The 144,179-nt window shown below is 37.5% G+C and overlaps 2 protein-coding genes and 1 long non-coding RNA gene across 3 annotated transcripts; 1 reads left to right on the top strand and 2 right to left on the bottom strand.

Moving 5' to 3' along the window:
• Positions 1 to 10,432: 10,432 nt before the first annotated feature.
• On the bottom strand, positions 10,433 to 47,579 carry LOC139721906 (multivesicular body subunit 12B-like). Its single transcript, XM_071633231.1, has 8 exons — positions 47,476 to 47,579; positions 44,736 to 44,837; positions 42,302 to 42,398; positions 41,274 to 41,406; positions 35,942 to 36,085; positions 12,103 to 12,221; positions 11,599 to 11,660; positions 10,433 to 10,794 (listed from the first exon to the last, which is right to left on the bottom strand). Exons 1-8 carry the CDS (start codon positions 47,545 to 47,547, stop codon positions 10,681 to 10,683), a joined length of 843 nt encoding a protein of 280 aa, XP_071489332.1. The 5' UTR covers positions 47,548 to 47,579; the 3' UTR covers positions 10,433 to 10,680.
• LOC139721907 (uncharacterized) lies at positions 20,239 to 34,223 on the bottom strand. Its single transcript, XR_011710251.1, has 3 exons — positions 31,311 to 34,223; positions 23,899 to 24,001; positions 20,239 to 22,819 (listed from the first exon to the last, which is right to left on the bottom strand). It is a non-coding gene; the product is annotated as an uncharacterized lncRNA (long non-coding RNA).
• A 15,633-nt stretch (positions 47,580 to 63,212) lies between the features above and the next one.
• On the top strand, positions 63,213 to 121,183 carry LOC139721905 (complement factor B-like). The gene is made up of 17 exons (XM_071633230.1): positions 63,213 to 63,365; positions 69,024 to 69,116; positions 70,747 to 70,944; positions 71,777 to 71,959; positions 72,280 to 72,492; positions 73,159 to 73,241; positions 74,967 to 75,087; positions 77,441 to 77,632; positions 78,527 to 78,748; positions 82,482 to 82,732; positions 84,465 to 84,618; positions 86,806 to 86,922; positions 92,641 to 92,853; positions 99,069 to 99,187; positions 104,579 to 104,678; positions 105,924 to 106,115; positions 120,755 to 121,183. The coding sequence occupies exons 2-17, from the start codon at positions 69,056 to 69,058 to the stop codon at positions 121,126 to 121,128; spliced, it is 2,793 nt and encodes a 930-aa protein (XP_071489331.1). The 5' UTR covers positions 63,213 to 63,365; positions 69,024 to 69,055; the 3' UTR covers positions 121,129 to 121,183.
• The last annotated feature ends 22,996 nt before the right edge of the window (positions 121,184 to 144,179 follow it).

Genomic DNA, 144,179 nt, shown 5'->3' with positions numbered 1-144,179 from the left:
TTTGCCGCAATGTGATAGACTTGAACTTTCACTTTTTGTTTCGATGATAATCCTATCGGGTTTATCATAACTATTATCACATTATTCATACAGTGTATTTTTAAAAGATACACGTGTATATTTATGGTATGTTCATCCAATTTATTTATTTACCTATTTGGTCCACTGATTGCAATAATGGTAACCTAATATATAAAGGAAGCTCATGCTTAACATCAACCGAGCGGCCGTCTCCTTAGTTGAACTATAGGGTACATAATTGAAGCTTGCTAACATCATTGAATTATGAAAAGCCTTATGTATAAAACAAGTTATTCTTTGCCTAAATTTTAACATATGAGTGACAATACTGTAACCATACATCGTGACATATTTATAATTAAACAATAAACATAATACACACCTGACAAGGCAAATATGCTTTTATATACTTCTATAATTAACAGTTCCGGGAACCTTATCTCTTCTAGAATATTGTTTAAGTTTTAGGGTTTTTAAGCCAAACTAAAAAAGTTGAATACTTACATTGCATTTAGTCATCTACAGCTTGCAAACTTTTAATGCTGTTACACGGTTTCGTCACGTAATATGCTCGGGGCTCTGATATATCCAAATGTCGATATTTGTTCTTTTCCAGGAGTTATAAGTCCAAACGAGTGGAAATGCCCTCCGGCAACGTTTGAGTATTTGCCGTAGGGTTTAACAGGGGTGTATTTACGTTCCCAAGATCAGTCCATGTAATGCTCTTTCCAAAGCTTAGCATTCTTCTGATCTTGATCTCTGCCGGCTTGTAAAATCTGATGACAAAGACTTGACAATCTAACACTTCTCACTTGCAATGAACCAAGCATTGAAGTGTTACACACTGACTACCCTGCTAATGAGCGCACATTCATGAAAACTTGTGTTTCCCTCACTTACCATTTGGGGGTAATCTCCGAGCTGGAACACCTCATAGGGGAGTAGCTACATGATGGACCGCCACCGGTCTAGCCCAGCGTAGAGACACTGTCATTTCACGGAAAGGTGATCGCAATGAATCGAACGAAGCTTGCATGGGGCTGGGGGAGTGCGCCACTGCAGAGGAACACGAACAATAGAGCGACATTAACGAGTCACTACTGTCAACCAGTCATGATAATTCCCTGGCAACGGGTTGCCTTCGAGTCGCTTCGCTGCTCTACCGCCACCCCAAGGACCATGCTTTGACGAAGTTTGCACAACACGGAACTTCATCAAATTCTTCGACTCTGCCGGGGTTTTACCTTTATATACTGCGTTTTATCTACACAAGAACATCAATAAAATACGTCATTCTTGAAGTGACTATACGTAGAAAACACACGGATGCAATTGTCGATAATGCATCTAGCTCAATAGCAGTAAAATGAACTAAATGCAAAACTCTGGATTTGATCCGGGTCAACATCCCATAGCTGTCTTGATACTGCATACATGATCTCTCTATGGTTGCTTAACGTCCGCGAAATGGTCACCAAATGTCTTTAGCTACCGCTGACATACTCCTTTACTACAAAAAAAAAATGATAAAGTAGTCATTTTTACGACTACGCAAAATTACAACCAATAAAGTCATAGAGTTTATTTCAACACAATGCTGAGCCATGAACTGTAACATGTCTCCATTATTCTTGTATCGTCATCATCCTTTCATTTTTAAGTTTTTTTTTTCCTTCTTCTCCTCCTCATTCTTCTGCTACATGTTAGGGCCAACTATCACTGAAATAACTTGTACATCTCCTTGATATTGTATATGGATGGAAGTGCCTTGGGTCTTACCTGGGGACAAATTACCTGCTAAAGAGCAAACTTTACCCCCTAGATTTGTATCATTAGCTGTGGTAAGTATCAACCAGAATTGCAAGCGTCAATACAGGCTTTACTTCCTCCGTATACTATCATAAAGATGAAACAATTAAGTGCCCATAATTTGCCTGCATTTGGCAGCAGTATGCAAACATGACCCATGGTGGATACGCCTACAGAATATCGCAATGACGAAGTTTAACCAATAGGCCAGTCAAAGTCTGTTCATAATTCAGGATTGTATCCTCGGCTGCTCTTGATCCTGCCGATAGTCTGGGCTAATCTCATTCAAAAAAGTGTGATTGCCCACTGCATTAATTGAAATGATGCCAATAAAGTAATACACTGTAGTGTCCATTTACTGCCAACAAGTACGATACCTCAAGCTGACCTCGCACTAAATGAAGTAACGCTAATGAGCTGCTTATACTTCTCTATACTTTTTTTTTTAATTCGTCGTCGTCATTTTTCTTCACAGAACATGTTCCGTGTCCCCACACGGTGTAAAGCACCAGATTCACAAGACACCGACTGGTTGATAACTTCATCGAAATATCACGCATTATATATCAATGACAAAGGTTACCATTGGCAACCAGAAAGATATCCAAGGTCTGATGGACATAATAGTAACAACTAATGCAGCCAACTTGTTTCTAAGTGTAGAAAGTGAATCGAATAGTGTACAATTATAAAGGACATTACATTTTGGTGGTATGAGGAGAAATCCATAATATTGAAAATTATGAATAGCACATCGGTCTACTGCTTGCATCAGAGAGGGAAGTTCAAGTAAACAACGCATTTATTTTAGGCCATTATTGCTTGTTTGAAGAGGAGGGTAATGACTTCTACACTTCTGGGATAGACTCCTCACACGCCACTGAGCCCATTGTTCATCTGCATGCCTTTCTTAAGCTTGCGTAAAGGCAGAGTAAAGGCGGGACAAAATAAGAGGGATTTAAAGAGTCAATTATATTGAAGAGTTATCTATCGCTCCAGAGTATACCGGTACGCTGGCGCGGAGGGATAAAGAACTTTAGCTTTCTAAATACTCTCTCGAATATAGTATGGATTCTTCGCGCTGGCCTTTGGCGTAACAATGCCTCCTGCAAAATCACCGAGACTTGTGCAGGTATATATGCTTACCAAGTCATTCCCCTCCATCTACGCGCAGCCAGTGGAAATAAGACTGAGTTCAACCGGCGTACCCACACTGCCGGCGCCACGTTTTCAAAAGTATGGGGGGGCACTTCCGGGTTTCATGAGCTAACAAGCAAAAGAGGTTTCTTAGTTCTTTCTAGTGCAACTTCCGCACTTCAATAAAAAAAAAAGGTTTAAAAAGTGGAGGGGGGGGGGAACCGAAAGTGGTGACACCTTGTGTATTCCTTTGTACTATGGTGCAAAAGAGTGGGGGAGTCCCCCCCCCCCCCCCCCCCCCTTCCACCCCCACCCGGTTCCGCCGGCCATACCAATACCGGTACTGTAGTCCGAATTTACGCGCACAGCGGACTCCTGTTATAACGAAGTCCGCGGGACCGGCAATTTTCTTCCGTTATTTCGAGATTTCGTTACAACTGAGTAAATAAACAAGAAAAACCAAAAACATAGAGAGGATAATGTTGCGGTCTGAATGTTTATTTCGCTGTAACCGAAATGTCGTTATGACAGTATTCGTTATAACGGGAGTGCACTGTATTGGTATAGGACATAATAGTTCTTGCAAACTAGTACGCCTGCCCGAGGGTTGCCAAACATAGCACCACCTAACGTGTGGACCTTCAAACTGACGGAAAATAATAGTAAATGCCATCGTAGTAGAGGCAGCTATTACGGGCATACTTCTAGTATTCTGATGTTATTGTCACACTATCGAGTCCGCAGGAAAATGTAACCAGAAAATTTAATGAGAATATAATCTGTCAAGCTTTTTTCTTCGTAATTTAAAAGAGATGTTTGTAGTACTGTCGGTGGAACACACACATAGGATTTCCAGTACTAACTCTGGACAATGTAAACAAAGTATTTTTCATGTCTTCGGATCTGCCGAGATGAAGAAACACCAGAATGAAGCATGTCAAAAAATGATAACGCCCTCAACGGGATATAGGGTTCATCTCCAGGGAGTCGTACAGCCCAAACTTTTTAACACTACAAGTAATTGCAGGATGCGGTATAGTTTTGGTTTAGATGGGGGATTCAAAATTTGACTTTTTGCGAGATAATAAGAAAGCATTTATGAAATATTACAGAGCATACAAAGTGGAATTCAAAGTGCATTTGATGAAAATGTTGGATAATGGGCAGCGAAATCGGCAAGTGGTCTAAGGTGAATGCAACATTCGATATCGATGCAAAGCTAGGACTGGGGATTAAAAAAAAAAAGAATACCGCAAAAATATTGGGCACTCCAGACAGTTTGCTTGAATAACTAAATAAATAAATAAAGCAATAAAAATTGTACCATTTTCGATAGTGAAGTTTGAATGAATTCAAGTACATTCAGTGTCGTGCAATTAGAAAGAATATCTCAATGAATTACAGACCTTTACCTTACCACAGGGCGGGAAAATTGTGCAGTTAAAAAAAAAATACTCGTTTTGTACTGACGTCACAAACACCATTTCACTGTTCGATGATGGTATAGCCAAGTATTCACCATTGCATCTGAGAAGGGCATTAAAAAAAGGAAAAACTACTTATCACACCCGTTGTAATGATGTCACACATATCATTTGACGGTGCAACACTGGCCATTACATCGATATTCTATGGGACATTGAAAAAACTATAGTTATCAACCAACACCCCTTTAATTTCACCGCATTTACATTCATGCATTACTGTTATTTCATTATCTATTGTGGCCCATTGTGAGCTGCAATGCCGCACATAAAGTCACAGATTTTTGCCATGACTAAATCTAACTGCAAGGATATGAACTGGCTACAGATAAAATTTCTCACTTCCTCAGTCACCAGCAGACACACGAACACACGACTCTTTGTCGAATACATGTACAGCTGTATATTGCAAAGATAACTTTATTACAATAGTGGTATTCTCTATACCGTTCATTTGGCATCTAGGAGCGATTTACAGATTCATGCCGATACTAATCTAAAAATAATCATCCCATATTGCTTTATTGCAACACTTACAGAGTACAAGATTAAAGATAAACATTACTGTATAAACCATTCCATCTTTGTTTCTATTTCCTGATAAGTTGCTTCGTGCACTTGGGTAAGATCCTCTTACTGCGTAAATGTACATTTCATTTTAGTCACAATGCCCCGCCCTGGCTCATGCATTCTCGCAAAGATACATATATGTACATGCAGACAGGGGTGGAACCCGGAATTCCATAAATGGGTGGCATAAACAGGGGCGGACCCAGAAATTTTGTAAAGGGGAGGCACTTCTTTCAAAATTAAAGGGGGAGGGGACACATGCTCCCCAATTGTTTACTTTTTAATTCTATTCTTTCAACGAAACATAGAGGGGGCGAGCGCCCAGTGCACCCCCCTCTGGATCCACCACTGGATTATTCATTAAGTCAACCAACAACCTGGATATGAATATACAATTGTTCGGTAAATGATTATTCATTCCTTTCATTTTTAAAAAAAGGATAAGAATTGTTTGGAATGATCCCCTGTAATAACTGCAGAAACACTGTTATTAGCACTACCATGTGCGAAAATACAAACATGCAGGGCCAGCGCAGTCGTGGGGGCCGTGGGAGCTCGGGCCCCCACACTTTTGTGCACCATACAAAGGAATACACAAGGTGTCATCACTTTGGGCCCCCACACTTTTTTCAACCCGGAAGTACGTAAGTGGCACTAAGATAGAAATAGATGGAGATCTTGAAGTATGGCGGCGGTAAGGTTATGTGTTTTCTCTGAAGACCTTTTGTTTATAAAAATGTGAGGGGAGAGAATGAGCTGAGGACCGGTTTTTTTTTTTTTTTTTTTTTTTGCTTGTCAGCTGAAGAAACCCGGAAGTGGACGTGGACGGGGAGAGATGAGCTGAGGACCTCTTTTTTTTTTCTTCTTCTTCTTTTTTTTTTTGTTTTTTGCTTGTTACCTCATGAAACCCGGAAGTGGGCCCCACACTTTTGAAAACACTGCGCCTGCCTTGCATGCACAAGCAAAGCATCTAATCTGTTGAAAGAAGAAAAAACAAGTTGCAAGGAAGATTGTGTAATATTCCCCCCCCCCCACCCATCCCCACAACTCATCAAGTTTTGAAAAACACTTCTCAGTAGTATGATGCTGCCTTTGTCTTCCTCACTTAACTGAAGACAAATTAAACATTTCTTTTGTTTTCTTTGCTGTTGTTTTTTTTTTTTTTACGACAAAAATCATATGAGGACTTGATAGGTTGAGTAGGGTAAAAGGTAAAAACTTTTAACCCTCCAATGTTCACGTTGTCTCCTCTTGTGAACCCTACACAGTTTAAAGAATGCTGGGCAGGATCTGCTTCCAAAATACATGAAAGGCTGATTAACGTATTTGTCCAGTTATGTGTGAACTAAGGCAATATAGACATGCTTCCGCCAATCAATCTGTGGCAATGAAACTCAAGATCTTTTAACACACACAGAAATGCAAGGAAAATATAAAAGAAAGTTGTTGTTTTTTTCCAATCAATTATCTTTGAGAGTCTAACATCATTGCATGCATTCCTAAGATATCAGGACATAATGGAGACTGAAGACAGAATTACTTCGATCAATCTGTGATAATCAAAACAGCGATCACAAAAGAAGCAAAGCTTTTACTCCGTTCATTTTATGAAATTACTCTGCTACTGTACGGGTAATGATTTGAGGCAAGAAAATGTACTAATCCCAACTTACTTTTAGCATGTGCAGAGACTCATATCTGTGCAAATCCAATGGATTTTAAACAGGATAAAGATACTATATCTGCAGAAACCAGGTTGATAAAAAGGGGAAAACAAAATGTCCAGAATAGATTTAGGAGAAATTATAGATGGCTGAATATCTTCATATTACTCTTCACTTCTTGTCAGAATAGGCCCCACATATTCTATTTGTGAAATTAAACAAACAAAAACAAATGTACAAGATGGATATAAATACATGCACATACATGAAATTCCTATACAATCTTGGTAACAATATTCCAGAAACGTGCTCGATTCCCATCTGACAGTTGATACTCATACCCACATTCCTAATTACGCTCACAGGTAAATTCAACAGACATGAATGATATTGTTCAGATAGTTGATTTCCGTACTCATATTCCTGAATAAATGAACAGGCATACATGCATAAACACGGATACATGTGCACTTGTGCCTAAGTGCATGCATACTGTACGCTACTTTCCTTTAGATACTGCTGATTGTAATTTGACTGCAAAATTAACTTGCCCTAGAGCAGTTGTTTTCTACTCTATTGCTTCCACAACAGTCACATACAAGGCACTCCCGTAATAACAAAATGGTTACATGTACAAGTGTATAATGAAATTCTCTATACACTGTAAGTGAAGTAAAATTCCAGTCCCATAATTATAATCTTATTATATCTCTAGAGTGCTTAACTGTTCAGCTGTAACAAAATTTTGATGTAACGAAAGAAAACTGCAGGTCCCTAGGACTTCGTTATAACGAGAGTGCACTACATGATTTTTTTTTTTCTCTGTCATTGTCATAAAGAAAAAGCATACCCATCACCCATCACCATGAATATCTAATCATTTCGCCACATACTACATTCTGTGATAGAGGAATTTTAGAGTTATCCTGATCGATGATATATTACTAGACTCACTTGATTTTCAGTAACATATCACATAAACGGGAAGAATGCAGGCCACCACATAAAAAATGCTGAGCAAATCATCTTCCAAGTTTCAGAGCAGGTTAGATATCAAAACTTGCGGGTAGATTTAGGAACCAATACCTTCATGCCAAGTTAGTCTTAGTCAAATGCTTGACATGTCTGAATTAATCACTGCAATTTTGAGCAAAATCGGGCAAGGAGTAAGGAAATCCAAGCTTTGAAAACATCAACAATCAGGAGAGGGCAGCAGACAGCTTCTAACGTAATTTTGGACCTGTCTCTAAGGTCTAATTCAAAATTTTCAAAATTTTCGACTTTTTCTCAACAATGTGCATAACTCCTTCTCTGTAAACCAGATATGACACAAAGGGATGTATTTTTCAAGCAAAGAGTTTGAAGTTTAAATATGCATATAACACTGAAATTTGTGCAGAAAATAATGGACAAGTGTCCACAAGGTCCACCCCAATTTAATTTGTCGCCCTCTATGGTTCACTTATTCAGAAAGATGTAGCTTGATCACTCCTTCTCCGATTTAGCTCAAATTTGCAATGATTAAATCAAATATGTCAAGCACTGAATAAAAGAAACTTCATCTGAAAGTACTAGTTTCTTACACACTGCAAAGACTAACTGTTTACAATTTCAAAACATCCTGTGCCTTCCATAGTCAAACAGGAAAAGCTGTGATATCAAAATTTTCATCTTTCAACAATATACATTTTTTTTTTTTTTTTTTTGAGTATTAAACCCAAAGCACCTTACTCTGCAGTTTTCTAAACTTCAACGTTTGGGACTTTATCAGGGTATCATGGTGGTAGTTTATCAATGCAGATTATGTTCCATACTTTTTTTTTAAAGAATAAAAAGTTATCAGACTCTATGAATACATTCAATAACCTCATAATTTCAAAACTATATTTATGGATTCATACTAGCATGTGTTTACTTCACAGAATATATACTGAAAGGAGCCACAAACACTGACACTGCTACTTTAAGTAGGAAAAGCACAAAACCAACATTCAACATGCAATCCCACTATTCCACAATAACCAATCTACAGTCTGGTTAATATGCTCAAAAGTGGAATGTGCTACAATGTGTATTTTCTTTCTTCTACATTTAAAGGGAAATTCCATCCTGATGGTGTGTTGCTTTTAATGATAGAAGAAAATTAGCGTATTAAGTGAGTTAAATTTTTTGGGGAAAAATGATGCACATATAAAAATGTACAAAATGTACAACTTTGACAGTAAGGCAAATATAATTGGCAACTCCATGATCTAAATGTTGAGCAGCTACACCTTGTACTTGTTTTGTACACAAAGTTCACCAATTTTAATTTTTCTTGAAATATTTTGGCACATACAGATTTTAATCCTCTGACTTTCAGGAGGACATGCAAATATATGTTAATCTTATTAAGTGCATACTACGTACAGGTTTGGAAAAAAAAAAAATCTGTATACAAAAATGATGCTTGTCTAATTCTTTTGCACAAACCAAATAGAAAGATGCTCAGTACCTAAATCACAAATACAAAATGCATTTGTGTATGTGTGCATGAGTATGATTTTGTCCTACATTTCTGTGATATACTTATGATCTTTCTGTTTTCATACAAAGCAATACATCAGGAAGGACTTTCCCTGTAAACCCACGGCCAACAGCACTTAGTGGGTGTTGTACAGGGTCCATGGGAATCCAGAAGATTGGAAGGAAACAGTTACACGTGTCCTCTATCACTCTAAACCCTTTGACTAAACAGAATATGGCAAGGAGTGGTAAACGTTGCCTGGGATGTAGCGTGACACCGATGAGTGAGCAAGACTCAAATATGAAGCTATTGGAGAAATGGCAACCATTTTATAGTCCTACAAAATGCTACTACCCACCACGTCATTCAGTGAGACAATATTTCTCCTGCATTACACATGCACAATCAATACCATTCATTTACTAGCAACTGAAATAATTCTTTGCAAAATCAAATTTGCTACTTGCGTAAACCTTGCTTACCTACACTGCATCCACCTTTTATATAGCTAGCTATTTCAGCATCTTGTTTTACAACAGTTACAAACAAAACATAGCAAGAAAAAAAAAATCAAGACTTATGTGGGTGAGACTAAATAACCATGTCTGCACATACACATTTCTGTAATGTTGTCACATGACATCATTCCCACAAGGTCACTACAGACCTAAAAGTTGAAAAACTAACTGCAACTTTTCTCTCAGCCAATCAGGATCCAGCAGACCAAGACCTACATTTAAGTTTGCAGTTGCAACTACACTCCCTCTTTTTGAACCCTCAGTGTGCTTTGGATGCTGATTGGCACCCCATAGTTTTGGACATACTGTTCAAAGTCCCTGGCACAGAAAGGGTTAAAAGGAATTTAGGATGGTACAGTATTGGTTCGGGTGAGAATTCAGCTTTTAACTTTTTGCAAGATACACTGAGAAACCACTTTATGAAATGTAAAAAGCAAAAAATGCAATTCCAAAGAAATTCATTCAAGGTTTATTTACTGAAAACTGGTTTTGATGTGGCTGAGATATCAAAAAAACAAAGTAAAGCAAAGAGATCCTAATAATGTTAGGTGAGAATGATAAGGGCATTAAGGTGCCTCTAAAACTATGTCTTACGGAACAACATAACAACCTTATCATTATTACACATTGATAAAAGGTGGGTCCCGCTTTTATTAGGATTACTTTGATTTGGATATCTCAGTCATTTAAAACCCGATTTTCATCAAACTTTGAATTCATCTTAAAATAGAATTATCTGCTCTTTCACACTTCATAAGATGCTTTGCATTATCTCAAGAAATCATTATCAAAAAACATTGGAAACCTGAAGCCCCATCTCAACTGAAACTGTACCATCCCTTTAAAAATTGTGCTACTGGTGATTACAGCATCAACTTGTCCTGACGGGAGAGAGTCTCCTAGTGACATGGTAGGACCCATTCTGCTGCTTGTGCGAGATACGTGTTTCCGTCAATTCGCAAAGTTTATCATCACGAGTCACACATCGTTAATCGCTGCTTCGTCTGCACCTCAAAGTTGAAGTCATAGCTGAACTGGGAGTTGATGTCAATGGCTGACTTGTAGGTAATTGGCGGTACGTCAAACTGAAAACATTTTTTCAAAAACAGTAGAAGAAGAAAGAATCACATTACAAATCTGTCATATCAACTTTGAAAATCTACCACTTTCAGTCAGCTTGGATATGACTTCACAATGAAAGGGTCTTTATCACTATCTTGTGGTAATGGCTCATTTCCACTGTCATGTGATTAACTATGCATACCATAATTGGGCCATTAAATTGTAGATGATCATGGAATTTTCATTTATGTCTATCACAATCTGCACCACTGTTGAAAGCATTGTCCGAATCATGGAGTAAGCATGGTGATCACCTCAAATCTAATCAGATCTTAAGGTCAGTCATGGCAATTAAGTTGATCACAGGCAATTTTTGAAAAGTCCAAAACTTTTTGTAAGGTCAATTTGAACATAGAGTAAAACTGCCCTTGAACTCATCCAAATGCTGCCCTGTGTATGTTTAGAATTACACCTGCAGGTTCTGCTGGTGGAATTGGGGGGGGGGGGGGAGGAGAAATGAAACATTATCAACCTATCCCGTTCTGTTTGTTTTTAATACAGAGTATATATATATATATATATTTTTTTTTTTTTAGACAGAGAGCAACAAAGGGAATATTTTATATAAAGAGTATATTTTTTAACTACAGTTGTATTTCAAATATCAATGATTTAAATCCCCTTTGTTATTTTGTACATTTTATTCATTATACCAACAGCACCAAAGGGATATATTTTTCTCATGTGTTTGAGTCTGAATGTTGCTAGTGAGGTCCACATCGTAAGTTATAAAGATTATCAACGTTTAAGATTTTTGTTTTACTCACATTTGACATGTTCGTCATGGACTGCAACACTGAGCTGATTCGGAATGGAACTCCTTCGATGGCTGCCAAGAAAAAAAAGGTATAAAAATAGCAAATCTAATAAGCATCAACACAAAAGTTTCAACCTGTGGATCCAAGCATTGGTCACTTAATTATGGGAGTTATCTCAGCACCACAGGGAAGTAGCATTAACTTTACCTTTGACCTTTGACCTTGTATTGACTTTTTTTTTTGGGGGGGGGGGGGCACTGTATGCAAACACTTTTCAGAAGGTACTTAATGAGAGTATGAGAATGCCGCAACTATTTTTGCCCCTCATTACCAAACCCGGGGTTGCTCAGTCTAAAACTTTGGCCCATGTTGTTCGGACACCATGTGCCGCATGAAAGTGAAAACTTCATATAACTTGCAGTAGAGTTGCAAAGAGGGGCAATACTGAGAACAGAGACTGGTTATTTCATGGAATATTCTGAAACAGTTTTATTAACAGCAACATAGTCTTGCCTGAGAGAACATCGTGCTCCGAGCTGAGGCTATGTGACGTCCGAAGAGTAGACTGTCGTCTCGTCCTGGCATTGTCCCACGAGTAAGGCAGCTGTGATGTCGACGACTGCTGCGGCAGACTAGATAATCCGCATACACATCAGAAAAAGACAAAAACCAGATCTAGTGATGCTAATTAGCATGAAAAAGAGGGCCTGATATACATTAGATGAAGCTACTTTGCACATGAAAGGACTCAAACTTTGATACTGCCATGGCTTAAATTCAGGCTTCAGCCTGAAAAATGGCACCCCTTCAGCTCTGAACAATCTTAACTTTGGTGTTCATTTTACCATTTAATTCTCCCATAATTGTTCATAAGTTATCAAGCCCAGGTACAGTATGCACTTCACTGAAAGATTTCTACCTGTTGGGAACATACAAAAGGAATCCATATATATATACAAGATATACTAGCTATTAAAAGTAGTGGATTGACTGATGCTTCAAAAGGCACTTTGGACTTTGGTAACGATGAATGTACACATGTATGAGGTTGACTGTACAGTTCACTTTTCTTAATGATGAGAAGAATTCAGATTAATGAGGATAAGTATAATTTTGATTTAAAAGAGACTCGCTCTTAAGGTACGGAAGGCTAAAATCGTGAGCCTAATTGTACACATAGAAGTTTTCATCAATTAGTTGTCAGCAAATCATCACACACTTTGTCACCAATATCCCTAGATACAGTAATTGTACATCTTGTTGGTCTCATAATTGCATGCCTCCAGGGTGTAGATTTCCTTAATCTGCGATGTCTATACAAAGAGACCATTCTTGATTGGTACATTATCTATATAAAAAGTGGCAGACCTCTTTTGTTTCATAGCATGCACAAGATATTGTCTTTCACTCCAGTAGAGTAACGTTATATAAACATGATTCTCTCACTACTATCTTCTGTTAGTCCCCTTCCCATCCCCCATTCCCCCCCCCAAAAAAAAGAGGGGTCATCCCATTAGACCAACACCCACTAGTCACACAGCCCACGAGTTCGACATTGAAAACAGGTCCATGAGTCATGGACTCATACACCTCACGAGTCATACAGCCCATGAGTTCGACACTACAGGTAAAAACAGCCCACGAGTTCGACAGATACAACAAGGGGCTTAATGTGTCGGTCTCGTGGGCCTTGTTAGCTTAGTGTCGAACTATTGGGCTGTATGACGCGTGAGCTGTGTAACCAGGGAGGTGAGACACCTCCCTGGTGTAACTCATGGGATGTATGACTTGTGAGGCAGAACTGTATGACTCGTTGGTGTTGGTCTCCTGACGTGCACCCAAAAAAGATACATGTACATTGTAGGGAACAGCCTAATAAAAAAACAACAAAACATCCATACTTGGTGGTAAAAACAATACCCTATGTAACAATATGCAACTTTGGCTTTACATGCAATAAATCATTGATTTTTGTACACCTGTTTGTTCAGTTTCAAGAAAGGTGACTACTGGTATGACTATGTAACAAGGGGAGGGGGTGGGGAATGCCCCTGCAAATTATGTAAGCTGGGTGCAGAAAAACACCACTGCCTGGTCCTTTGTACATTTTACTTCATGCCTACAGTACATTATGCACAGTACATGCACACCTTTTGGTTCACCGACAAGTCACATTTCACAAGGGAGAAAACGAAACCAAGCCGAACACACAAACTATCAAAATAACTAGCTCTGTCCTGCACGTGCATGGAGCTAAGCTTCCAAAAGTACCGGAAGTTATCTATAGCTCAAATACTGTTTTTCATCTGTTCATTTTCATAGATTCTGGGAATATTTCAGGGTGCAGTATCAGTTGAATCCTGTTTGGCAAAAATGAAAGGAAGTACAAAATGTTTGAGTTCCTGAAAAGGGTTGATTTCAATCCTGTTGACCTGTTACCCCCATATGTTGAGGAGGAACTAAAAGTGGGAATAAACAAGGGATCAAAGTGATATTACTCTCCCTGTTATTAAGCCCTTTTTCACCAATCGTCTTCTCTCACAGAATGACCTGTGATCACCTCTACCCAAGGGCCCTGTTTCATGAAGAGTTAAAATTGAGGGTATCGCCAATACGTAGGTGCCGTGTGCAGAGCAGCGTTTTAGATGCATTATGGGATAGCTCATGTGGCAAACTAACAAAGGTTTTGGCTGCACATGCACTTACAACACACTCTGTCTTTATAAAGAGGTATTTTTTAATGAAGATTTCTTCGCTTTCCATCATGTGACCAGCACATTGAAGCCTTACAGTAGTGAACCATGACTCGAGTGACCGCAAATCAGTAAAGCTTAGACATTTTCAACTCTTTTTAAGCTGAATTATGGCCAAGAAAAAAAGGGCTAACAACGGAAAAGCAGACAAAGAACTCCATTGAATCGTATGGGAACTGCGACTTGCGTTAGACAACAGGAAGCGAACAATGGACCGAGGAATCCCACAGTGCACCTGTGACAGAGTTTTTTACGTTATTGGCGATAGCGAGAATTGATTTTAACTAAATTAATGTTATGGTACAATTGTACCTGGTACCTTCTCATGCCCCTAAATTTTAGCCTGCTCCTTACGGGAACCTGGGCCCTGTTTTATGAAGAGTTAAAATTGATTATATAGTTGATTTCATGACTTTACCTTTTGATAAAACGGGGCCCTGATATAACAGGTTCCCAAAATGTAGACAGGAGTGTCTGCATTCATAGTCTAAATTCAATTTTATATGTGTTTTATATGCTTTCTTCTATCAATACCTGTTCTTTTTCTGTATCAAAATTGTGTGTGTTTTTAATCTACCTTTTAACTGTTCAATGGCAAATGCAGTTGACCGTGAAAAGGGGATACATATTCTGCTTTACCGCTTTTCACACAGGTGGATTACCAAGCTGTCCATTCTTTGTTGACGGGGGAAAAAAAACCTTATTTGATAGCACTGAAGGTTCTCAGAGAATTGTACAAGGAACAGGTTAAAGTGCCAGTTTTCCTTTGGTTCAGTACAAGTTTTCCTTTTGTATCAGGTTCCAAAGTGTGAGTTAAGGATTAAAATCACCACTGTGAAAATCTTAATCAGTATGAGTAATGTTAAGTAATTTAAAATACGTAAAATGTAGGCATACTATTTACTGAATTCAGGAGTTTTCTAACGGTCAATCCACAAATTTTGAAGCTTATTGAAGAGCGCCACCGTAGGGGTGATCACTTACAGCGGAGCTCCACTCGCTATCCATCCGTACTATCCGCCGTGGAAGTACGTAACCCAACGCCGTGGTATACGATGCTTTCCATAGAAGCTACTGTGTTGCATTGATACACGCATAGCAAACAGGTACCGTACCCGCGCTGTGTGTTATGCGCTGCAAGCTTGTTGCATGCTGCAGTTGGCATTTCGACTTTCGTCCATCCAGTCTGACGAGCTGTTCGCGTTTGGTGCGCTGCACAGTCGTATGCTGGTTCATGTACGCCTACATGTACTGTGTGCGTGTGTGTTCTCTGAGTATGTTTCAGCATGTTTCGGCAACGAACAATGTTGATATGCTCTACATATCATTCTATTTTGGAGGGCAAAAACTAACCCGACTTTTATAGAAATTATCGGTTTGTTACTGCAGCGCCGTAGTCCCGTGCGTGCAATTTAGCGTATGTATCAACGCAAGTCCGATACGATGCCGATGGGATCTTGGGATCCGACTATAAACGAGAACCGTTGTGTTTAGGGCTTCGCAAATTGTCCCCAAAAAATTATAAAAAGGGGGAGGCATTTTGTCGATACTTGATGAACGCAGCTGACTGCGAAGGCACTACTAGTTTTAGTTTACAATATTGTACTCAGTGTACTTGATACACTACTGTACTAGCTAGGAGGTATACCTCCTTGGACCTTGGTACCAGAAAGAGATACTACGTACAGCATAGTACAGTACAATAACTAGGTATCCACAATTGGTGCAATACAGGAATGTTGTATTATTCATGTCTTTTTATGCACATCTACAGCCCGTACTGTACAAATTACAGTGTATTACAACTGCTTTGGAGCTTTCGCTTTCTCACTGTAGCCCAATGACTGGGTATAGAGAGTGAAATCATGTAAAATTGTTTTGCTTCCAATCCATACAACCCATCGGTCCTTTTGAGGACCAACATATCAATTCACATGTTTCTTTCAGGTTTATATTTCTCTTGCCTTCTCCCCTCAAGACTACACTTGTAGGCCTATTTATTCTTTCCCTTTCCCTCCTACAGGAACCTCTTCAGGATTTCACTGCCATGAATTATCCTCTCCACAATTTTCTCTCTGAAGCATTTATTTCTAGGATCTACTCAAGTTTCCTCCCCTTTACGCTTCATGTTCTCAACTTTTATTCTTCTTTTTCGTCTTCTTGATCCTCTTAGTTTTCTCCCCCCCCCCCCTCAACTATAGTCTCATCTCTCCTCGACTTACCTTTCCTTCACGGATGTATTCATCTTTTCTCCGTTTGATTCCACATTCCACATTGTTCGCCGACTTCATTTTTCTCTTTGGTTCGATGAATCTTCACCTCTTTCCCCTATTTCCATGATTTTCCAAAGTTATTTAAATCCTCCCTCTTCCCTGCTATTTCATCTTCCTCTCCCAACGATGTCCAAACATCTTTACTCGATTATTGATCCTCACTCTATTCTTCCTCACAACGTTGAACCCTTTCTTACCGTCTCCACCAGTGCAACTACAACTTCTAGCCCATCATTGCTGTCCCCAACTCTTCACTTTTTGCCCTCCTTATAACCCCACTCCTCTTTCTGGGCTATTCTGCCATGCAAAGATCCGGAAAAGGACTACACTCATGGTGTCACCGCAAATTACCTCTCTCCCTCATGTACTGCACCATGCAATCCTTCAAGCAACACATTTATCTTTCTTATACATACAATTATGCATAATTAGACCCTATACATTATTGTATAGATTCTATGTATATGTATTTAGAGATAACACACACACACACACACACACACATATGTATATATATATATATATATATATATATATATTAGAATTATAGAATTATATAGAATTTAAATAAAGGAAAGATTCCTTGTTTATGTGAATCAAGACCACAGTTTTCAGCGGTTGCTAGAGAAAACCTAATTTTATGAAATATAGCCTATAACAATATCCAAATCCCTCTCCCTACTCTCTAGCAACTCTGTCTCGATCTTCTCTCTTTATTCATCATTGCACTGACTTAGAAGCAAAAGTTTGAAACAAATGTGAGATTCATAATTATGATACAACAGAAGTGTATGAATCGGTACACAAGCAGTGTGTTCTGGTACAACAGCTGTACTTCTTGCTGATATGCTGATGTATACATGTAGTTGTACTATAGTTTGTACTCCAGACGAGCGAATGACCTTCACCGCCTGGTTCTCTCATACCTCCTTGGCCGGTTATCGCACACACGTGCCTGCGCCTTGGTATTCGGCCAAAGGAGACGGCGGTGACAACACACACACACACACACACACACACACACACACACACGTACGTTACGACTTTATTACGAAGATTTACAGACAGCCGCCCAACCCGCCTACTAATCCTCACCAGGTTTCTGCCTCCAGTTTCATCTTGCTTATAATCATCCATTGGGGTAACACGCACAAACGGGCACACACACACACACACACACACACAAGCCCCACACACGAGCACATTGTGTCTGTGCCTCATCGCTAAGACCAGAAGTTCATTGACCTGTCAAGTTCCGACGGCACAATGTAGTAGACTGTACATTGTACACCCTGCTATTCTGCACTGACTGCTGCACATGTACAATACATGTACAAGCTTCGAGAATCGTCATTCGCAGAGACTCCAACCCCAAGCACCTTCTGATCTGGAGATTCTCCCGCCCGGAACCCCTAGCAAACGGGAGACTCTAACTTGATGTGCTCGAAGCGCGAAGTTCCTTGTGGCCGGGGTCCACCTCTAGGGTTCTAGATGTTATCTCTTGCTATCTAGGGCTTATTTTTCGATGACACTAAGTAAGAAATCATTTCAAGCGGGAGAACGGAGATTTTGCAAAAATGGGCTTTCGGCGGGAGATCTCCCATCGAAAGCGGGAAAGTTGGAGTCTCTGCTTGATTCGTGGTGTCAGGGAGGAAAGCTATAGTTTCCAATTAGGCACATGAATTCCAGTTTCACAAACCATAAAAATAAAGAATATTTCTAATTACCCGTACTTTATTTCCACCGACGCTCAGACAAGGTCGACCGTTTTAGGCCTATGCATACATGCAACATGATTACACGTGCATAAATCAGTTTACAAATTGCACCAGGTTTTGTGCATTCCATGTTGTGAGGGTCCAAGAGGCTAAATAAATCGAACCTTACTGAATGAAAGCCCAAAATGGGGGAGGGAGAAAAAGGGCATGGAGATGTGATTCAGAGTAGTCAATGAGTGGAGAGGGCCTACATTGAAAATGATATTGGTATGTTGTACAATTTGTAAAGCCAATAAGTCATTCGCCTTTCTTCTTTTATTCCCCCGTGGGGTAATTGCATGTATAGGATTCCCTATAAAACACATTCAAAATACAATTGTACTATATGGTATCTTTGGTTCCATCCAATGACATAGACTTTCATTCGTCTACAGAAGTAATAACTGCATTAATTTGGTTGTAAATTGTACAGTGTATACTATTTTCGTTGCCAAATACCATCAGAGCTGCCTCCAATGTGCAAATATGATCAAACATAGGGTCTACACACACGTGCGTGCTGCATGGTCCAAATCATATACTGTTTTCGTGTGTTTACATATGCGTGTGTGTGTGTGTGCGTGTGTACGCGCGTACATGTATGTCTGTTTCAGCACATACCATTTTGCGTACTACTGTACATGCATAGAGCATTTCACCACTGCAGTGAAATTTCCTCAAAAAATCCATCTCCACCCCCAATAAAAATAAATACAATTTAAAAAAATAATGACTTGAATTTACTATTGATTGACAAAGATCATGTTTTTTGATAGCAAGTCATACCATGTTGTTTGTTCATACCAAGACATTAGTCACTTCTGTACCACTTACTCTTCCTCAAACCCCATTCCGATGTGGCTTGCCCTGGCCTCCGACCCACAGCCCAGTTTTCACACACAAACTTAGTGGTCACCTCAGAATTGAAAGATTCTTCGCGTGAACTTTCCCGTTTCATTCTTGTGACCTATATACACGTGTATTACAATGTGGACTTACCCTTTAGGGCAATGACACAACATATAATATATCGCAAAAGATATTTCTAACAATTTCTGAGAACGTTCATTTATTCGAAAACATTTTCAGGATGTACACCTTACTCAAGTTTTTTGCGATGATGAAAAAAAAAATCATCGTGGGCAACAATAAGATTTCACAAATATCAAGATGAAAATGAAAACACAAAAGGGATGAGCATAGAATACAATGAAAAGGAGCATCGGAAAAATACATGTTGATGAATCAACATTCATATAACTACATTATTAGAATATAAATGTAGGCACTATGACTAATTTGATCTCTATGTATCTTTACATGCATATCAATGCGTGACATTGACCTTCGAGCAACATCATGAAAGTCATTGCGCTTTGATTTAATCCACAACGAAACATCGGATTAGGAGCGCATCATCAAAAAACAATAGGGTCTACTTCTGTAAACCGCTATCCAGGCCGTGGGTGGGAAAGCAAAGATTCGTTGCACACCAACAGCTAAGTATTCTTGGAGACCATAATTATTTCCTACTGACGAAGATTATTGAAGGACGGAAAGCTTGAAGTCCTTATAAAGTGCTCCATTTTCTACATTTTCCCAATACATGTAATATTGGATAAGGTTATTCGCATTTTTGTTTGTTTTTTGGCTACAAACTGTAGTAGTGTATCATCACATACATTCACGTACTGTACTAGTACAGTGTATTTGTTTGAACACCCTTCGCAGGGGCGGATCCAGGAATTCTGTAAAGGGGCGCAACTATAATTTCTGGTGCCACTTCCGGGTTTCATTTCTTTTTTTTTTTTCAATTTCTTTTGTTTGTAAGGAAAAATAAAGGGGGGGGGGGGGGGAGGCGTGCGCCGGTTGCGCCTCCCTCTGGATCCGCCACTGCTTCATTATGGAAAGCTCTAGTGACGACCAGATACCCGAGCTGCCGTTTTACATTCGTGATGAGGGAGATGGACATCAGTCCGTAGCGTAGGTCACAATCCGCCTTGTACATGTAATGTTTTATAGGATTACTAACCACACCCAACAGCATAACTAGTACTGTGCGTGCAATGTAATAAATTCACACAATTATGGCTGAACAACATCTGAAAAATACTTGACGGTGGGCAACATAGAAAACTAGAAATGTCGCTATGGCGACTGATGCCTCCGCCATAATGCATGATTCTCCCAATAGGTGTATAGTACAATGTCTTCACAATGTGTGATGACAGTTTCACATAACTGGCAAAATATCGAATTAACAGGTTTGTCAGAAATATCTTGAATGATCACTTTCCACGAACTGGGTTTGCTATAATTGTCTATTAAAGAGTGCAGGTACACATATTTGGGGAATTGAAAATTTTTACTGGACTTCTGACCGACCTTATTATAAGTTTATGCATTGAGTATAATCTTTAAGGTATGAAGAAAGAGTGTAATTACAGTACAAAATATATATTTTTTTTCATTTAAACCTGACCTTTGACCCTTAACCTTTGACCTTTGACCTTCTGGCTGGAAATTTCCAAGAGAATCTCCATAAAGTAATACATGTACATATATTAAATCTTAAAACTAATGATGCAATCATTGCATATACTAGTATATGAGGGAAATAGTAACATTTTGAGGAGTTGACCTTGACCTTTGACCCCCTGACTATTGACCCATGACCCCTAAATTCCCTAGATAATCCCTGCCAGTCAGTACATGCATATGTACCAAGTTCCATGAAGATACATTGAACCATTTGCGAAAAAAGTGATATTGCAATATTTTCACCTAACCTTTGACCTTTTGACCTTTGACCTTATGACATGAATCTCTCTGGAGAATCTTTATGCAGTAGTACATGTCTACACTAAGTTTCAAGAAAATAACTGCGGGCATTGCATAGATATGGGGGAAATAGCAACATTTTTAGCATTTGACCTTGACCTTTGACCTCTTGTCAATGTCACTAAAATCTACTCAACTAATTGTCCCATCATACATCATCCTTGGACCAAGTTTGGTGAAAGCTGCTTCATCCAGTTTTGAGTTATCACGTAAACAGATAAATTTTAGGATTTGACCTTGATCTTTGACCTTTGACCTCTGTCCGATTCCACTGAAAAACTAATCAAGTAATTGTCCCATCGTACATCATCCTCCAACAAAGTTTGGTGAAATTTGCTCCATCCAGTCTTGAGTTATCGCGTAAACGGATACAATTTCATGATTTGACCTTGACCTTTGACCTTTAGCCGATTTCACCCAAAATCTAATCAAATCATTGCCCCATCATACTTCATACTTGGCCAAGTTTGGGAAAATTCCAGTAAATATTACTCAAGTTATCGCGTAAACGAAAGCGGACGGACGTACGTACGGACGGACGGACGGACAACCCGAAAACATAATGCCTCCGGCACCACTTCGTGGCGGAGGCATAAAAAAAAAAAAAAAAACACACACACACACACACACACATAAACGCCAAGCTGGAAGTCAGGCTCGAAGCGAGGCTCGAAGTGAGGCTCGAAGTGAGCAGCAACCGAGGAAGCTGGAGGCGGTCCATGGAAGAGGACGCGACCAACTGCCCTGGAGGAAGGCATCTTAGGGCGGCAACTGCAAACGTACGTCGCGGAACGCCGCGAAGAGCATCTGGAGGAGCTTCGGGCGAGAGTGCTATACACACTATTTCTCGGAGTTTGCAATCTGGATTTATTCCTAGACGGTGCTAACATATATATTGATTTGGAGCAAGCTTACAATTACATCACAATTTTTTTTTTCTTGATCTCAAATATGTTTTAATTTTTTTCTATTTATGCATGAAATATCTCTATGTAAAATACAGCTGTATGTGTAATGAGCACATGAACAGAAGTCAAATAATTCTGTCTTCATTCTTTGTACTATATATCAATATTTCTAGATAGGAAATATACTCTATAGCATCAAGCTGCGAAATTCTATTGCTCATTTTCATGTACATACTTTTATGCATCTATTCTTACCTCCTCACATCCATCAAATACTTGTTTTACAGTCTACACGTTATAAGCAATTTTGCAAAAGTGTTTAGGGGAAATAATTACACGATTGAATTATTTATCATCTTGTCTTGTAAGAAGCACGATAGAAGTAAAAAAAAAAACAAAACATATATACTTATGCAGCCTTCCTCACAAAAAAAAAGAAGAAATTCAATATTTGTGCTCGCTTTGCTCCATCTGCAACTGCCAGCTCCTTGATGATAGTGTCCAAACACTAAATAAAGCCAACACCGCTGGGCATCTTTTCGTGAAGGCACGAACGTGTTGCTTCAGCTTTTTCGCCTTTCCCCTCGTCTTCTTCTGCTTCACCTTCTTTATCTGCTTCACTTTCTTCATCTTTATCACCATCATCTCCAAACACTTCTTCTACGATGTCAATGCACTCCGTTGATTGGGTGTGTGCTCTAATAGAATGATGTGAAAGACAAATACACTGTATGCTAATTCTCATTAGTAAATAACATAAATTCCTTGAAAGTGAGTATTCTGCAATCTCCATTTATGAAGATAGGACACTTTAATACATACTGGATGCTGTTGATTATGACGTTTTGTGAAATTTGAATTGTACAGTGCATTCCCGTTATAACAAAATGCTCGGGACCGGCAGTTTTCTTTCGTTATAACGAAACTTCGTTATAACAGAACAAATACATAATAATTATAACGAAAAAAAAAAGAAGAAACCGCGTATATTCTATTTGTTGAATACTGATCATACACTGGAAAGCTATGTGGAATGGGGTGGTACCTTTTTAATTTCGTTCAAGTATTAAAAAGAGAGGATAAAATTGTGTGTTTTGTAATAAAGAACCTTCGAAACAATAAAACGCAACTCTTTGATTTTAGATTATTGTGCATGTATTATAATCACGCAAGTTCCCATTGGAATCTATGCGTGACACACGGAGCGAACTTACAGTGATTGAAGCGTTCGCCCATTCAGAGACGCTATAAAAATGTCTGTTCCGCTCGATCCGCATTTCGTTATAACACAGCATATTTCTTTTTTTTTTCTTTGTCATTGGTGCTCGGAAAATACTTCGTTAAAACGAAAATTTCGCTATAACCGTGTTCGTTATAAGCGAATTTTGTACCATAGACTTTAACGGCAATAATTCTGGGACAAGTTTTGCTTCATTAAATTACGAAATTTCGTTATAACCGTGTTCGTTGTAACGGGAGTGCACTGTATTTCGAAGACATTGTCTGGCTTTGATTATGAAAAAGCAACCTTGCATCATGGCTTCTCAGCTGAACAGCCACTTGCAGAATATTATCCACTGTTAACTTTGCCTACAGATAATTTGGGCATTTACACCTGGAGTGACGTGTACCTGAAGTAAGGATTTTACAATGGTTAACAACATCTTGAGTGTTTGCACAGACCGACAGCAGTCGGAACACCGGCTGATGAACACACAACTCCTACAAAAAAAGAAAAGACTGTCAGCTATTACAGAAGTAATTAAATTTGATTTACCTGTCATGACAGTCTGTTAGATGCCACGAGTCTGTATACTATCCCGGTCAGAAATATTCTCTTGAGGATGGAGTCTCTAATTTCTACGGCCTGCAAGCTTATGCTATATACCGATAGAAAAATAAGAGAAAGAAATAATGGATTCCTGCATTTAGTATGGCAAATGTCAAATCAGTTCGAACAGTTTTAGTCAACTTTCAGAACCGTTAGCAATATCGATTTGACTCTCTTTCACAAACACCTCAAAAACTTTTTATGTATCAGTACCCATTCATTAGATAACGCCAGGGCTTGCCTCCCCCCTCCCCCCCCCCCCCCCCCGGTTTTTTTTTTTGTGTGTGTGTGTGTGTGTTCTTGTTTTCTTTTTTTTTTTCAAGTGGCCTGCTGGGACATCTGAGAAAGAATTTCAGGTGGCCAAATGGATTTTGAAGAGGCGAGGAATGAGACTGAATAATACTGTAAAATTAGAAAACTGATGTAGATTACTATATGAGCACAATATAATAGTCTTCATTGTCAGATTCTTATTTCATTTTGTTAAACTTTCAGTATGCTTTTCCTCTGTAATATTTCCGCTTCTCATCACACAAAAAATATTAATAATTCTAAGGTTAGACTTTAATTCCCCTTTAACAATATACTTAGTACACTGTACTCTATTTACATAGTGTATTCTTATCATTTCTTGTTCATCGATAAAATCACATTTAAGTCAATCAAGATCTGCCGTTTAGCTCCTATAAACATGGTCTACTATGACTTGGAATTCATACCAGTGAGTGCAAGTTCATTCGCGCCGCTAATCATAAATCGCACCTATCAAGCAAAAACAAACAAACAAAAAAAAACAACAAAAGAAAAAGATGATAGTAAATAATAATTATGATAGTAATGTATAGTATAATAACAATAAATAAATAAATGAATATAAGTATAAGAGAACTACAACAAGCAAACAAACACAGAAATTAACAAAAACAAAAAATCTAGCACCTGCACGAGACAGCTACCTACAACTATAGAATTCCCGTCGTCCATCCAACTGAGGGGGAAAATCGTATAAGCGTCATAATTGTGAAATACACCACGCATGTCACAAGTGTTAACGAACAATAATAACTTGAAATAGCAATGCATTACGGTTCGAAAATATACCTGTATGCCTAATCGAACTGCAAAAACAAAACTTGGAACTAAATGACCGAGGTAAGTGTGCTACCCCGTATATTTAATAGCATTCTGTATGTACAATACTCCATACTGTTATAGTACTGTATTGATTTGAGTTTTTCGCAAACCAGGACTTCGCTACAATTTCACGATCAAGAAGTATCGTAAGCAACGGGGCAATAAAAAAAACTTACTTTTTCCCCCTCATAACTTCAAGAACAAGTTATGTCTATACCTGAGCAAAAATATTCCATGAAAATCAGCAATCCTTTCATATAGCCTACACGTGCCTGCCTGTTTTCTGGGAAGATTATGTTTCCGTCTTCGTAAAGTCTCTTGCTTATAGGGTGTGATTTCACGGAGCACGCGAACGATTTGCGAAGGACGCGAATGGAAAAATCTAATATTCGGAAAAGTTTTTTTCCGAATGTGTTCCGACAATGAAACTAAAAACCATTCTTGCGCAATTTGTGCGAAGTTCTCACGACGTATGTGCGAATGTCGTGTGTATCATTGCTAAAGTACAATATGTGAACATAATGTAGACGAAGAACGGTTACAGCTCGTTATTCCGACGGTTCGTTATTCAGAAGGTTCTTTAGTCCGAAGGTTCGTTATTCCCAAGGATCGTTATTCCGACGGTTCGTTAATCCGAAAATGTAATGAGGTTTGCTATTCCGAAGGTTCATTAATCCGAAAATGAAATAAGGTTCGTTATTCCGAAGGTGCGTTAATCCGAAAATGAAACAAAGCTCGTTGTTCCGAAGGTTCGTTACGGACCATATCACTTCGGATTAACGAACCTTCGGAATAACGAACATTATTTCATTTTCAGATTAACGATCCTTCGGAATAGCGAACCCTATTTCATTTTCGGATTAACGAACCCTCGGAATAACGCCATAAATGTTCGGATTAACGAACCTCTAGGCATATAAGGAATTTGTGTGTTTCGGATTAACCAACCTTCGGAATAACGAACCTTCGGAATAACGAACAGCACCCATGAAGAACACGTGACGGAAATGCGAACAACGCAATTTTTTTAACAATCATGGGAGAAAATGTACCCAAGGAGAGGTCTCAGCTGTCTTGATTTGAAGTTGTTTTTTTTTCTTTCCTGTATTCATCCTTTCTTTTTTTTTTAATCATTTCCCTCTTGTGTGCGTGCCTAGAGTATTTTCTTAGGACCTATCTCCACTGTAAACCATTTGATTTTTTTTTTTTTTTTTTTTGCAGTTCCTCCAACACATAATCTCGAGTTTCAAATGTATTTATGACATACTTAAGATTCATTTTAAGTGTATTCTGGGATTTTTTGTACATCAAACATATCTTTCTCTTTGCTAGTCTTTAATTTCTTTTTTTTTTTTACTATAAAGTTGTTAATAAATGTTTCACGTTTAGATGTATGCTGCCATTTTGATTTGTAGAAAACGTAGGTCATACATCCCCCAAACATGCGCTAAACGTTTGTGAGAATGTGAGTTGTTTGTGAGTTTGCGGTTACGTCGTGAAGTGACCGGAAAAACGGAAATGAAAGAAAAAAAAAGTGATTACATTTTCACAAAATTGGCAAAATATTAAAATGACATGTTTGTCACAAATGTATTGAATGTTTACCTTCCTTGACCTATGTTTAATTCCGTGGATGAATAGCAGAGCATGTATTTGGGGATTTAAGAACTTTAACTTGACTTTGACCATTTCATAAGTTTATGCACTAAGTAATTCTCAAGGTATGGAGAAAAAGCGCAATTTCTGTATTGAACAGTAAATTGTTATCATTTTCATCTGGCCTTTGATTTATAAGAGAATCACTGTCAGGCAGAACATACATAAATTCAGCATGTACTAAATTTCAAGATAACTTGAGCCACTTCCGAGATATGGAGAAAGAATTAAGTTCAGCACTTTCACTTGATCTTTGACCTTTTGACCTTTGACCTTCTTGGCAAAAAAAAAAAATCCCAGAGAATCTCTATTGGGTTATACATGCATACATCAAGTTTTTAAAAAAAAAAGTCCTGCTGGCATTGCATAAATATAAGGAAAATAGTAAAATTTTGAAGTATTGCCCTTGACCTTTGACCCCTGACCTTTGACCCCATGAACTCTAAATTCCCTAGATAACCACTGCCAGTCAGTAGATGCATATATATACTATGTTCCATGAAGATACCTTGAACAATTTCCAAGATACACAGAAAAAAGTGAAATGTTAACATTTTACTTGACCTTTTGACCTTTGACCATTTGACCTCATGACCCCAAACTTTCACCAGAGAATCTTAATTGGGTAGTACATGTATACACTCAGTTTCAGGAAAATATCTTCAGGCATTGCATAGATATGGGGGAAATAGTAAAATTTCAAGCATTTGACCTTGACCTTTTGACCTTTGACCTTGAGCATGTGCACCCAAAAGTTGACAGGCATAACTTCACCCCCTAATACACATACATGCCAAGTTTCATTAGGATACCTCAAAAGGTTTTGGTAGTTACCCTGTCCACAAAATTCATTACGGACGGACGGAAGGACGGACGGAACAGATCTGGCGAAACATACGCAAGACATTCTCCAAGGTTTCGGGGTATGTTTGGGGTTTCACGAACATATTGCGAACATCGCGCGTGTCTTGCGAATGTCTTGCGCATATGACAAGGCTCTAAAGACACTTTCGAGAACAAATCACGAGCAAATTACGACCAAGTTTGCGGAAAAGTTTCGCAAAAAAAAAAAAAATCCGATTTTTTTTTTGTTGAAATTCTCGCCGAAGTAAAAGCGACATTCGCGAACAATTGACAATGCTTCCGAACACTCGCGTTCGTTTGGCGATCTTTGGCAGACTAAAATACGAATGCTGGATTTTGCAATTCTCGTCCTTCGCAAATCGTTGTTCGCATGCTCCGTGAAATCACACCTTTCGCAGATGTGATTAAGTGACAATTCAAACTATGATAATCTACAGTTATATTGAGTTTAGCGCTTTGATATTTTTTACGCATTTCTATATCCTATATTCGTAAACATTCCTATAAACTTTCCCAATAATTATAAAACAATACAGCCATAAAATAATCTGACACAACGGTAACCACATGCCACACGAAGAACGATCGCAATCGCTTACTTGTGCCTTCGGCTCAGGTGAGCTAAAATAAATAAATGAATGAATGAATGAATGAATGAATGAATAAATAAATAAATAAATAAGTAAATAAGTAAATACAAAATTTAAAAAAAATCACCATGTGCCATTTAAATGTCAGCTTTATTTTCACAAATATATTCTACATAGGGCGTGTTCAAACATACAAGCCCCATGAAACATGCACACATTACCCAATGTATAGCCAATAGACCCCTATAAAATTCGACATTATGCCTTTTTTTTTACGTTGTATATTGCAAGGGATGTGAAAAAAAAATGCTCAAGCACGGCTTTTAGAAGGTCCCACATGACAAGCAAAAATCGAATAACCTCTTAGTGCAAAATGCACATGAGCTTGTAGTACAAAATGTTTTAAATATTCATAATAAAGATAAAATCCCCTGTCCGGTTGGCCCCTACTAAGAGGTGTTGAACAGTACACTACAAGAAGAAAAAAAAAAAAGAAAAAAAGCTCCTTCGAGTAAAGTGCAGGAGCACGTAGTTTTGCCAGATAGCGTCTGAAGTTTTAGGGCTCACGCGGTGCCGGTGCTAGCCAGTGTGCTACAAACTCCCAAAGAGGTTACATGTATGTACTAAAGACAGGCTCTGATAGAGAACCTCGTGCTCCCTCGGCGCGGCCTCAACGAACATTCGTCGACTGTGCATGTGTACTGTACACATGGCGTGTAAAGAAAAGAATGTGATCGAACACAGCATGTGTATTGTTATGTATTGACAGCAGCGTTGCTAGGCGATATTTGCCGCGACATACAACCTCTTTGTTTTCTTTCGATATGTGATTTCATTTGTTTCCCAAGAAATTGTGAATGAAGGATAAATCTATCTTTTGCGGGGCTAAATAAATGTCTCAGATGTACAAATTCTCTCCTCACTGTTTCAGGCGCAGGCCAGAAGTAACAAAACACACAAAATGATAGCACGTAATGCTAACCATGCCAGTCTCTACTTGAGACTAGCTTCTAAGTTCAGAAAAATTTCACGCCCAGCCGTTCCCGTGCACATTGAGAACTCGAACGATGTGGCGTTCTCGTCTGGCGCTTTTTCTGGGAATTTGTCACAGGGTAAAAAAAAAAAAAAGTGAAATAAAATAAAATATTAAAATAAAAAGAAGAAAAAATCAAGTGCTGTATCTTTCTTGTCATCAGGCCTATACATATACAGTGTATATTATAGCAGCACCTGTAGCACATGTATAGTCTTTCTACTGGCATTATGAGGGTCTCTTTCTTCTTTCTTTCATGTTCATGATTGTAAAACTCCGGCTTAGCCAACTCTCTTTACGCCAGCATCAGTAATCACAAGATGTACGTGTGTACTATATCAAAACTCTGTCTTTTACCAAAACACTCTAGCACTCCTAATCTATCATCATTTACTCATAACAACGCAGCAAACCACCTCACAAGCACACCATAACAATAATAATAATAATAATAATAATAATAATAATAATAATAATAATAATAATAATAACAATAAACAGGTTCACCTTTTAGTGCTCATGGCACTTCAAAAATGAAAAGATTGTATACCAAGTAGGCCTACATGCATACAACACCCTTGGAATGCCTTTGGATTATGAATAATAATAATATTAAGATAATAATAATAATAATAATAACGATAACAATAACTGTAATAATATTAATAATAATAATAATAATAATAATAATAATAATAATAATAATAATAATAATAAAACATACATACGTAAAGTTTATAGTAGCTACCGGTACTTGTATAGTACACAGGTTCACCTCTCAGCACTTATGGCACTTCAAAAAGGAAAAGAAAGATATACCAATACATACAGTACATGCTACAACCCTGTCGCAATGCCTTGGATTATTGTGTCGTGTTGGAAGAAAGACTGGAATGAATTTACAATACTTTGCAGTAAATAAAATGAAAGTAACGCAATAAATAAAATGAAAGTGTATGTATGATGCAAAATTGGCTGACAAAATCTGTGAAGCCCCTAGCAATGATATCAGGTGGCCAGCCAGGCCACAAGGTTGGCAATATCAGGTGGCCAGCCACGATCTTAGGTGGTCAATGGCACCAGAGTCACCACTGAAAGGTCAAGCCCTGATAAACCAGGGCCTACCAATATTAGGGACCTACCACTTGATATTGTAGCCAAAGCTTGCATTTATACCTACATGAATATATGAATGGAAACTAGAGAATGTGACCAAATCCTGGTGATGTCAGGACTTTTAGTTTGGGCATTGCAAACTGTGTCCTAATTATAAGACCTACCAGTCCAAATATGTAAGCCTGATCAAAATTGAAATTGGATGAAAAATAAGGAAGTTATGACATTTTACAGTTTTGCTAATTTCTGCAAAACATTTCTTGTACAGTGTATATGAATATGCAAATGAGTGAGCGTACCATGTTATACCCTCACAATTTTCTCTTGATATGTAAAAAAAAAAAAAAAAAATGAAAATTCATTGTTTCTACCATTGAAGTCTGAAACATGATGTTATTCCTGGTTGAATCATTTTAGAATACCGGGTATTATGTACATTTATGTACCAACTATAATATCTAGTTGTGAGGGTATAACATGCTCACTTTGCCATTTGCTATTCATATTGACTGTTCGAGAACTGTTGCCCCCCATCAAAAAACAAAAAACAAAGAACAGCACAACTTCTTCATCCAATTTTGATCAAAATTGCATGTCTACCACTGAACTCATAATATTTTACTCTTTCTTATCAGACTAACTTAATATAAAATTATGGACTGGATTTCCTCTTTAAATTTTTCCTCAAGCTTTACATACTGGTACTTGGAATATAGGATGTCTCATAGATGGTGTGGCAATTTCTATAACCTATCAACAATCAGTAGCTTACTAGTATTTGATCATTCTAAGTTGCCACAAACAATTCAACACCTAAGTCAATTTTTATTTGAATGTTGACACACACATATGTATTATGTGCAGAAGGACATGAATGATACTCTTAACACAAATGTTCTGATGTGCCAGCAAAGAAAGAAAGAAAAAAAAAGTAAAACACTAAATTCAAACAGGACAACCCAAACCTCATTTTGCTTGTTCTTGAGCTTCCTTTTCAGCTGCCTGTGTTGATTCGAGATTATCTGAGCTGATAATGTAAATGAGGTAATGAAGAGAGAGAAATCAAAACATATCAAAAACAACAAAGATGATTTACATTTAGAACATGTTTGAATGTGTCAATAGTTGATAAATCAATGGCTGTAACTTTAAGGGATCCATGAGATGAGGCAATAAGGCATAATTACCTCATCTACATCACCGACAAGGCTTCACAGTAGGTAATATCAATCACACAGAACAAACTGAAATTGTTACCAACACATGGAGAAGAGAATCTAGCATCACTCAACTTTTGACCTTTCTTAAGGGGATATAGAATTCAGTAGGACGAGAAGCACATTGTCTGACTTGCATTCACAAGACGCTAAATAATATCTGTTACACACCAAACCCAAACTCATTAGAAGCAGATGCGGACATTCTCACCAGTTCAAAGTACCATCAGGATCCTCCAGACTAGAAGTCCACGGGAATACATTCTTTCCATGCACAATCAAAGCATGGGATGAAACTCAAACCTCTGTAATCAGATTAACTGATCCAGCTAAATCTAAATAGATTTTACTCAATAAAATATTTGCTTAAATGTCCACCCTGTGGCTGCTCCAGTTCAAACTCAAGTGGGAGTACATGTATTCAGGAGGATCCCAACCACACCAAGTAGAAACACAACAGTGCAGCACAGCAGGTACAGTAGGCCTACATCATAGGCCCAGTTCACAGTCTGTCGTTAAATCTAGAATATAAATGTAAACACCTCCCCCCTCAAAAAAATAAATTAATAAAAGAATAACAATAAAATAAAATGAAATAAATAAAATATGTATCTCTCACCCTGGCCTGAGAGCAATTTGTGTTGCTTCATTAACCAAAATTTACGGTCATACTAGATTTTGATGCAATATCTACACCTGTCCTAACGTTACAGACGTAAACTGTAGCGTATAAACATTTGTTAGAAACATGATATGAAGCACTATTGTGTATTATTAGATGTCTAGTTGGTGCATGACAACAAAGATTACCGGTACTTGACAATATCACGGCCAACTTGATTCTCAGTTAATGTTGCTCAACCGTGTGTTGGTCTAATTTAGACTAGATCTCACACAGTTAGAAATGCTACCCGCTAGTAGTAGTAAAAATCTTATATGTGATCATCTAGGAATCTAATGTAATGGGGTTACTCATTCTACTAGTACGTAGTCATTAGATGCTTCTTAGGCTGCGTTCACATAGAAGTATTCGGTATTCGGTATTCAGTATTCGGTATTCGGTATTCGCTATTCGGGCACCGAATACACCGCCACCCGCACCGTCAACTCACCATCCCATGCAGTGAGGATTTCTTCCTCCTACATCCCAGCAAATCTTATTAACAATTTCTAAACTGCATCAGAATGTTAGTCTACATGCTTATTTTTGCTAAAGGGCAAATCCAGACCAAAAGTGTAATTATTTCATAAACGAGAGACGGTATACGCTGCAAGAAAAGGTTATTAATTATATTAGAGTCTCGAGGTGGGACTCGCGTGGGAGTAGAGTCTGTACACATTGTCATTGCACCATTATCGGTACCCGGTGGCTTCGGATGTCTTGCAGTGTGCAATGATACGTAGACCATCTAGACCCTGTTTAGTCTAGACCTAATAATAAAAATGCTTGCTACCTTTTGCTTTTTGACATGAATAATGAATTACCTACGATGACGCCCATGCACATGTTATGACGCTGCCAGTAAGTTGAAAACTGTTTGTACTAGAACCCATAGCCACTACATTAGTGTACAAACGCGTCGTTAGTTGTATAGACATAGTTAGTAGAGGACCATTCAAAGGATTAAATTTTGAGCCTAAGGAGATTCGTGAGATGTATCCACGGGATTATCAGGTTATGCAATCTGGAATAAATTTGTTATGTTTCAAGAAAGTGAAGAAGTGAAACTATTCACCGATGCGATGGCGATGTTGCCTCGACAGCTGACACTCTAGACAGTACAGTATCTGCCCAAACTACTCTCTGACTGAAAAAAAAAAAAATAAGGGCTAGAATCTCTAGAATCTCTAACTAGGACCTATTGTGTATATAACGGAGCAAAGTCTATCAGAGTGTGAAGATCTACCTCTTCCAACACTAAAAACACAGTCGGTGAAACTGTTCTTAGGGCCTACATGATCCATCAACCACTCTACTCACCTCGAGTCGAAATCAGAAGGCTGTGAGCTGAGGACACCGTGGCGTAGTTACTGTATGCCATTTTCTTGCCCGTAACTGTTGCACCGTCATTTGGGAACTATAAATGGAGATCGCAGTGTTCCTCGACCTATCTACCTCGGCTGTCTTTCTTTCGATATCTTTTCTTGCTCTGAAGTAGAGACCCAAGTCCCAGTACTATGAAAACATCGATAAAACCACCAGTATAGTGCCCGCGCCGATTGTATCATTTCTATACACGTTAGATTACACAGTATGCAGTACTGTGTACATTGTACGTACACACAGGACGAGCAGTCAGCAGCCAGCTGCACCGTACCCGCAGTGAAAGCAAAGCAGTTGCATTCAGTGTACAGCGCGAAACTCGCACTCACTTCACACAGATCGTGGCGGTGGATCGTGGAGAACCGTGGCTGACGAACCCACGGCGGCTGATCTCTCTCGAATCTCGCCGAGCGTAGCCGACTGCGCAACAGAGCAACGGCCGATGAAGATATACACGCCTCTGAACGAGAACCGTGTACAGTTACGCGTCAGCCAGACCGACCAGAAAGATCGTGATTATTTCAAATTTTGAGCGTTTTACGGCGCAATTTTGGCATGATAGTGTGTTTTTTGATACAATGAAACCATACATACACATCAAATGTCGTAATTCAAACACTGATGAAATCACTACTACCAAAGGTAAACTGGCACTTTAAGTACGGTAGGAAGAAGCAGTGTGGCTACAGTACACTGCTCACAGACATACTACTTATGATCATCTTAAAGGGACGCAGTCCTCACGAAATCAAAAAAAATATGTTGTTGTTGGTACCTCCAATGAACTACTTTCATCAAAAACAAACTTTCAAATCACCAAATAAGCTCGTACATTTCGGTTACAAAAGTGTGACTCTGCAAATGAGCAAGTCTTGGCGGAGAGTCATACGTCATCGATGCACAACTCTTTCCAGCGGTGTTCTGCTCGTCATCCCTAGTTATTTATAAATACATGTTTACTATTTATTTTTATATTAATTGTATATAACTTGAAATATTTTGTTTGAAATAATAAAACCACATATTGTCACATTTTATGAAAAAATCAGATATGATAATTTTGAACACTTAAATTGGTTTTCTGAGGCACGGCTGTCAACTTGAGAGTAGGGCATCAATGACGTTGCACCTTTTGGCAGGCTCTTACTCGATCGCTTGCAGGAATCATTTTTTAAAAATCGCGTACGGAGACAATTTTTGATGTCCACGCGTATAAATTGGTGAAAGGTTATATTTTTTACTCTTCTTAATTATCAGTACAGTGAAAATCTCAGGACTGCTTCCCTTTAAATACACCACTTAGCATGAAGTACCAGAATCACAATAACCAGATTGATTCTATGAAATCACTATGTTATGTATGCATTGACTGCTTCCAGATACAATGTAGGTATTGGGGACTGGGATTTCAGAAAAGGGGGTGCATATACATTGTATTTCAGTCTATGGGCTTTGTGTTTAATATGGATATCACAAGAGTGCTACAACACCTAAAAGCATTCCCGCAAGTATAGACTGGTGAATCACACACAAATGGGTTCCAAACAGCTCACAGCAATTTCATTCCGGTATCAAATAAAGTATCAAAAAGTACATATATCATGAATAAGAAGGCGAAAAGATATGTATTTTTTACACAGAAATTCAGGCTGACTGACATACCCATAACAGTATGTGTGGGAATATCTGTGGAAAGAGAAATAAGAAGGGTAAACAAACCATTGTAGAAATGTAACTTACACCACAAATCTGTCAACACACTTTAAACTATCTGATGAATGAAATGAATGCCATAAATGGACACCCATAAAGATACACAGATGAATGAACAGCCAAAGAAAGTAGTGTTTATACTGCATTAAACACCCCGAGATCTGTGATAGAACACAATTGTTGTAGCCCCGGTCAGACCACACAAAACTATGCATAGTTTGAATGAAGTGAAACTACCCATCGTTTCAGTCTCCAACAAGCATAATCCACACAGCGGGTAACTGTGTGCCCTACTTCAATACTAAGTATTTAAAAATACAAACACCCAACAGCATGCGAAATAATTTGCACTATAGGCCAACAGCTTGAATATGAACTTCTCGATGTTACAGCCATGCGTGGCCACACTGTACAAAACTACCCCTAGTTTTGCGGGAAGTTTTGCTAGTAACTTCTCAAGAAGTTTGCCGTCAAATTGTCTGTTACTACGCAGAGCCATGTACTGGGTAGCACAACCATGCATAGTTTCAGAGTGTCACTGCGGCTATCATTTCACTTCCATGACAGTAATTTTTTTTTCAAATTTCTGCAGAACAAGCTACCAAACCTGCTTTGAACTTACCCCGAGGAAGCCGGTGGTTGCGGAAGGTTCTGTCGCGGGGCTGGGATCGGTGCCTGGCGGAGAGCAGGGGCTGTCTCTGGGGTCACCGGGGTCAATGGTTTCAGAGTGGACATTCTAAGGAACAGGTTAATTCCATTGATATCCCTGTCAAGCAGCAGATAGGAGGGGTATTAAAGAGAGAAATGGCAAGTTGACGGGATCGGATAAGCTGACAGTCATGACCAATGTCCAAATGTATCAACATACATGTATGTAAACAAGTTGTGAAAGTAATACTCACCAAATTTTGGAGCTGGGTATCACAAATATTGAGTGACTACTGACAAAAAGACAAATGTATAGCACAGAAGAACTGGGTTTGCTGTTTGCCAAGAATTATAGTACACACCAAGTCCAAATTGACTTTCATATTACAAAGGAAATCTTAAAAACAAAACCAGAATCCTAGAGATTTCATCAAGATCTGACCCTCAGACAAGACAAAGAAAGAAAATGGGTGGAATGTTAACCCATTGGCCCGAATTCACGAAGGTGGTTTAACTCTTAATAAGCCAGACCCCAAACCCGTAACGAGCCAGATGTTTTTACCCAACGGCAGAAAGTTTGCGAAATGGATTGACAATATAATTTAAAACTGCCATATCTTTGAAACTATTGACTGCTTTGAATTGAGTTCTTCACAACAAATATCAAGAAATGATTTTTCTTTCGTGTCATGTAGTCAGTTTGCTGTAACATCTATCTGAACCTGAAATATTGCAGAAATAATCAATATCATTAAAAAATCATTATAAAGTTTTGTGTAGTATGGAAAGAAAGAGTCAGTCGTGATTTTTCTTCAATAGAACACTCCCTTGACTCTGTGAGAATGTTTCAGAGCTACATTTCCTCTTTGAAATGATAACAAATTTGTCTTCTAGAGTTGTATAATTCCAAAGATATTGGCAGTTCAATTTGTCTTTTCAATTTCATTTTCTGCCTCGGTAATTCATTCCCAAATCTGTGTCCTTTAGTCCCAGATCCTGTAATTGAAACTCAAGTAAATCCCGGGTCCAGTTCTGGAAGAGTGTCTTTTGTCCACTTGAGAAGGAAACACCTCTAATCCTTCTTTTGTCTCGACTACAACCGGGCGTACTCTATTGAAATCGGCGGGCCTTTGTCCGCGAGGAGTTTGTGTTCGTGCAATTCCTTGGTTTACAGGTCTACTTTCTGTCCACTGTACATGTGCATAGACAAGAACAAAAGCGTGTTCTTCTTTTGTATAATATGCTAGCGTGGGGATGATTAGTGAAGTTCACTATCCAAGACAAAAGGATGAAAGACTCGAAGGACGAACGAAAGCTTGAACCTCTTTGAGGGACAAACTGAAAGCCGCTCCCGCAGGAGAGCTACCAAGCAGAACAATGCGAGTGGAAACGCATCATAGACAACACACGCACATTCAGTAGCATACACACGCATGGTTTATCAGTGAGAAATTTGATCTATACACATCTCGCAGAGGGTGCGGTCTCTGCGGATTTTCCTGAGGTGAAAAAATACATCTAGCTGAAAAATCACACATTTACTCAGAATTTTCCAATGTAAGTATACTCATATTTTTAGTGGAAACGATGGCGATGCTAATCAGCTACCAGTAGATATAAGTGGCATTTTCTTGTTGTAACACATTTTGGTACCACAAGAACTTAAATGACCAATGTTTTTCGCGCTCTTCTTAGTCGCCGATCAGAGACCATGGCACGTCAGGACTAAGGTCGCCGTTCGGCGACCATGGCACGTTAAGAGTTAAACTTAGACCATGGTACAAATTTAGACCATAGTCTAAAATAAGCGTTAAATAGGCGTACCAATACATGCGCACATCAATGCATGTTTTTTTACTGGATGCCTGTTAGCGTATGCAATCTGTCAATCATATCTACGCAGAAGAAATATACTATAAACCATGGTTTAAATTAAGACCACCTTCGTGAATTCAGGCCATTGTGGACAAGTCCTGAGTATACTTGGGTAAGCATCATTGGGAAATGCCTATTATAGCAAAATCAAATCATCCTCAACGGGTTAAATTTAGATACATGTCCTTTCATTGTGCTACAAATGTTAATAAAATGTTGAATTCCTTATATACTAATTATACTGTATTTCTATCATTTTCTTTTGCATTTATGACACACACTGTTGTAGTTTTCTAATCCAGCAATGTCAGCATAAAAACTTTAAAATCACTCTTTCACAGATTCTCTGATTAAATGCACAAACTTCACTGGTGTGTTCTATTAGCGTTGCTGCATTCAGTCAAACCACATTATATCTGTTTCATTCTTCTTTCATCTTCTGCATATTTTCACATAACAATGATGTTGATGGCAACCTCACACAGCAGCTGCACATACAATGAGTTTACAATGACACCACGGCGTAACTGGTCTCCCGTCTGACCTGTGCATAAAACTCTTCACTTTTTACGTTTATAAATTCAGACAGGAAATTATATCAAAGAACTCATATCCTTCCTATCAACCTTTTTAAATTTTGTTTTTCTATGTTGAAATAACCTGGCAAATGATGGCTGCAAGGGAAATAAAAGTTGTAGTTGCCATTACTCATTGAAAAAAAAAACAACTTTTTTTTTCTGTGCAAACTAATGGGAGAGTTGCAAGCTAATCTTATTATTCCCACACAAACTTTGGATATAAATTTGAAGACTTTATTATTGCACTGCAAATGTTTCATGGGACTCCTTCCATGGCATTCATCATTTCCAGTCCATTAATTACAGCTTACTAGATTGTGGTATGGAATTTTACCTTTGAAGGGGACTGCTAGGCGGTGCAAGACTTTTTACTGTTTCTGCACTAGAAAAACACAAATGCCACTGAAATTTCTATACTAAACATGGCTATGATTTCTGTTCTGAGAATACACACATGCATACGCAGTGGTTGCAACTGCTGTTCATGCAAGAGCCATTGATACTGATATCACTCTATGTTGCATCAATTGCATCGAGTGCTGCATCGTGTCAGAGAGGTAACCCCGTGAGCTATATTGCACAAATTTTGTCCTTTTGTGGAGTCGGCAGGAACTTTCAAGATGAGTACAGTACTCTATGCGTAATCGGGTATCGCATAAATGGGTAATCCGTCTAATTGGGTAGTAATGTCAAAATCAGTTCCGATGCACATTAAAACTACCTGATAATCGGGTTGCCTTTCCGCATAAATGGGTAAATAATTCTCTTCTTATCTAATTTCTACCCACATTTTATCGCAGATACAACACTTAGAAAACATGAATGTCAAATTTCCCACGGCTACTCGCATTCTCTGCTTAATTTGCAGAGAAGACCGATCATTTGGGGAGTGATTAGACATGAAAACACATGCATGAGTACTGGCTTGCCACAAGTAAACGAACATTACACATACAGCTGGCACTCACAACTGCGTATAGACAGACAGGAGTTGAACACACTTGCGCTCCACCCTTGCTCCACAACAACATTCACAATATCCGGGGAAGTTTGAAACGAAAATCAGACCATTCACCAGCTCCTTTTACTTTTCCCCAAGTCACTTCTCGAAAAGTAACCCGACGTTCTACGTGACTAGTGCACGCAAAGAGACGTGTTCATTTCGGAAACACGCTTGCCTGTTAGCGAGGCACGGAGTCTATAGTCAAACGACAAAGTTTTCTAAAGACATAATTTGTGCATAAAAAAAAGTATAAGGTGTATTTAAAGGTATAATGTGCCGTGCAAGCACGCGTGTTAAGAATACAGTGTAGCTGTTTGGTGCATTGTACAATACATGTACATACACAATGTGTGTGTCAATAATTGTAAATGAGACGTGTTCTTCTGTTAATCGGGTAACAAACGCCATGTCCAAGCCTACCCGATTATGCGGAGAGTACTGTATTAATAGCTTGAAAATTGATTTGCGGCTGGTAAACGTACTCACATGCTGTAGAAGAAATGAAGTCCATTTGAAAAGGAACCCTTTAAAGGCTACAAGTACAACTACCAGTAGGATTGACACCTTGAGGTTTTAGTTTGTTGCATGAAAATGATATCTCTGGCATTCTTTGAGGGCCAGGCATAGAATTATGAGCACATTGTATGTAATTGCAAGAATTACCAGCATGAAGCACAAAGTTTACAGCAGCCAGAGTTCAGGAAGCTAGAAGGAAGTTCTAGGGTTCTACTTGCTCTCTCATGCTATCTTAGCCTTATTTCTTAACCTTTGACTCTAGTAAATGAGCCGTAATCCTCAAGTACAGATTTCCGGCAAGATTATTACTTTATAAAGCCTTGTTGTTGCAGGTGTTTTTGCTCTTTCAGGTTAGTGGTAACATAGGTTAGGTTTACAAATTATGTCAACTTGTCATCACTTTGTGGCATGAGGCTTAGAAGTTCGATGTTGCTTTTCATTTTCTATGGATCATGTTGCACAGATATTTTAGCATTTCACTGCAACAACAGTTGATAATAAGCCTCATGAACAGTACACTGAAACTCAATCAACTTTCTAATATACCCCATTGCTCAACTTGCAGAAATAGCCAGGCAAAGGCATCCAAGGTCAGGTACAGTGCTATAGTTATTGTTTAGGCATGCACAGTTCTGAGATTTAAAGTGACCAATTTTGAGCTGTGTGACCTTTTTTCTTCTTCCTCTTCTTCTTCTTTTGATGTGTTTGTGTATGTGTGAAAACGGTGGTGAATAAAGTAAATTTTTGCATTACGATCCAAAAACTAATAAGTCTTGTGTGTAATTACACAGAGTTATTACACACAAGAGTGCTGCATTCTACTTCCTTCTTTGTAGCAACATGCTGGAACAACCAAAGGCAGAGACAAGGCTCTTGTCCTTTTCCTGTGTGTCCGTATCCTTTTATGTCGCCCTTGTGTGTTCACTATCCACATTTAACCTATCGCACAACTCATGAAAAAAGGACAAGGGAACTTTGCCGCTGTTGCTGGTTCCAATAAGGTTCGTTGTCCCCACCCACTGGCCTGTCTGCCATGCACATCGTGTCCAAATATGGCCTGCATGTATTACAAATGCACTCTTCATGCATTTACGTGCAATACTCATGCTTGGTACTGATGACAGGCACTTCAGAGATCAAATGGGAAATGTTTCTTTTAAACTTGTAACTGCCCATGCGTATTATCAGCGTTGTGATTGTGATGCAAATCATCCAAAATATATCAAGCACCATTTACGAAGCTCTCTCTCTGTTATTGAGCCACAGAGGGCATTATTGCTAATTGTGGGATGGAAAATACCGCTGCCAAAGGCAAAGTCATCTTGACTACTCACCCTCGAGGAGACACCTCAACAGGTTTAGTCTTGATCTTGCCCGAGGTGAGAAATATCTCGCTGACCGCTTGTTGGGTGGAGTTCCGGTTGAATAACTTAATCACAAGGAGCTTCTTCTTCAGCACTGCTTCGCCTGAAGTGTCAAATGGGAAGGGGGAAAAGGGGGAAGGGGGAAGGGGAAGGGGTGGAGAAAGGGGTGGGGATAGGGGAAGGGGAAGGGGAGGGGAAGGGTGGGGAAGGGGTGGGGAAGGGGTGGGGAAGGGGTGGGGATGGGTGGGGGAACGGGTGGGGATAGGGGTGGGGAAGGGGTGGGGAAGGGGTGGGGGAACGGGTGGGGAAGGGGTGGGGGAAGGAAAATAGGTGGAGGTGTCTTTTTCTTCCGGCACTGGTTGCAGCAGGGCAAACCCCAATTTACACTAAAAACATATACCCGGTCTCTGACTGACTGAAATAATACAGCAAATGGACAAGATCTGGGAATGTACATATGTACTGGAAACATACAATGCCTCCTCAGAACAATTTATAGGCTAATGAATAGTGCAGGGCTGCACACTGTTAAACCCATTTTTTCTACTGGCCTGACCTGTCTGTCAGACCAGTAGGTACCAAGTTTTTATCATCATTCTATACATTTCATTTCTGTATGCTGGCCCATTCCTATGGAATAGACTCCCACAAAACATTTGCAATCTGTCCTCTCTAAGTGAGTTTAAGGGCTCACTTAAAACCTGGTTATTTAGACAAGATTTTTTGTAAACACTTCCTTTATTCCTTTTCTCATACCTCCTTTTCACTGGTTTTTTTCTCTCTGCCTCTCTTTCTTGTGCCATGAGCATCTATTCATGATGGACACCGGCGCATTACAAGTGTTCATATTATTATTATTATCATACACTTTCCTTATAATCAACTATCGCTCATTGAAATAGCCCCATTTTCAAAAAATCACTGTTAATCAGGACTGATCAAACAGCTTACAAGTGGCCCGGCTAAAACACAGCCACAAGATACTGTTCAACACATACCTGAGTCATACGTTGTCCCCAAACAGGAGTAGCCAGCTGGAAAGGCTTCGTTCTCCTTGATGACCATGACATCAATCAGGACATTGTTTCCCGCCAGCTGCAATGCAAAAGTGATTGAATTGAATTGAATTGAATTGAATTTAGTGTTTTATTGTCCACAATGCTAATGTGGAAATGCGCCTTCCACCAGTGTTACATACAAGACATAAGCACAGATAACAATTGTTCAAAGAACAACATATGCGTGACAAATTACAAATAACATCAAACAAAAATATAATATTGCAATAATTGTTACAGAAAATAAAAGTTAACCATTATATTCACAATACATCTTACAATGTACATATATCATTTAATTCAATGGTTTCAATAAATTCCATTTCATAATAAAAATAATTATCATCATTAAGAATTCAGCAAACAAATCTTCTCTATCCTAATCAACATCTTCATCTTCTACATTATTCTCCTTCATTTACAACTCATCATTCATCTTCATATATCTCGTATATATCTTAATCAACATAATTATCAGAACATCTAACCAAAACATGATATATTATAATCGAGTCACAACAAAACAAACATCAATTATTCATTCATAAACATAAAATTCCCTGTTGATATAACAATTAATGAGATGCAAGATTTCAAGCAACAAGAAAAGACCAGTGCTATAACCTTTCTCTTACAAATTTGCTAATTGTTATCAAATGAAGTCAAGTGTATCCTAAAAAGAAAAACAAAAAGCAAACAAACAACCCTGATGCTGTCACCTCAGCAAAGACATAACAATCACTCTTCTGGATGCTCCCTTTTCTCTCAGCATGGAGGATTATGGATTTGGATTGCTGTCAAACACATGGCAGCTCTGCAACTTTCCCCTTTGAATTGTTTAAGCCCAAGTAAGTTTTACAGACTTTTCAACACAAAGGCTGGGGGTTCTGCATTCTAATTGGCACATGAGCTTCCCGACATAAAACACTCAGATCTTTTTTGTTCTGTTGTGTTTGATTTGCTTGTTCTTACTTGTTACATTGAGGACTTGATATTCAGATTAAGGTTCAGAGTCAGGTTTATGGATCCAAATTTAACATGAACAATCTATAAACCATTGTAGAAGGTATAATTTGCTATGTCTCATTTTAAAATGTTTGCATAGTTTTGTCTGCACAGTCATGGGTCTGATGCTTTGAAACATTCCACTTGTATTGTGAGTTGGCTTTTTTCTGCTGGTTCAACTTGAACAGTCTGGACTGTTTGAGGATTGAAAGAATGCAAAACTGAGAAGAAACATGAAGAAAAAAAAATTATTACCCATAATAGCACCAGTCATTCGCATGTTACCCAATTTTGTATTTAATGGGAACCCGTCATTTGAAATCCTCTGCCACATACGTGTGGAATTGAGCATGAATCTTAACCCTAACTAGGCCGGGCTATTTAGGTAGATCATAGAGCCGGGGGGGGGCGTCGACCGCGCGATCACGCCGAAAATTTGCACACACATTGCCTATGACGTAATTTAAAGTACCACGAAGTTAAATTTTTGAAAATCATCATTTATGCTTAATTATGCTAATTTATGCATAATGATGCATGAAATCAGACAATTTGGTATAAATTGGGGGGGGGGGGGGGCGTCGACCGCGCGATCACGCCGAAAATTTGCACACACATTGCCTATGACGTAATTTAAAGTACCACGAAGTTAAATTTTTGAAAATCATCATTTATGCTTAATTATGCTAATTTATGCATAATGATGCATGAAATCAGACAATTTGGTATAAATCACTAAATAAAGCTCAAAATGGGCACATTTTCTGTGTTAATACTAGTGTCCTGAGCAAATATACAAATGTAAGAGAAAAAAGTTGTGCCATCTGAAAAAAAAAGTATTTTATTGTTTTGTGAATTTATGTATTTCTTTGTTTTTTTGACTTTATGTTTTTCATTGTTTTTTCGATGAAACTTGTCCGCGACCTTGTTCCGAACAAGAAAATATGTTATTAATTGATTTTGATCAATAAAACCCCCAAATAATCATGCTTTTATGAAATTTGCCTGCATGCACAGTTTGCATTGAAATTGTACACGAATTCACGTTTTTGAGCAATTTTTGGTCTGACATGCACATACATATTTATGCGCAACTTCGGAACCGCGCGCCCAGACATCGCAAATTTTGTGTCAAAAGATGTGGGAGACCCGAAAAGTCATGAAACGTCGCGGCGTTAGCTTTTCACCTTAGCATACATCGCGCGAAACGTCGAGGGGGCCCCCCCCCCCAGCCTAGTTAGGGTTAAAGTTCATCACATTCTGTTTTACACCTACCAACGATAGGGTATAATTTACTCATGAATACATTTTCATTACTCATTGAAATCTCATGAACTCTATTGAACTCATTCAATACCACCATACTCACTGGATTGATTTTCTTTGTGTAGCACAGATATCGTGTGACCTTCTTCCTCAACACTTTATCCTTCCACAGGTCCGCATCCTGGTTATCCGTTGTCGTTTCAATCTGAAAAACGAGAATAGAATGCTACATGTACGTCAGGGCAAAACCAACATCCTCCTGCCGTGTTGTCAGGGTAAACCAATATCCTCATGCATACATCAAATTGTCGGTGGATGGCAAAAGCTTTTCAAAGCTGCATTATTATTCAGCAACATTATTCTGCAGGCATCATTATGTCAGAGATCCACATTCCCTCTGTTGTTTACATCATGACTTTAAAAGTCTCCACATTCTCAAATGTTGCACAAAAATTTCCACAATATTGAGAATCACAAATTATGTAGATTTACTGCACCAATACCATTACTAGGTACTTAACAAGTAGGGATATTTTCTTATATTCCATCTTAAAACAATTTCCTACAATTAATTGTATTTACATACTTGTTTCCTGTTTTCATACTTGTTACAATGTAATAATCACATCCAGGCACAAATCTTAAACAGTCCAACTAGTTCATGATCTAAAAAAACAAAAACAAAAACAAAAGACAAAAACTTTTGGTACGGGTACTGTAAACCCCTATTCCATCAGCACCTTCAAAGCTCATGGCATTTGCCAGACCGGGGGATAAACATAACACAACTTGCTACATCCTGGTACAGGTGATGACTTGACTCAACACAAAATTGTGGACCACTGACAGAAACCACAAACCCACACATGGAATAACTAGGTTGTCTGACAGGAAACACAGACTGTATCATAAAAAAATTGGATTTATCCACTGAAAAGGTTTGCATGCTCATATGCTCACTATGAGAAATAGACACAAAGTTGTCCACATGTATACCCCATTTTGCAATAACATGGTGTATGTATACTCAAGGAGAAATTTTGACATTATGCACACTGCAAATAGAGAAGAGACATGATACAGGTATTGTGTGCTTTATCAGGCCTAATCAATAAATTGTCTAGAATTATGTACAGTACACCTCTCTTCATTGATCACATACTATCGCAATTTCATGAAGCACTTTGTGTACATTTGTGTAGTTGAAAGCAGGGCTACAACATACTGCACTACATTTTTCTACATAAAAGCTCTGTAAAAACATAATGAATATATACCAAATTATGTGATTGCACAATCCTGTCTTTAAGTTTGGTTGGACATCCTAAATCAATAGCTATTGAAATGTTGCATAACACTCTGTAATACCAGCATACACCACATATTGATATACATAGTTCAATGCCAATTTCATATGTTGGCTGACGAGTACTATCAATAGTATCTCCCATCAGCAAAACGAGGTGTATCGTCTTCTACTTGTACAGTGTAATTTGATTGTCCATTTGTTCCATTCACTAATTAAAAAGTACTTATGAAAATCTTTTGAAGATACTGACTCACAATATATTATCAACTTATCAAATTGAATTCATTTCCACCTTATGTTCACAAAAAGAGAAACTGAATGAAAATACCTATCATAAACCAATAACATTTTATATTACCTTTTGATAGAAATGATAGTCGAAACATATTCATAGCGAGAACACAATACAAAATACTAATTAGAACTAAACCTGGATGGACCTACACAAAATTGAAAGCACAGCTGGCATAGGGACCTGAATTATGCTTGATATGATTAGAATTCTATATTGTTTTATCATATCGAGTATGAATTGTACATTACACAGAAAAGGCATGTGAGAGAGGGAGAGAAGTTATTTTTTAAGCCTTGGAGAACAGATTGTGCAGAGTGATCTGACATAAAGCTCTGCTGTCAATTCTAACTCAGTTCTGAATATTCTACACCTCCTTTTTATAATACAGGCCATTTCTTTTGCAACAGCTGCTGAGAATAACCATGTTCCCCCTCAAACTTAAAGCAAACAGGTCAAATTCAAATTTGTGATAAGCTGCTGGATGGCAAAGCCTATAAAAGTTAAGAAATTCACTCCACAAGTTAATCACTCTCATAAGAAAGAGAAATATACTCCCTACAGAACAGTGCAAAAATGATCGAAATTGAATTTAAGAAATAAAACTTTGACATGCTAAAATTTCAAAATTGTTCAAAAAAATTGTTCTTGACCTGTCCATCACATCGGCAAGTTGATATCGTGCTCTCATAATGTCTTATTCACTTCATGGACAAAAATGACAAAAATGTAATATTTCAGCTGTATAAATGAAAAAAAAAAATTGCCTTAAAACCACCCAAAATAAGAACAAAATGTTAACTCTGACATATTTTGGTACGGGAAATACATGTACATGTAGGCCTATACTTTAACTTGTATAAGATAAAAATATCAATTTTCCTGAATTTCATAACATACAGGTGGTACATGAATGATTAATATGAGGGCATGCACCATTAACTCGCTCATCTGAATATTTACAAGGACGTCAAGAAATATTTTCCGCAGAAAAGCGAAATTTGAAAACATAATTTCTTGCTTATTTCTTATCTGAATTTTGTTGTTTTTGCAATGTTCTGTAAGGATTTTTAAAATAAATTCTCTTTCTTTTAAACTTTATATATTTTTGAGGTGAATTTCCACTTTAACCCATTGACGCTGTTTCATTTTGCTACGACACACATTTCCCATAGCCATTTGCCCGAGTACATTAGGGACTCGTCCTCAACAGGTGTTAATAAGAAAAGAGTTTTTCCTTACCACTTGATATCCTTCAGGGCATCTATTCTTGTCAGCCAAAATACAGATTCCTGTGATTGGATCATCAGCCATATTGTCTGTCAATTACCTGTAGATTCTAGCACCTTGTTGGAGGGGGGGGGGGGGGGGGGAAGGGGAATAAATGGAGTAACATTAAAGGCATATTAAATTCATCATTTTTCAGATCAAACGAAACCCTTCCATTAGTGCTTTAAATAGTTCTAAAATGTGAGTTAGGGATAGAAACAACCACTGTACAAATTTGAATCAGTAAAATCGATGTTACATCCTGTGTCTTGCTAACTATATATATACAAAATGTGAACAATAGTTATCATAGAAATGTTTAGAAACTAAACCGTTTACAGATACTGTTTATTGAAAAAAAAAATACCGTCAAAATCTCCTTATATTTTAGGCTTTATTGCGAAAATTTTATATGGTAGGATGTTTTGTGGTACGGTACAACAAACCTACGCATACAGATACAGTGTATACATGTATCAAATCTGATCTCTTGGACACTATCTACATCACTGCTCCCATGATCCCACAAAGGTAAATCAAGCCTCTATGTTCAAAATTATATGACTGATCTCTCCAAAGTTTTTACAACTGATGGACTTTCAGAGTTTCAGTGAAGACTTCATGAGACTTTACACCATCATTTTCACAATGATTAGTAATGGTTTTGCCCTAACTATATACAGCCCAGTTATATACATTACTGTATAACTTGCTTCGCATGGCATCTGGTCGGGCTAGGTCTGTCCCATAACATTACGCATGAATGATAGAAAATAATTACTTGGTGACAATGTAAAAAAAAAGGGGGGAAACAAAATCCATAAGTAGGCCCTATAATCTATATCTAACTGTTAGATGTCATGAGAACTTGATTGATGTCTAGTATAGTAAGGAGTTATTTCTGATTTCTGTTTGAAAATATCATCACACACTGTCACTGGACTGGGACACAGTTTCAAAATTCATATCACTGACTGACTCAAGGTTGTGTTCTTTTAAACTCTATAGGCCCTAGAGGTTTTCTATGCAATTGGTCATAACAAAACTAAGCAAAACCGTCATGGCCTAATCTACTGTTGGGATTTTTCTCTATTTTTCTTTTCAGATGCATTTTTTTTTTGGGGGGGGGGGGGTGGGGGTCCAGAAAAACGCTTTTAATTGAGGCCATATCTGGCTATCTTTCAAAGGACCAGTAGTAAGCTTTGTAGGACTAGGAAATATAAAATTAATAGATCTAGAACTGACGACAAATCTGACTTGTACCAGAATAACTCAAGTCCAAGACGTGCATAGGGCCTACTGTATATTCTATACATTGTCATTAGTGATCATGTAGCATCATCATACTGAGAGACTACTGGGTATTCAAAAGGAGAACATTATTACAGTCCCACCTACTCCCGTTTACGTTATGGCGTTAGTAATCGACACTCTCGTCCAAAATCGTCTACATTTTACACATCACATCTTACATTCCATGTCCAAAAATAAACGAAAACATGGTCCAGGGCCCATATGAACTTTGAAATTTATTACCAGTAGTCGCATCAATAATTTGATAGAATATAAGATTTAGAAATCACCTCAAGGAGGTGGAATACGAACCACTTACCCACTTTTCGCCTATTCGCTCCGCGATCAATCTGCATACTATTACATGTATCTAGATCTTTGTATTTGTTTGGGCGGATACAGAATCCAACCGCCGCATCGCGTACGTACGGAAACGACGACAGAACTCTACGAAAATTCACGATACCAGCCGGAAGAAAGCCATTTCCGGATATGACACATCATCGCAGCGCAGTTACTCAAGTTCAGTGTAAAAATGTATACAATTAGTGGATTATGAAATAATTTCTTATGTTTTAGCAATGATGGCAAATATGTAGCCTATCTCTTATGTCTTAGGATGTATCGTATATTTTGGTGAAAATTAGCATGTGAACAAATGGACAACATATGAAATGAAATAAAGTGAAATACGAAATACTATATAAAACGAAGAATCAAGAAATAAACCTGAAATGCATTATTTCGCCAATAAAGAGTGAGTTTATTGTACTTAAATTTTCGGTGGCCTCCACCTTCTTGAGGAGGCCACCGAAAATGTGAGTACAATAAACGAATTCTTTATCGGCAAAATAATGCAATACTATTTTATTTCTTGATTCTTCCTTATATTGGAGCCAATACGTGAATTCGCAACATGTTTGGACCTATAGACTGTATATACACCATGCAGAGACATATGATGTGACAACATCATACAGTTTAAAAAGTAACCAGTTAAATTCTATGAGAACTTTGATGCAGAAATTAGCATTTTCATTCCACTGCATACTCACCGCCGGCGCCATGTTATCAAATTTTCAAAAGTGTGTGTGTGTGTGTTTGTGGGGGGGGGGGGGGGAGGGGGGAGGGGGGAGGGGGAGGGGTGGGCACTTCCGGGTTTTCATGAGCTGAATAGCAAAAACAAACAAACAAACAAACAAAAACCTTCACAGCGCAACTTCTTGTTCCACTTCCGGTCCTTTTTTTTTACTTCAACGTTTGGGGTAAAAAAAAAAAAGTGGGGGGGGGGGGGGCGAAAGTGATGACGCCTTATGTATTCCTTTGCATGGTGCAAAAAAAAAAAAAAAAATGTGAAGGGGGACCGAGCCCCCCACTCCCTCCCTCTCCAGTTCCGCCGGCCATTATACTATCTCACGTTAGATGAGTTTACATCATTTGACAATGACCCCCCAAAAAGAAACAAAGAAACAAACAAAAAAACGAACAAAAACAACAAATAATGAACTCGATAGGCTTGTGATGTCTTGATGCTAAAGAGTCTATAAACCCATAGGCCCTATACTCTAGATAGGCTAATAATGATTTCTTTTTCTGAATGTGTTGTGATTATGTATCAGTAGTTATGAATTTTGTACACTGTCTCTTACCAAGGCAAGCACTCTTACATTATAAGAGAAAGGGAAAATATAGAATGTTAGGTTATATAGTGTATATAGGTCCTACTGCGAAATTTTGTAAGTGACAGTTTGAGTAGGGGTAACTTTGGGCACCTGTTTAAATTTCATGTAAATAAAAGTGTCTGAATTGGCTGCGACTAAAACAAGTTTTTTGAGGCATGGACCCATGGAATTAATAAAGACAGTTATAGTGCATAGTGTTATACAAAACCCTAGGAAGACTTCAAAGTTATCCTTTATTCATTTATTTATCTATTTATTTATTTATTTATTTTATTTATTTATTCATTTATTTATTCAGTCTTCTTTCAACAGGGTAGCCCCACCAGTAGGCAGGCACTGTTCTTACTGGGGGCCCTGCACAAACAAACATTACAGTTGACAAAACAATGATATACACTCGGCAAAAAAAAAAGAGAAAGTAAACGCTTTTTCAAGTTTAGCTTTCTCATAGAATATTTGGCTAAAAGCTAATGTATTAAATACCATATTGAAGGTAATTTAATTGGCTATCAACTTGGTAGGTCAACAAATAGGGAAACTTAACGCATGCGTGAACACCATTGTTTTTCTTTTCCAGGGCACAAAAGTAAAAACTGCAAAACTGAACATGTTGTCATTCATGGGTAACATGTACTCTTCCATAGAACAGTAAGAACAAACAATAAATTTCACACAAAAAGAAACATGAATTAAGTTGCAAAAAACAAACCTTTGGTCTCTATGATATCTTTGAAGCCTAAAAGACCAATTAAGGCTAAAAATAATGGAGGAAAATAAAGCATCTTATGTCAAATCTAAATTCAAATGAAATAAGAGAAAAAATAATAATTAACAAAAATGGTACAAATTTGAGCTTTTTTTCAAATTAGGAATTGTAAATAATGTTTGGTTCTTGAAATTGTCACATGGATCTTAAATCACTAGTTTAAAAGAAATAAATGAAGAAATTCTGCTTCTTTATGCCTTTTATTCCCTATGTCATTTGAAGTTTGACTTGAAAGAAAATTCTTATTTTTCCCCTTTAGTTTCCCACTTTGTTTTTCTTAGAGGTAATACAGAGATAGAGAGAACAAAAACTTATTTTTCCTGTTTCATTCATGATTCTCATTGTGTTAAACCGGTCTTTTGTTTTCAATGTTACCGTGAAGGGCATTTGCAAATGAAAGAGAACATGTCAACTTTTGCAATTTTTTGATTTTGTGCCTTGGAGGACAAAAACGAATGTGCTCATTCATGCGTAAAGTTTTCTTTTTAATTAACCTATGAGCCTAATAGCCAATTAAATTACCTTTGATATGGTATATAATATATTGATTTTGATAAAAATCTTCTATGAAAAAATATGACCTCGAAAAAGTGTTTACTTTCTATTTTTGCTGAGTGTACATCAAATACAACATACTGTACAATGTATGTGTACAAGTACAGTTCTTCCACCGAGTCCCTTACATACAGTAACACAATAACTCCACACTGACAATTATACACTTACTAATCAAACAAGCAATAATACCATGGTGGACCTACATATCTATTATAACCAAACAATTAACCATAAATTTCATCAAAAATTAAAACTGTCCCTGAAACTGATTAATACCCCCACCCAATGCGGAAAAAAAAAGTTAACTCAACCAGCAACCATCTTGTTATATTCTTACTAATAACAAAATTATTACCATAACAATATATTACTCAACATTATAAATAGTTACGTATATACCGCCCACTGACATTCACATATACAGCTGTATATCATATCTCATGTCGAATGCTCAAATAGAAATATATATACAATGTATATGTATATATATATATATATATATCGGCAATTTCTGTGATTGTCAGTAAGAACGCTGTTGCCATGGCAACACAATGCATAACATGAGAAAAAATGAAGTCTACACAACTATTATATCATAGATCATATATCCAAAATTTCAAATTAAATACTCAAAAACTAAAAAAATTACAATATTATTCTATAATTTTCATTGAAATGATGCTGTTACCATGGCAAGACACTTTTCAACAATAACAAAACAAAAAATCTAAACGTCTAAATCGTATAATGGTTACATAATATGCCAAATATCAAACCAAATACTCAAAACTCAAATGATGAGTTAACGAAATCCACAATTTTTATATAATTTTTTCATTCAAAATATATACTGTTACGATGGCAACACATTGTTCAACAGTTATTTATTTATTTATTTATTTCCGTTTTATTTCAACAGGGTAGCCCTTTCAGTTAAAAAACTGCTCTACCAAGGGGCCCTGCACAATAAAAAGATACAAAACATATATTCAAATGCACAACGTTACAATCAATCAAAACAAACGTAAACATATCAACCAGATAGAAAAAAAGGGTGTGTTACAAAATTATACTATGATAAAAATACAACATTAATAAGAATGAAAGAAACCGAGAGAATATAACGCGAGTTAACAAACAACTATAACAACAACAACAAAACAAATGATATCTCAGTTACCGGTGTCATAGAAATAAACATGATATGTATTGCACTCTGTTCTTCCTCGTGAAATATCACAATAGGGTTAAAACTTGAGAGATAAGATTCTACTCTGCTTTTTAAATATAGAAAAAGATGACAAAACTTGCATAAAACGAGGTAAGTCGTTCCACAGGTTTGATCCTTGATAATGCAGAGATCTCTTATAATATTCCGTACGGGGTGTATTGATTTTTAGTGGGCAAGAGAGTGCATATCGAGTTCGCAAATTGACTTGACGAAAAACAACTATTTCTTTTAAATACACTGGCACCATATCATTGATCAATTTATACATAATAAGATACGTTTGGTATTGCCTCCTTTGTATAATCTTTTGCCAGTTTAATTGTCTTAAAAGAGTAGTACTGGATATTGAAAAATCAGCATTTAAAACCAAACGAGCATATCTATTTTGCAATTTTTGTAATTTCTTGATATTGCACTTTGAACTTCTGCCCCAGATTACAAGACCATAATCAATATGCGGCAAGATTAATGCATTATATAACATAATTAAAATATTTCGTGGAATGTTCTTTCTTAACTGTCGAATATACCCTATGATTTTAGAAACCTTCACATATACCTTCTCAATTTGTTTATTCCATGTGAAACACTCATCCAATACAACACCCAAATATTTAAATTCATAAACTTGGTCAATTATGTCCTTATTATATTTGATAACTACAACAGCACGCTTGACTCTCCGTTTGTACCAATCAACATACATTTACACTTTTAACATTCAATTCTAAATCATTAAATTCCATCCATCTGCATATCTTCTTAAACTCCTTTTGCAACAATTTAGAAACAACATTAATATTTCTATCTTTACAAAAAACTGCAGCATCATCCGCATATAAACACAATTTTGTACTATGTAAAAATGACAATTTGCACATGTCATTTATGAATATAGAAAAAAGCAGAGGTCCCAATATTGACCCTTGTGGGATTCCTACTTCGAGATTCTTACAATATTCCCTGAAAAAATACACATTGTTGGCGATCAAGGAAATAATTTCTAAACCAATTCAGTTCAACGTCATGAAAACCATATCTTAATAACTTATTGAGTAAAATAATATGTGAAACTGAGTCAAAAGCTCGTTTGAAATCTAAAAACAAACATCCTGTAACATAACCTTCGTCAATATTCCTTAGAATATATTCATTTAAATCCAGTACTACAGTTGTTGTTGAATGCATTGGGCGAAATCCAGATTGACAATCACTTAATAAGTTATTTGAAATGAAGTAATCATACACTTGCTCATATACAGCTTTCTCAAAAATTTTCATGACGTGACAGATAACAGAAATGGGTCGATAATTGCTAACATTGTCCTTATTTCCACTCTTGAATACAGGTGTAACTTTAGCCTTTTTCCAATCAGAAGGTATAATTGATGAATGAAGTGACAAATTAAACAAATATGTAAGCGGTTCGGAGATAAAGGACGAACCACATGATTTACCACTGTCAAGTTTAAGCAATTCCCTCTGTACAAATTCACATGTAACATCTGAGAAAATAAAAGACTTATTAATAAAAGGGGTTTGGTGAGACGAGACTATCCGAGCACTTTTAACCCCGTGGGTGATTTCAGAAGCATCAGTAGTAACAACTCCACCGTTACGTAATTCGACGCAGTGACTCTTTGTTACCGGTCAACCTTTTCAAATTCTTCCATGTGTTACGGGGATTGTTGGCATGATCAGTAAATTCTTTAGTGAAATAATTTCTTTTCAAATATTTATTCAAATTATTGACTTTATTTCGTACTTTCTGATATTCAGTCCAAAAGAATCAAGGTGTGTTTCATCAAACTTCTTCTTCATATAATCACGTTGACGTGCTACTCCTCATTTATCCAGGGTGCTCTTCCCGACCTTTTCCTAACAGAAACAACAGGTGCATGTTTATCACACAATGCGGTAAATTTTTGCAAAAAATAACTCCAAGCGGATTCTATATCATTATTTTCGTAAACATTTTCCCAGCACGTATCTTCACAATCTCTCAAAAAATGATCTGTACAAAAATTTCGAAATGATCGACACTTACTAACAAATGGCTTTTTACGAACTATTGAATCTTTCAGATTTACATATACAAGAGAATGATCACTTATTCCAATCGATATAACACCTTTTCTAATAAAGCGTTTACATTTAGGTAATATAATCAAATCAATACATGTTCTGCTATTAGGTGTAATTCTAGTGGGTACATTAATTACTTGATCCAATTGAAATAATGTACATAAATCATTAATATTCTGGCTCAGTCTACTTTTCACCAACATATTGCAATTAAAATCTCCCAAAATCACTATATTATTTGATATCAAATTCACTTCATCAATATTCCTCTCCAATTTTGAAAAAAAGTCAGCTGGAGAATTCGGAGCCCGGTAAAGGACACAGATAAATAAAGAACTTGCATTTTTTATTTGTAATTCTATCCAAAGAAGTTCAAGTCCGTCACTTTCAAAGTCTAATCTGCGTATATATGACAGGGAGGATTTGATGTAGCAACAAACACCTCCACCTTGGGAATTTCTATCTCTCCTCTCTAATTCATAGCCATCAACAGACAGATCAATACATACATCATTATCTAACCACGTTTCAGAAATTGTAAATACATCAAATGGATTTGACATGAAATACTGACAAATGTCGTCGACTTTACCCCTTAAACTTCGAACATTAAGATGAGAAATATTGAGACCATTATTACATCCAAATATGTTTTCTTCAGTATGATAATTGTGAGGTGGGGACGAGTTTACTGTGGCCCGAATTGACTCAGTCTGTTTCTCATGAGATACATTGAAAAAAGGTAATTCCTGAAAAATACAAAGTGAACAAATCCAATCCTTGTCACTTTGAAAGGTTTTGAGTGATACTCCACACTTCACATGACACCAGTGCAAACATTTAACGCAAAGAATACTATTTTGATTATTTGTAACTGATTTTTTACATATGATACATGGATATATGTGACTAAAACGAAGGTTCGAATTCAAAGGTTCAACAGTCATATTGTATGATGAGACGAGGTGTAGTTTAACTTGGTTTGATTTCTCACTTACGCTTGCTTCTCACTCCTTCGGTTTGGTCGAGTTTCTCAATGTCAGCAAAGGACGCGATTGGCACGTTCTTGTTGTCGTGTGTGAGAACTGTTATGCGACCCTCCGATGTCCACACTTTCTTGACTCTCTCGTGCTCGCGGAGTTCAGCAACGGTACGTTGGCGCTTCGATGTCAGGTCTTCATGGACGTAGATGTTCCATCCTTTGAAGTCCGCTCGTTTTCTGTAGATGGCCATCCTCTTGTTGTAACTCGTGAACTTCATGATGATCGGGCGCGTTTTCGCACCATCCCAGTCTCTTGGCGTGACTCGATGACTGCGGTCGATGTGAAGGGGGGTGATGTCGATGTGGAGCTTTTCTCGCACTTTGTCAACAATCAGCTGATCGGTGTTTTCGTCCTTCAGCTCCGTGATGCCATGGAAACGTAGACAGTTCCGGCGAGTGTATTGTTCCTGTTCTTCACAGATTTGTTCCAGACGATCGACCTTTCCCTGAAGCCGGTTGACAGTCTCGGTCAGTGACGCAACCTGCTGTTTTTGTTGATGAAGGTCAAGTTCAATGGCTTTGTAGACATCCTGTGTCACCTGCTCCGTGATTGCTGCGACAATAGATTCCACCAGTCGGTCACGCGTGTCGGTCTTATTCAGCGCTGTGTCGACTTGTTCTCGGATGGTATGCATTAGAACCGGGTCAGGTGATTCTAGATTCGATGTTTGGCGGGAATCTCTTTGTGGGTCTTCGGGTGATTGACCAGCAGGGCTACCAGATTTTGTACCCCCATTGCTGGCTGCTGCCCATCCCGATGTTTCAGGCGACGCAGTCGAGGACTGTTCGGCTTGATTTTCCTCGTCGTTACCTCGAGATTTCCCCTTCTGTGTTGTCGCAGATTTACGGTTCGGCATGATGGTTTGATGACAACTGTAGTTTCCAATATCCACTGTCAGTAGCAGAGACCAGTTATTTCAACTCGTGATGACAAAAGAACATGTAATTTTGGGGTAAAATGATGGTCGAAAGAGCACGAAAACGAGTACGTGTTGTCACACGTGTTATGAGTCTCATTGTGGTTTCTTTTTTGAAGATCATGCAAAAAATGCATTTTTTTCTCTGAGCTCACTTATATTTTGAGCGTTAGACTTGAAGTTACACACATGTGATTTCTATGATATGTAGAAATCACATCCACTTGCAATTGGAATGACCTTCAAAACAGAGAGAAAAAAAGAAGAAAATAAAAACAAAACCTGTCACCACAATACATACTCTCCGACAACTACAAAAGGTGGGTCTGCACTCCTGCACACTTGTACATATCATAGAAATCACATGTGTGTAACTTCAAGTCTAACGCTCAAAAAATAAGTGAGCTCAGAGAAAAAAATGCATTTTTTGCATGATCTTCAAAAAAGAAAATATACTATTACCAATACAATATAGCTTATGAAAAAAGAGGAAAAAAAAAACATATACCAAAATATCAAATGTATATGTATATAATAATCACCGATACATCATCTTAATATTGCCGACTTTTTAGAAACTGAGTGAAAAATTTTTGCTTTGTTTGAGCATTTCTCACTTCACTTGGAAAACTATTCCAAAGTATCGCACCATCAAAAGAAAATGCCTTTCTGCCACTTTCAGTTTTTACTTTGGGCACAATTAGACCTCTAACTATACTTTGAGCATTTCTTGTACTGTATCGATGCACACTCATGGCAGATGAAAACATACTCTGCAGATATACAGGGGCAGTATCATTCAAAATGTCATACATAAGTTTTCCTTTCTGAAATTTCCATCTCTTCTCCATATCTATCCATTTTAGACGTGTGAACATTTCATTCTTTGGGGTGCGAGTGTTTGTCTGCTAGACTATTCATGGCATTATAGAAAACATGTATCATCAGTGCTACATATTATCTTCTATTGCCGCACAATGGGAGCGGGATAGCTTAACACTTCCCAGAGTCGTCTGGGAATGTGCAACTTTTTGCATTCTATTGCAGAAGAATGTTCTTCCATCATTTCCATGACCTTTCAAGAAAATAAAAGTCTTAAGCCTGTGGCTATTACGGTCTGAACATTTTTAAGGCATGTATAAATTGTAATCGCCATGCCCTAGGGCAACTGTTATCCGCATTGGTAATGGTATAATGTTTTGCAAGTGCTCAAGTGAAGGGATATATAGGGGAAAATGCCATTCCTTCAACTACTGTGTAGATATTGCAGAACACAATGTCTCCTTTTCCAATTTATTCACATTTCATGAAAATTAAAGCGTTTTTTTTTTCTTATATACGGTCTGAACAGCTTTTCAAAGGCATGCACCCTCGTAGGACAAAATTAAGATCTATTGTATACATGTTTAGTATTCTATGCTATACGTGTTTTCTATATTTTGAGAGGGTGGGGTACCTTCGGGCACGTCCCAGAGCTATAATATAGGCCTTGTGTTGCCTTGGAACGCACTGTCACTGCATATTGGAGAGTAATGTGTTGTGTATAATTTTTAACAAACCCCCGTTTGAGGCGAGACCATGCCGTCAATCCCTCGTTTGAGGCGAGTCCCCAACTGGAGTTCCCCAAAGTGGGGTGCGTATATTTGTCGTTTGGGAGTTGGGAGTCGAAGTACTTGTCCATTGCAAATAAACTTTCTGCTCAGACGTGACAAACCTGGAGGCCAAGCCAGGGTTTGATGACTCCAGCAGCTGTCGTATTACGTAAGAGCATGATAAGGATATCTGCCTGTGGCAGACCATTCAAAGTGAACTCAATTTTCTCTATCCTTTTTAAAGTTTTCAATTTTATATTCTATTGAGAAATTCTATGGTCATCCATTTTACATTTCGAACGAAAAAAAATTGACCCGTAAATAACGAAAATACAGGAATAAGAAGGAGAGCATTACCAGTTTGCCGGTGCTGACAATGTGCTATTTGGCAGTGAGTTACAAAGGGGAGGTGAGACTACCTCCCGGGTTACAATCAGCCTGCTGAGAAAGAGAGAGAGAGGGAGAGAGAGAGAGAGAGAGAGAGAGAGGGGGGAGAGATGGGGAGGGAGAAGGGGAGAGACAAAATGGAATGACAATAGTTCCAGTCACTGCAGTACAGGCATGCTCTGTCTGCATACGCTGAATGTCTACACTCACACACACACACGTACACACACACACACACGCACCATGGAGCTACATAGCCCATGCCAAAACCAAAACAATCTCCTCCTCTCGCGGTGCCCCCCCCCCCCTCCTGTGGTGCTGTGGCGATGACTGATGCTTAGATTAGGCCAGGGTCAAGAAACAGGTGTTTGATATCTTTGATTTTAAGTCATTGATTGCCAAGATATGCACTGGCATTATTTACGGGGGTGTAGCCTCTTCAAACGAGAGATTTGCGTCATGCCACATCACCAAACGAAGCTGATGGGGTGCTATACCCCCCTAACGATTCCTCGTTTAAGAGTTGGGAGTAGATGTCTTGTCCACTGCTAAATAACCTTCTACTCAGGCGTGGCAAACCTGGAGGCCAAGCCAGGGTTTAATGACTGCAACAGCTGTCATATTACGTAAGAGCATGATAAGGATATCTGCCTGTGGCAGACCATTCATATAGTGCACTCAATTTTCTCTATTCTTTCTCAAGTTTTAGATTTTTTATTCTATTGAGAAATTCTATAGTCATCCGTTTTGAATTTCGAACGAAAAAAATTGACCCATAAATAACGAAAATACAGGAACAAGAAGGAGAGCATTGTATAGAAGTTTGTCGACACACACACACGCACCATGGAGCTACATAGCCCATGCCAAAACCAAAACAATCTCCTCCTCTCACGGGTGCCCCCCACCTCCTGTGGCGATGACTGATGCTTAGATTAGGCCAGGGTCAAGAAACAGGTGTTTTATATCTTTGGTTTTTAAGTCCTTGATTGCCAAGATATACACTGGCATTGTCTACAGGGGTGTAGCTTCTTCAGACGAGAGATTTGCCTCATGCGATTTTATTGGAAATAAAACCGTCTTTGTATCAATGATGACGGCTAAAATCTGATCTTTCTTTTTAAATCATTATTATTTAAAGCACAGGGCCTACGCTTAAGAACATCTATTCGAGTTCGTATAGGCCTACCCTTGTGACTATGAATATCAAAGAGCACTATCTCGTCTATCATTTCCATGACATTTCATCACCCATGGAGATTAAAGTGTCTTGCAAAAAGAAGCAAAAGGAGAAGAAGGCTTGAAATTTGGCTTCCAGTGCTGATGATATATATTTGCATATCTGAGCACTATTTCCATTTTAATAGAAGAGAGGTTCTACAAACTATCTATTATGTATATTAGAAATGTTGATTCATAAAAAGTGAATTACATAAAAGACTAACAATTAATTTGGTCAGCTTGGTTTTACAGATTTAGAGGAAATCTATCACGTAAATCGCAATTTTCGGTGAATATGAGCAGTAATTTTCTTTATGCAAAGTAGATGGTCAAAGATCATCGAATTTCATTTAAGAAATGAATTTTTCCGATTCAGTACACTCATTTCCTTATTCTTATTATCATTTCTTTTTTTTTTAGGTGAAGGAAACTGGTTTCCAACTTTTGCCTGTACTGTGTACAGGACCTTAAACAGAGAACCTTTTTTTTTCAGGAATCCCACTAATAGACTATCACGACTATATAACATGTACGAGAAAAAACACACTCTTTTATATGTTTCATCACTCAGCGTGAAAATAATATCCAGGGGTTTTTCCCTTTGTTTTGTCCACCATTGTTTGAATTTTCACAACCCCTCTGATACCTCGCTTCCTGCTACCTCATTTTACTTCCGAAACTCAAGCTGTTTGTTCCGATATCCGCTATCCTCAAACTAAATGCCAACTATACAACAATACAGAATCTATAGATTTGCAACATATTATCTCTTTTTTTCTTCTTCTTTTTCGAGGGGGGGGGGTGGGGTTTTCTTATCGGGGGAAAAAACCCGAATAGGTTGCCAATGTAAAGATAACAATAAAAGCAGAACAAACTGACAAATTGTTACAAAAAAAAAATAATGCTTCATATAGATGCACTGATGTCGGGAACCCAGATCTCCATAATCAAAACTATAGTCATACGTGGAATTACCCGTATAGCTTCCAAAAATTTGTTGGCTTCCATTGGCTTTCAACGATACTTTACAGGAAAATGATAAGACAGCACGCCGATTTTAATGAAAAACACAGGGACCAAACATAACATTTCTATCACAATTAACAGTGACATAAATCAGTGGCATTAAACAAAAATGTATAGCAACATGTTATACAGATGCATCGATGACAAAATGCACAAAAGAATTTCCGCACAAAACTGATAAGGATTATGTTTTAGACATTAATAAGAACTAATGAAGTACATTTTGATTGAAAATATATAAAAACAGATTCAAGAGAAACAATGGAACCATTATAACAACCTACTTCCTGTGAAAATAGAAAATAAGAAATATGTTAGTCACGCTAAAAGTTAAGCCCAATTGAATTTCGGTTTAAAGAAAAGAAAAGATAAACGAAATTCCGGAGACTAAATAATTCAATTCAATTCAAACTTTATTTCACATTTCGAAAAGAACATAAACATTTCACTTTCTTCGGTAACAGAGAATAAGGTTTCATAATCAAAACTATAAGTAAATTGAGAAAAATATAATTGTGGAACCTTGGAGTTACAAATACGTTGTAATGAAAATTGACTGAAGTGATAGAGACTATAAAAATACGCAATACATAGAAAAATGGAGAGACCCACTAAAAAGACAAGGCTTGTAGAATGTTGACCCCTCAGGTTCAGAATGTCAAATAGAAAAAATAAACGGATGCAAAAAGAGGGAAAAAAGGCAGGGAAAAAAGTCAGGAAAAGATGTCTGGAAGCCCACTTTCATGAGAAACAAGCAGATACACATACACACGCGAATAAACATTAAACGAGACTGGGACGGCGAAACTAATAAAGGAAGACTAAAAGACAAGACAGAATGAGACAAGACTAAAGATAACAGGAAGAAAATACAATTATTTTAACACATCAGTGAAAGATTTAGGAAAATCGGACAATCAATGCAAAAGTTATGGAATTTGAAGTTTTGATGTTGTAATGACCTTCACTCGGATGTGTTCTACTAATGTTGCTGCTTTCCCCCAGTCCACATTACTCTTTGGGTTTTGTTTTCCTATAAAAATTCAACTAAAAAACAATTTATTATAGTATATGAGAAACAAATTATCAGCGTGTTATTTCCATTGCGCTTTATGTTTCAAAGTCAATGTTGGGAATAAAGCTTCAGCGAAGTTTCAATAAGTTAAACTAATATGAAGATAAAGCTTCTGATGGTTCGTTTGTGAATCTTGGTGAAAATGGCCTTTTATATAAATTTAAATCATATACAAGCGTCTTTAATAAAAGTACATGTATTCAATTCAGTTCAAAGCATGTCACCGCTGTTCATCTACAAGAGACATGGCAGTTCCTCAATCGTGACCACTTTCCTGCCACAATTATTGACCACCCCCCCCCCCCCCCCGCACACACACAGAGGCAGATACACGCATACGTACACCGCAATGACCAGCATGGCCTTCTCTTTAGAGCGGAAACTGGATTATCCCTATCATTTTTTATTTTGAAACATTTTCATCGCATCACTAACTTTCCGGGCGCGCAGGCATACACTACATAGAGCCCCCCCCCCCCCCCCCCCCCCCCCCCATATAGGAAAACTTGCACTCTCCCAGTATACCGTCCTCTGTTTCACAGGTGAGCCATTGTTTATCGAATATTACAGTGTATAACAAGAATAGGAGTATGTTGATAATGCTTGTGCGGGGAAGACTTAGGGGTGTTCCAAATTAAAAGTGTCTGTGTATACACTTCAAACGTATATGTGCGTGTGTCCGTGCGTGCGTGTGTGTGCGTCTTCGTGCGTCTAAGTATTTGTATGCATGAGTAACTAGAGAGGTTGTTTTGGTTTTGTGTGTGATATTTTTTGTTAACATCCGGGTTCATGAGCTATTTAGTTAGACTAGGCTAGAGATAATCTAGTTTGGTTTACTCTTCTACTAGCTCTCACCCATTCAGATCACATCGCGCTCTTCCCGACTTCGGAATAGTCATTGATATCTATCGTTGATATCAGACGGACATTTTCATCGGAATTTCTGTTGAAATAAAGACTCAATTCTTCTGTTTCTACTGATACTTCGGTAAGCGAGATCCTTATTATACACTTTTTCAAGTTTTTATCTTGCAAGCTACCAGCTAGTCGGTACTGTGTTAGAAAATATTCAGTGAATGTTCCTTTGTAAACATAGATATCCTGTATTCGCAATTACATATATGTAATGCCAAGGTATTCACAATTATGGCCTGCGTAGATGCAGATATTAATAACGAGATTTTATGTGCTTGATAACAGGCGTGAACATAAATCAAACCATTTAATTACTTCTAATTTTGCATTATTTTCCACAACGACACAGACTTCAGCAATAATGTATATTACAATCTTTACGAGACATGAAGCAGCATTTACGTTACCAATGGTATAACATTGTTTGTACAATATTGTTATAGATGGCAGGGACTAATGTACAGAGAGAGACCTAGGTAATGGCGTGCTAAGTGGTCTCCCGTGTGGATTAAGCTTTTCGTTTGTATTGATGACTGGTTGGTGTATGAAATATTCATTGTTGATGACGTTCTCAAAGGGTTTGAATTAAAAAGAATTGTGATTGTAAATATTTATCGTCTCGAAATATTTGATGTTGAATCAGCCAAAAAGCACCTGAAATATGGGGTGATTTTGATAATATCTTAAATAATGATGATTTTTCTTGAATGTAATTAGTACTGTCAAATGACTTTATTGGTTTTTTTTTTAATAATGGCGTTAACTTGTTTTTGCATTCAAACTCTTCATGATTGATTTGAACCTTTTGTATTACTACAAAAGATTATTTATGCCCAGCTATAAACACAATTATACTTCAGTTTGTACATAAATAATGGAAAAATGTCCATAACCTGTCTCAAAGTTTGTGGATTATCATTGCATAGCATTTTTTATTCTTTTCAAATGAAATGTTTCCAATCATACGATGTAAAAAGAAAAAAAATTGGTAAAAAGTGACCCAGTGTAAAAATAATAGCCCTATGATTCATGCACTTCAATCAACTTCTCAGCATTATTGTCAAACATACATTGTCACGATCAGTTAATATCAGTAAAAATATCAGTAAAAATATCAGTAAAAAAGCTTTTATTACCGTAAACTTCGAATAATAGACAATATAACCGAATTAAGTTAGTAAATTTTATTTCTGTTCTTAATCCAGTTTTACAAAGTACGTATTTCATACACATGATATTCATGGAAGTATCATGACAATCTCCGGTATAGGTTTATAGACATCATAAACAATTTTTTTTTAATTTGTTACATGGAATTACTTTTGCTCTTGATATTTTTGTCGCACTCGTAGGTCCGATGTCAACATAATATGTAGCTCAATATATATTGACATAGCAGTGGGTTATATCGCAGAGCGAATTAACTGAAATCAGTTTACCATATTCATAGAATGTATGTGAAATATCAGAACTCTAAAAGCCCAGCAAGACAGCATCGCGTTACCATCATCACACAATCAGAATATGATCTGCTTACAGAAATATAAGTGTTATGGGTATAGTGTGGTTTGCTTTGATTTAATGTTATATGTTGTTGTGGTTTTTTTTTTAATCTGTGGTTTTGTTCCATTTATTAATAAAGGATAATATCTTTATAAATCTGTTAAGAAAAACAGATTTGGAATCTGATTGAGAAAGTACAAGTTTCATCGAATTCGGGCCAGTGACCTATATACAAAACGTGTAAAAACAAGATTATCACAAAGAAGCCCTTGAAGCATATTTACTATTGTAGTAATGATGTTTACAAAATTGGACTATTTTACGGAATCTCTTAGCAAACAGTGAAACCATCTCCGAAATCATCATACTAAGAAAGTGACCAACGATGGTATGAGAACAGTGAATACACTCAATAAGGTCTTTGACAATGTGTGCCAAAGACGTGGAAATAGCATCACGTCCTCAGATGTACACTTTGATTTTATGGAAACTTCTACCCAAACACAGTTTGAACTGAAAGAATTGTCTTTTGAACTTGTCAAACATGAGTAGCTCAATATTAGTTGAAAAAATAAATGTAGGCATCGATGGTTCATTGATCACGGCAAACGTTGCATATTCCAACCGTTTGAAGAAAAAAAAGTTCTATCGTGTCTGTAACACCAATGTTTAAGTATCAATGATTAAGTATCAATATTGGTAATTTTATCACCAACACTACAACAAGTATTACATGGACAGTGTATATTTATACTCGAACGCAAACACGTTGCTATCTTCCCAGTAGTCTGGTTTATAGGCCATCGCATTCTGCAGCAACGTGTGAAATTCAAACACAAGAGGAGATCGTTATTTTGTTGGAAAATGTGAACAAGCTACATCTTAAATACAGGGAAAATGTTCTTGAACTTAAACAAAGCGTTTGATGTTATTCCTCACAGTATAAAATTCTCTAAAACATCATTATGGCATTATAAGTGGGTATAATTGGTTCCAATGTTATATTCAAGTATATATTATATATCTTCAAGATCATTTCAATTTGATTGTAGGTAAGATGCCATATAAAAACATGTGATCTGCACTGTGGGAAACTTAAGTATCTTTTTTTATTCAAAAAGGGAATATTATAAATGAGGTACCTACAATTACGTAAGATAATGTGATATTAGAAACTGCTGATAAAGCTGTTAAGTACCTGGAAGTAATATCACATTCACACTTATTGCGAAACGATCATATTTTGTCAACGTCTTGAACGTAGTAAGATACCTCGAGCAATGGAATATATTCGCCACATTGATTGGTGTTGTACAATGTATGGGCAAGCCGTTCAAAACCAACTTATGCAAAAGATTAAGGGGTGCAGTATTAAAAAGTGCGCTATTGGTACTGGATGCTAATTTTTTTTTTTTACACCCCAGTGATAATGCTATAGCCACAACATTAAATTGTCATGATAGAAGAATCAAGTTACAATACTGCATACTCACCATTAAAACTCTTCATAAACTGATACCAACCTATCAAATAACTTTTGATATTTTTTGACCAGTTACAAAACAAGATACTCTCAAAATAGCACTTTAATACCTTATCCGAATACCGAATGAAAAAAAAAATAGCCCTCGTTGTCATACAGTTAGTTCTCTTTTTTGACAGGCTCCCTATGGCAGTACATTTAAAGAGTTTGTTCGCAAAAACCGATAAGTCCATATTTGCCAAATGGAGGTATTTGCGATTAAAGGTCAAGAAAAATAAAGAGAATAATAAGAAAATTTTTGCTTCTTTTGACCACAACTTCAAAAATTTACTTTTATATGTAGTGACCAATATATCATTTAAAAAGTTTCATTTTGTATACTACTCTGTAAAAGTGGTTTCTTTCGCGGTGGTTTTATTTTCGCGCTTTTCGCGCTTTGAGGTAGAACCGCGAATTTAAAATCACGCGAAAATGTTTTGAACTCGTAGCTTGTACAACGCTATCATTACCAACCGCGAATTTAAACACACGCGAAAAAGTCCGCACCGATGGAAACCGCGAAAGTTTCTGTACGCGAAAGAAACCACTTTTACAGCACTTTATGACAGAGACCGTACTTCAAAATCTTCAAAAATGGACTTATCGGTTTTTGCGAACAAACTCTTCATATAGCTGACTTTGTCATTTCATGCATGTAAAATGAAATGTTTAAAATTCATTCCTGTGATTTGATTTGTTTTTCATGAATCCAACACTGTCAGTCTTTTCACTTTTTCACGTAATTTTCGGATAATTCCAAAGAACCTTTATTACTCCCCTTCTTTTCATTTTCGGATGAATGAACCTTCGGAAAAGAGAACACCTTCTTTTTTTCAATAACGCGTGCAATAACATTCAAGCACTGAGCCGCAATTTACTCTCCCCTAATCTGGATTTTATAAGAAAAAAACATAAAACCTAATAGGTATACGCATTCATAGAGTAATTTCATACCAAAACATAATGACTTTCCAAGAGTGATGGCCCGATATCTATTTCTTGTGGCAGCGTCCCTTATCACCATGGGGGCATTTCATGCAGCGTTTTGTCCCACAACTTTGCCACCCAGGTCGCCGGGCAATATACGACTAGCGTTGAGCCTTGCATTTCGCAAATACACTCTGCAAAAAAAGAAAGTAAACACTTTTTCGAGATTATATTTCTCATATAACATTTGGCTAAACGTTAATGTATTATACACCATATTAAAGATAATTTAATTGGCTATCAACCCGGTAGGTCAACAAAAAGGAAAACTTTACACATGAGTGAACACCTTTGTTTTTCTCTTCCAGGGCACAAAAGTAAAAATTGCAAAACTGAGCAAGTTGTCATTGATGCGTAGGCGCTCTTCCATATAACAATGAGAACAAACAAAAATTTCACGCAAAAAGCAACATGAATTAACTTGCAAAAATAAACCTATGATTCATATGATATCTTAAAAGCCCAAAAGATCAATGAAGGCTAAAAATAATGGAGGAAAATGAAGAATCTTTTGTCAAAACTAAGTTCAAATGAAATAAGAAAAGAAGCAATAATTAACAAAAATGACAGAAATTTTAGTTGTTTCTTTTTTTCAAATTAGAAAATTGTTAATGTTTAGTTTTTGAATTTGTCTCGTGAATTCTTTAAAAAAATGAAATAGAAAAAAATTATGTTCATTTAACCATGTTTATGCATATTACTCCCCATATCATTTGAAGTTTGAGTTAACAGAAAATTTTTATATTCCCCCTTTACTTTCCCACTTTGTTTTTGTTGGAGGTTATAAAGAGATAAAGAGAACAAAACCTTATTTTTGCTATTTCATTCCTGGCTCTCATTGTGTTAAGCTGGCCTTTTGTTGTCATTGTTATCGTGAAGGTCATTTGCAAATGAAAGGCAACATGTCAATTTTTGCAATTTTTACTTTTGTGCTTTGGAGGACAAAATCGAATGTGTTCACTCATGCATAAAATTTCCTTTTGTATTAACCTACTAGCTTGATAGGCAATTAAATTACCTTTAATATGTTACATAATACATTGATTTTCATCAAAGTCTTCTATGACAAATATGAACTCGAAAAAGTGTTTACTTTCTTTTTTTGCTGAGTGTATAATTCTTTCAAAGCGAAAATGCTCGTCACAACAATGAAAGATATTAAGACAAAAAGAAGTCCAAAAATTTTGCTTGAAACACCTTTTTTTGTATCAACATTTCACTGTTTATGTTGCACTACCTTGTATAAAAAAAAATGCATGATGATGGCATTAGAGTAGGTCAGTCTTTGTTCTACTCTTTTTTCTTCTGCCTCCTCTTTCTCTTTTTCGATTATGTTTTTTTTTTTCATTGCTATAGCGAGAGGAATCAATACTTTGTCGAATAAACATCAACATGTCACTTCGACACGAAAGGAATGCTCATATACACAACACAAATTGACCTAACAGTGCTCAATATTACCCCCATACACTTCGCAAACAATAATTAGCCTTCAATCAACCTTCAATCAAGACAACTTTGTGTTAGCGTTTTCGTGTTGCAGACAAGCGACAGTAGTGGCAGCTGCCTCGATATTGTATTTCTTGTTTTTGCTTACAAAATCACAATTTCGACCTCTGCAAACAAGGCATTTACTTGCAATTTTTCCTATTTGTTTATTTCTGTGAACATAATGGCAATTAAAAAAAAAAATGACCAATTACCGATTCTTTCATCCAGCGGGACGAGAATCGCAGCTTCACCCTGTACATATGGGGACGTACGTGGCGCTCTTGCTGGTGCTCACCGCACTGGCGTTGGGGCACGGTGTCGGTGAGTTTCCTCTAAAAGTTAAAAAGGTTTTCATTTATTTTACTCGGACAGTTCAAGCTTATAGATTAATCATTTCTTACTCACACGAATAAAATACACACAAAGAAATGATATTTAGTCGTTGAGAAGCCTTACTCAACGAGATGACGTTCAACTGAATGACATTCCATAGAGACCGATAATGACAATCTGTTCTGTGTCTGGGACTTCGGAGAGTGTGTCATCAAAAAAAAAGAAGAATGCTGATTACATCGAATCATTATTCATTTACACCAGGGAGGTCACCTCCCTGTTTACACTGAATTACCTTTCCTTTTTGCCCATTTACCTTTTAGTGTTGCATATTTTCATATTTTCTTCCAACTCTTAGTGGAAGTCTTAAATCATAGTTATTGGCCAAATTTAATTTAAAAAAAAAAATCTGTAGACAACTAAAATTCAGTCAAACAATTTTAAGTTTTCCTTCCTATCAGAATAGACTTTACTTCAGTGATTTTGTTGTTTTTGTTGTTACTGCTGCTGCTGCTGATGATGTTGTTATTGATATTTAATAGTATGGGGTTAAAGGGATGGCATAGTAAGTTTTCGTTGAGATGGGGGTTCAAGATTTGATTTGTGTGTCCAACACACTGAATTGGTATTCAAAGCACATTAATGGTGGATGTGACACAGTAGCACACTGAAAAAAAGGCGTGGTGAAACCGAGACACCGCAGCACAAATTAAAACTGCACAGGTCTTAACGGGGTGGGCATATTATGTCTAATAATTTTAAAGGTCCTGTTTACCTTTGGGAGCAGTGATTTTAAAAAATGTTTAAGATATCACATTATTGATGCATATGTGTAGGTCTGTTGTATCACAAAACATCCTACCATATATATATATATATATATATTTTTTTTTTTTTTTGCAATAAAACCTAAAGTATAAGGAGATATCAGTATTTCTCTCATTAAACCGTATCTGTATAGACGGTTTAGTCTGGAATCATTTTTATTATAACTATTGTTCACATTTTGTGTATTCAACAATACTTAACATCGATTTTACGGATTCAAATTTTTACAGTGGTTGTTTATATCCCTAACTCACATTTTAGAACTATCTTAAAGCACTAATGCTGGGATATTGTTTCTTCTGCAAATGGTAAATTATGCCTTTTACCATCGTTCTGTCATAATGCTGTCATTTAGGCCGATATCTATGCTCTCAAAAGCTTAAAGGCATTATTTACCATTTGCAGATGGAAAAAATAACCAGCGTAGTGCGTCAAAATAATTCTAAAATGTGAGTTAGGGACAGAAACAACCAACGTAAATAATGTTATTCAGTATAATCAATGTAAGGTAATTATGCAAAATGCGAACAATAGTTATGATGAAATTGTTTCTTGAATAAACTGTCTACAGTTATGATTTATAAGAAAAATAGTGGTATCTCGTTATATTTTAGCCTTTATTGGGATATTTTCGAATGTCGCAGGATTTTTTTTTGATACAACTGACCTACACAACAATATGCATCAAATCACTGCCTACCCAATGGTAAACGGTACCTTAAAGATATTTGGTTCTTTGTTCGCTTGATTTAATGTTTGGGTGTTTTTTCTTTTGAATTTATTTGAAAAGAGGGCACCAGTTGTCTGCGACCGAGGCCATTGCTTCACGGCAGGTACGAGTACCAAAATTCCTCATTTTATGGCGAAGAATATCTGCCGGTGAATTTCGTTGTGAAAGTGCTGTGCAACCCTAACACGCAACTCAACGGAGACGAATTCATCCAGTGTCAACCCAACGGACGATGGAGCGGGAGAGCCGTGTGTCGAGGTTTGTTCTGCTGCCTTCCAGACTTCTAGGGGTGACTTATTCTTTGCCTTAATGTTTTTGTCGGTGTCGTTGCTGATGTTAGTAAAAGACATACACCCACAACGTGCATGGATGACCAATAATTGAACCACGAACTAAGTTTGCTGAAAAAGGTCAATTTCTAAAATTAATGATATGCACATATATTGATATCCATATTGATGAATGTCCCCTTAGAAATAAAAATGCTCGGTCATTGAACGTTGAAGGTCCTGCCCCTTTCTTTTCTTTGCTTTATATAGAACGGATTGGTTGTTATGTTCATTGTCGACAATACAGTGGTGAATCCAGAAGGGGGCGCACGACCCCACCCCCTTTATTGTTTGTTGAAACAATAGAAATACATGTAACAAGAAATGAAACCTGGAAAAGGCACCAGAAATATTTTTGCCCCCATCCATTTACGGGGAGGGGGGGGGGGGAGGCACTGGATCCGCCCCTGCAATAACAGCAAACTTGGCTCATTTCATGAAGGGTCTTTTCAGATATCTTTTTTTCTGACAAACTGCCTTAAGCTACTGAAATCTTTACATCTGACATGTCTGATTAGCCGAGAGCAAGTTTATTAGAAAAAAGAAAGTACGACAAAACGCTTCATGAACTGCCTCCCCTCCTCCCTCCACCCCCCTCCCCCCCCCTCCCCTCCTCCCCGGTTTGAAGCCTTCCAGTAAAGTAATGTGCAACGCAACGCCTGGTAATGACAGTCTTTCACATTAAACGTTTCTCCTACCTTTTGCTATACAATGTCATGTATATCGAATTTAATTCTGCTTTCTGTCTTGGTTTCCTAAAGCACCAACGATTTGCCCGCCACCAAGCCAGATCGAAAACGGTTTCCTGCGCGTCCGAGGAAGGTGGGCCGGTGGTCGAGCGGTGTATCGGTGCAATCCAGGTTTCTATCTTCTCGGAAGAGCGATGGCGACCTGCAACTCCAATGGGGAATGGACTTATGGTGGCGATGAACCGGAGTGCGTCCGTGAGTGTACCGTCATCATCTCTGTTAATGAATAAGATCGCAAATTTTGCTTCAGGGAAGTTTAGTATACACTGGTATAGGAGCATGTAAGAAAACGTGATATACCTTATTATACAGTCGGTGTTTCTTGGCAGTGTGATGGTGTCACAACATGAATAACAACACTGGACAAGATTTTCTCTGAAAAGCATGGAAAAATCAAACTGGTCTTGCCCTATATAATTCATGAATTTTGCAAAATTGAAATTTGGTGTAAGACTCCAGCAACAATCTTTCGTTTCCTTGAATTTGAACTGACTGGATGCGACATACTCTTAAAGATCCCCCATCATGCCAGGCGCCGGAAATCGTTGATGGCCAAAACTTGACAGCAAGTTTGAGAGCTGGAACGGGACACGTCATCGGCGGTCTGTACACGGAGCACTCCGTGTGTGCTGCCGAATGCCCGATCGGTTTTGTGCCGTCACGTGACTACATTCTGACATGCCACGACGGAGAATGGGTACCAACAGGAGAAATCCCAGAATGCCTCAGTAAGCACACGACACCCCCTCCCCCATCCCCTTCCCTTCTGTCCCTGACATTCGCATATCGTCAAACCGGAAGCCATGGTACAATGCACTCACGTTACAACGACCACGGTTATTACGAAATTCTCACTACAACGAAATCAACGTTCAGGTTCCAAAATTCCATGCATCATTATACACTTTACTGTTCGGTTATAACGAAATTTCGATATTACGAAAGAAAACTGCTGTCAGTTTTCTGTATATCGAAGCAGTTTTCTTTCGTAATGTCGAAATTTCGTTATAACCGAACAAATAAACAATATATAGAGCGGATAAAGTTCCAGCCTGAAGTTTTATTTCATTGTAACCGAAACTTCGTTAAATCCGTGTTATGACGGGAGCGCACACACATGTATTAAAAGAGAAGAAATAGATATTGTATATCGTATGTGTAGCAATACTTACCATCAATTATACTAATTACCATGTTCACGTTGTAAATTCATATCACTTACTGACGTCTTAGAATTATTTCAAAGCATTATATCTGTTTATCCATTTGCAAATGCAAAATAATACTTTTAAATCGAGATTTCCACCGTCATTAGATTATACTGTCATGTATTACACTAAGGTCAAGGGTCAATCCATCTTTCTTCGAGTAACAATTTCTTTTCATTCCAAAAGCGGTCACTTGTCAGCCTCCTTCTCTTGAGCCCATACCACACGGAAGATCCGACGCCCAAAACCGAACGTACTTCGTCGGAGAGGTAGGTACTTTGTATTTTGAATTAAAACCTGATTATGAAACGGCGTCATATAGAGATATACTTGCAAACTCAGCTTGAAAGAACAGAATGATCGGTTTTAAAGGAGATCTCAAGATGATTTTCAGACTATTGAATCTGAACATCTATAAAGTTATTGATTATACTTGGCACAGAGAATTAAACCGAATTTATAGTGATCGAGATAAGTAATAAGAATTATTTCAAAATTCAAACAAAACACAGTGAACGAGGATGATACATAAAGCAGCTGCACCATAGGGATACAGGATTGGGTGCTCATGGAAGTAGACTACAAAATTACTTGAATATATTACTGGAATATGTGAGTCTCCTATGTCATAATCCTTGTTCAGTATAATTTGTTTGGGTTTTTTCAGATTATCAGAGCATCTGCTTAAGGACCTCAATAAGATTAATTCCAAAAATCTACATATGGCACTATTTATTTATGTGCTGCATGATGTAAGATTATGAAAATCGTCTTTAATTCCCCTTCAAAGAAAATGTCCACCTGCTTTCAAATCGGTAAAACAGTAAAACAATTTTACTTAATGATCATGGCAAAAGTGTCATGTATGCCTGACATGAATTAAGAATGGTATAAAGAGGGAATTTTAATCTTGAAATGTTTTCACAAAACTACGATATGCCACAAAGTAAGCAGATTAGATAGGCTGAACAAGTTGTCACTCCTAATTCTTCAATCTATCACTCCATCACGCCCATCATGTCTCTGAAGTATCACAATGTTCGTAAAAGTGGTCGCTTCTCAGAAATTAAACCCTTTGTCATGTGTGTTGGGCCTGGTTCGGCTTGCTGTTAATTGGTTTGGTGAAAATATACTTGCATTTTGAAGATGTGTTTTCATTTTTGAAATACATTTGTATGCTGAAAATAAGTACCTGGTTTTAGTTTCGCTCCCAAACACAGTGCCAAACATTACAATGTAATTTTTGGCAGCAAAATGCAACTCGTAGCACACGCGGCACAGTTTAAATATTGCGTATGATGTCAGATGGATGTGCTGGCCATACAGGAATAATCATTACATCACAGATTCTTATCCCAGTAAATTAAAATACCAGCATGTTTGTCGGTACGAATGAACCCCGAATTTGCTTAGCGGGCATTGTTCGTACAATAACATCTCCATTGTCATAGTTTATGTTAAAGGACACCTCTGGATGATTTTCAGTTTTTTTCGTTTGAACAACTTTAAATTAGTTATACTGAGGACAGAGTTTAAGAATTTGTGATAATTGGGATAAAGATTAGTTATACTGAGGACAGAGTTTAAGAATTTGTGATGATTGGGATAAAGAATAAGAATATTTTCAAAATTTTGAACAAATTGCAATGAACAAGAATGATGACATGGCAGAGTCACCATAAGAATGCATGAGTTGGGGCTCAAGGAAGCAGAATAAAAGAAGAAGGTATGCATAGATTATACACAGGTGAACTCGCAAGCAAGCAGCATTGTAATGGAATTACACTGCTGCATTTTCTGAAATAATTATGTGAACCTCCTATGTCATCATCCTTGTTCAGTGTAAATTGTTTAAGGTTTTTCAAAGTATTGTATCTCTGCTCAAGAACCACAATAAATTTCACAAATCTATACATGGAGTTGTTGATTTATGTACTACATGATGTGAAATTAAGAAAATCGTCTGGAATGTCCCTTTAATATTTGCTGATCAGGCGGTGAGTTATCGATGCGATAGTGGATATCGTCTGGCGGGAAAGAGCTGGCAAGTGTGCAACCCCCGCAACAACAGAGATGTTGACGGATCTTGGAGCGATCGTGTGCCTAGTTGTGTGGGTAAGTTGCTGTGCGGGCTGCGGGCCAAAAATCCTTGGCCATGTAAACATTATGCCTCACAACATATAGCCTTCGTATAAGTCGTCAGCCAAGGGAATGTCATGACGAAATCACTAGAACAAAAAGACTAACAGGTGAAGGGCGTGGTCATCTGTCTCACATAATACGTTATTACATTGTCAGCATTACGGGTTCTTCATAGGGCAACAAGTCGAAAAGCTGGTATGTGTGCTTTATTCTATAGGTCATGATTCCCGAAAATACATAAAGACAGAGTTCTTGCAGGCGTAAACAATCCTATACATCATCAAAGAACAGAAAACAAACATAATAACAGTAATTATTCGAATTGAAGTATACAATCTTCTTTCAGTTTAAAGATTATGAATCAAACCTGACTGCTTGAAGATTTATTTACTTGTTGATACAAGCAAGAAGTACGGTAAGTGTTCTTTTCGAGTAAAGCATGTTGGTTTTTTTGCCACCGTAATCCTACAACAACTCAATCAAATAAGCTCAGATCACTGTAAACTGAATTCGAGTGATTTGGGCAAGATACAAAGAGAATCGTTGCAAGGAAAACCAGATCAAAGGCATTGCAGTAATAGGTCAGGTTCAACTTATGTTGAAAGGAGGGCTCCGACAAAAGCCTCAACACGAATTGATGATGATATCTAATTCTTCCGCAATCTTGACTCGTGAGTAGGAACACAATGTGGAGCAATATTTGAGTCCCTGGCACATTTTCGGCCTATATGCACCCCGCCCTTCTCTCTCTCTCTCTCTCTCTCTCCCTACATCTCTTCCCCTTTCCTAATACTGTATTTGGATTATGAATCCTTCTTAAACAACGAAAACATAATTTTCATCTTACGTTTTTATTCTTACTTTATTTGATCTGATTTTCCTTGTAGCCTGCAATAACAGATGAACCGATTTTTTTTTTCAGAATGTTCAAATACCTGTTCAAAAATCCCGTATTAGAAAATGTATGTAAACGAATTGAAATCACACGTAGCATGATTGTCTTAAAGTTACTTGAAACGATTATACAAGTGAAAGATTTTAAGCTCACCTGAACCAAACGCTTAAGTGAACTAATGTTATCATTCATCGTTCGGCGTCTGTCATGCGTAAACTTTTTGTTTACAAAATTTGAAAATTCTTAGGGAGGATCTTAATTTGTTCAATAAATGGTTTAAGATTCCTCAAACTTGAAAGCCCCAATATTGAGGGATCTTTATAAAATGATCTTCTTCTTTAGAACCCCCCCCCCCCCCAAAAAAAAAAAAATGACAGAGATTTAATCTACAGTCTACACTATGACTTTATGAGTCACATTGGTGGCTGCACTTTTAGGTGTGTTAATGACAGATCCAATATGGGGGGGGGGGGGGCTAAATTGGTGCCAAATTTTTACATTTTCATCTTCTTGAAAACCCCATGGTGAATATTCACGAAGGTTGACAGGAAGCATCCCTGTTGGGTGATAGAGGATTAAAAAGAAATGGACCCCATGCTTATCCCCCCCCCAAAAAAAAATGATGATAATAATAATACAAAACATGATTTCTCTTGAGCAAGTTAGTATATTGGTAACCCTATTTTCAAATTTATTCATTGGGTGCTCCCCCCCCCCCACACGCACACACACGCACACACAGAACGTTCAAAAAAGAGAATCTTCGAAGAAAAAAAATGTTTACTATCAAAAGCCAGAAATACTCTGAGAAATTATGATATAAATGCACGAATGCACTTTCAAGTTTGTTTATTGAAAATGGGGGACAGCGTGTAGAGACGACTAAAATTGGGGCCTGTTTTCACATTTTAATTTTCCTCGGGAAAGAGGGTGGTATAATTTTGTATAACACTGGCAGATATCACACTATAAGAAAAGATGTAGATTTAATTGTGCACCTTTTACCAGTGTCATACTGTGCTTATGTGAGAACCTTTACGGGTGCAATTTTTCACCTTTCACTCAGACCAGTGTCGCAATGGACGCACCATTCTGGTCTTTGGTCTTGCGCTCCCAGTGTGACACTGGTATAAAAGTGAAAAGTTAAAACTATTTTTCTTAGAGAATTTTGCCAGTTGGAGATATGGATACCACATTACCCTCCCGGGAGTCCCCCAAAGCTCACCAAGTGCAATGTTTGCTATGTTTTCCTTGGGTAATAGTCTGCTAGGATTTGTGGAAGGTGATGATAATAACGCTGTCCTAAGCGTCCTGTCGTCTATTCATGCTTTGAGAGATGCTGTAAGCGCAACTTCCATTAAGTTACATTTCTGTCATACGGTTATGTTCCTTTTTTATTTCCATTTTTCTCATTCATTTTGTGGTTTGCAGTGGTCACGTGTCCCTACCCAGGACGAGATCATTTAAGAAATGGACACGTGACATTCTCTAATACCTCGATGACCATCGGTACGAAGATGACACTGAGGTGCAATTCCTTGTACACGTTGTTGGGATCGAGCGAGCGGGTGTGTCAGGCGGATGGGACATGGAACGGCACGCTCACGTCATGCCACAGAGAGGGTGCGTATTAAAGGGGTGACAACCATTGGGTAGAGATGAGAATTGGGCTTTTAACTTTTTGTGAGATACCAAGAAAACACATATGAGATAATGCAGAGCATACCATCCTGAGAGCAATTTTGTAAAATAAAGCAATCGTAATTTAAGGTGGGTCCTACCTTTTATTGCAATTGCTCTATTTTACATATGTCATTCTTTTCAAAACCAATTCTTATTAAATAAACATAAAATTTCTCATGTAATTACATGATCTTTCATATTTCATAAGTGGTTGCCATTATCTCATTAAAGATTAAAAAATAAAAGCTTACATTTGGGTTTCAACCAAAACTATACGATCCGTTTAAGATGAAACATTTTTTACGAATGTCTATTTGACTTAAAATGATATCATCCTTATCAGATTTGACAGGACGACAAAATGATTATTAAAATGTGATGCAAAAGTGTTGACGAATATTATTGTCCCTTTCAATTTTGTGCTAATTCATTGCCAATATACCGTAATAAATGCGAAAACATTGTAAACTCTCCCACACAAGCAAACACACGTTATAATACAAACGGCCTACAATAAAAAGTGTGAGTAGCATGGGGGATTCAGAAGGAGGTAAAAAAGAAAACTCTTCACATATTCCTTCTCGTGACTGTTACATTCCTTGTGTATCTAGAAAATTGTCAAAAACACTAGAATGTTCCTACACACGATTTGGTATGTATATTTGCTATTGTAAAAATCTACCTATTTTATAGAACTTTGATGGCCCACTACTAGAAATGTGCTTATTGTACGTGCACCGAATACATGCAAATTATATACATCATTATATCAAAACGTGTTGGAAGTTATTTTCTTGTTTGTTTGATTGATTGTTCATTGTGCTTATTTTTCAGATTACGAATGCAGAGCGCTCGGTAACCCAATCCACGGGTCAATGTACTCCCTGAGTGGAGGAGAGGAAGTAGAACCTCAGTTCAGGATCGGCGAGACGGTGTACTTCCGGTGCGACCATGATGTGAACGAAAACAACGAACCTCGCTACGAAATGGTCGGGTCGAGGGAGAGATTCTGTAATAGAAATGAAGAATGGACCGGAGAAATGCCGAGATGTTTGGGTATGCCAATAAATCTGCATCTATGAAGTCAGATATACAGTAAAAAAAAGGAACACAAGCATGTACTCTACATCACTAGGGCCTATAAGCCAAGGAGATGTACACTAATAGACTTAAAGACAAAATTTACCATTTGCAGATAAAACAAAAACCCAGCATTAGTGCTTCAATATAGTTCTAAAATGTGAATTAGGGATAGAAACAACCACTGTATAAATTGAGTCCATATAATTTTTGTTAAATGCACAAAATGTGAACAATAGTTATAATAAGAATGATTCCAGATTAAACTGTCTACAGTTATGGTTTATTGAGGAAAATACTGATACCTCTTTATATTTTAGGCTTTATTGAAAAAATTGTATATGGTAGGATGTTTTCTGAAACAACAGACCTACACATATGTATCAAATGTGATATCTTGAACATTTTTAAAATCACTGATCCCAAAGGTAAATTGGACCTTTAAAGTGTTATATTTTAAAGGGGAGATCCAGTCCAAATATAAGTTAGTCTGATAAGAAAGTGTAGAATTTACGAGTTCAATAGGAAAATTTTGATCGTAATCGGGTGAAAAAGAAGGAAGTAATGACATTTTGAAGTTTCGCTAACTTTTCAGCAAACAGTTCTTGAACGGTCAATACATGTATGAATATGAAAATGACAAAGTGAGCATGTCATACCCTCAAAACCTGTCATTAAGTTTGTGCATACAATTTTGACATTTCCAGTTTTTCATTCAAAGGCCATTATGCCCGAGGCACAAATCCTGGTTTTCCAAACTGATTACTATTCAGATGTTATTCAATCAGGAATAACATCATGTTTCAGATTTCAATGACAGAACAATTATTTTTTTTGTCATTTTTTTTTGTGTGTGCAATAGAAAATTGTGAGGTTATGATATCATTAACTCATTCATTCGCATATTCATATCCATTGTACACGAACTGTATGCAGAAATTTCAAAATGTCATAACTTCATAATGTTTCATCCGATTTCAGTCAAACTTTTATTAGATTAACTTACATTTCGACTGGATTGCCTCTTCAGAGGCTAAGAAAATTTGGTGGGGACTACCTCAATGCTGTCTGCTCATGGTAGCCATTCGAATGAGAGACATCTCTAAATACTGTAGTCATTTTCCATGACTGGCATAGAGATCGTGCCGAGTTTTATGCTCATTTGACATGAACGCAAGATTATTTAAGAAGATATCGACCTCAAAAGCAAAAGGAACTTATTCAATTCAATTCGAAGGTTTTATTTTCACTTCTTTCAACAGAATAACATTTGTAGTCATTACAAAGTAAGGCATTTTTCGAAAAACGTATTTATACATTCTGCGAAAAAAGGAGAGGTACCCACTCAAGAGATTGTGCTTGTACTATGTGGCCACCTCACAGGGAGAAAAAGAAAATAGGCGAAGAACTTAACTACAAGTGTGCGGGATAAACAAAGGGGAAAAGGGGAGGGAGGGGGAAACAGAAATAGAAGTAAAGAGACGAGACAATTAAAACTAAAAAGCTTTAAAAGAAAAAAATACTACAGAAAGATACAAGAATGACAGAATTCAGATGAGAAGTAAGGAAGATGTGACATCTTGAAATTTCACCTTTTATGCCTCCGCCAACGAAGTGGCTGGAGGCATTATGTTTTCGGGTCGTCCGTCCGTCCGTCCGTCCGTCCGTACGTACGTACGTCCGTCCCGTTTTGTTTTTGTCGATATCTCAAGAACCGTGTAGTGGTTTTACATCAAACTTGGTATGAGGGTATATCCTGGGGGGATAATACTTTGTTTGGATTTTATGGTCACGGGGTCAACGGTCAAAGGTCACAGGTTATTTTGTGAAAAAAAGGTTGAAAATTCATGTTTTTCTCCATATCTCGCAAATGGTTCAAGGTATCTTCATGGAACTTAGTATATATGCTTGTTCCAATGGGCAGTGATTATCTAGGGAAGTTGGGGGTCATGGTTCAAAGGTCAGGGGGTCAAAGGTCAAGTTCAACTCCTCAAAATATCACTACTTTCCTTATATTTATGCAAAGCCTGAAGGTGTTTTCTTTTACTTGATGTATACATGTATTACCCAATATATATTCTGTGGGAAGTTTCTTGCCAAAAGGTCACAGGTCAAAAGGTCAAAGGTCAAGTGAAAGTGCTGAATTGCACTTTTTCCTCCATATTTCAAAAGTATTTCAAGGTATCATCATGAAACTTACATATTTATGCATGTTCAACCTAACAGTGATTCTCTTTGGAACTGTGAGGTCAAAGGTCAAAGGCCAGGTTTAGATAATGCTATTTTCCCATTTGATACTGAAATTATACCTTTCCTCAATACCTTGAAAATTACTCAATGCATAAACTTATAAAAGGGTCAAAAGTCAAGTAAAAATCATCAGTTCCCCAAATACCTGCACTCTGACATTTTAATCATTCATCCAATTGAACCTAGTTCTAGGAAAGTGAACATTCAGCACGTTTGTGTCAAACCTGTCATTTTAATATTTTGCCAATTATGTGAAACTGTCATCACACATTGTCAAGACATTGTACTATAGACCTATTGGGAGAACCATGCATTATGGCGGAGGCATATCAGTCGCCGTTGCGATATATCTAGTTTCGGAAAATATTTCTTGACCAGTCCTTATGAATATTCAAATGAGTGAGTCGATGTCATTATCCTCACAATTTTTCATGTATCTTCCACAAGAAATTTGGAAAATTCTTTATTTTCAGCTATGCAATAAGGCATATATCCATACCAAGATATATCAGAGTTTATGGTGGTTCTTTTTTGGGTGGTTTTAAGACAAATTTTGTATTTATGCAGCTGAAATTTGAGATTTTTGTCATTTCTGTATATAACATGAGTCTTAAAGAGATGTGAGAGTATGACAACTTAAACTTGTTGATTTGAATATCAGGACTGGTCAAGAATTTTTCGGAAAAAAAGTGAAATTTCACAATGTCATATCTTCGTTATTTCTCATCCGATTGGGGTCATTTTTGCATTGTTCTTTAGGCAATGTTTTTCTTTTTCTTTGAAAGTTTTATTTATTTTTGGGTGGATTTCCTCTAACATAGAATAAAGGAAAGTAAAACCCCAGATAATGTGGATTGAGTGAAAGAACCAATATGAATAGAGCATTTATCCGTGAAAGGGTGAGAAAAATCAGACAATCGATTCAAGTTATAAATTCGTTAGATATACAGAAAATTTTAGATATATTTCACTTTGTTATATTAACAGTAAATTATCCTAATAGTTTATGTCAGTAACACGTTGATGGAGAGTAAGGATTTCCAGAAATGTAACTTTGTGGAATTTACCTTCTACACTGTTCTAAGATGTTTTTTTTTTCTTTATGTTATCGTCCATAATGACTTCATAAGGTATTTCGTTACCCAGCAGAGACGGTGCAAAAACTTCGAATATAATTTTTGACCAGATTGTCAGATTTTCCAAAAAAATTTCATTGATGTATTTTCCTAGTATTGATGATTTTACTCACTAAACATTCATATTTAGTTGCAACTGATTGACAAATTGCCCTACATCGACGTATAAGGGCAATATGTCAATCAGTTGCAATGAAAACATCTCGATGAAAGAATTTCATGAATTAGAATATTCATATCTAGGTTTTGGTTTCCTTTTATGCTTTTGAAGCACGTTTCTCTTTCACATACATGTACAATGTATATACTCAAATCTGTTACAGAAAGGCACGAGTTCGATCCAGCACCCATCGTCAACCAGGGTTTGGGAGAAATTTTCGACGAGATCGCTGTTGAAAGTGGCTCGTGGGCATCGAACAACGACACTAACAGGGCTGGGAGCAGACGTCGACGTAGCATTGACCTTAACAACCGCCGGGGCATCGACATCTGGTTCGCCTTCGACTCGTCGGGGAGCATCGGGGATTATAACTTTAAACTTGCCAAACGATTTGCGAAGGGTCTAGTTTTAAAGGTATTCTATGTTGTTTGCTGGTTTATTTCTTTTGGCCTTTTTTTGTTTTATTCTGTTTTAATTTGTTTATTGCTGCTTTTTTGATTGTATGTTTGTTTGTTTGTTTGTTGCTGCTTCTACTGCAGCTGGGATTTATTCTGCTTCGTGACACACAATCAAAAATGGACTTGAAAAAGCTGGCCTTTCTAGAGATTTAATCACCATCATAATTACCTATCATTACCCGCCATTCCACTGAACTTCATTCACTACATGAAATTCTCTGCTTATGTTGCATCTGCTCTTTTATCATCACATTGTGTACATACATTCTCCCCATGGTAAGGTTGTCACTGACTTGCTGTTCTAACACTAGGATCTACAAATTCATATCTTCCGCTTCCTGAATACATAATTGTTTAAAAGTCACGAAAACGCTTTTGTATACATTATGATAATCATATTAATATTTATATAAAGTATAATGTACAGATAAAGATTCAATTAAGATAGACTGAATTGAAGATTAGACTAGCAATAAAAAAGTATAATGCATACACATACACACACCCACACACGCATATACACTTAGGAAAAAAAGAAAGTAAACACTTTTTCGAGGTCATATTTTTCATAGAAGATTTTGATGAAAATCAATGTATTGTATACCATAATTATTAAAGGTAATTTGATTGGCTATCATGTAAGTAGGTTAATTTAAAAGGGAACTTTACGCATGAGTGAAGACATTCATTCTTGCCCGCCAAGGCACAAAAGTAAAAATTGCAAAATTTGACAAGTTGTCTTTCATTTGGCAATGCCCATCAAGATAACAATGACAACAAAAAGCCAGTTTATCACAATGAGAGACATGAATTAAATAGCAAAAACAAAAGTTTGTTCTCTTTATCACTTTATAACATCAAACAAAAAGAAAATGGGAAACTAAAGTAGAAGGAATGGCATAATATATAGTAATCTAAGGATTCATGAGATAAATTTAAGACCAAATATCATCTAAAATTGTCCTCGTTTGAAAACAAATTGAAATTTCTACCATTTTTGTTCATATTGCTTCTTCTCTTATTTCATTTGAGTTTGGGTTTGACCAAAGACTCTTCATTTTTTTCTCCTTTATTTTTGGCCTTTGTTGATATTTTGGGCTTCAAAGATATCAATTATGAAAGGTTTATTTTTGCAACTTACTTAATGTATCTAATTGTGATAAATTTGTCTTTTGTTATCATTGTAATATGGAAGAGCACTTGCAGATGAATGACAACTTGTTCATTTTTTAATTTTTTGCTTTTGTGCCTTGGAAGAGAAAAGCAAAGGTGTTCACTCATGCTGAAAGTTTCCCTATATATTGACCTACTAGACCGATAGCCAATCAAATTACCTTCAATATGGTATATAATACATTAATTTTAAGCCAAATATTCTATGAGAAATATAAACTTGAAAAAGTGATCACTTTCTTTTTTTGCTGTATATATATATATATATATATATATATATATATCGACAGAGAGAAGAAAAGAAGAAAAGATAAAAAGTGTGTTTATATAATATAGTAAATGACCAACCATCATGTCTTTTGAAGATATAGCATGCAGAGAATGTGAAATGCAGCAGCTAATGTGACTGATGTGCTGCTAAAAACAATGTTAATTAATTGATTCCTCCACGTTGTCTGCAGGTTCTCATGCGTCGATTCCCCTATATAATCGTACCTCTGCTTGATAACTCACAGATATCTCAAAATGGATCTCTAGGGCGAGCCCGCATAGGTGCGTTGAGGTACGCGAGCCAATCGGAGATTGCCTTTAGACTTCAGAGCGGCAGTACGACGGATCAAGTCAATCGTCTCATTCATGTTATCCCGTACGAACAACGTGAAAGAATAGGTCAGCTTGATTTTGATAAGATGGGCGTCTTCCTGTATGCTCAGCCCTGATATGATTACTGTTTATACTATGCAGATACACATTAGATCTTGATTCCTGCAATCGCTGATAAGTGATAGCGGTTTAAAACACACACACACACACACACGCACACACAACGAATGTAGCCAGTGATGTTGTGGAAAAAAAAATAACGTTCTTGCACTTCGATACCATGTTGAGGTTTCATCGTTACATGATACTTTCGGAAGAGTTTAAGGCAAAAATGACAAATTGGATGTCCACGAACTAAGCGGGGTTCCCAATATCGTGCGATCCATTGCGAACGCCACGATTGGACATTCGTAACTGATCGTGGAAAATTTGTTGAACTCGTCTGAAATTTCACGTTTGGATACGAGATTATGCGAGTCAATACGTGTTGGTTCGCTTAAATGCGATATGGTCACGATTGGTCTATTTCAAGCAATACGAGCTGTCACGATCTGGTCTCCCGTTCAAATACGATCCGATAGGATTGTCCGGATTGAGTCCATGATTGGTTCCGATCTACCGCGATCATTACGATCGGGATCCCCGATTTGGTGCGTGCAGCTACGTTCTGATACGTTCCAATACGAATACCGTGAACCAATGCGAGCTGTTGAGATAGCATACGATATCTTTCACGATCGGGATCAAAAGCGACCCCAATTTAAGGTGCGATTGGACGCGAAGGGGAAATTATAGTGCGGCTGACAATAGATTTCATCGTTTCCTTAACTTCTGCAGAGTGATTAGGCCTACTATCCACAATCATTGATGATGGCAAGGGTTGACAGGTTGAGAATGATGACAACGTGACCTTTGCGGTATAGCGAATGACAATTACGTTATCATCAGAGAGAAAGCATCACCTAGGCCTGCCACAACCTCACATAGTCCCTCCTCTAATTTACCCTAAAGAAATAGATTATTGGATCGACCTGCTCAACCTTCTACTCCCCTCCCCCCCCCCCAAAAAAAAAACAACAAAAAACCGAACACACAAGATCAGATCATTGCCCCCTCTTCCCCAGAAAAAAAAAGATCAAGACAAAATGTTTTCACCTTCCTTTGAAATACACGAAGAAAAAATGATATAAAATGTGTTATATACGCTAAATATAAGAAAGTTGGCCGAACTGATAGTATTACTTGTGTGTTTGATTTCATATTTTGTATAGTATGTATCATATGCATTTTTATTTCAAAATGCCGTTATCTCATTGGGTATTGAGAGTTTGGTTGGTTTGGCTTGATTTATTTTTTTATTTAACAGTGTTTAACAAAACCGATTACACACACAACAGACATGACAGAAAGGTAACTCCCCTAAAATAATGTCACTTTAAGAAAGATCAAGCAAAATTATTTCACAGGGGTATTGCTACCCTTATTGACTAACTTCTATGTGAGAAATAATGACAGTGATCTTTATAGTCATGCACGAGTGACCTAACATCCACGACAATGGTCACTTTTAAAAAGTCACAAAAGTTACTTTGTGGGGTATGTGAAACATTTTACTTCTGGTGGATGTTTCAGTGATGTCGTTATTCTATATTTCATTGTGCCACCCCTCCCTTATTCGACCTCGCGGACTACAAAATATATGCGATTTGCAGGTAAAATAAGGGCAAAATAAAAGTCAAAAAAAAAATAAGCAGAAGGAAAGTGAAAACGTCGATCCCGATTAACACGATTAAGAAGCACGATAAGTTAAGATTTGCTGCGTTTTGATACGATCCAAGACAATCTGATGCGATGATCACGATGAAAAATGAATCGTGTTAATCGTAGAAAATTTTTGAACCGTCCAAAAATTTTCTACGATTAACGCGATTGCTACGATTGACCTTAAGATCTGATACAATCTGTTACGATCTAATAAGATCACCACGATTGCTTCACGATTAAGACCACGATTTCAATCGTGGCGCCAATCGTGATAGTGGGAACCCCGCTTAAGTGCAAAAATGACAAATTGGATGTCCACGAACGGGAATCGATCTCGGGTCGTCAAATTGGGAGTCGGAGTAATATCTACTATGCCACAGCGCCCACAGTGTTGATTTTGAATTAGTGATCGAAATGCTAAAATCGTTTCTGATGGAAACTTTTAATTGGAGATCAGAATTATAGCGTTTGTTGAATTATTTGTTTCAGGTTCAGGAACCAGTATTTTTGATGCTCTGGAGACGATTAGGACGCAGGTATCAATCGGCTCAGAATCTCAACCTGCATCGTTGACGAACAAAAGATTCCTCTTCCTAATCACCGACGGTTAGTAATTTACGTTTGAAGTTGGTTGAAAGTGTGGGTGTTGTGTTAATTTTATCTTTCTCTCTCTCTCTCTCTCTCAGGCAAATTAGGTAGGCCTACATCCAGGGCCAATATCTTTCTCTCTCATCAATGGAACTCCACCCAGTGGCGTATCTAGGGGAAACGGCGCCCGGGGCAAGCGCGAAAATTGCGCCCCTAATTTCTGAAAAGTGTTCAACCCCAACCCCATCCCGGTAGGGATTTTAAACAAAGTCTACATGATATGCTTTTTTCAAGCACTTAAAAGGAGTCTTTTGAGGGTGATTTAAATGTAGCGAATTTTAATAAATTTTAGCGAGCGCAGCGAGCGAGCCGAAAATTTTTGTATTTCAGCTTACAAAACATGGAATTCTTGCCATTTTTTGCTTATCAAATCTTACAATTCTAATCAAGGTATAGTGACGGCCTTATAGATAACGATTTTTACCAACAAACTGAGGACTTTAAAAAATACTCTAAATTAGTGCGCGCGAGTGAGCCGAAATTAGTATATTTCTGCGTCATCATCACGTTTTGTTCTTATCTCTCTTTATATATATATATATATATATATATATTTAAATTTATATATTATAAATTATATATATTTAAATTCATATATATATATATATATATATATATAAATTTTGGCGAGCGAGCGTAGCGAGCGAGCCGAAAATTTTTGTATTTCAGCTTACAAAACATGGAATTCTTGTAATTTTTTGCTTATTAAATCTTACAATTCTAATCAAGATATAGTGACGACCTTATAGATAACGATTTATACCAACAAACTGAAGCCGAAATTTGTATATTTCCGCGTCATCATTACGTTTTGTTCTTATCTTTTTTGATTTGTTTTTTTTTTTGCGCCCCCATCCCCCCCGTATGTTCGAAACCGTTGGCGTCCTCTTTTGATCCAATCGGTGATCGCCTTCAGAACGAAAGAAATTGCAGCCGCTGCTCAGTGAAACATTTTGCCTGCTAAATATTGAATGACATGACAATAGTGTGAACACAATAGACATTGTCATTTTGTCCGCGTAATCGTCACGTTTTGTTCTTATCTTCTTCTTCCTTTTTTTTGATAAATTTTGGCGAGTGAGCGTAGCGAGCGAGCCGAAAATTTTTATATTTCAGCTTACTAAACATGGAACTCTTGTAATTTTTTGCTTATTAAATCTTACAATTCTAATCAAGATATAGTGACGGCCTTATAGATAACGATTTATACCACCAAAGTGAGGACTTGAAAAAATACTCTAAATTAGTACGAGCGAGTGAGCCGAAATTTGTATATTTCCGCGTCATCATTGCGTTTTGTTCTTATCTTGTTTGATTTGGGGTTTTTTGCGCCGCCCCCCTATGTTCGAAACCGTTGGCGCCTTTTGATCCAATTGGCGATCGCTTCAGAACGAAACTGCAGCCGCTGCTCAGTGAAACATTTGGCCTACTAAATATTAAATGACATGTGTGAACACAACAGACATTGTCATTTTGTCCGCGTCATCAAGTTTTGTTCTTACCTTCTTTTTTATATATATTTGGCGAACGAGCGCAGCGAGCGCGCCGATAATTTTTGTATTTCAGGTTACGGAACATGGAATTCTTGTGTGAACACAATAAAAATTGTCATTTTGTCCGCGTCATCATCATGTTTTGTTTTTATCTTGTTTGATTTGGTTTTCTGCCCCCCCCCCCCCCCACCATTCTCCCTCCCCCCCCCCCCCTTTTCCGGGCGAGTTTTTTTTTCTTCTTCTTCTTCTTTTTCTTCTTCTTTTTTCTTTTCTTCTTCGTTTTTTTTTCTTCTTTTTTTCTTCTTTTCTTCGCCTTTTTTTCCCGTTTTTTTGCGCCCCCAAGGAGTGGCGCCCGGGGCACGTGCTCCCCTTGCCCCCCCCCCCCCCTAGATACGCCACTGACTCCACCTCTTATGACTTTGATACAGGCTTACCAAAAACCGGAGCAACTCGACTTAAGGGTCTGAATGCATGCCTTTTATTATTTTTTACTCGGTCAAGAGATATCAGAAAATCTCGTCTCACTCCCCTTCCAGACTGCATACGTATTTCAAATTAATAGGTATAGGCAACAAACTCAGTTTTATTTTCTTGTTTATTACAGTAGGAATACACTGTTCTGTGTACAACATGTTGTCGACGTGCACGCTGAGCAGGCTCAAATCCAGGATCCCTAACATTCTCAGACTCTATACCCAAACCATTACGACGCAGTGACCTAACCAATATCTTCCCACATAGTCTGGGTGACGGAGGCTAAACCTTGTTTTGCTGTCCGCCTGATTTTACCCCATTTCAATTGGATGATGCTATTCTTGCATCAGGGTTTTGAGATATTTAAAATGGCCTCCAAACTGGCCTCCAATATCTGAAATTCTTGTATTATATTGTATATGAGATGAAGTTTGACCTTATCCAAAAGGTGGAGAATCCAAATCTGATGATGTAACTTTTGCATTCTTGGGGATTGTGAGATATTCAAGTTGGCTGACGAAATTGAAATTCCCATGATTATGTTTCCCTATAAATGGTGAAAAGTTAGAAAAGGAAAAAAGTTTTTTGTCCTCAATCTGAGGGTCTTCATTTAAAATCAGTTATTCATAGTCATGCAAAGGCCAATACTTATATAATATTGGATGGCCTTGAGATTAATACAAGGAAATATTGGACGAGCTATGCACAAATATTGGACGAGTCGAAGACGAGTCCAATATTTTGCCTAGCGAGTCCAATATTTCCTTGTATTAACCGAAAATAGGACATTCAATAGTATCATTATTATCCTACAGAGGATTTTAGCAAAGAATGTTTTCACTGAGGCCTACCCTTTCTGTCTCCGAGTGCTGTATGGTCTCCTACTTGTACAGTACTTGATCCTGACATGGGGTATGGTACATGTACACTCTTCAGTGCAAGTTAATCCACTTCAGTCTCTGATAAAACAGTGATCTATGTATCCAAGGTAGCCGTCATGTTGCTGTTAGACCGAGATCTAGCTAATTTAGACCAGAATTAGATGTATTTGTATCCGAGATCTGAGAAACAATTCACGTCACATCTACCGTAGATCGTGAAAGATCGAATTAGGCTACTACCACAAATAGTACAGGGCCCTGTTTCATAAAGCTGTTTGTAAAGTTACGAACAACTTACGAGCGACTGGTGATAAGTTCTGATGTGCTATACTTATCAGAATTTCCATAATTCAGCACAAGAACTGATCACCAGTCGCTCGTAAGTTGTTCGTAACTTTACGAACAGCTTTATGAAACAGGGCCATGTAGTCCTACTGTACTTACATAACGTACATGTACAGTAACTGTAATACTGCAGTATGCATATCGCGCATGCAAATGCAAGCGGCGGCCGGCTACATGTATTTGTATATCGCGCGCGGGCTATCTGGCAGTACAGTAGCGCTGAGCAGAGCTGATCAATCGTCGCCTGCATGCACAAAAAAAAAATGCAACCTGTTTTCATCAAACCTAAATTTAATTTCCTGTTATGAAAGTGATATTTTGAAAAATTGTATGAAGAACGATTTCAAATAATTGATATATGAAATTTGTTTGTATAAACACAGAATTTTAGAAGAAACGATATTTTAGTTAATTCGTGATTGACCAATCACAGACGTTTTTACTTTATATTTCAGGTCATCTCGTATATATCTCAACCAATCACGGTGCAGTTTATAAAAACTTTGGGGAATCCCCCTCTTGCCGTCCAATATTTTAAATATTGGTCGCCTCGGCAAAACATATTGGTCGAGTTCAACAAACTTTCTAAGTGGGTCGGAGGTTATGAGGTGCGTCGACAAAATAACATTTGTATTTGGGCTCTAAAAATCCTCTGTATGGATAATAATACCACATATTAATTGCAATGATATTGAAGTTCAATTTACTTCAAATGAAAATTTTGTGTGTAACGGCTTTTATCATCCATTGCTTGAATACCTCCTTTTTGGCAATATCTTTACAATAAAACTGAAACTAATTTGAATTCCTTTACAATAAATGATGTAGTAAAACACTGATTTTTGTATTTTTCAATATATTGCATATTCAATAAAATTGACTATTGCATTGATAAAATACAATCCTTACAAATTTCATACCCGATTACTATAATTTTCTCATCTACAATAATAGTTTTATCTTGAACAATTAACTAGAGACAATAATCCTTTCATAGATAATGTCTGATTTTCGGACAGTACAACGATTAATGCACTAAAGGTGCATTTTCATTTCAAAATTTAGACCGTGCATTTGTTGTTATTCTCTTTTTCAGTATATTATCTTTGAAAGATAAAATATTATCTATCATTTTGAAATCAAAATGTTTTATCTTACTGAATTTCGATTCGACAATTTAGACTCAGATATTGACATCCAATCAAAAGTATACAGCAGATCAAGTTCACGTTGACATTTTTGGTTCTGAAACTTTCATTTCTGTTATAATAGTACAGTATATTTTGGCTTTTTTTTTTTAAAGGGTGATAAGCTAAATCTTAAAGTGTAGTTTTCTTCCAAAGTAACGAAGATAAATTTCTGCAAATATTCATCAGAATTGGGCAATCGCTGGTCTGAATGGTATAAATTGCTGTACCTGTATGAATAGATAACTCTCTTTTAGAATGCAGTTTCTCACCAACAATAACTTTAAATTTCTTCAAAGCAGCATCGATCTCCTTTCTCTTAGCATTCTGCGATTCTAACTCCAAAAATATTTCGGTAATTTTCCTCTTTCTTCAATCCATTTTGCTTTGGATCGAACAAAAATACCTCTAGACTTGTTTTTGTGTCATTTTTCGAATTTCATGTTATTTCTTCTTAATTCTTGGATGTTCCTTTCTGAGGGTCTCCATCGACTGTTTTTTCAATCATATTCAAATTTTTTGAAGTTTAAAGTAATACTGCTTTCTTAGTTTTTACTTATATTTTGCATATTTTTGTGTAAGTTTCTTTATTTTGATCTTCATGATCTTACACACACACATTAAAAAAACCAAAGATGTTGATAATCTCTTTCGGAGGTGCTGGATAAATGTGGATGAGGCAACTCTCTCATCCCTCGGTATTTTGAGGCATCCAAAATGACTGCCAAAATTGAAATTCCTGTATATTTTGTATATTTGGAAACGGGCGTGAAGTGTTACCTTATTCAAATAGTGGCGAATCCTAATCTACATGATGCAACGTTTGATTTCTTGAGGATTTCGAGATACTGAAGTTGGATGCCAAATTTGAAATTCCCATAATTATGTTACCTTATTAATGGTGAAAAAATGGGGGGGGGGGGGGGGGAAGATGGTTATAACCTATTTCAGGGGTGCTGGATCCATATATGGATAAAACAATTCGTGCGTCCCTCGACTTTTTGAGATATCCATAATGGCCGCCCAAAATTTTCTTATAAAATGTAAATGAATATAAATGGATAGTTTTACCCTATTTCGAGGATATTTGGGGTGCTGAATTCAAATCTGGTTGATGCAACCCTTTCATTAAAAAAAAAAAAAGCAGACGGTTGAACAAGTTTAGGCCAAATTGTGACATTGATACCCAGATCGTCATACATGTAACTGGTCTTTCATATTTTTTTCTGTATGTATGTATGTATACGTGTGTGTGTGTGTGTGTGTGTGTGTGTGTGTGTGCTTGGCACGTGTCAGGCATGAACAACATGGGCGGCAAACCGGATCACATTGCCGATGAACTGAAGCGAGACCATCATGTGGAGATCCTCTGCATCGGGTTGGGGCCAGAGGTGAACAAAGAGAAGCTGGCGGCCATCGCCTCCATGCCACATAAACATCACATTTACTATCTGGAGGACTACGTGAAACTTGACGAGATCGTACGCAATATCACCAGTTCTGAAAGAGGTGCGTACTAGATTCTCGATACAGCATTGATCATCCACGTCATGTACAGCGTTGAATTTCAGGCCCGTAACTAGGAATTTTATCGTGGGGGGGGGGGGGTGGGGTTTATAATGAGAAAAGTGGACCTTGTTCATTCAAGTTTATATGAGATGTGACTTCAATTCCGTTTATTTGCACACACTAAGCAATATAAAGGGGACTCAAAATGCTGGCAAAAGTGGGGGGGGGGGGGGGTCCGCGGAACCCCATGAACCCCTCCCCACCCCCCCACCCTCCAGTTACAGGCCTGAAATTAGAGGAGAATTCTGGACGAATTCTAGTAGGACAAATACAAAAGAGGTTAATTTCATACTTAAGCTGAACAGTGAACATACATTTCATCACATCAAACAGAAATCTGGCTAATTTCAACAAAACACTTAAAGGCAGTCATTGTGCAAACAATGCAAACACGCGCAAACATTCAAATGCAAACAAGTTAGTTGATGATATCTCCGCCTCACAATTTTTCTTTCTTTCTTTCTTTCTTTTTTCGTGGTAAATTGCAAATATGCAAATAAAGCCCAGTCTGAATTCCTTATTTATCTGACTGATCATCATGTTGAAGTTAGTTAGCCAAGGAGTAACATTCTTTTAAATCGTTACAGCAGAAAAATCTAAATTTATTTCTCTGTGTTTGTTTTTTCTGTACACGATCAATAGAAAGTTCTCCGGTTGTTATATCTGTAGCTCCTCATTTGCATATCAATAATCATTTTTTTCCAGAACTGTGTTGCTCAAAGGCATAATAATTTCCTGAATTCCGACGTTTTCAACCCATTTTGATCAAAATTTCACTGTCGGTCGTACGAAGTTATACGGCTTTCTTTTCAGATTAACTTTGAACTGAACGGGAATTCCGTTTAAACATTAGAATACATATTCATGCAACCAGGTTGTTAGGGTTTTCATTGCAATCAGACCTAATTGAGGTAACTGTTGTCATGGAAATTAATGTTCCAAATATTATAAATAGCAACCACAATATGCAAATTGGACGCCATCTGTTAAAATCAACGTGAGCATGGTGTGATATTGTATGATGATAATCGGGATGCTTCCAACCAACGCCCCCCCCCCCCAAAAAAAAAAATGAATAAGCAGACGTCAGAGAAAAAGAAGACAGAGAAAGACTGAAGAGGTCTGTGAGATCAATAAATCTCTACGTTTTGATGCTGTTACTACGAATGTGTACACTCCTCTTTGTGTTAAAGTAAGTTACGGAATATCATTATCTTATCTCCATCTCAAGTGAGATGTGTGGCACCAAAATCGAAACGTAGTAATTTTTCAAGAGAAGTTCACCCTTGCAGTGATTTCCAGTGTGCTCTGTATTTCTTAAATATATCTACATTAACATGCGTTTCTATTTTTTTTATCAAGTTGACCTTAGTAAATATGGTCGAACCCGGCAGAATAATACAGAAATAATCAAAACAGGACATAATAATTTTTTTTCAAAGTTTTACAATGTTTTCAGACTTTGAAATCATAGGAGATGTCAGCAGTGCTTTATCCATGATGACATCTTTTCCCCTAAAAGTTATTGTATAAGGTTATTCAGTCCGAAAGGCACAGTCGTTGGAGGACTATACATACTCACGCATAATCGTGATTTTTATGCAGAACGAAGGGTGACCGGGGTCGTGGGGACATTTCATGAAGCGTTTCGTCCGACAAACTTGTCGGACAAAAATTTACTCTCAGTCAGTCATACGCAAGAATTTCAGTAGCTTATAACAGTTTGTCAGGAAAAAAATACAATCTGACAAAACGCTTGATGAAATCCCCCCCCCAAAAAAAAACTAACCACAATAGTCAATGATAGTTACCAAATCTTGTATAGGGTTGTCACACAATTACGAATATGGTGATGACTGTTTCGAGGAAAAAAATATTAAATGGCTTTCTTATCCTATGTCTAAATTTGATGACTCTTCAGGAACTTGATAACATAGTTTATTGCGATAAGAAATGTGTTGACTTTTTATGAAGTATTTTGTTATGACAATGTCTAATGCCAAAATAGAATTAGAGTACCCGTTACTGCTATTATGCAGAAATCACTGATCATGCTATGTAGTGGTGCCAGTTTTATCTCCATCTTTATAGGAGCAGGATTTTAAAAGATGGACAAGAGCGACGAGGCACTACACCCCCTCTCGTACGCCTTCGGCTCTTTAGAAAGTTAGAAAATTTTAAAAAAAATATCAAACAAAGAATTTAAAAACGTACACATCAAAGCCCAGGTCCTTCCGAAGGTTCTACCCGGGGAGGAGGTTGATCATTATATTGGCTCTTGACCCAACCACACCACAAATACTACCCCAGCCCGAGCCCGCTGGCTTCACACACCCACACTCCCACACCCCCTCCCGCCCAGAAAAACAAACAATAAACAAGTAAATTTAACAAAACAAACCAATTAAAGGTTTCACAGCTCCAAATATCACTATCTGTCGTCGTACATATTGATCTTTTTTATTTGATTTGATTTATTTCTGCCTAATTCCGTTACATCAGATATAATTATGTTCAAGTCATATGAGAAACAGCATATCGACACATAGTTTTAAGTACAATTATATATACAAGACAAATACAAACAGCTTAGGAAACTTAAACAGAAGGGTCTCCGAAAAAAACCGAGGCTTGACGGTTATATGGAGACTCTATGCTAGCTACTCTGGATAGAATAGGGGAGAGAGAGAGAGAGAGGGAGATACGGAAGGGTAGGGGGAAGGGAAAAGGGAGAAAAGCGAAAATTACAGAGTGTATGTGTACCACTCCAACTACTTTACAATAATAGTAACGGTAGTAAGTATGATAATATCAAATTTAACACGTTCAGTTGCCTTTGCCGGAGTAATGACCGAATATACACTATGAAAATAGTGATGTGTGAATATAAAGTATTCTATACATAACTAATCTGACATGAAATAAAATATATCGTGCTTATTTTGTGTGCGCAGTAAGGCACATCGTATACATACATAATATACACGCTCATATAATATACATCATGTACCTAGGCCTATCCTATACATACACATACTCATATTCATGATATATATATGGATAGATAAATAAATCGATATATGTGTGCACACATACAATATGCCATGCATCATGTATATCACGTACGTATTCATATACACTGTTTAAGGAGGTGAAGTTTTACAGCCTTCTTAAATGAATACATAAGGGCTTTTTACACTTGTGTTTCTTAACCCCGGACTTTCTCTGACCCAGGACTATCGTTAGTCCCGTACCAATTTTTTAAGCTTTTTACACTCGCCAATTAGTCCCGTACTATCTCTTGTCCGGGGCTAAGGAGAAAACTGACCTTTTTACACTCGTATTTCTTAGCCCCGGACTTTCCAAACCACATGAATATTCATAATTACGCTGTGTACTGTACACGTACACGCACGCACCGGCAGCACTTGATTACCTCGTTTCTGATTGGTCAGTGAGGGTCGCACTTCGTCTCCGTCGCTTAGCCCAGGATTATTTTTTCGTTCTGTTTACACTCACTTGCTTGGCACCCCAATTGCGGTGCTAACCCCTGCTATTTTGCAGGGCCAGATAGTACCGTACTATCGGTGGGGCTAGCCCACTTTGGCAAAAACGAGTGTAAACAGAAAGTGGGCTAAGGATAGTCCCGTACCAACGGTGGGGCTAAGGCCCCCCCCCCCCCCCCCCCCCTTAGCCCCACCGTTGGTCCGGGGCTAAGCAAAAATTTACAAGTGTAAAAAGCCCTTTAGTGGTCATGTTTTTAATTTTGGTGGGGAATTCCAAGTGTCAGGGCCGGAGTGACTAATAGGATGATGCGCGAGTGCGGTTTTGGGGTTAACTAAATGCAAATTTGTGGATTGTCTGGGAGGATAAGAGTGAATCTTTGAATTTGAATGAAATATTTCGCTAAATATTGGAGGCAAGAAGTTTGACTTGAAAACGTAAACACAGCTTTTTGGAGAAAGTTTATGTCTCTAAGCTGGAAAAACAATGGGTCAGTGTGATCTCGAGAGCGTGCTCGACTGCACACTCGATTTTTTTTTCTGCTGGAGAAGTACACGGTCTGTGTTATACTTGTGGGTTGCCAAAATAATGTTGCAATACGATATGGTATTATGGCAGGACTAAAGAATTATACAGGGTAAACAATACACGAGGTGGTAAAAAATATTGAAGCTAAGTGAACAGACCAACGTTTCGGGATACAGGCAAAATAATGTGTCTTACATGATCATCCCAGTTTAGGTTTTCATTTATATACACACCGAAAAATTCATTAGATGTTTTCCTTTCAAGAGATGTACCATCAATATACCATTCATATTCTGGTAAATCAACTTTTTTACATTTAAAGTGAATGAAATTAGTTTTGCTTAAATTAAGTGCCAATATATTACTTATAAACCATGTAGATTATTTTGGTAATTCATTGTTCAAAGTAGTAACTAGGTTGTTTAGGTCAGTATGTGAGTAAAACACATTTGTATCATCAGCAAATAATATATACTGTAACATAGATGATGCGTTTCAAATACCATGAATGTAGATTAAAAACAATAACGGACCTGAGATTGAACCCTGGGAAACTCCACATATTACAGGTAATGTATTGGAGGATACTGAATCAAAGGAAACAAATTGTGTTCTACATAACAAATAGTTTTCAAACCATGTAAGTGCAGTACCCCGGACACCGTAGTGTCGTAGCTTATATAATAATATGTTGAGGTCACGAGTATCGAATGCCTTGCTCAGATCAATAAATATACCAATTATATGTTAACGATCTGCCAAGGCATTCGATACTCTTATCAAATAACTGCATTAGCGCGTGATCAGTATAACGATTAGTACGGAAACCGAATTGATCAGAATTGAAGAAATCATTCTGACATAAAAATCCATACGGCCTATTATAAACAATTCTCTCGAGTATTTTGGAGAAACTAGAGAAAATGGAAATGGGATAAATATGACTGTGCAGCAATGTTTATTGCCCAATTATTCATACAGGCCCAAGATTCTGGAACTCCCTTAGTCCAGACATAAAAAAATGCTCCTTCTTTGTTTTCATTTAAAAAAAAGATTGAAATCATTCCTTCTTAAGTCTTATAAAGTAACAGAAAGAAATTACTTTTGTTTGTTTATCTTTTTCAGTAAGTAGGTTTTGTAAGCACCAGGATGCTATTGATTTTTCATAGGCTTGTTAGGTCGCGTCTTTTGCGGAATTCCGCATCGCATCCCCTGTTTTTCTTATTGCAAACTTGTACATTATTACACGTGCCTTCACAGAACAGATAATATGTTCTGCTATCAGCAATTCCATACAATTGTATATATCACTTTCTCGTCGCTTTCAACGCTCTACACTTCCAATATGGCCAATAGTCTCTGTTGGTTTGATCTTGAATGTATCGATTGATCTAGGCTTTTTGTTTTTAGTTGTCTCGTCTCTTTACTTGTATTTCCGCTTCTTCCCTTTCCCCTTTTCCACTTCCTTTTTCATCCGGCACACTTGTAGTTAAGTTTTCACTTTTTTTTCCCTCCTGTGAGGTGCCCACGTTGTAAAAGCATAGTCTTTTGAGTGGGTACCTCCACTTTTTTTTTCGCAGAATGTATAAATATGTCTGTATGAAAAATGCCTAATTTTGTAATGATTATTGACAAATGTTATTCTTTGCTATCTATGTATCATTCCTTCAAACGCATGTCGAATTTATATTTTTTTGTATATTCTGTTGAAAGAAGTGAAAATAAAACCTTTGAATTGAATTGAATGTGCTAGGAATTTCTTCCCTAGTTTGTTGTTCGTTCGTTTGTTTCTTTCTTTCTTTCTTTCTTTCTTTCTTTCTGTCTTTCTTTAGGGGACTATAAAGTAATGTTAGAATCGGGTCTAGGGCAATTACCCCCTGGGCAATTAGCCCTGACCCTTCCCCTGGCCCTAATCCTAATCCTGAACCTAATCTTAACCCTAACCCAAACTCCTAGCCCTAAACCTAACCCCAAACCTAACCCTAACCCTAATCTTTACTCTAACCTTACCAATAAGCAATATTTAGCCAGGGGGTACTTGCCCTCTTGGGTAATTGCCCGGATACGGTTAGAATCATATGAGACGACTGTTTAGTATGCAAGTGATCTTTCTCATTGAACAGATTACAGTAAGTGCGGGAAGGCTGGCACTAACTTTGAGAAACCGCCCCCCTTGAAAGCTGGTAGCGGTGAATATCCCTGGATGGCGGCGATTTACAAAGATAACAGGAACGGCGATAAGGTAATTTTATCATATTGGATGGCTATGAATGGCATACCAGGAAATATTGCACGATTTAGGGCCAATATTGCACGAATCGAAGATGAGTGCAATATGCCTTGGTATTCCATGAATTAATGCCATCCAATATAATTATTATCATCTACAATCCAGTAGCGGAAGCATAAACTGTACCAAAATACCGGGCTTCTAATCGTCTTTGAAGTTACTCAGTAACTCGGACCGGCAGATACATCCCAGCGCAAAAAAGGGGAAGTCCCGAAAACTGCGTGGTGCAAGATGTTTGAGCGCGTGTGAATTGTAACAAAATGACGCGCACTAGTAGCAGGCGTTTGCGCACTCAGCAAGCGCTCGCGCAACAGACGAGGATATGATGTGACCTTGAACGGCTAGTACCAACGGTAGCCTATGGGGAATTAATACGTTGGCCTGTGCGTTTCATTCATTATGCTCTGATATTGAATTGAAAATTGCGCGGAAAACAATACGCGTTTTTAATGCGCGGCTAAAACGTCCTATATAGATGATGATTTATATCATATTGGATGGCTATGAATGGGATACCAGGGAATATTGCGCGAGTTAGGGCCAATATTGCACGAATCGAAGATGAGTGCAATTTTGACCCTAATGAGTGCAATATTCCCTGGTATCCCATGAATCAAGGCCATCCAATATAATTATTATTATCTATACAATCAAGTACAGCAAGCACAAACTGCACAACATTACCCGCCTTCTAGTCTACTCGTCTTTGAAGTTTAGTCGGCAGTAACATCCCAGCGCTGAAAAGGGGAAGCCCCTAAAACTGTGTACGAAACAAACAACTAGCAAGTTGTTTGCGCGCTTGCTAATTGTAACAAAATGACGCGCACTAGTAGGCCTAGCAAGCGTTTGCACGTTCTGTAAGCGCTCGCGAGACAGAATTGAATATGGTGTGATCTTGAACGGCAAGTAACAACGGTTGCCTATGGGGAATTAATACGTTCGCCTATGCGTTTCCTTCAATATGCCCTGATATTGAATGGTAAAAATTGAGCGAACTACTATACGCGTTTTTAATGCGCCGCTAAAACGTCCTATATACATGATGATATATATTATTGGATGGCCTTGAGGTTAATACAAGGAAATATTGGACGAGCTATGAACAAATATTGGACGAGTCGAAGACGAGTCCAATATTTTGCTTAGCGAGTCCAATATTTCCTTGAATTAGCCAAAAATAGGACATCCAATAATATCATTATTATCCTACAGAGGATTTTAGCAAAGAATATTTATACCTACCCTTTCTGTCTCTGAGTGCTGTATGGTCTCCTACTATACTTGATCCTGACATGGGATATGGTACACTCTTCAGTGCAAGTTAATCCACTTCATTCCCAGATGAACAGTGATCTATGTACTTTGAAGGACAATTTTAACTGATTAATATATGAAATTTGTATAAACACAGAATTTTAGGAAAACGATATTCTAGTTAATTCGTGATTGACCCATCACAGACGTTTTTACTTCATATTCCGGGTCATCTCGTATATCTCACCCAATCACGGTGCAGTTTATAAAAGCTTTTGGGGGAATCCCCCTCTTGCCGTCCAATATCTTAAATATTGGTCACCTCGGCAAAAAAAAAAAATATTGGTCGAGTTCAACAAACTTTCTAAGTGGGTCGGAGGTTATGAGGTGCGTTGACAAAATAACACTTGTATCTGGGCTCTAAAAATCCTCTGTATGGATAATAATGTGTTATATTAAATGGGTTAGTCAAATATTGGTTAGTGATTGGCTAAACACAGTCACGTGATGGAGGCACATTGGTTATGTTCGCTCATGGGCAGAACGCTTTTACAATGTTTTCCCATGTGAAAACATTTTAACGTAACAAATGACAAACGATACCAAACGATTGAACGATCATATTTTTCACGCAATCGATAGGATAAATTCGCTTGTATTCCATACACTGTGAAAAAGCAGATGATTGATTATTGTAATGCGTACGAAAGTGTGATAACTTGACTGACCCATATAACAAGTAACAGATGATGACTTTTGTTGTCGGGAATATGTACCAAACGTTCCTCCCTCAGGGTATGAAATGCTATTTCGGGAGACTTTAAGTCTCTCGACTATAACCTCCCTCAATAGCATTTCAAACCCTTCGGATGGAACATTCGATATGTTCCCTCCCCCGCCAGTCATCATCTATATAATGTATAGCGCGTTTTGGTTTTTATCTCAGATATCAACAAACAGTAACGAAAATGGTGGGGATGGCGGGGGCTCACAGCAAAAGGGTAAAGAGTATTATAATGCATCTTACAGTTCCTTTCATTGATTCTATGAATGTAATTTGGTTTCCTGATACTGCGAACACGCATTATAATTTTATTCAAAAATACTTGATTGACTCAATCACTGTAAATGGACGTTTCCTTCACGTTTCAAAAAAGAATCCCTTAAAATGCTTTGATAAATGACTTGAACAAAACCGAATAACCATTTTACATGATCATTGTTGAATTAAAAAGCGATATTGATATACAGGATATAGTAGAGCAATTGATGATGATAATCTTAAAGAGAGAAATGAACAACAAGTATAGTGTTAAGAGTGCTGCGCTCTGCCCCTTATTCGGGACTATACTGGTGGACTGCAACAAACAGTATATCATAAGACCATATCCGATGCAAGGAGGGGGGGGGGGGAGGGAAATGGGCTCTTCCCTTTCCACTTTTTGCAAAATACATGGGAATAAATATTGTGCAACCCCTTTGAGGCAGCACCTTTTCCCTCCCCACTTTTTTTTTCACACCGGACGTGTTGCCGGAGGGGACAATAGAGAAAAAGTTAGAAAATGGTAAAGTTTTTGCCAATTGCAAGTTGTACCAGAGCGCTTTCGTTTTGCTAGCCGATGAAACCTTGAAGTGGAACGTTGCACCGGCCATGAAGACAACCGCACAGTGGCAGAAATGTCTGAAAAATGGACCTATGTAGAATTTGGAATTTAGAAGTTAAGGAAGTTTCGTATGTTTTGGCTAAAGAATGGTATTGGTGAAGCCACATCATGAAGATTAGCTGAGGTAGTGGTATCATCACCTTGCATTTCTCCCTTCAGCTGCCCCTATGCCTTCCTAGATGAAAGTATATAGGCCCTACAGCATATCCTCCTTTCCGTAAATAGATGATTATCAACAACGGACGTAGGCCTACCTGTCTCCCGACTGTCGGAAATTGCCAGGATATTCTGTTTAAAAAAAAAATGCAAGGGATACAAGCTCTTCTATTTTTTTTTTTCGGTTGAGTAAGAAACCAAATTGGTTGTGTTTTGAATGTTTGATTTTACTCTTGAGTGTCCATGCATGTGTTAACGTGAACATGGTATGAAGTTGCACTTGTATAGTTTATAATGTAAATTATGGATGAGTAAATCATTTGATCACTCAAATTGTTTTTAAAACATGATGATTTATATGGGCTCCTCAAAGTTTGGTTTGGTTTGCTTTGGTTTGCTTTGGTTTGCTTTGGTTTTATTTCTGTCTTTTTCCAAATTATACATAACAAAAGAATACATAGATTTAGAAATCAGCATTACACGACGCATAAGCTAGAATACTGTCTTACAAATTTATTGAAAGTACGTGCGTACACTATGAACATGACAGTATTCAATGTATGAGACGTATAGCATAACACCACTCACAATGAATGTTCAGAAGGAAATCGTGGAATTAAAAGTTGTAAAAATTATCTAAATGATGACTGATTATTAATTCAGAATATGTCATGTCGTTGCAATAAATGAATTTCAGGAAAAACAAATAAAAGAGGGGGATTTTAACTCTTTATGTGCCACGTTCGCACGTCCGACTCAGTCGACGGCGTGCCAACTTCGCATATTCTGCTCAACAAACAAAGCCGCCAAAACCGATCGATAAATCCGCTAATCACTGCTAATCCCGCGGCACAATGAAAGCGTATCTCGTGCTTTTGTTTCTCTCATACGGCTTGCATTCTATGTGGTGATTGACTATCAAGCGGTGTTCCCAACTAGATTTGCTCGTACATTCTAATTTACTGTCACGATTTTACGTGCAAAAGTCATGCCTTTACAGTAATGTAGCAAGTGGTCATTTAAAAGAAAATTGAAAATAGATTCGTCATATAATTTATATCGAAACAAAGCTTGGCATTCCTCTTTAACTTTGCCTGCTATTATGGCCATCTTAATAGAAATTTGTAGAAGTTATACAAATTGGAAAAACAGAATTCCTTGACTGCATGACTCCCTTCCTGTCTCAGAATAACGTGGCACACAGGGGTTTCCACCGTGGCACATAAAGAGTTAATGAATTAATTTTAGAAGTGAACATTTCTATACATTGTAATTGAGTTATAACAGATAAAGCAGGAGACCGCGATCATAAGCAGCAACTCGACATGGATCGAGGCCTCGGGGTAAAATTCGAAACTTAAATTCGATTTACATAACTTTAAAACGGACGTGTCTACAAAATAGAATCAATGATCATTTGAATCGAAAATATCTTTGTAATTTGTGAGATCAAAGAGGATAGAGGGAAGATTCAAAATAGTTATCGTTTATTTGTTTTCAATAGGCATTCTTTACTATATAATATTGTACTGCACTGCAAAAAGTCCGGTGTTAGATAGTGAACACCGAGCTGGTGTTAAATTTTCGGTGCTCATTTATGGTGTTAAATTAACACCTACGGGTGTCATTTCCAAATTTTAAACTGTTTTTTGAAGAGTTTCTTAGTAACTACACTTATTGTTGATTTTTAATTCAAACAAGACGATCAAGAATTTTACATTAAAATACTAGATTTTTGAAAAAATGTGAAAATAAATTTACACCAAAGTAACACCAGCTGGTGTGGTCCCTTATTGAAGCTGGACGGGTGTTAAACCATTGATATTAACACCAGCAAATATCAAATCAACACCATGTGGTGTCATTTTTGAATTAACACCTGTACAGTGTCAAAATAACACCAGGTACAGTGTCAAATTAACACCACGAAGTGTCAGGTGAACACTTTTCAACACCATTACAGTGCATTTTTAACACCTGTGGGTGTGGTCCTTTATTGAAGTTTGATCGGTGTTAGATTTAACACCCGTGGTGTTAAATCTAACACCGATGTTTTTACAGTGTGAGGTGAGTGCTAAGCCGTGCTGTGCATGGCATGCATGGGCTGTGATGTGCATGCAATGCATTCAGTATATAGACAATGGATGAAGAGCACAGGGGAAGTAAATGAGGGGAGAGTTTTTATTATTATTATTATTTTAGGAAACATGACATGACTATGTGTGATTGAAACCATTTAAACTTTTGCTATTTTTCCTTCCCTATCTAGCGTTTCGACTGCGGTGGTACGTTGATCGCAAGGAATTGGGTTCTCACTGCCGCTCACTGCATTAATCAGACGAATATAACCGACTTTACTGTCCTTCTTGGTAAGTACTTTGAAATGTAGTGGATGTTTTTACAGTGACGACTGTGAACGGAATTTTAATGTGTGGTTTCTAAATGCTTTCTAAATGGTTTACTTCTTTGTTCTTGTTTAACATTCATTCACGGTACAGGCGAGCAGGCTTCTTCAAAAATTATTGCATCATCTTTATAAATGTACAGCATAGATTCGTAAATACACTATGGAATGACTCTGACTGTGAGTATAGTAATAGAGATTAATATGTACAAGAAGTTATTGATAAATCTAACGTCAATGAAAATAGCATACAATGTATACCTTCTGAAAAATCTGCGGATCACAGATGGTTGCACTAACTAAATGTAATTCCAATGCATATTTTGTTTACATAATATTATATTTTATGGATTTGAGGTTTGTATTTTGATTTAGACAACTGTAAACACTGCAAAAACATCCGTGTTAGATTAAACACCATGGGTATTAAATATAACATAGATTAAGTGTCAATAGAGGACCACTCCCAAAGGTGTAGAAAGTATGTTCAACTGGCAATTCGTGGTGTTAATTTGACACTGTAGCTGGTGATTTTTTTGACAATGCGCTATAGTGTTAATTCCACAATGGCATCGCAAGGTGTTGAGTTGATATTGCTGGTGTTAATGTCAATGGTATATCACCATCCATTGTCAACAGGAGACCACACCAACTGGTGCTACTGTGGTGTAAATGTGTTCATATCTTTTTTTTTCTTTCCAAAATCAAGTATTTTATCGGAAAGTTCTCAATCGTCATGTTGAACTTCAAAATCAACAAGAAGAACAGTAACTATAGGAAGAACATATCAAAAAAAAAATACATTTTAAGTGATACCCGGAGGTGTTACTCTAACACCACAAATGAGCATCGGAAATTTAACACCAGCTTTAATACCATATTTAGCACAGAACTTTCTGCAGTGAATAAATTGCTTATTCTGGGCCCTGTTGCATAAACATTGAAATCAAACATAAGTCAGAAAAATTAAGCATTATATACATTTCTGAAAACTCTATTGCGATTGATTCCATCTTCTTATGCAACAGTCAAGACAGTGCTTTTTCAGAGTTTATCTACGGACTGCGCAAGGACCACAAAAACAAAATCCAAAAATTCATACATGACACTATTGATTTATGTCGGGTTATGATATTAAATTTTATATAGTAGATTGTCTGGAATGCCCCGTTAATGTCCCAGGCCTATCTAATCTGCACTGTTTTTCAAGGGCTCACCAATCGTAAAACCGACGAGCACGATGAAAAATCACAGGAGTTTAACGTCACCGAAGCCATTTGGCATGAAGACTATTGGAAGCGTGATGTCCCCTTAGATGATATAGGCCTTCTTAAATTGAATCGCGACGCGGTGCTTGGCCCTTACGTCAGAACTGTATGCCTTCCATATGGGGAAAATACAGGTATGTCTTCATAATTCTATTTCAAATTTTGCATGTATAGACGATGACATCAGTTTCATACTTCGCAGCAAAACATGTGTGGCATTGACGATTAACATACACTCTATTTTGGAAAAGGGAGGTGATAGCCAATATTCCAATTACGTACTATTTTTGTGTGCACGTATGTACGTATGTATGTATTTGCAATACATTGATACAATAATATATATACATATGTATACGTACACACACACACACACACATATATATATATATATATGTATATATATCTAGTATGTGTGTGTGTGTGTGTGTACGTATATATGTAAACACAAGTAATATGTATTTTGCTGTATTCTATATTCTTTATTCTATTTTGTATGACGTGCATTGTTGCTTCAAGGTGGTTATGAGAAAGACTCAAAAGACTATAGTAACTGCATGGCAAGGAGATCCCTTTTGATCAAACTCAGTGATTGGGTACTTAGAGACTGAATGTCGGCAGATATTTTGTCCCTCTTGGCTCACTTTTGAAGAAGATCTAATCCATGCTTAGGTTAACCCTATTAAGCCCAAGCTATTTTGACCCTTCGCAGCCGGGGGGGGGGGGTCACATTTGTGCGCCCTATATAACTTGTTTATTATTTGATGTATCACCATATTTGGCAAATGGGTAGAGTAAGTCATACTCTATATACATGACCACACACTCTTAAAACATCCGAGTCAGAAATGACCCGGAACTGGGTCCGTTGGGGTCACACACCGTTCCGGGTCAGAAATGACAAGGAATGGGGCAACGGCGTAGCCAGGATTTCATCTTAGGGGGGGCGGTTAGTCTGCGAGGGAGCGAAGCGACCGAGCCCGAGCGAGCGGAGCGAGCGAGGGGGGGGGGGGGGAGGGTGTGGGAGGGGGGTGTCCCCCCTCCCACGGTAAGAACTTTTTGTATTTTGATGTTGTAAATGGTGCAATTTGATGCATGTTTTTGCGCGTTTTATCGACGTGAAACAGTCCCACTTGTTTAAAGTAGCAGTTTATTTTGATGTCGATTATTATTGAACAATTTGCCTGTAAAATGGTATAATTTAAATACACTTCTTGTATCAATTCTTTTCACTGAATCATGAACGCGACTGAACCCGAGCGAGCGGAGCGAGCGAGGGGGAGGGGAGGGTGTGGGAGGGGGGTGTCCCCCCTCCCACTGTGAGAACTTTTTGCATTTTGATGTTGCAAATGGTGCAATTTGATGCATGTTTTTGCGCGTTTTATCGACGTGAAACAGTCCCACTTGTTTAAGGTAGCAGTATATTTTAGTGTAGATTATTATTGAACAATTTGCCTATGAAATGGTATCATTTAAATACACTCTAGTATCAATTCTTTTCACTGAATATCATGAACGCGACTGAACCCGAGCGACCGGAGCGAGCGAGGGGGAGGGGAGGGTGTGGGAGGGGGGTGTCCCCCCTCCCACGGTAAGAACTTTTTGTATTTTGATGTTGCAAATGGTGCAATTTGATGCATGTTTTTGCGCGTTTTATCGACGTGAAACAGTAACATTTGTTTGGTAGCAGTGTATTTTGATGTAGATTATTATTGAACAATTTGCCTATAAAATGGTATCATTTAAATAATCTTCTTGTATTAATTCTTTTCACTGAATATCATGAACGCGACTGAACCCGAACAAGCGGAGCGAGTGAAGGGGGAGGGGAGGGGGTTGTCCCCCCCTCCCACGGTGAGAACTTTTTGCATTTTGATGTTGTAAATGGTGCAATTTGATGCATGTTTTTGCGCGTTTTATCGACGTGAAACAGTCCCACTTGTTTAAGGTAGCAGTTTATTTTGATGTCGATTATTATTGAACAATTTGCCTATAAAATGGTATCATTTAAATAATCTTCTTGTATTAATTCTTACACTGAATATCATGAACGCTGTCTGTTCAGCAATCAAACAGAAAAAGCATGCACACGAGGGTGTAGATAGGGGCATATCCCCTCCCACACGAACGTGATTTTGCGTTTTCAGACCTGAAATTCAGCGATCTGGTGCACATTTTTGGTGCAATACTTTTTCATGGAAGTGTTAAAATCACGGAATTTAGCTCTTATTCCGAATGTGCACCATCTGTGTGTATGTATAAAGTCTAGTGAGGTAGAGCTTAGGAGAAGGGGGATTTCCCCTCCCGCTCGCGGAGCTTTTGCGTTTTTAGAATTGAAATAAAGCGATCTGGGTATATAGCCACAGTCTACTTCTATGCATGGCGGAAGGGGAGGGGGGGGGGAGTGTTATCTCCGCCCTTCCCTTCCGATGGAGCTTTTGCCTTTTTAAGGTTGAAATTGACTGAGATATCTCGTATACGCATATTTAATGGAATCAACATTTGGGAAATCACAAAAAAAAAAACTGATGGGGGGGGGGACTGAGGGAGGAAGGGTCGATTAAAAGGGGAAACTCCCCTTATACATGAGGTAACCTTGAGTTTTCGGAATATAAGTGATAAGTCTTGTGCACTCAGAATTATTCATAATTTTTTTGCAAATCTAAAAAGTGTACTTAGCTAGGGAAAGAGGCACAGAGGGGGAGGGTTTGGGAGGTGGTCTCCCCCTCCCAAGCACGAGAGATTTTGCATATTTTGAATTGAAATTCAACGATCTGGTGCACACTTTGAGTGAAATATTCAAAAAAATATCTTATTTGATGAAAGGTTGCAAAGGAGACCCGCTTCATGTGCATGCATACAGTATACACGCATTTTTTTTTTCCGCCTCCCAAATCCCCGGTCCAAATCTTAGGGGGGCGACCGCCCCCATCGCCCCCCCCCCCCCCCCCCCTGGCTACGCCAGTGGAATGGGGTCAGATATGACCCATTCAGAGTCATGAATTGGGTCATGAATTGGGCCAATTTGGGGTCTTCATGACCAAATGCCAAGTCATTTTTGACCCGGAACGGTGTGTGACCCAAACGGGACCCAGTTCCGGGTCACTTCTGACTCGGATGTTTTAAGAGTGTACATTTGAATTTTCTCATGGTCACCCACGGAGGGCGCTATTTACCAAAATATAAAGAAATTTATAGAAATATGCTAAAAACTTGATTTTTCTGCATAATTTCTTTATCCCCATTATATATGTCTTATTATAGACCAATAATTTTCATATTTGCCACAAAAGATAAGCAAGTGGAATCTTATCATTTGTTATGGTTCAATTTCTCAAGGTCACCACATGGAGTTGCGATTCATATCAACATAAAGAAATACATTATGAGACCTGAGAAGAAATGATTAGAATGGGCACATGTATAGTCATAGTTATGACATTTCATATTATCATAATAGTGGAATTTTGAGACTGCAGATTCATAATATGATAAACTGATGATATTAAAAGCATAACTTGGCTGAAGGAATCAAAATAACTCAAAATAGAAGGGCAATCTCTAGAAAATACTATTTTTTTCAATTATCTCTATCATATAGATTGTTTTATTCTTTTGTCACATAAAAACAAAGGAAATACTAAGTAAAACTTTCCGGAACAATGATTACTTCAAATTTTGCTTCTTCAACAAATTTCATCCAAGAAACACCCATTTCATACACTGTAATACTCTTAAATGAAATGGGAACAGAAAAAAAAGAGATTCAAAGTCTGACTGACATGGTTATCAGTTTATGGTCGCCATGGCAACCAGCAACATTAAATATAGCTGAATTATATATCAAAATGTTCGCAATACGATTTGAGGAAAAATCACCAAATGTGGTTGAAATCGAATAAAGGGCGTTGGAGTTGGAGGGCACATTGTGCCCCCCCCCCCTTGGCTTTATGGGATTAATAGTAACGGTAGAACTCTGTGGGAGAATAGCAAGGTTACAAGTTAGTCCGGCAAGTAAGATGTTACCCTTTGTGTATAAAACTATGTCAATACCAAGTATTATCACCATAATGATCATAACTATAGCTCTTTCAATATTGCCATGGTAATTATCATCATTATCATCATGCTAATTATGTAATTACATCAGTTAATATACCAAGAAGATGGATCCCACCTCCCTGCATACCATGCTGAAGTGAAGGTCCTTATGTCAGATATTTGGCTCCGGCTGGATTTTCGTGCCAAAATTGTTTTTTATTGGCTAACTTTGTCAACTTGGGGGGGGGGGGGGTTGCTGATTCCGAAATTTAAGAGTACTATATTTTTCCGAACCCATAGTCTGCCGCCACTTTGAAATTCAAAAGGGCCGCCGCTAATAATGAGTCTTTTGCCTTTTGCTCGACTTGTAAGGAATGAAAATCACATTAATTAAATGATGCGTTACCCATGTTTCTGATACCACAGATTTCACTAAAATCATCAGCCATGTTTCACCTCATCAGGCTTGGAAGCCATTTTGAATTTCAACATGGCCCCCAATTCAAAATAGGTTTTGTGCTATATCTCAACTGAGTGATTAAAAGCATTGAGATTGGTGACGCTGCTGGCTGCCATGTTGAATTTCAATGAGGCCGCCAATTCAGAATAAGCTTTGTCCTATTTCTCAAATTGTGAGCAATGATTATCATTAGAATCGCAGCAATATCCATGTCTGTGATACCAACAATCTGGGCCCTGTTGCATAAAACCCTTACCGCTGGACTTACCGCTCCTTTCTAGCGGTAAGTCTTCAAATTAGCGGTAGATTTTATAATCCTTGATGCTGATTGGCTGTGACACCTTATTTTGACGGTAGTTACCATTGAAATTCAACGGTAAGTTTTATGCAACGGGCCCCTGGTAGGCTACGGTCACAACTCAGAGCGGCGACCGACCGATTTGTAGCCTGCTCCGTCGCTGCTGAAATTTTGGCACCGCTCAGCGGTTTTTGGAGATGCTGAGCAGGCTGTAAAACCCTAGCGATGTCTGAGCATCGCCATGTCGATTTCCCGTCGGTCACCGATCGATTTTCAGTACAATTTTGGCGAAATATGGGGATCTGCAACGCGCAGAGTCCGAGCAGTCACCGAGCGATGTCCCATCGGCAACTGGACAATCTCCCACCGGCCACCGGCCGATTTTTACGAATTCAGCGACCGACGGGTGATCGATATTAAAGTCATCTACCAGCGATCCGTAGGCGTACCGACGGCCACCCGCCGGTCTCTGCCGGAAATTTCTCACGAGCTATTTGTGTTTATTAATGTACCAATGTGATTTGTGATGTGTTAATGAATTAATTGATTAAGATAAAACTCGAGGCAAAAGATCTAAGAGTTAGATTATCAACTAACAAACCTCACCTATGTCATACCACAGATAACTAGAAATTAGGAAATAAAACAAAAGGGAGGAACACCCAAAATGGAAAAAAGATTGGAATAGATTGGATTTTTCCAAAATATCTTGTTTGCTTCTATATTTTACAGTATTTTTATATGCCTATTTAATTTCATATTTTACTTTTCTCAATCTCTTGACATTTATTTCTTCTTCAATCAATAGGCCTTTAATGAATGATAAGGTTACCAAATCAAACCGTATTCCACTACGTCAACATATCAACACTGACTTTTAGCTTTCATTTCTTTTGCCCCAAAGTGGTTGCCTTTGACTTCCATGTCCCTCATGTTGGTTGTCGAGATGTTGAGATGCTGAGATGTTGGTGGGGTTTCCTTGCCTCTTATCCCTCCCCCTGCTTCTTCCAAATTACGCTAGATTATCTTCTCCATGTATAGTCCCTGGTTTCCTTCAGTGCTTCTGTCATTTTTATCTTAATATTTTTAGTCCCTGAATCGCTCGACGGCGACTGCCCGATCTATTCTCTTGGTTTTCTTCTGTGCTGTTGTCATTTTTGTGTCCATTATTTTTGTTCCCTAAATCGCTCGGCAGGGACCGCTCGATTAGGTCAGTGCCTGGGCGGTTCCCGCTCGGACACCGAGCGTATTTTGGGCAGCAAGTGAAAACTGGTCGGTCGCCGCTGAAATTTTAACTCCGCGTTAAAACTTAGCGGCGACCGACCGATGCCCTAAAAATCAGCGGCGCCTGGTCGGTCTCTGGTCGGTCACCGGTCGTTGTCAGACCGGTTTTGGCTAAGAACTCGCCGACCGGTCGCCGAGCTGACTGATTTTGGGGGTTGTGACCGTAGCCGTAAGTTAATTCTAGAGTCACACACGGCCGGGTCACAAAACAGATTTGATCCAGGTGAAAATGAGCCGGATAAGTCCCAGAATGGAGGGTTATTAATAATAATAATAATAATAGTGGCTACTTGTATAGCGCACAGGTCCACTTTTCAGTGCTCATGGCGCTTCAAAATGAAAAGATATCATATATTTACATGCATATACAACAAATAAGAAAATGGTAAACAAAAACAAATATATACCAAATAAAGAATAAAACATATACCAATTAAAAATACAATATTGATCCAATATTAATGACATACAGCAATTACAGTCCTCAGTATGAAAGGAACAGATAAGTTTTAAGTTTGGATTTGAATGACTCTGTGGATGACAGTTCCCTTAACTGAAGAGGTAACTGATTCCACAATTTCGGTCCCATAACGGAAAAAGCACGATCACCATACCCATGTTTTACTCTGGGTGTTTGGAGTAAAAATGCATCTGATGATGAACGTAGCCTTCGTGCCGGAATGTATTTTTGAACAGAATTACTTATGTATATTGGGGGAAAAGAATGAACTGAATGATGTACTAATAACAGAATCTTGAAAATAATCCTTTTTTCTACAGGTAACCAATGTAAGGAACGGAGAACTGGTGACATGGAATCAAACTTAGTAGTAAAAGTTAACAATCGGGCAGCAGAATTTTGCAACCGTTGAAGTTTTGTGACATCCTTTTTTGAAAGATTACACAACAATGAATTCGAAAAATCCAACCGAGAAGAAATCAAAGCATGAATAAGTATCTCAGCTGCAGATTTAGACAAATATTTCCTTATGAAACTTAAATTACGCAACTGATATCGAACATTCCGCTGAATATGAGTTACATGACTTCGAAATGACATTTCCTGATCAAATATGACACCTAGATTACGTGCTGTTTTCGACGGAGTAATGCAAGTGCTACCGATGTTGACATGACATGACTGATAATCAACTTTGCTTAACATATGCTTTGATCCCAATAACAGAAACTCAGATTTATCATCATTTAGTTTAAGGCCATTGGATGTAAGCCAGATTTTCAGGTCTTGCAAACATGCTTCGAGTTTTGCAATGGCGGATGACAATGAAGACACAGTGGGTTTAAAAGACAAATATAGTTGTATATCATCCGCATAACAATGATAACTAATACAATGCTTGCGAAATACTTCACTAATTGGTTGCATATACAGAGAAAAAAGCAGCGGGCCTCCAACAGAACCTTGAGGTACACCAAACCTTGTCATAGTTTTACAAGAGGTAGAATCACCAATTCTAACATAATGAGATCGATCACATAAGTAGGATATAAACCAATCAAGAACAGTTCCTTTGATGCCCAAATATCTCAATCGTTGAATCAGAATAGCATGATCGACTGTGTCAAAAGCTGAGCTCATATCAAGCATGATAAGAGCAGTGATGTTACCACTATCTAATTCTCTGAACACAATATCTGATAAGTTGACTAACAGTGTTTCTACACTATGACCAGGCTTGTACGCAGATTGAAATGAATCAAGCAATTCATTATCTTGCAGATACATTGTCAGTTGTGAGAAAACAACCTTTTCAAGCAATTTACTTAAATAAGGTAAATTTGAAATTGGGCGGTAATTTTTTAGACACTCCTGATCTAAGCCTGCTTTTTTCAAAGTTGGATGAATAACTGCTTTTTTACACACCTGTGGAACTACACCTAATCTCAGGCTAGCATTTATGATTCTTGTGATAACGGGTGCTAAAACTCTGCCACACTTCTTAACCAAATCTGTTGGGATTGGATCAAGTTCACATGATTTGTTAGGTGAGTTCTTAATAAGCTTTTCTATCTCATTAACAGTGACAGACTGAAACTCACTCAATTCTGACTTGACTTCACATACAATGTCATTTGGCTGTTCACAACGAGTTGGGAAACTCCGTTGGATTGCCACAATTTTATCAATGAAAAATTGATTAAAACAATTGGCTAACTCAACTTGATCACCATGAGTGAGGTGTTCTGGCAAAGGAGATCGCTGTTTTCGATAAAGCAAAGCATTAGCAACTTTGTACAACTTCTTTGTATCTTTCCCACAATCCGTAACCTTTTTTGAATGATATTGTAACTTAGCATCTTTAATCAAGGCATTTACACATCGCCTTTGTGCATGATACATCTGCTTGTGAATCTCCAGTTTTGTGGACCTTGACTTCCTTTCTAACTGTCTACGAAGCAGTTTTGCTTGAGCTATTTCTGGGGTATATCATTCCGTATTGGGGTGTATTGTGACCTTGATTCGTTTCTCAGGTGCCAACTTATCAAGGGTGGCAGTGAGTAAGGTGTTATACAAATTCACTTCATCATCAACATTATTAACTTGAGATTCAGCTGATAAAAGAGACTTAACATGAGTATCAGCAACAAACTCTTGTGGGTTTACAGATTTCAAATTCCGTGTCACAACAAATGTTTTTTTGATACAACGTTTAGGAAGGTTCAATTCACACATTATTGCTGAATGATCTGATATACCTTCCACAACACCGGTATTACAAAGTTGTACAGTGTTACCTTTATGCGTTATAAGCAGATCTAATACATGGCCTCGATTATGAGTTGGCTCATTAATATGTTGACTCATATTAAAGGCTGACAATAATTCAGAGAACAACTTCGAATTCGAAGTTGATGAGTCCACAGGTATATTGAAATCACCTGCAATCAACAAGTCAGACGAGCAGAGAAGCTGTCTATCGAGAACATTAGAAAACTCATCCAAGAAAATCTGAAACTGTACTGAACTGGGTGGACGATATACATTGATGAAATGCAACGATTTCTGCATATAATTCAGAGTCATCTGAATCATTTCAAATGTTGTAACATTTGGGGAATCTACAATTCTGACATCTAATTGACTTTTAAACAACACAGCTATTCCTCCTCCACGTTTGCCAACTCTGGGAATGTGCTTAAATGTGAAGCCATGTGGTGTCAATTGACCAATCGGAGCAGCATCATTAGGCGTAAGCCATGTTTCACAAATAGCAACAATGTCTAATTCATGATCAAGAATATAATCTACAAATTCAGCGGTTTTGTTCTTCAGCGATCTGGCATTTAACATAGCCAATTTCAAATTCATACATGAAATATCAGAATTCACAAATTTTCTTTCATGTAACAACTTCACAGTTTGATCCCTATTTTGTCTTACTACTCTTTTACCTCTGTGAGTCTTTTTCACTCTGTTAATCTGTAGTGCTGTTATTCGTTGCCATGTCACTTCATTAATCCTAAGGCACTTACAAGAAGGTTTAGTGGAGTAAACATTGTAAGGGTTCAGCTGTAAAAGGTCCGAAATACTATATGCACGTCTTGTATTGTTATCAACAGCATGATCTTTAGTAGCTGACACACTAAATGACGGACCTGGGTTGATTTCAACATCTCCACTGGTAAGCAGTGACATGTGAAAAGTAGAGCTTGCATTCTTATAATACAAAATGCATGCTTTTGAGTAGCCTTTTACTCTGATACCGGTACTAGACATGTTCTTATCATTCTTCACAGTTGGTAGTATAGACCTACTAAAAGTGCATGTGGCTGTACAACAATACATACATGGCAAAAGAGTCAGTATTAGACTCACAACAAACATATACCTCATTCGTTCCATTATACTGATCATTATTATCACTGCGTTGTGCAAAACGTACATAAAAAGTTTAAAAAGCTACAGCTCATTCAAGTACAACAGTTGAGCGCATGAACACAAACGCGTATGACTTCTACGCGCTTAACAGCTCTAGGCTCGCATGAGCGCATAAACACATACCTGAATATGAAGGCTGTACTGTGGCTCCCGTACAAACGATATCAAACCCCAAATCCAGTTTGCCGATTTTCAGCCAAATCCTCGAATTACTTAACACAAAAATGGTCCAGGAGATTCACAAAGCACATACAATACAGTTGGCACAGTGACACAAAAATGATATCACAGAACAACACAAAAATCATAAACAACTCAGAGCACAGAAAAGAGGCAACCACGCAGGGCGCTCTCTACGTTAATGCTGTAGTCACTCACTGCCGGATTTTGAACCGAGTCCATAAGGAATCAAAACCGTGTCGACCCGGTTTGAGCCGATGAGACCCGTAATGACTCGTATCAAACTGTATAAAAATCCGCTTTAATGTATCCTTTTCGACCACTATCGATCCGTGTCAACCCGCTTCGACCCGTATTGAACACGGATGTAAACCTTGTCATCATTTTGTTGCGCATGGAGGCAATGCTGTAGACGGCAAGGGTCCATAAGGTTTTACTCTGCGGGCTGCAGCGGGTCAATGTGGTTCGAACCGGGTCATTTCGGATATCAATACGGAATTGAAATCCGTAAGAAAATTCTGAACGTGACCAAAATGATTTCACCGCCGTATCGTAACCCTCGGAATCCATCAGGAATTGACACGGGCTACGATGCAGGCCAATGCGGGTCTCTGCCACTCGAACTGGGTCGATGCGGTTAAGATTAATTCCTTATGGACCCGGTGCGACATCCGGCCGTCTGTGACTCTAGCATTAATCACTGCTTTTTGTCTGCCTTATTTTGAAGCACTAATACTGGATTTTTGTTTTATTTGCAAATGGTAGATTATGCCTCTAAAGAGTATGCTATTTAGATGATGCTTTTAAGAGTTAAAATATTGATGAAATCTTTGAAGGTTTTCTTGGTGGTAGAATGCTTGTTGGAAGGTTTAACGTTGCACCACACTTTCTTTCTAAATAGGAATTTAAGTGGAACTGAAATGGGCCTACCCACTCTTGACTTTTCGGCAAGAATATCCTTGCTATTTTCAAGAGAATTAAAAAAAAGAACATTCCTGGTGGAGCGTCGTGAGCGCGTATACCCTTTTCAGAGCCACTATGACTATACAAATGATAGCATCTGCACATCTAATGAGCACTGTTCAAAATGTTAAATCCCCGCTACGATAGCAACATAAATTCATGATTTCAGTGCAAGCAACAACAAAAAATTGAAATGGATTGATAATGAGATGACCATACATAGAATATAATGCACTTTCTTATTGCATTGAGGCATTAGGGTAGGCAAAACAAGAATGTGAAATGACAATATTGTGACTTAGTGGTCATACATATAAAGAATAACCAGATGTACAATTTGGAGTGAAAATGATAAGGCAGGATGATAACAAAAGAAAAGAATGTGAAATGATCATGTGGTGATAGATTTAACTGGTCATTTGGAGATGGTATGGAACGACAACAAACAATACCCTAAAGGTGTTAATACATGTTATAGTTCTTGATGCCTTGTTATATTGTGGAGCACAATCAAGCAGATAATGTATCTTCTCCATTCATTACCATACTGAGTATGACGTAACTGCATAGGAAATAAATGCCCTATCAATTTGTATGGCATCAATACCCTGAGCATCAAAACAAAATATTGTCCGTGGAGCAGGGTTTGAAATTTTTGCAATATCATTTGGTTGGGAGATGGACTCTGCAATGATGTTACACATTAGTGACTGAATTTCACTGATAGTGACCATAGTATAGTCCTATGACCTGAATATGAAGTTCTATTGTTGTTGTTGTTCTTCTTCTTCTTCTTCTTCTTCTTCTTCTTCTTCTTTCCAGAATGAGAAATAATTTCAAATATTGTTGTTGTTTTTTTAAACAGACAGTAAATTCTGGAGATTCACCAAAATGCACACCTGGTAATACAGAATTCCTTATAACAGATTATATTGTCATTAGACACACTCTCTAAATTCCTCAGATTTAGGAGGGATAAAACCAGAATTAGATTGAAAATGTCATTCACAATATACAAGTCATGGATTTGTCCCTATCCACAATCTCACAGATTAATTTCCAATCTAGTATTTAGATAGGAAGATTTGATGAAAGCGAAACCAAATAGAACTACTTTCTTAAGTCTCCCTGTATAAAACATGCAAATCTTGGGTTTGAGGCGAAAGGGCAAGATGCATAGCAAAGAGAAAACAAAATGGATCACTGTTTTTCAAGGTCGGAAAGGATAGCAAAAGGCTGGCCAAATCATCTCAAGAAAATCTTTAAAAAAAAAGATCAGAGACCACTGACAGGCACACTAGCAGGTTTTATGTGGGAAAACAACCTTTCCATCTCTCCGTGACAGGATAACAATTCTTTTAGAATAACAAGATTTCCAGTCAGTTTACCATCACGGCTGTTATGATAGCGTTGCATAGATATCTGAGAAAGTGCAGATATCTAAAAAGATTTAGGGAAACATCATTTTCATCTGTTATACTCTGCCACCATAAAGGGCTGACTTTTCCGATCAGATTCAAAAATATAATGGAACGCAGCACAAGTTGACTGCGCATTAGCTGAGATAAACTGTTGGATATTTGATATTCACAGGATATTCATGATATAAGTTGTGAGTTTCAAAGTAGCCTTTTGCAAAGGTGATTATACCCAGCAAGCACAGAACATTTCCTTGACGTTTTTTGAGGTTTCGTATATCTTCGTATCAAATAGACGTTTTAAAACGTACTTACAACGTCAAAGTTGGGACTTAGCATTTACCGCAAAGCACATGTTCTTTTTTTTTTGAAAACGTTTTAAAAACTTCAATCGACGTTACAAAACTTTTTTATCATGTCTCACGTCTTCGTCATTTATAAACGTTCACAAAACGTTTTTATTTAGGCCTCTACGTCGACTTCAACGTTTGCAAAACATTTTCATTTGGTCCGCTTCGTGTTTGTCATAGGTTTCTTTGGTATGAATATTCATGCCTATTTATGAATATTCAAATAAGAAAATATAAGATTCGAAAACAAGAGGAAATAAATAAAATACATCGAAATCTAAAGATTTATGCTGGGTTCAAACTTTCTGTGTTAAAAAATAAACTTACTTACTTATTTTTCAGTTATTCACAATTTCAAATTGTGTTATGAAGATTTATTTTCATATGTTTATAGGCCTAATTAAGGTGTGTATAACTTAATTTTAGTAACCATGTCTTCATGCATTGCATCATTTAATCAATTGGAAATAGGATATAGTATAAGTATAGGTGTTAGGACATTAGGTACAGGTTAGGATAGGATATAAGATTAGGATTAGGGTACATTAATCTCAGATTGTGCCAGCATATCTCATACCTATTTTTAAAAAGATACCCAATAAGAAAAAAAAAAAACTCTTAAAATGTGTTCTAGACGGATTTAAAAGGTTCTCTATACGTTCTGGAACGGGTCATGAGATTTTTTAGACGTTCTTAAAACATTTTTTGAACGTTCTAGACGGTTTTCAAAGGTTTTCTAGACGTCCGCAGAACGTTTTGAATTTTCTCAAAAGGTTTTATTGACGTCTATAACGTCCAAAAGGTTTCTGCAGGTTTTTAAAAATTCCGAATGTTTTTTTAACGTAAAAAAAAACAAACACGTTTATATAACGTCAATTTGAAACGTCTTAAATACGTCGAAAACCTTCCACAACAAGACGTTCTCAAAGCATTTTGACAAAACGGCCAAAAAACGAATTTGGAACGTTTCCAGAACGTTCAGAAAACGTTCAAATGTTAGCTGGGTAGCAATGGACTCGCATACGGCGGGCGTGTACTCGCGCACACAGCGATGGGATAGGAGCGACTACTCTCTCAGCTCGTCGGTCGCACGCTGTGTGTGCGAAGTCCATGGTAACTTCTATTTATAACACAAACCACGTATGTGTGAAAGGCAAACGCATTGAAGCTGCAAAATAGATAGTAGGCCCCCAACTCATCGCTCCAGTGACTTCCTCATAGCTTCAAAACTGACCGGCAACCTTGATTGGTGGCCATATTGAAATTCAAAATGGCTGTCAATTCTGATGATGTATGATTGAGGTGAAATTTGTGGTCTCATCGAAAAAAAAAAATACACTGTAGGAATTGCCACTACTTACAATACTTTTTGTCGCTCGCAAGTCGAAATACTGGGCAAAACCTATAAGATTGGCAGCCATATTGAAATTCAACATGGCCGCCAAGCCTGATGAGTAAATTGAACAAACACTGATGATTTAGATAACTCCTTGCTATCACAAACATAGGTAGAATATCTATTGCCACCACTTTTAATGCTTTTCATCACTCAGTCGAGATATCTATTGAAATTCAAGATGGCCCCTAAACCTGATGATGAATAACCAAAGTAATGACTTTAATGAAATCTGTGTTATCAGAAACATGGTTAATTCACTATCACTATTCTACATTATTTTCATCCTCTTCCTTCAGTCGAGATATGGGACAAAAAGTATCTGTTGTTTAAAATTGTCGGCTGAGAATATCGGATAAACAGTACTTTTCGGCATCAGCATCCACTAATTGACAAAGTTAGCCCCGAAAAGCAATTTTGGCACAAAAATCACGCTGGAATACATATTCCACTGTACTAACCACACTCACTTGTATTTGTAGTGCGGACGTTGACAGATCTTAGAGCAACTGTCTCTGGCTGGGGAAGGCAATCAACCGGAGAAGAAAGATTCAAGATGAAGAAGCTCCTGATGAGAATTGACGAAGGAAATCGTATGTGTGTTATCAACGACGGGGCCAAGCAGTTGTGCGCAGGTCTGCCAGGTCGTGAAGAACACGTGGAAAAAGGTGATTCCGGTGGGCCGCTGGTTGTACTGCGCGAAGCAGTGTCTCCAACCTTCGTGCAAGTGGGAGTGGTCAGCTTTTCACACGACTGCAGGGAGGATTCTCCCCCCACCTGCCGGGAATTTGACTTGTACACTCGTGTGACATACTATGTCGACTGGATCACTAACACTATGAGAGAGCACGAGTAGTTTAAACACAGTGGCGGATTCAGAGGAGGCGCAACCGGCGCACGCCTCCTTCCTATATTTTTCGTTAAAACCCCCAAAAAGAAATTTAAAAAAAGAAATGAAACCCAGAAGTGGCACCACGGATGTTAGTTGCGCCTCCATTTGCAGAATTCCGGGATCCGCCCCTGAAACAAGTCCCATTCTAAGAAGGAGAAAAGATATCCACTCCTTTCTTTCTTTTCTCTCTCTCTCTCTCTCGCTCTCTCTCTGTCTCCTCTGTACATCCTGTTCTCCTCGTGAAATTTTGATGTCTGTCTTTTTTTTTTTTGTTAGTCTTTTTTAAACTTGTCCTCCTTTGTGTTTTATAGCCACTCTCACTTCACATTTTACATTGCCAGTATTGATTAGGACTATATCTTAATATCATGTCTAAATGTATAAATGTGTCTGTGATTGTTATGAATTTATCGGTTACGTGTATGCCTATTATCGAAACAACGAGTACACGAGTAGAGATTAATATTGTATCAATACAGTGCACTCCCGTTGTAAAAGAATACGGTTCTAACGAAATTCTCGTTACAACGACGTAAAAATTCAGATCCTCAAACCACAACCTACTGAGTATATGATTATTTTTACATAATTTTCCTGACTGTGTGGCAGTAACAGAAATTGGATATAACGAAAGAAAAACTGCCGGTCCCGAGTATTACGTTGTAACGGGAGTGCAGTGTACTACATGTACAATATGTCAAAAAAAAATACAACCAGTTCACTGATAACTTCCAGTATGATTAAATTATCTGAATGCTGTTTCAGGGCCTTAATTTTGCAGAAAACCCCCATTCATTTTTGTAAAGTGGTCACACGGAAATGTGGATCGTTATAAATAAGTCATACATTTATGAGTCTGATTCTTCCAAGTTTAGCGCTTGGATGCTCTCCGAACTGCATAATCAATGTCAGTGACTGTGCGAACACAATGGACAGAACTTGGAGGGAAAGGATTCCCGACATGCTCTACAAAAATCCTCATTTCTCTTTGACCACTCAAGTAAAGCGAATTGGGTTTTGTGTAGATTGTGGGTAATAAGTTATAGTTACGCACCCTGAAAGTATATTTGGATTGATTCACTATTTTAAAGTTATTGGTGCGGAGGGTACCGTTGTATTTTTTTTCTAGGATATACGGTATGATTGATTGATTATACACCACACTCTAACGTTTTAATTGTGGAATCTAGCGCTTTTATTATGAACTCTGTGACTGTATCATGATTGTATACTAAGTATAATGATATAGAAAGGGTCTTCCATGGTGGAAAATGTCTGTAACTTCCGAAACCCTAAGTTTTTACATTATTCTTTATTTGAGAATTGTGAACGCTAATAAATTATGTGTTAAGGGCATTTCTTTTCAGTGTATCTACTGGTACATGTATTCTTTCCGAACACTTCTACCCAAAGACTATACTGAACAAAGTTTAAGCTATTAGTCGGGAAATACATTATTTTGCATGAGGTAAACTCATATTTCTGCTTCAAATGTATTGCGCTCATTTTTATGTATGTACATGTATGTAAACAGGTTATTTGTTTTTGTTTTTGTGCTTATTGCTACACTTAATGTCAAATAAAGCGTTCCGACACTCCAAGACTGTTTACAGTCAACTGATATAGATGAAGGTATCATGCCTTTCCTGTCACAATTGTTCTGCGACATAGATCAATTAAGACAAAGTGCATCCCGTAAAGTCAGAGGTATAAACTATAAAATCAAGTGCTACAAGATCAGCCCACAAAGAATCTTTTCCACAAGCTTCTTCTTCCTCTCTGGTTTTTGTGGCTCTTTCTTTCACGTCATCACTCAAAATGTTGTCGAGGATATAGGAACAATATTTTTCTCGTGTTTTTATTTATCTTGATACTAGATTTAGGTGATAAATCGGACGTCAAATTTGCTGAAAACCGAACACAGGAGTTATGGCAAAACACCAGAGAGAAGCATACTTGCGCGTAATCTTAAGAAACGGAAAGTGGCTAATATACTGCAGTGAAAGAAAAACTGCACATTCTGGAGATGCATGCATTTACAGAAGAATTAACTGCATACGATCAATGAAGAGAAGTATGAAAGTATGAAATGAAGTATGAAAGGGAAAGAGTTGAAATTACATTGGACTTCCGTTATAACGAAGTCCTCAAGACCGGTACTTTTCTCTTATTATGTCAAAAAATTCGTTATGACCAAGCAAATGAGAATTAACATAGAGAAAATAATGTTGCGGCCTGAATTTTTACTTCGTGGTAACCGGAATTTCGTTATAACCGTGTTCGTTAACTGGAGTGCACTGTATTTATAAAAGGAGTATGAATGTTTGTTGTTTATGAGACACAAGATTCCAGATAATTTTCCTTTCTCACACACATATATACGCGCGTACACACACAAACACATATAAACACAAAATGCAAACCTTATTAGATATATCACGACCTCTGTCAAACTGACACTCGACAAGAAATCGAAAATAAGACACGTGATTGGAACAGGTTTTCTACAGGATTTGAGTGGATCAGGGTTCATTATTTTCTACCGGACAATATATATGATATATATATATATATATATTCATATTTATATTCATTTATTTTTAAATATAATATATTCATATAATATATATATGATATATATATATATATATATATATATATATATATATATACATATTTATATATATATATATATATATATATATATATATATAACTTTATATATATATATATATAACTTTATATGCAAGGTACGAAATCATTTGTCAGATCACCAAGGCAATAATTATACACACGTTAATTCCACGACAACATTTTTTTCATAAGATCATTATGTTCTTTTTTGCTTTAATACTGTCATTTACGTTAATCTACAGCCACGGAAATCCACATACACATTATGTAGAACATTGTACAATAGGAACAACAAAAATCCTTCGTGTGATACCAGTATGTCTACAACGCATGCGTGTGATACCATGATTATACATTCATGGTTTTCACATTCTTAATTTTATGTATCTATACTACCAATCATCACTTATACCAGAAGAGCTGTTTGATAAGTTTGTGAAAGTGAAAGTCAAGCGCTCTCTTCTCGAATGCAAAGCACAGACCCGACCTATTTTTTATTTTAAAAAAATTGCACGAGTGTTTATCAATATTTTGTCCTCGCAAACTATTCAATTATTGAGGGAGGGGTGTGGAAACCTCTTTGGAATCATTATTCATAAAAAGTAAAACAAACTATATCCGACAGCATTCAACACTAATCGAGGTTCAAAAACTGTCGTTCAATAACACTGTCCCTGTTGGAAAGAACACAGTGTCTCACAATGTGAAACACAATGTGAACATAGCGTGAAATATCTTCACACTGTTAGATTCGAGCGTTTTAACAGTGTGAACACATTGTGAATCATCAGTTTACAGTTTAAAAGAAAATTGTACTATGTGAATTTCCCTATAAAAACCCTCAGCACAGTGTGAACATACTGTGAAACGCTGTATTATTTCCAGTAGGGTAAATTCACGTAATCAGCTACTAATGGCTGTACTATAATGATTGGTGCTCTTTATTTGTTTGTCGTCCAAAAAAAAAAAAATAAATAGATAAAGTTGATTTTCCATTTGGTACATTAAAGCAATCAAGAAGTGTGATAGTTTGCCTACAGTTTTTTGTCCTTTTTTTGTAATAAGGGTATACAAAAATACGATTTCGGCAGACGATTATCGATAAAAGCAATTTCGAGCAGTCTTCGGCATAAACACTACCACCTCAATTTTACTAGTCTGTGGCAATGAACCAGATTTCGTTGTGTCGAAAAAATATGGTGAAGGGAGAGTCGTAGCCTGCAGTGTAGTAGTATGACGTCACAAAAGTGCGATTGTCGGCTCGAAGATCTTCACCAAGTTGCGCGGCGTTTTCCAGCCAGTCCTTTTCATAGGCGCGACCAGAGAAGGAGCTGGGAGGGAACAGCAGACATGGAGAGAGTTTTTCAAATGCTGTCTTTAGAGTTTAAATTGAAAGAATGCCGACCTCAACGTTCTAACGTTCTACTTCTACAACTAAGGGTAAAAGAACCCGCGGAGGGTAGGGGCGGGGATGGAGGTGAGGGTGTGGAAGATGTGCCCTCCCCCCCCCCCCCCCATTTCCTACAAGCCTAGAAATATTCGTTTAAATGTTAAACTTTCCCTTTTTTTAATTCGTGCTCACACATGGCAAAAATGACACTTTGCTTTGTTTCATACCGCATTCCTCCCGGTCATGCCCCCCCCCCCCCCCCACATGTCTAATGGGGCACATCATATAACGATGTTGTTAAATCCTTCCAAGAAGTGATACATTCTTTGTAAGATAGGGTGGTTATCCCGTGCTCGTGTGCCTAACAAAGGAGACAAAACACATTATGGAAATATCTGCCTCTGTTTCAAGATTTCAGAATGTGATCTTTAAGTTCGAGAACAATCTCCATGGGGCGCCAAGTGTCGCACGGTCCATGACTGATTTTGTAACGAAATCAGCCTTGCGACACTTTGCGTTCCATAGAGCTTATCATTCTCGAAGTTGGCTTTAAATCCTCGATGTGAAGGATCACTATCTAAACGTAACTATAAGGTTGAAGCGACAATGAAAAAATTTGAAAACTAATCATGCGTTCTTTTTCCTGACACTGCAATATGTTATGAGGCTTTTAAGATGGCATAGGGGTAAAGGCGGAAAAAATTATAATTTTCTGCCCCTTCCGTTCTCCACTCCTCTCTCTTGCCACAGTTTCACCGAGAGCACAAAGTCGAAGACGATAAACGTGTTCTGAAGTGTTTATGTAAAGTAAAAAGGCCATAGAACTACACAGATGTCCTTTTGCAAGACACCTTTGCAACCTTACTAAACATTAGACAAATTACAGTATCTGTATACAAGATCGGCAAATTTCGATATTGATATTACCAATTCCTTATGTCGCAATGAATACATTCTTGATTTAAGATTGCATTGCGTATTTCTCACTGCAGTTGAACAAATAAGATGGAGATTTCTAAGATCCTTTTGTAGCAGAAAATGTTTGAAATCTTTATCATTATGACGAGTTGAGGTAGAGATAATCATTTTTATAATAAAAATAGATTCTAATTGAGTGATTTAGGAAGATTTGCAAATGTAATGAGAGCTGGTATAACATGTGTATAGCAAACAACAAACAGAATTCGTTGTCGATGGGTTAATTAAAAGAGGCTTAGGAACATTCAAACACACACACACACACACACACACACACACACACACATCAGGAATCTCGGTCAGGAATCTCGACGGATCACGGTCCGCACGGATCTGCCCCCTGCCCTCAAAGCCAGGAGAAGCTTTCTCGCGAAAACGGCCTACGACCTCAGAAAGCAAAAAAACGCTTCTACCAAGATATACCTAGCTGGCACAGAAGTACTCCTTAAATGGAAAGAAAAAGGCTCTGCGACTTGGAATCTGTACCGTGACTGAAACTGAAAACCGCGAGTCTCATGCGATCTTCAGCTCCTATGTGCGCCTTTAAGTTAAAATACCTCTTGCGACTTGATTGGTAAGCTTTAGTACCCATCAAACACTGTCAAAGCTCTTATCAGTTACATTAGTGTTTCTTTCTTCCAAAGTACCCGTTATTACCCATTATTATTGTTATCACCTCTGAGTTACAATTCCGAATCCTTTTGCCAACTACGTAAATTTATTCTCACTGATATAGCACCACTCGCAAATTTCAAATAGCTACCACGAGTTGTGTTCGTTCCTTTTCCTTCTTTTTTGTGTCATGTTATTCAAACATTATGTCATGTTATTCAAACAAAGCACTCAACAATTATACTAAGTGTATGAGGCCGATGCAGCGGCTCACACAGTCAATTATTCATTTTGGTTGAATTGATTTTAAATATAAACAGTGCGCTCATTATACGTTTATGGGATTGAATGGCAATGATTGAACTCGGAAGTTTACTGCCCAACAGATTTGGTATATATATTGATTGGAAGTAAGCGTCTTCCTCTACATTTTCTTTCTTTCTTCTACATCTGCTCTAATATTTGGCAAATGGAAAATAGTTTTTCTCGTAATCTTAGACTACCATATCCAGCACGAGATGGCTTGCACTATGCTATACGACTGGAACTTAACCTCTGACTTCATAACAAAAGTAATGATCTAATTTACTGTTCAACAGATTTGGTCTGTTTACTGGTAGGAAGAATGTTTCTTAATTCCTCTATTTTTTCCCATTATGTCCCAATACTCGGCTATTGGAAAAAAACATGTAAAATGTGATATGCTTTTTATCGCAATCTGTGATCCGACATGAAATAGTCTGTACTGTGTTATGACTGAAACTATTATAACCTTTTGTCTTTTTTCTTCACAATTCCATGAAAATGATAACAAAATTATAATTTACACGTAATGCGAAAAGAAGTAAATCGCAATAATGTCTGTACTTTGATTGCAAAGGGATTTTTCAAGGGTGAGGGAGGGAGGGGTGGCTGCGGGTATTTTACATCTGGAGAAAACGGTCTAAAGAAGACATGTATGTAAGTAATTTTTTATTGATTATGTATCTTTCTGTGTGCTTTAAGTACGCACACGACACAGCGATTGATTTTCATTTCAACTTAGATTTTGTTATGTGCTCAGCAGTGTTTGCATTTTGCCTTGACATGCATTCCATGTACGCAACATCAAAATCTGTCTTACCTGGATATATTAATTTGATTTTTCACAATTGTGCCAAGTGCATACTTATGAACGTACGTATAACCACTCGTATGTTTAGATTTGAACTGAGAACTGTATTACCATATCCACTATGTAAAGAACCAGTACTCGGTATACCTTTTTACATTGTTCTATGCACGCTCACTGTGCTTTCTCTCCTGGCGAAATTCACAAAAATTTACATAACAGTGTTAATGAACTTCCTATTGTGTATGCAAAAATGTGTTATGCCGGTGCTCTCGACCGCTATCAATTTGTCATCAGCTTTGAGCAATCTGTCATCCTTGTGTATCCAAAAATGCATTATTCCGGTGTTTTTGACCTCGCAAATCAATTCACTACCTGTTCTCAGCTATTTGTTATTGTACATGCAAAGACGTGTTACCACGGTACTTCCGACTCCTCTCAGTGATTTGTTATCAATGTTTATGCAAAAATGTGTCATCCCGGTGCTTCTGACTCCTCTACGTAATTTGCCTCCTACCCTCTGCAAACTGTTATCATTGTGTAGGCATAAATGTGTCACTATGGTGTTTTTGTTCACCCCCAATTATTTGTTGCCTGTTTGCTCTGGCATTCGCTTCTCTGAACTCTTCAGTGCAATTCTGGCCTCATATAGCCTAGCAACAACCTCATTCCCTACTTACTATACTGGTGCAGTTACCTTTGAATTTTTGGCATGCATTGTTTTATGTATGGCCATTGGACATTCTTTTCCCATATATTATCAGGGTGAATGTTCTCCCACTTGTCTCCCTATAAAACCAAGCAGCAGATGTGTTTTTAAGAAGTTATTTCCTGTTTACAGCCTGTCTTCATGGATAATTCACCTGCCTTGTATCAGTCACAATGATGAATTCAAATACTACTGTAAACTCGAATGCCGCATCAGTTGCCACCCTTTATCCTCAGTCATTTGCTGATATGACACCAGTAATTTCAGTAGACAGCGAAGAGGGTGAGGATTCCGACATCGTCACTTTCTTAAATATGCAAACTCCTGAATTAAGACTGGATTTTGACTGTAGCGATACAGCAGTCCAAAATGTATTCACTCACTACCACACAGAGGATGAGCTTACTTTACTCACTCATACCGACGCAAATCAACTGTTTATTTCACATTTTAATATCAGAAGCTTAAATAAAAACTTTGATCAATTTCTTTCTTTTGTGAGTATATTAAAATCCAAATATAATATTATCGGGCTCAGTGAAACTTGGTTGAAGGAGACATCACCCTCTTCGCTGCTTACTATAGACGGTTTTAAACTCACAACAAATAATAGAACATGGAAGAAAGGTGGGGGAGTCGGATTTTATGTGTCACAGAATTTAGACTGTGTCTTCTTAGAAAAATACAGCGTGATGTCAGATACATTTGAGAGTGTATTTATCGAGGTCAAAACTTCAGACAAAGGTAATATTATAATTGGGGAGATTTATCGACCCCCAAGCTCAAACCCTGCTGAATTTTTAGAGTTATTCTGCGGCCTTATCTCGAACACTTACTTTGACAGTAAGACATGTTTTGTCATGGGTGATTTTAATCTCAATCTCCTTAATTACAGTGATAATCCCTTATGCGCAGATTTTCTTAATCTCATGTTGTCGAAATCATTTATTCCCCTTATAAGGAAACCGACTCGAATAACTGATGATGTATCTACTCTTATTGACAACATTTTTGTAAATGATTCATTTTCTGACATTACATCTGGCATAATAGTTTCTGACGTTACTGATCATTTCCCAATTTACGCCCTTGTGTCCAGTTTTATGACTGCTAATGCTTCTCACACCCATAACCCAGGTATTAGTGTAATGTCGGAATCCAACCTTAATAAATTAAGTTCAGAGGATTGGTCCACCGTATACAGTCAAAGCGACATTGATTTAGCCTTTGAAAATTTTATGAATATTTTGATTGCTAATTATGATTCTTGTGTTCCTCTCCGAAGACCTCACCATTCTAATTATAAAAAAGTACCACGACAACCATGGGTTACAAAATCTCTTCTCAGGTCCATTAACCGCAAGAATAAATTTTTTCATAAGTATCGTAAAGATCCATCCCCTTTAAACAAATTAAGATATGTTCGTTATCGGAATATATTGACATCCATAATATGTATAGCCAAGTGAAATTATTTTTCCCGACAGTTTGTTAAATATAAATCTGATGTGAAGAGTACGTGGAAGGTGATTAATGAGGCGCTAAAACATAAAAACAATACTGATCCTTGCAACTGATTGACAAATTGCCCTACATCGACGTAAATAAGCACTGAATTGATCAGTGTTTTAGTAGTAGCCATGATAAAAAATCATGGGCGTACATACTCGAGCAGGATTCGAACCTACGACCTCCTGATCACCGGACAGGCGTCATCTCCACTAGACCACCGAGCTTTCGCCCGAAAGCAAGTGTTGGTTCTAATCCTTATAGCATGCAGCGGGTACTGCTTTGTTATTCAAATTCATGAATTTCTTCCGTCGAGATGTTTTCATTGCAACTGATTGACAAATTGCCCTACATCGACGTAAATAAGCACTGAATTGATCAGTGTTTTAGTAGTAGCCATGATAAAAAATCATGGGCGTACATACTCGAGCAGGATTCGAACCTACGACCTCCTGATCACCGGACAGGCGTCATCTCCACTAGACCACCGAGCTTTCGCCCGAAAGCAAGTGTTGGTTCTAATCCTTATAGCATGCAGCGGGTACTGCTTTGTTATTCAAATTCATGAATTTCTTCCGTCGAGATGTTTTCATTGCAACTGATTGACAAATTGCCCTACATCGACGTAAATAAGCACTGAATTGATCAGTGTTTTAGTAGTAGCCATGATAAAAAATCATGGGCGTACATACTCGAGCAGGATTCGAACCTACGACCTCCTGATCACCGGACAGGCGTCATCTCCACTAGACCACCGAGCTTTCGCCCGAAAGCAAGTGTTGGTTCTAATCCTTATAGCATGCAGCGGGTACTGCTTTGTTATTCAAATTCATGAATTTCTCCCGTCGAGATGTTTTCATTGCAACTGATTGACAAATTGCCCTACATCGACGTCGATGTAGGGCAATTTGTCAATCAGTTGCAATGAAAACATCTCGACGGAAGAAATTCATGAATTTGAATACTGATCCTCCTAAATATATTTCAGTGGACGGCCGCCAGATTAACGACCCGGTCAATATGGCGGAATCTTTCAATGATTATTTTGCAACTCTTGGTCCACATCTTGCCAGTAAAATCCCGAAATCATCAACTGAATTTTATAGATACTTAGGTAATAGGAATTCTCAATCAATATTTTTTGAACCTATTGCTGAAGAAGAAATTATAGATATTATTAAGAATTTGAACGATAAAAAAAGTTCAGGATATGATGGAATTACAAATTTTCTTTTAAAAAATGTTTTAAACGAAATCATTACTCCTCTTACATACATTTTCAATCAATCCTTATTTAATGGCAAAGTCCCCAATAAGATGAAGGTCGCAAAAGTTGTCCCTATCTTTAAGAAGGGACAGAAAGATTTGGTGAATAATTACCGACCAATTTCTTTGTTGACTTCAATCTCTAAAATTCTCGAAAGGGTGGTTTACACACGATTATTAAAATTTCTCACAAATCATAACATTCTGTCGGATTCTCAGTTTGGTTTTAGAAAACATTACAACACAACCCATGCTTTACTTACTTTTATAGACAAGGTAGCTCATGCTATAGATAGTTTTGAACATACAATTGGAGTTTTTCTTGATTTTTCTAAAGCTTTCGACACGATAGATCATGAAATCTTGTTTTATAAATTGTGTCACTATGGAATCCGCGGTACCCCCTTAGAATGGTTTAAGAGTTATTTAACAGAAAGAAAGCAATTTGTTAATATCAATAGCCATGATTCGCAATTAAAGCCTATTTCATGTGGAGTCTCGCAGGGCTCCCTCTTGGGCCCTCTTTTATTTATAGTATACATAAACGATCTTCCAAAATCATCGCAAATTTTGTCATTCATTTGTTTCGCCGATGACACAAGCTTGTTTTTTTCACATCGAGACCCTAATGCATTAATAAATATGATGAATACTGAGCTCAGGTCCGTGCAATCCTGGATTTATGCGAACAAATTGTCCTTGAACATAGAAAAAAAAACTCATTATATGGTATTTAGTAATTCTTTGAATGTTGTTCCATATGATATCAAAATAAATGATTTATGTTTATAAAGCAGGTTAATAACACAAAGTTTTTAGGGCTTTGGATTGACCAAGAATTATCCTGGAAAACTCACGTTAATTTTGTAAGTAAAATTTTGTCTAGAAATATTGGGATTTTGAATAAGCTAAAACATTTTTTTCCTGTTCATATTTTGCAGAGTATATATTCTTGTTTAATATCTCCACACTTCAATTATGGAATTTTGGCGTGGGGAAATGCAATTCACTCATTACTAGATTCCCTTCTCCGTATTCAAAAGCGTGCAATAAGAATCATAAACCACGCCGGATATTTTGCCCATACCAATTGTTTTTTCCATCAAAACAGAATTCTGAAAATTTCAGACTTATTTTATTATAATCTCGGAATTTTCATGTATAAACTAACAACTAATGAATTACCATCTGTTTTTATCCACATGTTCAAAAGGAATCGTTCTATCCACTGTTATCCCACTCGCCAGAGTGACGCCTATCACCTTCCCCGTACTCGCACTATTTTTGCAAAGAAGACAATTATATTTACTGGACCCAGATATTGGAATGATCTCCCTCTAGATATCACTTCTTCCTTATCTTTATTCACCTTCAAACGCAAATTAAAACAGTTATTACTTAGTGGATACACACTACCAAGCCGTTAGCAACCTTTTTATGCTCCCAGTCTTTTGTCCTTGTCCGCAGCACCAAGTTACTTAAGTTATTTCATGGTACCGATACATCTTTTAATAATACAGCATTTTTGTTATTCAAACACTACGAGATTTGTATGCAGTCTGGTTTGTGCGATATCTATGTGGTTCATTAGTTTATTACTCATCTATTTTTTTGTACTGGTGTAATTTTAGTTGGTCAAGACAAACATATCCGTTCTCCGTGTAAAATTATATGCCTATGAACTCGGGAACCTACAGTTTTACAAGCTTTAAAGCTTTTATGTAGGCCCCATCATATTTCTTATACTTACTAGTGACATTTTCATACGATGTGACCATGTACATTTGTGTCAAGTATATTTTCTTTTTCTTTTTCTTCTACAATCAAAAGACATGATTGTATATATTTTGTACTCTTGTTTTGTTGTCAATAATTTTGTAATGTCATCATTGAGAAAATGGAAATATGAAATAAATTTGAACTGAACATGCACACACACGTGTGCGTACGCGCAAACATATACATTGTACATACAGGCACACACCCACACATAGAAAAATAGCAAGAAGTGACAGGGGCAAACATGATTTCCCATGCACACATACACAAATAACAGAAAACCAAAGAAAAACGGCACATATTCAACTTGGCGTCACACTTCCACGCAAGAGAATAAACTCAAGTAATATCCATACACACGGAATAAGAATAAAACAAGTATAGAGAATATCATAGGAAATTATGAGCATCGCAGTTGTACATAATAAAATATACCCACCGTACGTAGACACGTTGCTGGGGAAACTCCTCTATAAAGACGTTCTCATCCGTTGGCTGAGGAGCGTTGGACTGGATGTCATTTGGGACGAAGAAGTAAATGGTAAAATTGGACTCGCATGCTGGTCCCTGTCCTGGGATCACCCGGGTGGCTACTGGGACTGTCATGGGGATTTTCATTCCTGTTTCAAAAATATTTGAAGCAAAGCAGTTTGAGAAAGCTTTGGTCTGGCTGATTTCGAATATGAAAGGCAGTAATGCGGCTGAGTGGATGTCACCGTAGACCCTCATTCCTGATACACACTTAGATGCGAGTCCATCGGTGGAGTTATGCCCTTCAGAAGGTTAAAGGGATGGTATAGTATTGGTGGAGATGAGGTTTGGGCTTTTAACTTTTTGCGAGATACCAAGAAACCACTTATGAATAGTACAGAGCATACCATTCTAGGAGGAATTCAGAATTTATTTGATAAAAATAGGTTTTGGAACTATAATTGCTGAGACATCCAAAAACAAGTTCTCTTCTCCCTACTCGCCTTTTTCCTGTCCTCATGTCTTTTTCTGTTTCTTCTTTCAAAACTATTCCTCTTTTTCCTTCACTGTGTTTTTTTTTTCTATCTCTATTTTTCTCTTTACAAGAGAGGTTACTTGTTTTTGTTTGTCCGTTTGTTTTTTTGTTTGTTTGTATAGGTCTGTATGTGTTGTGAACCTTTTATATTATATCTAGTAATTTGCTTCTTTGATGTCATTTAGTCTTTTTGTCTACGAGGAGACTGCAAAATACAAGCTTAGCTTTTTAGCATGTCTCCTCCATTTCCGGCAACTTTAGTTTTAAATTTCATTTGCTTTTGTGATGCGTATAGTATTGTTAACTTCACGTACTTTTCTTTGTTGCTACATTGTATTGATGTTGTGTTATTTTGTGTATGAAAATGTTTTACATTGTTGGAAATGAAATAAACGAAATGAAATGAAATGAAATAAAATGATGTTAAAAAAGGCCATTGTAATAAAAGGTGCGTCCCATTTTATATTACGATCGCTCTGTTTTTGATATCTCAGCCATTTCAAAACTAATTTTCATAAAATAAACATTGAATTCCTCTTCGAAGTATATGCTCTTTCATATGTCAAAAGAAGTTTTTCATTATTTTACCTATATAAAAATGATAGTAAAGAGAAGTTAGGTCTCAACCAACACTATACGATCCCTTTAATCGTGTTTAAAGGCACTTTATCCGCATCATGCATTGCTTACTATCTTGTGTTCCTCGAAAAGGGACTGAAGGCCGCCGGCCATGTGTTTGCTTGCTTGTAACCATGAAATTGCTTTGTAGGGGCCATGTAAAATAAGTCATCAAACTCAAACACAACGATCGAAGGATTTTTTTTTTTTTAGATCGAAAGGTAAGTTTCTTGCATGTAACGAAGAGCGATGAAACACATGTCCCTTTGACAAGGCTCAGCATCACCACAAGGATGGACGGCGACTTCTAAAAAGGAAATCTTCAAGAACCAAAGCTTTTGAAATATGGGACGGTCCTCAGCTGACTGTCTCGTCAAAAACCCACGAAATGACCTGCTTCGTTGTTCCCCTGGATGTAGTCGAAGTCACGATGGAACCCCTCTGACACGGCCTTGTCGTACTTCAATCCAAGGACCTGAGTACCCACCCAGTTGGCCGCCTCGTAACGACGTTCCTCGTACTTCTGCGGGTGAAGGGATGTTTGTGTGAGCGGTATGATAACTAATGACATAAAATGGGCTTTAGAATTTCTGTAACCTGATTGGTCAATTATCATGCATCGATATTTTTCTTCTAATCTGCACTGAGCCGTGCGTCCGTTAAAATCCGAACGCATACCATCATGCGCCCGGTAAAATCCAAATGCACGGCTCAAGCCTTGTATAGTGTTGTAGGTGTAACGGACTCATGATAGGGAAAAAGGTTGAATTTCATTAATTAACGGGCCCATTTTAGAACATGCATGATGCACAGGCCTATTTCGTGGATCGGTGAGGATCGGATGCTCTCTAAAATGCGCTTCATGGGTTTAAACAGTTCCAAAGTTAAACCCGCGCATCCAATTCTCACTGATCCACTCTATCCTGTGCATCATAAGGCATGAAAATTACATCGTTTGTTCTATTCGTTTCTGCATCTCACATTGCAACGAAGTGCAAATGGTTATGAGGCATTATACCGGTATTAGTCAAGGCGCTAATTCCTGTAAGAGGCTTAATCAAGGAGTTCGTTCAACCCACCCCGCAGAAAAGGTTTGACCAGACAGGGTGGTAGATGGGACCTCCATGAACATCCCCAGGTAGTATGTGATTCCAAATTGTGGTGTCAGTAGAATTTTACTGGCTACTTTTCATCATTATTTGTTGGAACAAACGTAAAAGGGTCTGCGCACGCCAAGACTATTACACGTACCACTAGCACTGCTACAGGCACCAGTGCCAGTGCTGCATCTAGTAGTCTTAGCGCACACATACTTTTTCTTCGACAAACAAGGGTTTTGCCTGCAAAGTATCTTTTCACGCCAAGCTGGGGTCGGTGTAGTGTAGTTTCTAGCCGTTTTTATTTCGTCTTTATTTCTCCGAGTTGAAGCAAGCCGAGTGAGAGCACATACCCAGCGATTGCGACGCCCGAATTGCAATCACTGGGTATGTGCCCTCACTCGGCTTAGCGCAATACTGCGGGCTTCTGCACAATACACAAGCTGCGACTCAGAGAAATAAAGACGAAATAAAAACGACTAGAAATTAAGACTAGGGTCGGTGACGTTTGTCGTTATTGGGGCACTGAAAATGACAAACATATCACAGTTTTTGCATTAATTCATAAAGAATTCTTCAAAACTGCATAAAACTCTATATGTACACGTTGCTAAAGATGTCAGCAATACAGTGGGATTCATTGTAAGTTATGATATTGTACATGGTTACCATGGTAACCGGATGCCTACAGGTGATTGGTAACCCCCAAATGTCTCCTACTGCTGCAAACTTTGATTTTTTTTTTTAATTTTATAGATACAATAAAAAAAAAACTTTTTATTAATCATTGTTAAAAAAAAGTTTTCTTCTGTTGCCAAAGCAACCAGTATCATCCAATCAGGGTTCAGCTGTCAATAACTCAAAAACTAAAGCCCATAATTTCAAAAAGCTCAATAAGCATGTCCTTCCTTCTGCATTGCGTACCAATTATGTGAAGAATATAATTGAAGCATTCTCAAGTTACAGAAAAATTTGTAATCAAAGGCATAATAAACGGCCATTGAAAGAAAGATATCATTTTCGAATAGTAGAATGCATGAAAAAGTTGCATCCGTCGTACTTTCAACACAAATTTGACTTCAAAGTATATAGGCAAATGTAGTTTTTAGTAGTGTATGGACACAAATTTCCCGTAAAAATATAGGTGAATACAGAGAGCAAAGCCAATTACATTCTAATGTTAGCTCTTTTGAGTATTTACAGAGCGATGGTTATTCAAAACAATCCTGGAAAAGAGCAGAGGAAAGCAATAACTGTTCATGCTCGTAAAGGAAGTTCAATTCAAGAATGCAGATAAATTCCTTTCTAAAGAAGGAATATACACGTGCCCTGGATTATCCATCAAACACGTGTTCGTTAGATTTTGTAAAAAAAAAAATAGAATAAAATGAAAAATCATGATATGTATATTTGTATCAAAACGTGCAGTAATGAATTAATGCTTGGGAGAGAATGAGGGAAAACTCTTGGGCGTCTTTTCCCTTTTATCCAGGCTAATTTTACAGTGTTGAGGTAGGTACTTTAAGATCCGATCTAATGGGTGATGTGCACACAAGGCAAAAGAAACAAACCTGTCTAAATTCCAGATATTTGGGGGGTTACCAATCACCTGTAGGCATCCGGTTATCATGGTAACAATGCACAATATCATTATAACTTACAATGAATCCCACTGTATTGCTGACATCTCTAGCAACGTGCACATGTATAGTTTTATGCAGTTTTGATGAATTCTTCATGAAATAAATGCAAAAACTGTGATAAGTTTGTCATTTTCAGTGCCCTAATAGCGACAAGCGTCACCGACCCTAGTCTTAATTTCTAGCCGTTTTTATATCGTCTTTATTTGTCTGAGTTGCAGCTTGTGTCTTGTGCAGAAGCCCGCTGTATTGCGCTAAGCCGAGTGAGGGCACATACCCAGTGATTGCCACAAAAAAACGATTCTGGCGTCGCAATCACTGGGTATGCGCTCTCACTCGACTTGCTTTAACTCGGAGAAATAAAGATGAAATAAAAGCGTCTAGAAACTACACTACACCGACCGCAGCTTGGCGTGAAAAGTTAGTTTACAGGCAAAAACCCTTGTTTGTCGCCTAAACAGTCTGTATGCGCTAAGACTACTACAAGCACCACTAGCATTGGCGCCTGTAGCAGTGGTAGTGGTACGTGTAGTAGTCTTAGCGTGCGCAGACGCTTTCTCGAAGAATAAGGTCTTGTCGCAACTAAAATGGCCTGTAAAATTTTATTGATACCACAATTTGGAATCACATACTACCTAGGGGTGTTCCAGAGGGTCAGGTCGACCACCCCATGCAGTCAAACCTTTTCTGCGGGGTGGGTTGAACGAAGTCATTTTTTCTGGGTCCCTGCGCCGTGACTATATAGGGATATTTCCTCATATCTGTATGCGAAGAACAAGTTTGTCATTCAAACTGATTACCTTTCCAACGTATTCCTCCTGAAATGTGGGGCAGTCAGGACCCTTGCACAAATCCTGTCCCTGGTTTCCGTTCCAGCTCGGCAAACAGCATAGTGTTGACAGAATAAGAACGATCGCAAACGCAACAGAGAGAAACGTCTTCATTTTTGTGATTCAGTCTCTGCGTTGCGAAAGAGAACATTATAGCAAATAAGGTCCTATATTTTTTATTTATTTTATTGAAAGGTTTATTTATTCATATCACATCTCGTATAGCGCAAGGGCTAAATTGCGTGTAATATAACATAAGTCATTAATGTACATACAAATTCAAACATTCAGACAATTACAGAATAAAGCATTTACACGTGTAATAGAAATGAGTGGGAAAATATCATAATTACACAAATCAATAGGTTGAGCATTATGCAAGATAAGAACATATTCCGCATTTGTCAAAACAAAAAAACTACACAAAAAATACTGTGGCGACTGATTTGCCTCTACTCCAATAAAACTACAAAACATCGTACACAAAACGTCATGTTTACATGACTGATAAATAAAAGGTATTTTAAAATGTGATTGCACAACTCCCAATATATTTAAATCACTGTTCTTAAATTTCATACCAAAATTTCATTCTAATGGCTGAATTATCACATATGACTTATATACCCTAGCACTCTCAACCGACCCCTACAAAGCCCCGTGACCCACATTCTTCTTTAAACATCATCAAAATAACAACATCAAATTCGCAGAAAAATTCGTCTAACTGTCCAAAAATATGGATAAAAAATTTCATATTTCTCCATTCAGAATTTGCAGAAATATGGGGAAAATATAACGTTGTGAGAGTGATTCTCAACGTAAGTATCAATACGGAAGAGATGTGGAGTAGAGATACAAGAGAGATAGGGGAGAAGGAGAGATAAAGATAGGAATAAGTAGATATGTGTATACAATACATATTCCAAATGAGCAAAGAATCAGTTTGCAGAGTGTGCATAATAATCAAAATGAAACGGGGCTTGGAAGAAGAATCACTTCCTACAGTGTCAATGCTAATGCATGTTCAAGTGGACAATAATTTACTCTTTACCATCAAGTATGAACAAAGCAATATACCTAGGATTGTAAAAGTAACATGACAGTCGGACACAGATTAAACAAGTAATAGACCTCTTACATGTTTTCAAACATTAGTGATGGTGGTCGCTACCATTATGCAAATTAGATGATTTGATGACGTCATCGCCTCCTGTTTTTCCTTTATTGCACACATAATATATGTTATATATTTCAAAAATAGTTTGCTCAATAATTTAGCATCAACACGTGATACTAATGTGAGAACCAAGACAATTGTCATTTGTGTGTGTGTGTGTAAATGTTATGGTTTGATATGGAAATAAATGAATGAATGAGTAACAAAAGACATTGCATGAAAACATATACAAGTTATGCTCAGTCAACAGGAAAGTGCATTCTCATAACTCTTGTTAATGCCTTTGTTTCTAACTTGTAAGTTCTTAATGTGTGCAGATACCCTTAATCCACATAATCCACATAATTTACACAAGTTTATAATCAGTTTGATATAAAAAGCCCCGTATTCGCTTAGGTGCCTACAAAACACAATGAAAATCAGAATTCACACTTTCACTATTGTAGTGGTTTTTTTTTTTGTAATGATTTTCAACCATGACCTCAGTTGTGTACTGTTTGCAAGGGAAAAACAATCCTTTTGTAAGCAATGTTGTTCCGATTTGCATCTGTTCCTCTTTAGGCCGTACTTTTATGTTTGCATAATCATATTTAAAGAGTGTCACTATCGACTGCTATTTTTCCCACCCTGCAAAGCATTTACGCAATGAGGGAAAATTGATAGTAAAAATCATTTCAAAGATCAATATGTTTCGAAATTTCACGTCTTGTATACTTATTAACATAATTCATGCATAAAATACCTAAGTTGATTAAATAATATGGAAACAACTTAAGCAACTGAAAAGTGTTGTTGTGAGAATGTTGTCTTATTCTATTAGCTTTTTGGATATTTAGTTCAAAGCGATTTAAGACATTGTCATATAATTGCTTTTTGTTTTCTTCTGATTATCTATGTGTAGATTCCGATGTGCATATTATGCAAATAACAGGTCGTTTGCATAGACACAGTTTGTCACTTTAGATGGATCATTTGCTTTTGACCCAAGGAACATCCATCCCAGGTTCAAACCAGGTTCAAACTTTGTAATACAAGATCCAGTACTTAATAGATTAGAAATTCTTTCAAAAATGCAGATTTTTGCACAACTTGCATAATTATATGCAAATTTTAAGTTTATTTATACAGGTATGAAATCATTATTTTGCAGGAATGTTTCCACTTACTGTATAGAATACTTCTACCAAATTAGGTACTTCTGCTGGATGCACATATATTTTGGAATAATTTTTATGTGTATTTCTGCATAAATAATGCAAATTAAGGCTTATTTGCATAGATACAGATTGTCTCTTTAGATGAAAACTTTCCATTTGCCCTAGGGAACATCTGTGCCAAGTAGGACATTTGTACTAAAAATGCAGCGTTTACCCCCTTAGCAAGTCTACTATCGAGAGAATTCCAGCTGGCACTGATTGTGGTATTTTATTGGTTGAATGATTTATTAAAACTGGTTTTGTTAATTGTAATTTTTTGGTGCTGGTGTTGTTGTTGTTGAAAAATAGATGGATTTTTTTATGAGGTCAACCATGATGGGGTGACTATTAAAGTCCTTTCATGATTAGATTCGGAACCTGGTGAGGGTGTGAGGAAGGAGGTGGGAGAGTATAGGGACTTGTTTTGTACACTGGTGTTAGTGCCACCCTTCTATTGGTATATGGTCACCTGCCTATTATACTGGTTTAGCTCTCTGCGTTCCACATTACGTAAGTGTTCGTAGGTTTGTGTGCAACGTTTGTTCAGATATCACTCAATGGCACAAAAAGGGTTAGTAGGCTACCCAAACTGTGATTCAACATACATGGAATATTGAGGATTTGTTTGGATATGATTTGTACTTTAAGGGATTTTTTAAAAGGCGCAGTTATGAATTTTATATTATGATAATCCATGACTGATGAATTATCAACACTGCATGCACAAGGCTTGGAAATAGGTTAGAGCTGTCTATGGACTCTTATAGTTATCATTTTAACTTTGCCCACTAATGCCTGGCAGCCTTGCCAGGTGCGTCCGGTGTTAAGTATTTTTGTGTTATTGTTGATCAATTATTTTTAGTTCTGTATTTGACATTATATTTTGTATGGCTTCTGCCAAGTGAAATAATATCATGAGAAAACTAAACATTGACAAAATTTGACTAAGTTCAGTTGTCAGATTTCATGTACTCTTGCATGCATATGCTTCAATTTGACATGTACAATTCGAAACTTATTACCATTGAGGAGAATTGTCATTTGTATTGTCATTATCATACTTATAACGGTTTGATCAAATTGCAATAATACACAAGCAGAAATTACCGCTTCAACTATTATTTAACGAAAAGGTTAAAGTTGCGGAATTATAAAGAGAGTAAAAAACTGAGACAAACTGAGACTAGAATTCTTCTGTTATTTTCTTTACGTTGTTGTCCACATCATTTACTCTTGTAGTCTCCTTATCCAGTCATTACAGCACTAAATTTTTAACAATTCATAACTTTTGCATCAATAATTGTCCGATTTTCCTCAAACTTTCACTGATGTGTTCTACTAATTTTGCTGCTTTCACTAAATCCACATTACTCTTTGGGTTTTGTTTTCCTTTAAAACTGTCTGAAAATTTTAAAAAAAATGCAGAAAAAGAGAAACAAATTATCAGTGTGTTTATTGCATAGTGCTTTATGTCTCAAAGCCATTGGGAATGAATCTTTAGGACGTTGACGTATTTGACGTATATGACTAAATCATATAATATAACAGATGATGACTTTTGTTGTTGGTAACATGTACCAAACGTTCCACCCTCAGGGTTTGAAATGCCATTTCGGGAGGCTATTTATGTCCCTCGACTTCGTCTCGGTACTTATAACCTCCCTCAACAGCATTTCAAACCCTTTGGGTGGAACATTCGGTATGTTCCCTCCCCCGCCAGTCATCATCTATATAATGTAGCTCAATACATGTTGACATAGCAGTGGGTTATACCGCAGAACGAATTAACTGCAATCAGTTTGTCATATTCATATGTGAAATATCAGAACTCTATAGGCCCAGCAAGACAGCATCTCGTTGCCAACACCACACAATCAGAATAAGATCTGCTTACAGAAATATTATTGTTGTGGGTATAGTGTAGTTTGCTTTGATTTATTCTGTTGTTGTGGAGTTTGTTTTTTTTTATATCTGTGGTTTTGTTCCATTTAGTGATAAAGGATAATATCTCTATAAATCTGTTAAGAAAAATAGATTTGCAGAAAAGGAGAAACAAATTATCAGTGTGTTTATTGCATAGTGCTTTGTGTCTGAAAGCCATTTGGAATGAAGCTTTAAGAAAGTTTCAATAAGTTAAACCAATATTATGAAGATAAAGCCTCTAATGCCTCGTTTGTAAATCTTATAATGGCCTTTTAGGCCTACTTTTTGATCATACCAGTGTTCAAATCATATCACCGCTGTTCTTTTAGTTAAAAGGACATGGCAGTTCCTCAATCGTGATCACTTTAATGCCACAATCCCCCCCCCCCCCCGCACGCGCACACACACACAAACACACACACACATACATATACGCATACGTGCACTGCAATGACTAGCATGACCTTCTGTTTAGGGCGGAAACCGGATTTTGAAAACGTTTTTCACCGCCGCGTCACCAACCTTCCGGGTGCGCAGGCATACTGGTACACTACACAGACACCCCCCCCCCCCCCCCCCCCCCAAATAGAGGAAAACATGCACTCTCACGGTATACCGTCCTCTGTTTCGCAGATGAGCCATTGTTTATCAAATATTACAGTGAACTACGAGAATAGGAGTATGTTGATAATGCTTGTGCGGGGAAGTTAGGGGTGTTCCAAAGTATCTGTGTATACTTGTGCACTTTAAACGTATGTGCGTGTGTGCGTGCGTGCGTGTGTGTGCGTCTCCGTGCGTCTATTTAGTATTTATATGCATAAGTAACAACAAAGGTTGTTTTGGTCTTGTGTGTGTTATTTTTTGTTAACATCCGGGTAGTAGTCAGCCTATAGGCTAGAGATTATCTATAGATTGGTTTACTCTTGTACTAGATCTCACCCATTCAGATCACATCGCGCTCTTCCCGACTTCGGAATTGTCATTGGTAATATCTATCGTTGATATCCGACGGACATTTGCATCTGAATTTCTGTTGATATAAAGACTCAATTCTTGTTTCTTCTGATACTTCGGTAAGCGCGATCCTTATTAAACACTTTTTGAAGTTTTGCTCTTGCAAGCTACCAGTCGGTACTGTGTTAGAAAATATCTAGTGAATGTTCCTTTGTAAAAATAAATATCGTGTAAGTATCTAATACCAAGGTATTCAAATAGGGCCTGTATATAGATACAGATATTGACAACGAGATTTTATGTGTTTGATAACAGGCGTGAACATTCATCAAGCCATGATTTTGCATAATTTTCCCACAGCGACACAGACTTCAGAAATAATATAGAAAAATACAGTCTTACCAAGACATGAAGCAGCATTTACTTTAACACAGGTATAACATTGTTAGTACTATATTGTTATATACGGATTTGTTTGTATTACTGTATATTGTTATAAATCGCAGGGAGTGATGTGAACAGAAACTTGAATTCAAGGTGCCCTAAGTGGTCTCCCGTGTGGATTAAACATTTCGTTTATAAT

This window comes from Diadema antillarum, unplaced genomic scaffold (assembly GCF_040938485.1).
Source record: "Diadema antillarum isolate AM-2024a unplaced genomic scaffold, OU_Dant_1.0 scf00000151, whole genome shotgun sequence".
NCBI classification, from domain to species: Eukaryota; Metazoa; Echinodermata; class Echinoidea; order Diadematoida; family Diadematidae; genus Diadema; species Diadema antillarum.
Note: the sequence above shows the minus strand (reverse complement) of the source record. Positions and strands in the feature narration are given on the sequence as shown.

Bases quoted from the DNA above. Each gene is read 5' to 3' on its own strand.
- LOC139721906 (XM_071633231.1), bottom strand. From the start codon at position 47,547: ATGGCTGATGATCCAATCACAGGAATCTGTATTTTGGCTGACAAGAAT. The intron at 44,838-47,475 runs GTAAGGAAAAAC...CTCGTTTTTCAG, and splicing joins GCCCTGAAGGATATCAAGTG to ATTGAAACGACAACGGATAA. The intron at 11,661-12,102 runs GCAAGACTATGT...TTTTCTTGGCAG, and splicing joins GGAGCACGATGTTCTCTCAG to CCATCGAAGGAGTTCCATTC.
- LOC139721905 (XM_071633230.1), top strand. From the start codon at position 69,056: ATGGGGACGTACGTGGCGCTCTTGCTGGTGCTCACCGCACTGGCGTTG. The intron at 71,960-72,279 runs GTGAGTGTACCG...ATACTCTTAAAG, and splicing joins CGATGAACCGGAGTGCGTCC to ATCCCCCATCATGCCAGGCG. The intron at 92,854-99,068 runs GTGCGTACTAGA...CTCATTGAACAG, and splicing joins TATCACCAGTTCTGAAAGAG to ATTACAGTAAGTGCGGGAAG.